At 37.0% G+C, this 144,179-nt stretch overlaps 5 protein-coding genes and 2 pseudogenes across 5 annotated transcripts in view; 2 read left to right on the forward strand and 5 right to left on the reverse strand.

Moving 5' to 3' along the window:
• Positions 1-4,357: 4,357 nt before the first annotated feature.
• On the forward strand, positions 4,358-10,829 carry LOC120780724. The gene is made up of 4 exons (XM_040112983.1): positions 4,358-4,376; positions 4,562-4,689; positions 10,036-10,225; positions 10,288-10,829. Exons 1-4 carry the CDS (start codon positions 4,358-4,360, stop codon positions 10,446-10,448), a joined length of 498 nt encoding a protein of 165 aa, XP_039968917.1. The 3' UTR covers positions 10,449-10,829.
• Positions 10,830-16,703: 5,874 nt separating this feature from the next.
• LOC120780684 lies at positions 16,704-99,342 on the reverse strand. The gene is made up of 2 exons (XM_040112950.1): positions 98,270-99,342; positions 16,704-17,828 (listed from the first exon to the last, which is right to left on the reverse strand). Exon 2 carries the CDS (start codon positions 17,820-17,822, stop codon positions 17,205-17,207), a length of 618 nt encoding a protein of 205 aa, XP_039968884.1. The 5' UTR covers positions 17,823-17,828; positions 98,270-99,342; the 3' UTR covers positions 16,704-17,204.
• On the reverse strand, positions 38,239-39,471 carry LOC120780725 (ATP-dependent DNA helicase RRM3-like). Its single transcript, XM_040112984.1, has one exon. The coding sequence runs from the start codon at positions 39,469-39,471 to the stop codon at positions 38,239-38,241; it is 1,233 nt and encodes a 410-aa protein (XP_039968918.1).
• LOC120780683 lies at positions 66,488-67,117 on the reverse strand (annotated as a pseudogene).
• Positions 78,046-78,248, forward strand: LOC120781017 (annotated as a pseudogene).
• A 12,752-nt stretch (positions 99,343-112,094) lies between the features above and the next one.
• Positions 112,095-113,195, reverse strand: LOC120780643. The gene is made up of 5 exons (XM_040112908.1): positions 112,913-113,195; positions 112,669-112,850; positions 112,499-112,603; positions 112,240-112,438; positions 112,095-112,168 (listed from the first exon to the last, which is right to left on the reverse strand). The coding sequence occupies exons 1-4, from the start codon at positions 112,968-112,970 to the stop codon at positions 112,256-112,258; spliced, it is 528 nt and encodes a 175-aa protein (XP_039968842.1). The 5' UTR covers positions 112,971-113,195; the 3' UTR covers positions 112,095-112,168; positions 112,240-112,255.
• A 23,936-nt stretch (positions 113,196-137,131) lies between these two features.
• The window catches only part of LOC120780726, a 22,527-nt gene continuing 15,479 nt past the window's right edge, over positions 137,132-144,179 (reverse strand). The window contains exon 4 of the mRNA XM_040112986.1: positions 137,132-137,699. Coding sequence (XP_039968920.1) covers positions 137,593-137,699 — 107 coding nt within the window. The 3' untranslated portion in view covers positions 137,132-137,592. The remainder of the gene's footprint in view (positions 137,700-144,179) is intronic.

Below are 144,179 nucleotides of genomic sequence, written 5' to 3' on the forward strand. Positions count from 1 at the left end.
TTCACGCCTCTAAATGCTAAATGTTCTGTCATTGTCGCTGGTGAGCGACGCCGATACAGTGAATATCCATCATTTCCCATTTCCGTTTCCGAAAGAAAAGCACATGAGTAGTGTTTCGTGCATTTATTGTCAGACATACAAACCAAAGTAGGATTGTAAGATTCGCAAGGTCCATGAAACATATTGGTTTTCACCACTTCGTATAATTCTGGATCTATCTCTGAATAAGGAATTTCCGCAGAAATGATTTCATCAATTTGATCTGGTGTAATCACCATCCGCATCCAAAGATGACTGTGTGCGTGCGGCAAACCTCTTTTCTGCTACTCAACAGAATACATTCAGCATCTAACAGCACCATATATACCATAGGTTGCTTCAAGATAAAGACCATCAAACATCGCAGCTATTGTTTAAAAGTCGTGCTGTGATATCGTTACGATCGCTAGCTGATTGACCGCGATCCATAATTCCGCATGTATGTCATCGCATTTTGGGAGTAATTCTTGCATTTCCTTGCGCTGCCATACGTTGATGGCAAAAAGAACGCCGACCAATATTAGCGCGACCTTTTCGTGGCTTCGTAACAAATTTCAATCTGTAATTGATCACTTCCTCTGAAACACACATAAAGTTTTCACTGAATAATTTTCAATAATTTTTCCTTTGGATAGCCGGAATAAAAAAGCAAGCGACCGCAATTGAACAATTCAAATAATTTACAAATCAAAAATTGAAAAACAAAACAAACAAAAATTGAAAAAAATGTCTATGGAAAATGTTACTTTTTGGAATTGTCCAATTTTCCGACTTCTCCTCATGAAAAGTATAAGGTATTTGTTTCTAAACCTTTCCCGATCCACAACAAATAACCTTTAAAAATTTCATCAAGATTGGTTCAACCGTTCTCTTAGTGTTACTAACAAACAAACATTCAATTTTATAGATATAACGTTTGTATGAGGAAAAGACAAGGGTTGTGTTTAGGGGTTTTCCGGAAATTATTCGAATTTTTCTCGCCGTAAAAACCATCTTTGAACTTCAACAAACATTTAAGAAAAATAATTGGCCAAATTGGTCCAGTCGTTATTGAGTTATGAGCGTACATACGTTTTGACGATTGATTTTTATTTATGTACTAGCTAAGGCATATTTAGTAAGTCACAAACACACGACACAATACTTTTTTAATTTTATTGAAATTTGCTGCTTTTAGATTTTTAGGAATATTAAAGAATTATAGTATAGATGCACAGCAAAGAGACGTTAACATTTCAAGTGACATTTTACCAAAGACAATTTTTTTTGAGTGAATACTGACAAATATTTACACTATAACTATCAAACTACATCTTTCATCGAGAAAATAAAGAATTCAAACAACTATAATATAGTTATAGTGAAGCTATATATCCCTCAACTCCTTAAAATGCATTGTCCGTTTTGTAAAAAGTGGATGGAACGGCAGAAAAAAAATAATAACTGTCCAGATTGTATTAAATTATTATTAAGATGCGACGAATGCTACAACATAATCGCTTTTACCTTCAGATTTTGTACCAAGTCTGGTAAGAATGTAGAACGAATAATACGCGTGAACAGGGCAAAAGTACAAAAAAATGTATTAAAGCAAAAGCTGCTATCTAAACCAAAACACGTTTCTACAATGCCATCTTCATCATCTGAGGAGACATTCTGTGAATTAAATTTATCGGCCGAAGACATACAGGACATTAAAGTTATTGAAGACAGCCAAAAGCCCAACATCAAGAATGTTGTGGTAGATATTGATGTTATTGAAGACAGCCAGCAGCTCAACATTGATAATGTTCTGATCGAATCAGATTTGTCCGAGTCTCCTAGTACTTCCACCATATTATCATGTCCTGGCGAGCCAAGTGGTTCCCAAGTAGATGGAGCCAAGTTAATGGAAATAAAGAGTAACTAATACACGTTGACATTAAGGATCCAAATGCACATATTATATACATATTAAGTCATTTATTTATATTTATACACTTCATATACAAAAATTTAAAATTTTCTTGGATATGCTCGTTTCTGGACTGTGAACATGATAAACTAATCTTTGCTTAAATTAAATACAACACAGTTATGATCATGTAAAGTTAATTAATATAGTGCTTTCTGGTAGACAATATTTTTAGTTTTTTTTGCGGTGCGTAAATAAATAAGGATGTTGGTTTTCCGACACGCGAACACGCAACGTATAATTGTAAATGTGCGAAACAGGGAAACTCTAAGTTTATTCCGCAAACTTGCAACGATTGGCCTTGCGATTTATTTATGGTCATCGCAAACGCCAGACGCACGGGAAATTGCAACCTCTTAAAATCAAATGGCAAATCCGTTGGAATCATAGGTATTCGTGGGATTAAGACATCCTCTTCTTTGTATTTTCCTTTGATTATTTTAGCTTCGATGATGTTATTCATGAGTTTCTTCACAACCACTCTCGTTCCATTGCAAAGTCGAGGTTGATTAATACGACGCAGCATGATGACAACTGACCCTACTTTTAATTTCAAATTATATGGTGGTAGTCCAGGCAAGTCCAATGAATTTAAAAATTCTGTAGTATAGTTGACTACGTCATCCTGGTTTGTGACCGTGTCAACTGATTTGTACGTAAACAACTCTCCTGGAAGGAAATTCTGAATGGTAGCATTGAGATCATCGACATCTTTGTTTTTTGCTGCCAATATTGCTCGTTCACTTAGCCAATCGTGGTTGTATTGTTATATTGTTGTTTAATGTCCGGAAAAACACGCTGAATAAGCTCCTTTTTCGAAATCTGTGGGAAAAGTCATTAATCCGGTCGAGCTGTCAACTGCGACCTTACCATCGCCAATATCCAGCAACTGCTTCGAAAACACAGTCGCAGTTTGATCTTGTTGCAAAAACACTCGCATGTTAGTAGTTAATTTTAGTGTCTTTACGTGCCGCCACAAATTTGATGATTTTAGACATGCGTTTATTTCGTCAGCAACAGTCGATCGAGGAATTACTGGAAGAGTCTGACGAAAATCACCTGACAACAGTATCATAGCTCCACCAAAAATGTTTTGGTTATCACGTAAATCTTTTAACGTCCTATCTAGTGCCTCCAGCGACCTCTTGTGGGCCATTGTGCATTCGTCCCAAATTATCAATTTGCATACTTGAAGAGTCTTCGCCATAGCGCTATTTTTGGCAATGTTGCAAACTGGCGTTTCGTTGATATGCATGTTTAATGGTAATTTTAAGGCTGAATGTGCAGTTCGTCCGCCTTCTAATAAAGTTGCTGCTATTCCAGATGAAGCGAACGCTAGGGCTACCTCATTTTGCGATCGGATCTTTGCTAATAGCAATGAAATTAGGAACGTTTTCCCAGTACCCGCAGGAGAATCAAGAAAGTAAATCCCCCAGACCCACTGTTTACAGCTTGTGTTAAACGATCGTACGCAATCCTTTGTTCTTCGTTCAATTGCGGAACAGTTGTGCGAACTGCTTCGGTCATAGCTTGAGTATCGTACTGGAGTTCTCTTTGCAACTCATGGTTTAATGGGGTTGGGTTTACTTTAGTATCTCATTTTCATTGCTTATTCCTCTTAAATACGTGCACGGATTTTTTTAAATTTATATAGCACGGATAGCCAATGAATTAAACTTCGGTTTAAATGTAAATTTATTGTTAAATGTTAATTTGTTTTTTAGATATAAGTAAGCAATAAACGCACATTTTCACATTTGCTCAAATAATGGCTCTCTTCTTTTAAGGTTTTTGTTGCACTGCTTGCAAAAAATTTAACCAATTTAACACACACACATTCTTTGAAATATATTTAATTGAATTAATGATAAATTATGAATTTTAAGTTGCAATTTTATGTACAATTTAATAAATAAAACAGCTTTCAATTACGTGTTATACTGTTCCTTGAAATGTAAGCAAAATTACTGAATATGAACTGTCAAACGACGAAGAAAATAAGCACAAAAGGAAGACAGTAATAACCCAACGAATCAAAATGGTAGGTTTTATATACATTTGGGTTACTTTACATAGGACTCGTTTCGGATCGATGGTTGTAAGTATTAATACATGTGAAAAGGGGTGGGCGTGGTAGGGTGGCTCCTTAAGGCCACGCTCAATTAAGGTTATGCTATATATTTTAATAATTGAGTAACACGTTAGTATTATGGATAAAATGTTGGTTGGGTTACTTCTGTATTAACGGTATATTGATTTCAATGGAATTAAAATTTTTATTATACTATATTCGCGTGCCTTATTTAAAACGTGTTTTTACAATTGGAAATTTTAAATCTAATTAAATAAAATCACTTTATAATGATGTCAAATAACCAATCAGGTAAATATAATACGTTATTTAGCTCTCTGAAAAGTGGGCAATATATTACGTCCATATAACGAAAATTTGGAATAAAAAATCGCGCGATTTTTTATTCAAAATTTTCGCCTGCGGCGCTTTTCAGGGAGCTTTGAAATTTTCTTTGAAAACAGTATTATATAAAATAATATATAATTTTTTCAAAGATGATGATATTGCATCCATGAGCGCTGCAGCAGTAATGTGTCGTGATGCTACCACAATACAGCAGTGGAATGTAGTGAAAATGGTGAAATACTTGGGCTCACATGAATTATGTGTAGCATTTGCTGAGGTATACGGTCTGTTGCCAAAAAGTCGGCTTTGTGTAATTCACAAAACGCAAATGGCATTGTACAAACGCCCTCCAGTAGGGTACTTTAAATGCTCTAGGGGCAATTGTAGGTCGAAGTCCCTTATTTCAAGGGCAGTGGGCACGTGGTTTGAAGGCGTCAAACTAAGCTTTCCCCAGGTGTTTTACCTGATGTATTGTTTTGCCCACCGATTTACGCGGGAAGATATTTATAAGGATCTCCTATGAAGTTGGTCGCCTTGTCGTGGCGAAGGGGCTTAAGTAAGAGTAAAGTGTGCATTCCAAAGGAAACGCACTCCAATTTTACGAACTAAGAGGGACACTTCATAATTCCCACAATAGCGATATGGATGAATAAACCCTAGGTTTTACGCCCATCTCCTATTGTGGAAGTATGAGGGTACCCGAACCAACACCACCCTAAGCCAAGGTGTCGAGGTACCCGTGCCGAGGGCTGAATGGTCAGCGGGGGGTAATAAATAGCTGATCGCGAACGGTCCCCTCCGATGCCCGGGCGAGGTCAGAGGTATAAAAGCCTTCTCTCCGCATACCGGCTCTGCGGACGAGTGACCAACCCTTTCCGGATTACTCGTGGGACCAAACATGAACGAAAACAATAATACAACAACAACAACAACATCAACTACAACAACCAAATTGATGACAACAGCAACGACTAAGGACATGAACTATCGGAATCCTACTACGGAATCCGAAGAAGACGAGCTACTTGCCTCCAGCCAGGAGACGAGTAAGAGTACTACCGGACATACCAACCAAAGTATACCGGTAGATACAGCAGTAAAAGCCCCTGATATAAGGGAGGAAGCGTCCACCTCCAAGGCTGCCATGAGCACCAACCAAAGTGCGCTGGCGACTAAAGGAGAAAACAGGAAGAAGCGCAAGAAATCCCAGAATCAGCTGAGGAAAAACCGGTACCAGAGGGCAGTCTTCATACTAGGAAAGATAGCCAAAGACCAGGCAGCCGGTACCCCAGCCCAAAAACCCGACGCGAAGCGAAGGTGAACACAGCAGCACAACAACGGCAAGGCATTTCTGCGATGTTGCCAGAAATAGCCTGCAGGTGGCCATCATAGACGGAAATTCCTACTCGACAATCCTGCGGGTCCTCACCCGGAGTTTGACTCTTCTGAGACCCTCAGGGGCTACAGGGTCATCAAGTGCGCGGACCAGGCGTCGCTGGATTTCCTGACGGGTAGTGTGGCTAAAATTAGCAACGCGTTTGTAGGCCTCCAATTGAGGCTTATACCCGCCAAGGACATTCCGAAGAAACCTCGTGCTCGCATTTGGTTACCCCCTCTAGAGGAGCCAGGCGAAAAACTCCTGCGGTGCATCAAGCTGCAGAACAAATCTATACCTAGTATAGATGAGTGGCAGCTAATCAAGGAGGAAAAACCGAATAAAGCAAGCAAGCCAATACTAGTGGCCATTTGTGATGAGTCCATTGAGGCTCTGAAGAAGACTGACTACAAAATCAGCTTCGGAATCCGCAAAGCCAGACTAAAATATTCCAGAGGCGACAAAGCGGCTGACGAAGACGACACGGAAGAGGTCGACGACGCCAGCCAGTTGCTAAAGAATGTGGGCATCGAAGAAACCCGAGATGCCCAATAACATAAGATGCGTACAGATAAACCTGCAGCACTCGAAGAGTGCTACAGCGAATCTGACAACCCTCGTGAACGAGGGGGGCATCGACATCAGCCTAGTACAGGAGCCCTGGGTCAATGATGATACCATTAAAGGGCTAAACAGCAGCAACCATAACCTGTTTTACACACGGAACAGAGGTAAACCTAGGGCATGCATTCTTATCAATAAAAGTATAAATGCATTTCTTTGTCCCAATTACAGCACAGCAGATATCACAGTGGTAAAGGTGGAACAGAAGGATAAGCCCTTCTTCTTGGTCTCGGCCTACTTGGCCCATGACGAAGACATACCACCGGCCCCACTCACCAGACTAGTAGAGGAGAACAGGAAGGAAGATGTCCTAATAGGGTGTGATGCAAACGCAAGGCACACCGTATGGGGTAGCTCCAGTATAAACACCAGAGGTGCGTCACTCTTGCAGTACATTTTGAATAGTAATCTAAGTATTTGCAACAAGGGCGATAAGCCAACTTTTATTTTCCCAAGCTCGGATAGGTTTCCGGGGTGGGAGGAAGTGCTTGACCTCACGCTATCAACAGACACATACAGTCTCGTTGTGGATAACTGGAGGGTATCCGATGAGCCTTCCATGTCGGATCACTCCTGGATACTCTTCAGCATCCGCGAGAAGTACAGTGCGCCTCTCACTTACCGGAACCCTAGAAGAACGGCATGGGGAAAATTTACCAGTATAGCAACAAAATGTCTTGAAAAGGGTGGCAATAAGAGCATCAGAAATCTTGAGGAATTAGATTCAGAAGTAGAGAAGTTAGAAAAAATCCTAACCACAACTTTTAATAAATCTACTCCGCTAACAGTTTTGAAAAAGAGAAAGTATCTTCCTTGGTGGAACAGTGAACTCAAGAATTTGAGAACACAACTAAGGAAGGCTTTCAATGAGAGTTTTAGAACCAAAATCTGGCAGCCATATAAAGACAGTATGAAAGAATACAAAAAAGCAGTCAGGAAAGCTAAAAAGGACTCATGGCGATCTTTCTGTGCATCGATAGAAAGTTGCACAGAAGCCGCCAGGCTGAGTAAAATGCTATCCAAAGATCATATTAATACTGCCTACATTAGGGCGGAGGGAAGTGATTGGACCTCCTCGGCAAAAGAGTCTCTGGAGGTACTAATCACAACGCACTTCCCCGGGAGTCAGCAAATACCTTCAACGAGGGTTCAACCAGAACCACCGCTGAACGCAGCTGACTATCGAAGCCAAATAGTAGACAAAAGAAAAATCAAATACGCCATAAATAGTTTTGCACCATATATAAAGCGGCAGGTCCTGACGGGATTATGCCCATAATGCTGCAAAAACTGGTAGAACCAATGGTTCTAAGGCTAGAAAATATATACAAAGCAAGCATACAACTATCTTACATCCCAAGAAGTTGGAAAAGAAGTAAAGTTGTGTTTCTCCCAAAACCAGGCAGAAGAACACACGAGAATGCCAAGGATTTTAGACCTATAAGCCTTACCTCCTTTATGCTGAAGGTACTAGAAAGGCTAATAGATCTACACGGAAGAACAATAATGGCGGAGAAGTTATCGAAGTCCCAACATGCGTACATGAAGGGCCGATCAACCGAAACCGCCCTTCACGAGGTGATAAGTGTAATTGAAAAATCACTACATCACAAACAATACACCATGGCTGCATTTCTAGACATAGAGGGCGCCTTCAACAACATAGAAGTAAATGCGATAATTAATTCTCTGGCACATGGTGGGATAGATGACACTGTGTGCAGATGGATACTATAGATGCTTGAGAATAGGAAGATTATAGCTTCAAACGGCGCTGCAACACAAACAAGCTATGTGAGTAGAGGAACGCCTCAAGGGGGGGTCCTCTCTCCGCTTCTATGGGTTGCAGCGCTGAACGAAATACTACTCCAACTAAACGGCGGAGGAGTGAAAGCAGTAGCGTATGCAGACGATATAGTGTTGTTGGTCTCAGGCATGTTTCCTTCAACAGTCAGCGAGATTATGGAAAGAGCACTTCGTAGGTTAAACCTATGGGCTAAAAACAATGGTCTAGGAGTTAACCCGAACAAAACAGAACTGATGCTATTCACTAGCAGAACCAAAATACCTCAGTTTCAACTTCCGGTACTAAACGGTACTACACTCACTCTATCCCCCACAGCTAAATACTTGGGGGTGGAGATTGACACCAACCTGTCCTGGAAAATTAATATAGAAAAAAGAATAAATAAAGCATACATGGCCTACTATACTTGTAAGAAAATCGTAAACAAGAATTGGGGCCTTAAACCAAGTATAATCATGTGGATGTATACGGCTGTCATAAGACCTATACTTACATATGGAGCTCTGGTATGGTGGCCAGCGCTAAACAAACAATACAATATTAGAAAATTAAATGGAATACAAAGAGCAGCATGTGCGGGTGTTACGGGTGCAATCAGGTCATGTCCGACTGATGCGCTCAATGTGATCCTGCATCAACTACCAATGGACATTTTTATTCACAAAACAGCAGCTATTGCGGCGATAAGAATAAAAAGAATTGGGAGGTTGGAATCAGCAGAACTACGGACATAGTGTAATTCTAAAGAAGTTCACTATTAATAAATCAGACTACATTCTCCCAAAGCTGGATTTCAATAGACACTTCCAGGTGAGGATACCATCTAGACGAGAATGGAGAAGAGGTTCAATGGCAGAGGAAGATACCACCTCAATCTATACCGACGGGTCCAAAATGGACTGTGGAGTAGGCACGGGGGTATTCTCCGCTGATCTAGGCATATCTCTCTCTATACGTCTACCGAACTCGGCTAGCATCTTCCAAGCAGAAGTACTAGGCATAGAAAAGCCTGCGAAGTTCTATTAGAAAACCACGGGAATATACATAAAGCAACTATATTTACGGACAGCCAGGCGGCCCTCCTGGCATTGTCTTCACCCATGACAAATTCCAGTACAGTTCACAACTGCAAGAGAGCACTAAGCTCAATAAAAGACAAGCTCCAGCTAAACTTGATCTGGGTTCCCGGCCACAGGAACATTTTCGGTAACGAAAAAGCAGACGAGTTGGCAAAGGCAGGAGCTTTCCTCAATGCATCCATGACGGAGCTAATACCAAGCCCGCTAGGATCGATAAAAAGAGAGATCAATAGACAATTTCAGCAAATTGCAAACAACAGGTGGAAAAACATTACAAAATGCGTCATAACTAAACAATTATGGCCAACATATGACAGGAAAAGAACCAATGACTTATTAAATAGGTCAAGAAAAAATATTTACACAGTAACAGCTACCACAACAGGACACTGGCCATTTGGGGAACATGCGTCCAAAATGGGATTGCCCTACAACGACATCTGCCGTGGCTGCGGAGTAGCAGGGAACAAGGAAACAATCTTCCACTTTCTCTGCGAATGCCCAGCTCTAGCACAGATCCGACACAAAACACTCGGAATCCACCAAGCACCAAACCTTGAATGGATTTCCACCAAAAGCATATCGGACATAAGTAGTTTCATCGAAACCTCAAAATGGTTTGAGAGAGAAGGTGAAACGTAATAGCAGATACAGGAGGTTCTACGAATAGTGTATCAAAATGGCACATCAAGTGCTAATTGAGCCCGATGGGGCTGCACTCCTACCTACCTACCTACCTATAGGGATGACTATGCGAGCGTTGAAAAGAAATTCTCATCTGCCACTATCTCCGACTGGTATAGCTACTGCAGGGTAGCAGTAGTTTTATTTCAGTTAGACCACCAAAAATTCAAAGGGAAGATTGGTGGTCCAGGAAAGGTAGTGCAGATTGACGAAAGTAAATTCGGAAAACGCAAATACAACAAAGGTAATAATAATAATTTATATATAATGCAATTATGTTTATTCAAATACTTTTCTTTTTTTCAGGAAGACGCGTAGAAGGGCATTGGGTCCTGGGTATGATAGAGGATGGCAGTGAGGACCTCAGACTGGAGGTATGCCCGGACAACGTACGTTCCGCTGAGGTCCTCATCCCTCTTATTCGCAAAAATGTACGAGAAGGAACAACTATAAAAACAGATTTTTAGCGCGCATACGAATGCCTCCCTGAATATGGTTACATCCATAAAAAGGTTAACCATAGTGACCCTGGCAATCCCTTTATCGCCGAGGATGGCACAAACACACAAAGAATTGAGTCTCATTGGCGTGTGGTAAAGAGATTTTTTTACAAAGACAACTATAATAATCCGGCAAACTTTGCTGATGTTATAGTAGAGTTTTTATGGAGGCGGGAAATGCAAAAAAAAAAATACAGATCCATTTAATGCTTTACTGGGTGTTATTAAATACTTGTATAACACGAAATAAAAAAACTAAAACATACAAATGAAAACACAATTTTATTATTTAGAGGGTCTTGTTTAAATGGTTGGTTGGGTTATCTTGGTACTTCAACTACTTGTATGCATTATTACTGATACATATACAATTTTTAGTTTTCAGTGTTTTTATTATTTAAATAAAGTGGATTTCCACTTTAATTCATTGAAATAATAAAAATACTAAACATAGAGTCACTCGATGCGTAAAAATACATAAATTTTATAATAATTACTGAAAATTGTATCGAAAAACTACGATTTTACACCATTTTCAGGAGGCTGCCCTAGAGCCCCCCGTGGTCCTAGGAGGGGAAGGGTGCTATTATTCAAAAGCTCCATTCATTACCTTTCAAATGAGGGGGGTAGAAAGCCCCCAGCCCCCTCCCCCTTTGCGCAAAACCTCTTCAAAATGAGATACTAAACTAAACATTCCCCGTTTAATACATCTTGCATAGCACGATTGGGTGCTGTCAGGCCCAAACACGACAATACTTTATTTGCCATCAAAAAACACATATCTTCTATTATGATCAATGTGTCATTGTAAATCTCTGCCGTAATTTCCAATGTAGGATTCAAAGTTTCACAACGCACGCGATGCAACACATCCTCAGACATGTCATCCCCATATTTCATCCACAAATCATTCGGATTTGAGGGGAAACATGTCGATATTATAATCGCAAACAGTGTGCGAATTTGATGCGGCGATGAAGATATCACGGAATTCTTGAGCGTATCATCCCAATGCGAATCGTTTTCAAGCAACCGTAATAATTGACACGCCTCACGGTAAGTCGCCCACAGATGTCCATCAACTGTTCGCAATTGTTGAAAAGATGTCGGACCAGGAACATTCACCAATAACAATCTAAGATAATAACATTCATCGTTATTAGGATGTACTGTATATGTACGGCCTATAGCATCTGTGGCAAATACATTTTCATATCCTTCAAATGGTGTTCTTTGTTTACGACGCTGAAAAGACTTTGATGATGCGTTCCATATCAGCATACAGCGAAGTGCGAGCGAATTGATCAGTTGCACAAATTGACGTGCCGCTCTATCCACAGCGTTGTTTGGGTTGAAATACACTCGTTGTCCATTTTCTAAATGAACTGCCAAATGCAATACAGTGGGATGTCTTTCATGAATTGCAAACGAAAATATGCGCCAAATAGCCTCCTTGCTGCTTACATAGCGACCCATCTGATAGTGAGACACTTCATCATTTGTGTTTGTTACTGCGAACATGGCCATGTCGCTACCTTTGTTAACATATTTACATATGTACTTTATGGGCGAGAACGGCACAATCCAACGATTGTCTACATGAAAATCTTGTCCTTTTATCTTGACATCTACAGATCGTCCGCCGTCCTCAACTGATCGCCGACGATACAATGTGAATAAAAGGGTACACAATTTATGTAGGATAAAATAAATTTTGTTTGTATTTCGACAATTTGATGAAGGAAATTATAATTTTTTGTATTATAAATTTTAACGTAAATGTTAATAAAAAATATATGTCGACGAGCGGGGCGGCGAGAATTCTAATACAATTTATTTTCCACTTATCGAGATCACAATGTAGAATCGCGATAGAGTAGCGTAGGCAGTGTATATGCGAATTTAATATTAATGAAGGTTTGTAACGAAGTGCTTAGAACGAATTGAGTCTCCTGTCCCGTTGTCCATCCTTTTTGTTGAGTGGGTACAGGTGTGGTGAGTTGTGTTGGTGTGGTGTGGTGATGTAAGTGGATGGTGCCATCGGATGTGGTGTATTATGCTGTCTTGCTAGGGTGCGCCAGTTTTTCCCAGGTAGAGTGGGGGGATGCTTAACTCATTTAAACATCCTGGGCCCCCTAGGCGAATATTTTGCCTAGTATTGCGTATGAGTTTTTTATGTTTGCTTATTCAAAGTATACATTTGCTTACTATTGGCGAAGTAGCTGAGGTTCCAGAATATAAGCTGTAAAAAGCGATTTTGGTTTTAATATAAATATGTATTTTATGTAAGTAGTGATGCTTGAGGTAGTAATTTTCTTTTGCGTGTTTTGGCGACTTATTATTATAGTAAAAAAATTGTTTGCTTTTATTTATTTTACTAGCGGTTATATATGTACTATTTCTTATTTTATCGGTTTGGTATACCGGTTGTTTATTGTTCGCCTTTCCTGTATTATCGGCAATTGTATGCATTTTATTTATTCTCGGCTTATGAAGGATAGTAACTCCACGCCTGGCTCAGGTATAGCCAGAATGGGTACTCCTTAGCACTGGAGTTAGAGGGATCTTGCGAGAGAGTGGCCGTGAATGGAGAACGACTTCGACTCGTAGTAGAGAATTCTTCATAATTAATTAATGCTTAGTATAGCTGACTCCCATTAGTAACCAATGTGAGGAGCGCTTATGTAGATGCGAATATGATTCGACCTTTTGGATCATTTTATTATGAGTAATATTTATGTGCGTATGCACTAATTTTGCAAGTAGTAGCCCGCCACCGCTCTAGGATTTGTTCAGAATGGATTTTTTCTCATTTTTGGCGAAAGCCATCCTGCGGGGCCGAAAGTTGTATGAACTTTTAATATAGGGACCGTCAGAGGTAACTCTGACTTTGTTTTTGTACCAATTTGTGGGGTATTAGAAAATTGTGGCTCTATTGGTTGTCGTACGACATACCGGCCATTATTTGATCGAGTAGTTGTGGCTTTAGAGAAGTGCTCACAATACTGATCTTTTATAATTTTGTTTGTTATTCGGGGAAGTTTCCCTATCTCTTAAAATTTCCTTAATTGTGAATTAAGGCATTGATGTGATTTTTTCTCAACTTGAGTTGGTGTGGTGGTAACTAGTTCTGTAACTAGTCCACTTTGTGTTTGGCTATGCAGCGTTTGAGTTTTTTGTGCCTTTAAGCAACATGGTGTCTCTCGGCAATTTTTACAGTTTTGGGTTTTGGGATTTGCTTTTGCAATTAAACCCGTGGTTTTTTAATATGCGCCCTTTTTTGGTGTGATAGGGGATATGTGCTATAATGAAGCATTGTATGGTGTCTTTTATGACAATATAAGCATTTAAATTTGCTTTTGCAATTTGTAAATGTATGCGCATGTGACAGGAAATTTGTGCAAAGTCTTTTTGACCTGACAAAATTATTTCGTTCGCTAACTTTTAAGTTTTTAAACCTCTCGCAAGATTTAAGTTTATGCCTTCTTTTACATAGTTCGCATGACGTATGTTTTCGTTGTTCAGATGTGAACGATTGCGTTTTGTGAAAGTTTTTGCTTAAATTGTTTTTGTTACTAACTTGGGGTCTATTTAAGCTTCCATTTTGATCGTGTTTGTTCTTAGTTTTGATTATTTTTTCTTCTAACCTTTCCGCGATTTCATATTGGGTGGTGAGAAAATCTTTCATTTGTTGCCACATTGGGCACTTTTTTCGTGATGAGAGCGACTGCTCCCATAGAAGTAACGACTTTTCTGGTAATGCTGCGGTGCAAATGTTTACCAGAATTGGGTCCCAGCTGTCTGTGGGAATATTTAGTGTCGATAGAATCGACAAACAATTTGAAATAGTGGATTCTAGTTTGATGAATTCTGCACTTGTTCCTTTCTTAATTTTTGGCAAATTCATTAGTGTCGTTACTTGCTTATCGACCAGTATTCTGTCGTTTTCATATCTAGCTTTTAGAGCTTCCCAAGCCAAATTGAAATTATCGTCATTAAGAGCGAACTGTTTTACTATGACGCCTGCTTGACCTTTTGTCTTGTATCGGAGGTGATACAATTTTTGTGCTTTTGATAATTCTGGATGATTGATGTAAACGGCTGTAAACATGTCCCGGAAGGACGGCCATTCTTCATAACCTCCATAGAATGTTTCTGTGTCACATGCGGGCACCTCGAGATGGATGCCTGAACTTGCCTTTTGACTGTCTATTTGTGGCAGCTCTTCTCTACTGTGGAGAGTAGGTGCAATTGTTTTAATGAGCTTTAGTTGATCGGAGATCATAGCTTTTGTTTCTTCGAACTGGTCTAAGCAGTTTTTGTAAGTATCGTAAGCCAATGATTTAAAATTTTGAGGTAGATCTGAATCGTCAGATTCTACTATGGCGTCATAAGCCGCTTGGAGTCGAATCCAAAAATTGTTGAGATTTATATTTTTGATTTCTAGTAAAGATTCCGAGTTTTCGTGAATCGGTGAAGAGGCAAATCTGATGCAGTATCTTGTTAAACTGTCACTTTCTGAAATAAATCTAGCAACCTGTTTTGAGCGTGTAGCTCCAGGTGTACTTTGATTTTTGTTATTGACCATTTTTGTTATATTATAAAAAATATTTATTTGTTATTTTATATATTTATATATAAATTATTTGTCGAAATGAATTAAATTTTTTCGATTTGTAGTATCTAATCGATGCGATATAGTGTAATAAATTGTATACTCTTTTAAATAAAGGAAAGAGTTTTTTCGGATTATATCGGCACAAACGTATATTCTATTAATATCGTTTTGTATTTACTTGCAATGGTATTATTTTATTTATATTTTATTTTGAATTGTTAATTACTATTAAACCGCGTGTTTATATATTAAAATATTTGATGTCCGAATATTTTGTATTTAGGTACACCCTAATACTCGGACTTGTATATACATATGTACTTACGCTTTGTGCGATTGAGAGCTCGTTGAAGAGATCAATGCGCTTTTTACATTGGTATTTGTTTGTATGTATTTATAATTATGTTTTTATTCTTAAGCAATTGAGAGCTCGTTAGAGAGATCAATTCGCTTTTTGTATGCAATCCTGCTTGTGTTTGTTTGCCAAAGAACAAGAGGTATTGCCGGATATTTGCCAATTCGGACTTTGAAAAGATATGTATGTATATATGTATGTTTTAATATATGGACATATAGTATATATGTATGTATATGTATGTACGTAAGCTTTAATATATATTTTTCACATTAAAAATTGTTGTCTACATGAGCGTTTTGTATATTTGAGTTTTAAGTTAAAATAAATTTAGCAGCGTTTAGTTATGCGCTAATTTTGACTTTACTTTTTTAGTAAAATATGTAATCAGAATTGTTAATCTGCAGGTATGCTCGCGTGTGCACTTTGTAAATGTATTTGGTATATATTACGTATATAAAGGTACGAAATTTTGCATATATGTATATATGTTTGTTTTTGGTCAGAGGTATTGCTGGAAAGTATGTGCTAATAAACAACTGTTCCTGAGTGTCTCACAAATTTGAGATTATGTCGGCATTCGGAACTATACAATTAATTTGGTATATGTATATCGATATATACATATGTATATTGTACCAAACTGTTTACGTTTTTTATATGTACATACATATATGCATTTAATAAACTACGACCAAATAGTAAAGTCCTCTCTCGACAAACAAAAACCAAACTCTATAAGTCACTCATAATTCCCGTCCTTCTGTATGGTGCAGAGTCTTGGACGATGTCAACAACGGATGAGTCGACGTTGCGAGTTTTCGAGAGAAAAGTTCTGCGAAAGATTTATGGTCCTTTGCGCGTTAGCCACGGCGAATACCGCATTCGATGGAACGATGAGCTGTACGAGATATACGACGACATCGACATAGTTCAGCGAATTAAAAGACAGCGGATACGCTGGCTAGGTCATGTTGTCCGGATGGACGAAAACACTCCAGCTCTGAAAATATTCGACGCAGTACCCGCCGGGGGAAGCAGAGGAAGAGGAAGACCTCCACTCCGTTGGAAGGACCAAGTGGAGAAGGACCTGGCTTCACTTGGAATATCCAATTGGCGCCACGTAGCGAAAAGAAGAAACGACTGGCGCGCTGTTCTTAACTCGGCTATAATCGCTTAAGCGGTTTCTACGCCAATTAAGAAGAAGAAGAAATAGTATGAATACGCTCACTTGGTTACATCAGGGGCTTGGTAGTTGTGTATGTATGTGAATCTTGCACGCACTCACCTTTTTCTTTTTCGTACTTCAAATTTAGGTATATGTATGTATAGATGGGTAAACGGGTATATTTAAGACAGTTTTTGCGAGTTGATGTATATATACAAACTTGTGTATTTAATGCGGTTTTGTGTAATACATGAGTATAAAGTATCGGTAAAAAAAATATAAAAATTATTAAAAGGTTCCGGGACAATATTCCACACGAGTAGAAGTCGCTACTGAGATCCAAAACGAAGTGAAGTTGCTGATCTCCTTTTGGTTCCTTTTTTCTCCTTTTGTGTGTGGAATCAGCTGGTGTGATGTGGGTGGTTGGCGTGTAGTGGAATGTGGATTGTAAGCTGTGATGATTGGTGAGGTGAGTATGGTGACGGTGCGTGTCAGTGTTGTGAAGTTGAGTTGATGTGGTGTGTGGGTGGATGTCCGGGGGAGGATGCTCATTTATACATCCTGGCCCCCCTAGGCGAGTATCTAGCCTAGTAGCCTCTGAAGTTGTTGCAGTGTTGCAACAACGTTGCTGAGGCCTGTCTTACGACGCGCTTGCGGCCTAGGATGGCGCCTTCGATGCGGGGTGGCATGGGGATGATGGCGCCAGGCACGGGACTCCTCCGAAGGGAAGGCTTGCCTTCGCGGTTGCGATCGCGGGATTCGTCGGCTGGCAGTACGGCCGCGAGGGGCATGATGACGTTCGACGTCGGGTCCGGTACTGCGGTGGAACATCGTGTGATGGTGACCCATACACACCTGGCACTGATACCCGGTGGTGCATTCGCTCGTTAGATGAGTAGGCGCCAGACAATTCAAACAATGGCCGTGGGCCTGGGCGACCTGTTGGCGTTGCTGAGGTGTCATCCCCTTGAAGATGCCACAGTGTGGCAACCGATGTCGTCGTCGACACAGCACGCATTGACGCTGTGGCTGCGCTGAACCTATTGCTTGCGGCTCACTGCGTGGAGCCGATGGAGCCTCTCGGGGAGGTGCGGCAGCGATGGTTGTGCGCGGCGCTGCTACTGGGGTAGCTCTAGGGCGCGGAACCGTGACGGCGGAACGCACAGTGGGCGTAGGCGCAATTGGCATCTCGGCGTCCATATTAATCTGTTAAGAAAATAGTATGGTTAATTATTATATACATATATTTGTGTATATGTATAATCATATGGGCGCTGGTACCACGTGATGTGGCACGAATGAGTCGTCATGTGGATCGACCCGTTTGTTTTTTTTTTGGTTTTGGTGGGTATTTATTTATAGTGGGTGAGTTCATTATTATATTTTTTTGTGGATTTCTTTGTTTTTTAGTTGCGGTTACGTTGCGATTTTATCTGCGGTTGGCAAAAAGCATAATTTAACGAGCGGTCTGGTTAGCGTTCCCGATTGTGTACGGAGATCGACTACGCGAATATGACCGTCGGAGCCGTAGTAGAGCTTCTCCATGCGGCCAAGCCGCCATTCGGTAGGGGGGAGACAATCGTCATTGATTAAGACACAATCTCCAAGCTTAGGCGCATTTTCTGTGATTTTCCATCGGTACCTTCTGTGGAGGTCCTTTAAATAATCATCTTTCCATCGGCGACTGAAGTCATGATGGAGAATTTTTATTCTTTCCCAACGATTTAATAAGGAAAGCGACTCCACGCCTGGCTCAGGTGTGGCCAGAATGGGCGCTCCTTTAAGAAAATGCCCTGGTGTGAGGGCAGTAAAGTCTGAGGGATCTTGCGAGAGTGCAGCGAGAGGCCGTGAGTTAAGAACGGCTTCAATTCTAATTAAGAGGGTCGTGAATTCTTCGTAATTAAATTTATGGTTGCCAGCTATCTTTTTAAAATGAGATTTGAAGCTTTTTACGGCAGATTCCCATAAGCCACCCATATGTGGAGCGCTTGGGGGGATAAACTGCCAATTGATACCTTGGGGAGCATATTTTTGTACAATGTCCGGTGAGACTTGTTTCATGAAATCCACAAATTGTTTTTCTGTGGCTCTTTGGGCTCCGATAAATGTTTTACCATTATCGCTCATGACTTTTGATGGAAAGCCTCGTCGTCCGACAAAACGAGCAAAAGCCGCCAGAAAAGCCTCCGTCGTCAGATTCGTACATAGCTCAAGGTGTACTGCTTTTGTCGTGAAACAGACAAAAACAGCCACATAGCCTTTCATGAGGGTAGGAGACCTTAGCATGGATGCCTTTATCATAAAAGGCCCAGCAAAATCTACACCTGTAGTGGTGAAAGGTAGAGCAAAATTGCAGCGTTCAAGTGGAAGTGCTGCCATAATCTGCGATCGCATTTGCATAGTGCAGATTTTGCACATGAAAATGCACTTTTCTATTTGGGGCTTAAGTCGGGGTATACATAACTCTTGGCGAACCATATGTTGCATGAGGCGATGTTCGGCATGGAGCATTAGTATGTGGATATAATTATAGGGTGGCGTTCATTGTACGTTAGGCTTGAATTAGCAAGCCGACCATTCGCACGAAGCAAACCCTTCGTATCTAGAAATGGGTTTAGAACTAAGAGTGAGCTCTTTTTACCAATAGGCTTCGATTCTCTTAGTAGTTCTATATCGCGTCTGAAGTAGCGCGTTTGGGTTGATGCGATAAGAGCGACCTTTGCTTTTTGTAAGTCTTGGTGCGTCAATTTATCGCAATGGAGATAAGTTGCTCCTTTAACTTTAAGTTTGAGCCGCTCTAAAAACTTGAGCATATAGGCAACTACCCGGAGGGCTCGGGGAACGATGAAAATCGTTCAAGGATGTCAGTGTCATCCAGTGTTGCATGATAAGTGTCGATTTTACGACTTTCTGGGGCAAGTATGTTGCGCATGGGCGATTGTGGCCAAGAATCGGGAGATTCTGTTAACCATCGGGGCCATTCCACCAGAGGGTGGAGGTGGCGAGATGCAGAGGTTTGCATCCTCTTGTACCTAAATCAGCAGGATTGTCAGCACTGGCTACGTGACGCCAAGTGGCTGATCCTACTAGGTCAAGTACTTCAGATGTTCGGTTAGAAATATAAGTTTTCCACGCATGTGGTGGTTTTTCTAACCAGGCTAGAACTATCTCGGAATCGGACCATAAATATAATCTATATTTCGCCATATTTAAGTGGGTCTGCACCATTGAAGCTAGCTTTGCTAGTAGCAGAGCGCCACAGAGTTCAAGTCGTGGGAGACTTATCGTTTTTAGAGGTGCGACTTTTGCTTTTGCCGCCAGCAAGTGGCTTGTAGTTGCAATATCGTTTTGTGTGCGCACATAAATAGTGGCACAATATGCCTTTTCAGAGGCGTCGCAGAAACCGTGTAGTTCCACTTTGTATTCGGGGGAATAGTTTACCCACCGTGGAATTTGTATCTTCGAGATGTCGTTCAAATTATTAGCGAACTGGGACCATTTTTCTAAGCGAAGAGGTTTCACTTGTTCGTCCCAGTCGGTTCCGTCTAGCCATAATTCTTGGATCAGAATTTTCGCTTGTATCATAATTGGCGAAAGCCATCCTGCGGGGTCAAAAAGTTTTGCCACCGAGGAGAGAATTTGGCGTTTTGTAACAGCGGATAATGCGGATATGGACTCAGTCGTGTATGAAAACTGGTCCGATATCGCATTCCATTGGATGCCTAGTGTTTTTGTTGTACTTTCCTTTTCAAATATAAGGAAATTAGTATCCAACAAATTGTCTTTTGGAATATTTTTTAAAATATTTGGGTGATTGGCTGTAATCTTTTTTAAAAGAAATCCTGCTGTATTGAGGGCATTTATTACCTGTGATAAGGTCTCGTATGCTTGTGGAAGACTGTGGCTTCCAGACAGGATATCGTCTACATACGTTTGCGTTTTTAAGACTTGTGTTGCCAGTGGAAATTCTGGCTTTGTGTCTTCTGCCAGTTCGTGTAGTGTACGAATGGCTAGATATGGGGCACAGTTTACGCCAAAGGTAACTGTTTTCAATTTAAAGTCACGTAGTGGACTGTTGGCAGATTTTCGGAAAATAATCCGCTGAAAATCTTGATCCTCTTTATGTACCAGTATTTGTCGATACATCTTTTCGACATCCCCATTGAATACGTATTTGTATATACGCCAATTTAATATGAGGAGCATTAAATCTGGTTGGAGCGTGGGTCCCGTAAATAGAATATCATTTAGGGAATTACCCGAGCTCGTGGATCGTGAGGCATTGAAGACAACTCGAACTTTTGTTGTTTTTTTCTCAGGCTTCACTACTGCACGATGTGGCAAGTAGAAAGAATAATATTTGCCTCTTATGATTTTTTCACATGGGCTTACTTCCTCCATGTGATCTAAATGAAGGTATTCTTCCACGACACCATCATAATCTTGTTTAAGCTCACCTTTTCTAAGTAGGTTTTTCTCCATACTTAGAAACTGCTGTATTGCAGAGGTGCGAGAGTGACCTAAGGCGAGTGTGTCTGGAAATTGTTGTTTTAGTGGTAGTCGTACGACATACCGACCATTATCTGATCGAGTGGTTGTGGCTTTGTAAAAGTCTTCACAATACTGATCTTCAGGTGTTGTAATTGAAATGGGGGGGAGTTCTTCTACCTCCCAAAATTTTCTCAATTGTGAATTGAGGTACTCATTTGAGATTTCCTCAACTTGAGTTGTCATGGCTGTGACTGGTTCCGCAACTAGTCCACTTAGGACCCATCCGAAAATGGTATTTTGCGCCAGTAGTGTTTTCGAAATTTTTTCAACACCTTCTAATATGATTTGCGGTATAAGGTCGCTGTCTATTAGGACGTCTATTTGAGCTGGTGTGTTGCAGTTGGGATCTGCTAGCGTCAGGTGTGAAATTTTATCCCAATGCTTGTTATTTATTTGATAGCTTGGAAGCATGTTTGTTAGTTGCGGTAAGACAATAGCATTTGCTTGAATGCGCTTATCCGCTTTGGGGGAAATTAGGGTAATGGGGCAAATCTTACTTGAGTTTTGTACTACTCGTCCGCCCATTCCCGTAATTTCATAGTTGGCATGTTTTGTTGGCAGTTTTAGCCTATTTTGTGCCCTAGACGCTATGAATGATCGTTGCGATCCTTGGTCTATTAGGGCTCTTAGTTTGAACAGTTCTCCTCAATGTTCGATGGAGACAACTGCCGTGGGTAGTAGTACTCTACTATGATTTTCGCTGTGTAGCGTTTGAGTTTTTAATGCCTTTGAACAACATGGTGTCTCTTGGCAATTTTCTTGAGTTTTTGTGTCGGGAGTTGCTGTTGCAACTAAACCCGCGGCTTTTTTTGAAAAAGCGCTGCTATGAGATGTGTTGGGAAAGTTATTGAGATGTAACATAGAATGATGCCTTTTGTGGCAATATACGCAATTAAATTTGCTTTCGCAAGTATTAAGATTGTGTGAGTGGGACAAGCAGTTTGTACAGAGTCTTTTTGACCTGACAAAGTTGTTCCTTTCAGTGACATTCATTTTTTTAAATTTCTCGCAAGCTTTTAACTTATGGACTCCAGAACATAGTTCGCATGACGTGAATTTATTTTGTTCAGATGTGAACGATTGTGTTTTGAAAAAGCTTCTGTTTAAATTACTGTTGCTTTCGGCTTGGGGTCTATTGAAGCTTCGATTTAAGTCTTGTTGAACGTTTTTAGTTCTGACTACTTTTTTGTCTACCCTTTCCGCAATTTCGTATTGGGTAGTTTAGAAATCTTTCATCTGCTGCCACGTTGGGCATTTTCTTCTTGATGAGAGCGATTGATCCCACAAAAGTAATGATTTTTCTGGTAATGCGGCGGTACATATGTTTACCAGAATAGGATCCCAATTGTGAGTGGGAATATTTTGTGTCGACAGAACCGACAAACAATTTGAAACAGTGGATTCTAGTTTCATGAATTCTTCACTGGTTTCTCTTTGAATTTTAGGCAAGTTCATAAGTATCGTTACTTGCTTGTCAACTAATATTCTCTCATTTTCATATCTTTGTCTTAAAGCTTCCCAAGCTAAATTAAAATTATCGTCATTCAATGCGAACTGCTTGACTATTACGCCTGCTTGACCTTTAGTTTTGTATCGGAGGTGATACAGTTTTTGCGCTTGTGATAATTTTGGATGGTTTATGTACACGGCTGTAAACATGTCCCGGAAGGACGGCCATTGTTCATAACCTCCATGAAATATTTCCGTATCACACGCTGGCACTTTGAGATGAATGCCTGAACTTGCCTCTTGGGCTTGCAATTGTGGTAACTCTACTCTACTGTGGGGAGTAGGTTCAATTGCCTTCATCAGTTTTAATTGATCTGATATCATTGCTTTTGTGTCTTCATAGCGGTCTAAGCAATTTTCGTATTTGGCGTAAGCCGAAGATTTGAAATTTTCAGGTAGATCTGAATCATCAGTTTCTACTATTGCGTCGTATGCAGCTTGGAGGCGTGTCCAAAAATTGTCAATAGATTTATTTTTAATTTCTAGTACCGATTCAGAGTTGTCCTGAATCGGTGAAGATGCAAATCGAGTGCAGTATTTAATTAAGCTGTCACTCTCGGAAATGAATTTGATATACGAAATGTCTTTCCCCCTTTTTTGCTTTGTAGCACCTTGCTTCGAGCGTGTAGCTTCAGCAGGTGTACATGGACTTTTGTCATCATAATCATTTTTGGAATTCTTAAGAATTCTGCTTTAGATTCTTTTGAATCTGTGCTCATTCAGAAAATTTGAATTAATAAAATATATATGTATATTTTATTACAATAGAGAATGTGGTACCGAAACTCTTTTCAACCAATAAGAGTTGTTGTTTCCGAACAATTGAATTAGTAATATATGCGTGTGACCGAAAGCTCTTTTTAATAAATAAGAGCTGTTATTTCAGTAAAAGAATTTAAAAATGCGTTTATCGCTTTTATTGATCTCGTTTGTCGAACCTTGTTTTATTTCCAAAAAATATTTTTACGGGTTTATTCGTATGCCCTTGCATCAGCGCGCACTAAAACTAGGTCAATATCCTTTGTACATACGTGTGGATTTTACGTGCATATAGTATGCATTAAATAAAATATGTGCAATTATGCTTGTTCTTGTTTGCCAAGGAACAAGATAAATGCTAAGAATTCGCCAAATTGGACTTTCAATATATGTATGTATGTACAAAGGTATTTAGCATGTAAATATTTACTTTGATTAACCAAAGTTGTTTTGCTTCCCCGCACCGTTTATTAATTTTCTTAATTTGTGTTTCTTAATTGTATCCTATGTTTGTACATAGGTATACAAGCGTTGAAAATATACGGCAATATATAAAATAATTTGCGTTTAGAACTAGGCGCTAAAGCGCTAATGTATGTATATATTTATATACTTGTATGAAAGTATGTACTTTTACGGATACGTACATACATATATATGTGTGTATATATGTATATGTATAAATAAATTTCCTTTTCGATCCTTATGTTCAATCGGCTTGAGGATATGTATATATGTATGTTTGTGTTCTCTTTTATGCTATATTCTTCTTGCTATATTGTGCTTACTTGTTGGAAGCAATTCCTGCTGGAGAGGTATTAATTTGCAAGTATGCCTCTCACAGTTAATGAACTGGAGCGGTATTGCCAGAATAATTTGAAAATCAATTTATGGAATTTTGTGGATTGTGTGTATTATACCCGAGGGTAAGTTTAAAAAGCAAGAAATTTATTTAATTAAATATATTTAAATATATATATATTTAATATATATATGTATATAAGTATATATACATATATATTATTTACCGTATTTGTTTCTATCGGTACTTATCTTTGCCGCCAATTTAAAACTTGTACTAACCGTTTTTATTAAACGGGTTTACTTTCTATCGGTTCTATTACATTGACCGTTGGTGCAACATACATATATACATATAATAAATAAAATCAAAAGTGGAATTGATACACTCACTCTGATTTTCCTCAAGGACTTTGGGTTTAGAAATTTGGTGAAGAGTGGTGTGTATCCTTTTCTTGCTTCTCTGGTGGGATTTCCTTCCTACGCCGGGGTCCGCTTTGTTGTTGATGATTTCCCTTTCACTTAACTGGGTTTATTAAGTTTACCAAGCGGCTTGTGACATCCAGAAGGAAGCGTCGGAGATGTGTGCGAAGATTAGCTTCGGTACAGCCGACGTTAACGTTTCCTCTTGTTTTATTGGTATTTAGTTTTGAGTTCGCGCCCGTATTTATTTTATTTAGTGTTGGTTTGCACGCACTTTGTTTTTTTTTTTCACATACAAATTTGTTTTAATTGTATAACAGGTACATATGTATATTAAAACAGATTTCACTGCACTATTCTCCTGTGGCATAAATCACAATTTCATGCACATAATATTTATAATATGTTGTTTTAGTTTGAAAATATTCTTCACTGCACAACAGGCTTTTTGTTTTTTTTTTGTTTTCCACCCCACTTTTTGTTATGTCATATGCAGATGCATTTATGTATGCAGGTTTATGTACCACTTTTTTTAATATATGTATGTTCATAGATTCGTGTTATATTTGGTGTCACTGCACTTTAAACTTTTTTTCTCTTTTTTAAATATATACACTTGTACATATGTATATGCATAAATATATATATATATATTAGGGTGATTTAAAAAAAATTTTTTTTTTTTGTTCAATTGGTACTCGCAAAAATAGGTTCCTAGACACCTCTAAGAAAGCCTCTCCAAATATGAGTTTTTAATTGTAACGGGAAGGTCCTCCGCCTAACGGTTTTCTATTTTTTCTTATTATCAGATAGAAAAATTTATATCTCGCTTCCAAATACTTGAAAAAATATTTTGTTAATTAGGTTTTGTAGGAAATTTAATGCTCTAAAATATGGTCTCTTATGATTTTTTCGTAAACCCAACCGTTTAAAAGATATTAACGGTTGAAATTTGACTATTTTTGGAAAAATTCTTTTTTTTTATTAATTTTATAACTCAATGAAAAAAAATTATTATGAATAGATTTTTGGAGAGGCTTTCTTAGAGGTGTCTAGGAACCCATTTTTCAGGGTACCAAACGAAAAAAAAAAAAATTTTTTTTGAATCACCCTAATATGCATTGATGTTTGACGATGAATATCTCGTAAACGCTTAACTTAATCGAAATATCGTAGTAGACCATTTTTATAGAGCAGTAAATTTCCTACAAAACTATGTGTATCATCATTCATAATAATTTTTTTCATTGAGTTATAAAATTGATAAGAAAAAAAGAATTTTACCAAAAATAGTCAAATTTCAACCGTTAATATCTTTTAAACGGTTGGGTTTACAAAAAAATCATAAGAGACCATATTTTAGAGCATTCAATTTCCTACAAAACCTAATTAACAAAATATTTTTTCAAGTAGTTGGAAGCGAGATATAAATTTTTCTATCTGATAATAAGAAAAATAGAAAACCGTTAGGCGGAGGACCTTCCCGTTACAATTAAAAACTCATATTTGGAGAGGCTTTCTTAGAGGTGTCTAGGAACCTATTTTTGCGAGTACCAATTGAAAAAAAAAAAAAAATTTTTTTTTGAATCACCCTAATATATGTATATATATATATTTTTTTTTTTTATTGTTTCACCAGTGTGCCGTTCTTTTTGCCTCGAAGGACCATGAATCTTGCACGCACTCACCTTTTTCTTTTTCGTACTTCAAATTTAGGTATATGTATGTATAGATGGGTAAACGGGTATATTTAAGACAGTTTTTGCGAGTTGATGTATATATACAAACTTGTGTATTTAATGCGGTTTTGTGTAATATATGAGTATAAAGTATCTGTAAAAAAAATATAAAAATTATTAAAAGGTTCCGGGACGATATTCCACACGAGTAGAAGTCGCTACTGAGATCCAAAACGAAGTGAAGTTGCTGATCTCCTTTTGGTTCCTTTTTTCTCCTTTTGTGTGTGGAATCAGCTGGTGTGATGTGGGTGGTTGGCGTGTAGTGGAATGTGGATTGTTAGCTGTGATGATTGGTGAGGTGAGTATGGTGACGGTGCGTGTCAGTGTTGTGAAGTTGAGTTGATGTGGTGTGTGGGTGGATGTCCGGGGGAGGATGCTCATTTATACAGTATGTATGTGTTTGTGCATTTGGTAAAATGCCTTTGCTCCTCTCCGAATGTTGGTTTGCCTGTTCGCCTTGTTCCAATTCCTGTTCTCCGCCTGGCCACCTCCTTGCGCTGTTGGGTTGTTTGTATGTTTGTATATATGATTTAATGTTCGCGCCCGTTGGTTTCGTTTTGTGTTTGTTTTATTGGTGCTTTAGTTTTTTCGAGCCCGACTGTTTTGATTTTCGCGCCCGATTGTGTGGATTTTTGTTTGTTTATTAATTATGTTTTGGTTTTAAGTTTCGCGCGTTTTTTTTTTTGTTTGCTGGAACTGTTTTGTTTATTTTGTTCTCCCGTGTAATTTGTTTTTGTTTTTGTCACTTTTTGCACCTTTTTTGTGTTTTCACATTTATCACTTTTTGTCACCTCTTTTTAAGTTTTACATACTTATATATTTTCGTGACACTGAACTTTTCCATTTATGAAGTTTTGTTAAAACCAATAGTGCCTTTCTGTAAGGCTCGAAGGACCATGAATAAAAGGGTACACAATTTATGTAGGATAAAATAAATTTTGTTTGTATTTCGACAATTTGATGAAGGAAATTATAATTTTTTATATTATAAATTTTAACGTAAATGTTAATAAAAAATATATGTTGACGAGCGGGGCGGCGAGAATTCTAATACAATTTATTTTCCACTTATCGAGATCACAATGTAGAATCGCGGTAGAGTAGCGTAGGCAGTGTATATGCGAATTTAATATAAATGAAGGTTTGTAACGAAGTGCTTAGAACGAATTGAGTCTCCTGTCCCGTTGTCCATCCTTTTTGTTGAGTGGGTACAGGTGTGGTGAGTTGTGTTGGTGTGGTGTGGTGATGTAAGTGGATGGTGCCATCGGATGTGGTGTATTATGCTGTCTTGCTAGGGTGCGCCAGTTTTTCCCAGGTAGAGTGGGGGGATGCTTAACTCATTTAAACATAATGGGTAACCATCGATTCCCGAGATGGTTTCAGCAAGCAAATTTCTCGGGTACCGTTTGGAGCACTTGCCGTCGATCATACAAGGTGAGCTGTTGTTGAAAACTCCGCAAGGTCCATGTACCATGTGTTTAGTTACTATGGTATGCAATTTTGGGTCAACCGTTTCATCAGGAATTTCGGCTGAAATAATGGAATCAATTTCTTCTGGCCTTATTTTGTCAACCAACCAGACTAATATATGAGCATGTGGCAAACCCCGCTTTTGCCACTCAACAGAGTACATCCAACAACGTACTTGGCCATACACACGAAATTGCTTTGTAATGAAATTCATTAAAGATTTTAATTTTTGCTTGTAAACTCTGGCTGTGATGTCATGCCTATCAAGTGGTGTTTGGTTGTGTAGCAGTTCTTTTTTTATTTCAATCCATTGTGGGTTACAGGTGAATGTAATAAATAGGTCTGGACGGCCATACATTCGAACATAAGACATCGCATCTTGAGTGTACTCGTGCATGTGGCGCGGGCTTCCGATGTAAGTGACCGGTAAAATTGTCATTCTTCCTACATTATTTACATTGCCGTCAGCATTGATTGCATCGCGAAGATGAATGTACTCTTCAGATCGAAGCTGCTGTTGGTTAAGGTGGATCTATGTCAATCTTTCAGTCTCAATTTTTACGTACATGTCCACTGCATACTGATGAAAGAACCGTTGACACATCAAAATGAGATTTACTTCACCTTCACGGATCATGAGTCTGTATACATAATAATTCATGGCACTGACTTTTTTGTGTGTATCAGCACCTGGAAGTACATATGATAAAAAAATACATTTATATATTGAACATGTAAAATATTTTATTTTGTATAATCTAATTACCTGTTGTTGGATTAACTATTTTGATATTAAAATGGTACCCATCTTCTCCCTGCCAGAAAATTAATGGGTATTCATATACACGTTTCAATTCATTGTTCCGGCGATGAAGTACAATATCTCTTGATTGCAAATTCTCTCCAACAACGACAATAGCCACTTCATCTATTGTCGGTGAATTAAACCTCCTTGCATGCTCTCCAGCAGGTGTTTTGTCGGCTCTTATTACAATATTATGGCTGTCTGAAGGCATCCGATCCAGTGCCATTTTGAACATCTTCACTAATTCATTATTCTCGTGAAGAAATGTTTGCAGTTGTTGGACAACGATTCGCTTGACGGTTGGATTATGACCGCAACGTGAATCAACTTCCACATCTTGATTGCCCATAAAATAAATTTGCAAAAATTTATGATCTGCTTCTGGCACTGGGAGCATTGCCCCCAGTAGGTGATGAATTTGTCCTTGTATCTGTAATTGTTTAAGAACTGGTTAAATTAATTGTGATACAAATACAAATTAGAATTTCACTAAAACAATTATGGTATACTACCTTGAAAGTAGGCATGAACCCGTCTTGTACTATATGCGTTGCACCAAACGATGTCATTTGGAAGCAATTATTATATTTTTGGATGTTAGTCAAGAAGTGTTTTTGGACTCACTTTCCATCCCATTAACTAATGAGTGTAACGGTTCAGGTGGTGGTACCAATTGAGGCAATTGTACATTGCCACCAGCACAACATAATCCTGCAGGTTCACTACTGTACTTTAATGCGTTACAATGTTGACAAATGATTGACATTTCTCCAATCGTCACAGATTTGTCGGCAATATAATTAAATTCCGGATCGTAGGAAAATACTCCTCGTTCGAGGTTTACAGGAGCATTGCGTCTGCGGAATCGATTAAATTCGTTATCCCGTGCTCGCTGCTGTTGTGATCGATGTGCACGAACTCGTTCCATTCTCCCCCTATCCACTTGATAGTTATTTACTCTTGAACGTAATTCTCCCATACTTGTACGACTGTTATCATTATCAGCATCTCGCTGGTCATTAGTGCGGTTGGAGCGTAAAGTAGCTAGTTGCACATTTACACGACTTCGACGACCTATGTCAGGTCGTTGTAAGCAGCGAGAAGAAAATCACTTTTGGCAGTATTTCAATATTACTCCAATTAAATGTTTCTGTTTTTTAACATGAGGTGACAAAACCAAGGATGTTAAAGTAGGAGCGCAGCAAAAAGTCTCTACATTTATGTACAAAACAATGTAACGTTCGGATACACGTGCTTTTTACATGAGATGACAAAACAATGGAACGTTCGGATACACTTATTACAGGGCATATCGACAGGATAGAATTTATAGAATACTAACTGTTATTGCCATTGCCAAATCTGTATGTGGGCATTTGCAATCATGATATAATCATTTGCGCAAAAGCGTAGGGTAGGTAGGTTCGAGATGATGTAGCGTATGCTTTGAGCTCTTGAAAAATTTATTTTATCATTTGCGAAATGCCGTCGGGTAGGTAGCTGATGTAGGGCACGTTTTGAGCTCTTGAACTCCTTAAATCTTTTGTGTGGAAAATAAAAAAAGGATAAATATCCTTTTGTTTACAAATGTATTTTTGGAAAAAATAAGATAATAACAAAGGATAAAGATCCTTTTTTTACAAATGTATTTCTGGGAAAAATAAGAATTTATATTTTTGGACTACAATATAATAATTGTGGCATAACTTTTATATACCAATTAAAATAATAAATTTAAAATGAGTAATGATATTTTGATTTATGCTTGTATAAGTTTATTAAATTTAAGACATCCCAACCCAATTTCCGTAATATTTCTATAAATTAACAATATTATACTAAATATTAAATGTTATTTTGAAAATGTACTTTATTTTTATAATATAACATAACCGTCTTAACTCGCTCTTCTAATTTTTATATTACCAAAATTAAAATGCCGTCGGCATATGTGGTAATAGGATATGTTGCCTCTTCGAAATTTTCATATAAATGAAAACTGCGCTGTTAAACTGCTGAAGAGACAGCTTCTAGTTTACCATATATGGCAAACTATGTAGTATTCTATATCTAGTAAGCAATGAGCAATGTGGAGTCTGCACAGGCAGAGATGCCCCGTTATTATAATAAAAGTATTTTTGAGAGTTGGTAACACTGTAAGGATGGCACCATCAAACATGTCAACACATTAATTATATTTATATATTTTGAAATTTGAAATTGAAATTTAAATACACGATGTTATGAGCAAAGTTGATATTATGTTGTCGATTCAAAAGTCTTGTTTTAATGCGTTCTTCAATTCGAGTGGAACTGAGAGACAAATACCGTCAAATGTTTGACAGCAATAAGTGGTCAACTTTTATATGGGAAAATGGAATTGTCGTTTTACTCTATCTTACTCGTAATTTTTCCTTATTTGCTCACCGTTTAGACCTACCCTGGACTACGACAAACATTTTAAAACCAAAGTCAGCTCAATCGGCCCAGCCGTTCTCGAGTTTTAATCAGACTAACGAACAACAATTCATTTTTATTTATATAGATTATATAGATATAGATTTAGTACTTAGTTATGGCACTTTATAGATTTTCGGTTAATGGCGAGATTTGTGAGCGTGGCAGTGTTCCGTTTACGCAAATTCGTAATTTTCTTTTAACTAAGAAATTTGCATACCAGGTTTCATCAACATATCTCAATTTTTACTCACGTTACAGCTTGCACAAGGACGGTTGGACATCTTGATCATTTATATACATATGTATATATAACTCCATATCGATCTCGATTAGTTTTAAGTGACACGTACAACCTTTTGGTGAACAAAACTATAATATTCTGTAGCAACAGATTGCAAGAGTATAAGACCAACTAGATTTCTTGAAACCATTTGATTTAAACACTGATGCAAGTAATTTTGCTATTGAGGCATGAGATAGCAAAATTTACTACATATTTACACATTTACTATTTACATACTATTTAGACCCTCATTTATTCAATTTTGGAAAAGAATCCGAATATGAAATTAGAAAAGTGGAAATATTAAATTGAAGAATATAAACCAGGGCACAAAAATATTGTAGCAGAAGACTTATCAAGGCACCAAATAAATGCGTTTACTGATTAATGTTCTCACCATTCGGCAAAAAATCACCTGCATGTACTATATGACCCCACAATGTAGGCATAACAACGAAAACAATTTTCGATATTTCAATCGAAATAGAATACGCCACACAATCCTCTAAAAAAACAAAAACCAGTTATTACCAAAATTAAAAGAAGTTGCAAGACGAATTATCACGAACACCTTAAAAATAGAGAGAAAATACTTTTTCATATCAAAAATGACATTATTGCTCATTTTCCAAATGTAATAATGATAGATGTTATACACATAGGCGAACAAGAAATAGTAGTAAAGACACACAGACGTGCTCATCACAATTAAAACAAGAAAAGACGTTAACTTCGGCTGCACCGAAGCTAATATACCCTTCACAGGTGCATTTCTTTTAGTAACTATGTGTTCAGTTTGTATGGAAGCTATATGCTATAGTAATCCGATCTGAACAATTTTTTCGGAGATTACATTGTTTCCATACAAGAACTTGATTCCGATCGTTCAGTTTGTATGGCAGCTATATGCTATAGTAAACCGATCTGATCAATTTCTTCGGAGATTACATTGTTGCCTTAGAAAATAATCTATACCAAATTTGGTGAATATATCCTGTCAAATGTGAAAATTTCCATACAAGAACTCGATTCCGATCGTTCAGTTTGTATGGCAGCTATATGCTATAGTAAACCGATGTGACCAATTTCTTCGGAGATTACATTGTTGCCTTAGAAAATAACATATACCAAATTTGGTGATTATATCCTGTCAAATGTGAAAGTTTTCCATACAAGAACTTGATTCCGATCGTTCAGTTTGTATGGCAGCTATATGCTATAGTTAACCGATCTAAACAATTTCTTCGGAGATTACACTGTTGCCTTAGAAAATAATATGTACCAAATTTCGTGAATATATCTTTTAAAATGTGAAAGTTTTCCATACAAGCATTTGAGTCCGATCGTTCAGTTTGTATGGCAGCTATATGCTATAGTGGTCCGATATCGGCCGTTCCGACAAATGAGCAGCTTCTTGAAGAGAAAATGAGGTTTGCAAAATTTCAAACCGATATCTTAAAAACTGAAGGACTAGTTCGTATATATACAGACAGACGGACGGACAGACAGACGGACATGGCTAAATCGACTCAGCTCAACATACTGATCATTTATATATATACTTTATAGGAACTCTGACGATTCCTTCTGGGTGTTACAAACTTCCTGACAAACTTAATATACCCTGTTCAGGGTATAACAAGAAAAAACGTTAACTTCGGCTACACCGAAGCTAATATACCCTTCACAGGTGCATTTCTTTTAGTAACTATGTGTTCAGTTTGTATGGAAGCTATATGCTATAGTAATCCGGTCTGAACAATTTTTTCGAAGATTACATTGTTGCCTTAGAAAATAATCTATACCAAATTTTGTGAAGATACATTGTCAAATGTGAAAGTTTTCCATACAAGAACTTGATTCCGATCGTTCAGTTTGTATGGCAGCTACATGCTATAGTTAACCGATCTGAACAATTTCTTGGGAGATTACACTTTTGCCTTGGCAAACAACATATACCAAATTTCGTGAATATATCTTGTAAAATGTGAAAGTTTTCCATACCTGCATTTGATTCCGATCGTTCAGTTTGTATGACAGCTATATGCTATAGTGGTCCGATATCGGCCGTTCCGACAAATTAGCAGCTTCTTGAAGAGAAAATGATGTTTGCAAAATTTCAAACCGATATCTTAAAAACTGAAGGACTAGTTCGTATATATACAGACAGACGGACAGACGGACATGGCTAAATCGACTCAGCTCAACATACTGATCATTTATATATATACTTTATAGGGTCTCTAACGATTCCTTCTGGGTGTTACAAACTTCGTGACAAACTTAACATACCCTGTTCAGGGTATAAAAATAGCATCCAAGCCATACACAATACACAATTTTTAAGCGATGCTATTCTTTTAGTAATAACATTAGGATTATACATAAAGTATATACGCCACAGTAAAGGCATGTGAATGTCAGCCAAGAAGGTATGTTATATTTAAATAAATAAATTGAATAATAAATAGTATTTATTATTTAATGGTGGGCTCAAGCGGGATTGCAAATTAACTTGCTGTCCAAGAACTAGTATTTGAAGCATTAGACACAAAACAAAATCCACGTTTTTGAAAAATGATACTGGAGATCCCTGAAATATTGTAACAACAACCACAATATCGAGTCACTGCAGTCCTCGAAATAAAGAAAGCACACTTTGCTAACATAGCTCATACTTAGCAACATTAGAGAAACACTGAAAACTACCTAACATATTACGCCTCACCAACAAAATCTATTTAAAAGGAATACGAACGCTTCGTCGCAAAACTCCTATCAACAACAAATGCAGCGCATCAATCAAACCACACGAACAGACTACGAAGGAAATTTTGAGAAAAGGAGTACTTTTTTAGGTGAATAAAGAGGTTACCTTGCGTCAATACAAAATATGGATTAATCAGCACACCTAATTTAAAAATCAATATAGAAATTAGTGAGTTGTTAAAAAAATTATTTATTAAATCATATAATTTAAATATATGGACTGTTCCAAAGAAAGAAGGCAATGACGAACAATGTAAGCCAGAAGAGGAATGGTAGATAACTAATACCTACATAAGGTATGGTAAATATGAGTAGTTAAGCAAAATTTACGAAAAGCAATGTATATTCGACTATACATTTAGAATCAGAATTCCACCAAATTTTATTAAAGGAATCTGTTAGAAGAAAACCCGCTTTGGAGTCAATAGAGCAAAATATGAATTTAAGATTATGCTTTTTGATTTAAAAAACGCATTGTCAATATTTCAAAAACATATGTAAACGATATTTTGCGAATACTTAGGACGCATAATTAAACTCAATAAAGTAACTGTAGACCCCAAGAAAATTGATACAATAAAAGAATGACCTGTTTCAAAGGCGTTAAAAGAACTTAGATCCTTCCTATAACTAGCCAGCTGCTACATGAAATTTGTTCAAAATTTTGCTGCATTCACAAAACCTTTGACTATAAACTTACATGGTGATAACGGCAAAGTTAGTAAAAAAAAAGTGGTAGTGTAGAAATTAATTTAGATTAAGCAGTACCAATGAAATAGAACTTCGGAAGGATTTGGTGAGAAGATGGTATAAATTAACACATTAGTCTCCTAGTCTGCCCACTGCAGCGTTCCTAGAACTACTCCACGCCAGCCAATAAGCGCGTCAGCATTTCCCATCAACTGGCAAACTCTTCGCTACTACAACATTAGCGCGGTAACAGCGATTCACCTGTTATCTAAACAACAACAGCATCATGTGCAGTAGCAGCAGAAATGCCAAAATTGTGCCAAATGTAGGGGAATCAGGCAGGGCTCCTATATTTAAGTTTTCTGTTGTAATCCGGACTTTAACAACAGCACATAGTGCTGAATAAAAAATGTATATTACAATAGTTTAACTGAGAATTAATTTCAAAAAACCCTGAACAACGGCATTTAGAGCTGAGGATTAATTTATATAAAACCGAATATCAGAATTTATTCGCTGATGCTCTACGATAACGTATTATTCAGACCACTTTGTAGAAAGCTCACCCATACAATAATTTAAAAATTTCAAACAGCATTTAAACTCTTTCCGTAACCAAATTATCCAATTCACAATAAAAACCGGGACGAAATTTAATCACAGACCATTTTTCCAAACATATATATATATACATATATGTATATAAAACAATGCCACTTTTCGTTGTAATTTTATAACTATTTTTGAACTATTTACCAGATGGTTTATGTGAAGTCTGCATTTCTGTAACAAATGAATTCAATAAATATTAATGTGGATTTCTGTGTCAAATTGAAAATTTTTAAGATTGGGACTGCGCTGTCAAATTGTTATGTTGTTACAGAGAACGTCCAATTTTGGACCACCGTGTGAATTGTAAAAAGATACCAAAATACGATTAGTGGTTTTCATCACTGCATAATTTAAAAATTTTTGTAGTTAATGTGCAAATAAGAGTAACTCCATATATACAAATATATACAGTCTGTCAAGTAAGAGCGTGTTAATTTTAAAAAAAAAATTATTTTATGAAACTTTCAAATTTATATATACTTACATTGTACACATTATAAACAATGTTCAAATATCATTGAACATGCTTACTTATCAGCAAAGCCGAAATTCTACTAAATATAAATATCTATTCATATATTAATATACAGACATTCATACATATATACATAATGTATTTACATGCAACGCACATCTAATAGTAATAAAATTGCATGGGGACACAAGTCATAAATTTACAGAAGAGATAGCCAGCGGGGACAAAATAAAGACCTCACAAAAGCAGGGCAATGTGAGGCCTTATTTGTTTAATACCTTCCCTTTCTCATGAATGCCTCACAATGACCTTCTTTTAGTAGCGTAGGGTAAGGTGTACAAAATAAAGAGACAAAGTAGACTATGATATTCATTTTCAGAGCTGCACAGCGTTTGTAAATTTTTTACTATTATCTGCCGCCGACCTCTTGTCGCCACCGAATACTGCGTATTTGCAAACGCGTTACTGTTTGCCATTATTGTTCTATTTTTCGTTGTCTTCGGAAACGCTGCGTTTATGCATATACATAGTTATTATATTTTCTCATTTCGTACGCGGACTTACAAGTAAGTTGTAATTTTTTAAAAGTCTAGATTAATATATCGGGTGATTTTTTAAGAGCTTGATAACTTTTTTTAAAAAAAAAACGCATAAAATTTGCAAAATCTCATCGGTTCTTTATTTGAAACGTTAGATTGGTTCATGATATTTACTTTTTGAAGATAATTTCATTTAAATGTTGACTCATGTGGTTTCAACAAGATGGCGCTACATGCCACACAGCTCGCGATTCTATGGCCATTTTGAGGGAAAACTTCGGAGAACAATTCATCTCAAGAAATGGACCCGTAAGTTGGCCACCAAGATCATGCGATTTAACGCCTTTAGACTATTTTTGTGGGGCTACGTCAAGTCTAAGTCTACAGAAATAAGCCAGCAACTATTCCAGCTTTGGAAGACAACATTTTCGAAGAAATTCGGGCTATTCCGGCCGAAATGTTTCGAAAAAGTTGCCCAAAATTGGACTTTCCGAATGGACCACCTAAGACGCAGCCGCGGTCAACATTTAAATGAAATTATCTTCAAAAAGTAAATGTCATGAACCAATCTAACGTTTCAAATAAAGAACCGATGAGATTTTGCAAATTTTATGCGTTTTTTTTAAAAAAAAAGTTATCAAGCTCTTAAAAAATCACCCGATACATATATATGAAACTAATTGAATAGTAAATTAATTATTCTATTGAAATGGGAAAAACTAAATGTGGAGTGAGTGATAGACATTTTCGTCGACTTGTGGCAAGAATAATTCTTTGTATAAACTAACAATAATAATGAAGGAAAATTCCTGTATTAATGTGAGAAAAGCGTGGAATGCTCGATATATGAAAAATATGTATGTCACAAAGCACCCCACGCTTTTCTCACAATATTACAGGAATTTTTCCTTCATTATTATTGTTACTTTATAAAAAGAATTATTTTTCACTTTTTAGTTTGATATGCTTTAAAAACGTATTTTTTAGTTTGATGTGAGAAACCCCAAATTTGTTAAAATATGAACTATGACATGTAGTATTGGTTAAGTAAATCGATAATTAGACAGCATTTAATATCTACTCGTAACCTTTCATTGACTAATTGTTATATTATATTATTTGCGACCAAGTTCTATTGACGACTTTACGAATTATTATTTCTTAATTGAATCATTTCTTCTAAAGCTTCACTGTTACAGGGGGTTTTACCTGTCAACTTTGAACAGTCTAGTTCTTCAATTCGAATTCCGTCCAAAGACCTACAACGACTAAGTGCTACATAAGCTTGTCCAGCAGCAAACAGTCGATAACTCAGATAAATTACTGCATGATCTACTGTACAACCTTGCATCTTATGAACGGTCGACGCCCAACTCAGTATTATTGGCAACATTCGCCTCACAGCGATTCCATCTGAGCCGAAATTAATACGTACTGACGGGATGTCTTCTGCATATACTTGGTCTCTGCGAAAATTTGGCCAGATAATTTCTGTAACAAAGCCCATATTACCATTCACTAAACCTTTTGACACGTCAATATTCGACCTTAACATCACCTTTGCTCCAATGAATATTTTTAATACATTAGGAAGACCTCCTGTTTTATTGATGTCATTCGGTATTACAGTATTTAAGTCCTTATTACCTAAATTTCGTGTAGCGTCAATGAGTTGGTCTTGTGCTTTAATCGTATAAATAACAGTCCCTTTATCTTGAAAGCTCTTCAGAACTATTTCATTATGTATAACAACTTGGTCTTTAGTAGGGTAAACCTTAAAGCTTTCTCAATTGAGAATTCTTCAGTGGTATCTGTTGACACTTTTTCAGGAAGAACTTCAAAATGCTTCGACGTCAACTTTCCAACTCTTAAAGCATTAAGCACATCCATAAATGTCGTATCTTCTTGTTGACGCATGTTCGCCACAAATGTCTTCTTCATATGTTCTGGCGGTTGAAATACTTGATGTCCTCGGACAGGTGGTAACTGCATTAAATCACCAAAGAGTAAGACATTTATACCTCCAAAGCAAGCGTCCTGTCTCTTTAGTTGGCGCAAACGAGAGTCGATCATGCAAAGAATTTCATAAGGCACCATAAAAATTTCATCTATGAACAGAAGCTCAACGTTTTGCCATAACTGGCGCATCCCTCTTAAATAATTTCCCGTAAGAAGTGGCATGTTAATGATGACGCCATCTTTTTGTACTGGTAGTTTCAACAGGCTGTGTAGTGTAGAACCTCCGACCAACCGTGCTGCAACTCCAGTAAGAGCACCAACTTTCACGACCAATTTTCCATAACATCGGTTAACTTGTTTTTTCAATACATTAAAGAGAAGAGTTTTTCCGGTGCCTGCTCCACCTGTGACGAAAATTTTATCTCGTTTAATATCACCATTAAGTTGATTTTTAATACTCTTTGTAATGACAGTAAACAATTGTTTTTGATCAATATTCATAGCGTGCTGTGCTCTTTGAAATTGATCATTGCTCATTTCTGTGTCCGGTAATTCTTCTTCTATAACTTCAGGATTTATAATCTCTGGCTGTTCTAAAATTTCAAATGCATGTATCTGATTGAATGCATTTTCAAGCTGTTGGTCACGCTCTCGAAATTGGCGCTTATACCTGCTCATTTCCTTCAAACGATTCTCTCGATGTAAAAACGCCTCTTTTGCATTATCGAAACCCTCAAGTAAATCAGTTTCCAAACGATAAGGCATATATTGAAGAAGTAAGCTATAGAAAAAGTTGTCGGGATCTGATGTTGCTATAAAATATGGCACCCTAACAACTGCGGGAACCTTTCTCACAACCATTTTGCTCTTATCTAATAGCGTAATGAGTGGACGACGTGTGTTACGAAATTCTTCATACGCGTCGTGATCAACACTTTCCTCAGTTTCGCTTACTTTTTTCGGATAGAATAGTTCAAACAACATTGCAAACTCTGCAAGGCTCATGTTTACAAAATCGTAATCGGGAGATAGTAACGGACGTTTTTGATATCTTTCAAAAATATTACTATAATAACCAGTTGCGTGCCCGTTTCTGTCGAATTGCAATACTCTGTAACGCTGTTCTGCCTTTCTTGTGTTCAGAAAAATGCAGCTTCGAGAACTGACCCGTAATGGGATATGACAAAATCTATATGCACATTCTGCAGCTGATACTTGTCGTTCATGAAGAATCTTCATACATATGCTGAACAGTTTGCGTGAAAGATCAGTTTCTTAGCGTTGAATTTGCTGTATTGCCTGCGCAATTCCAGAATCTATAACTGCAGGTTCTGCTTTCGATAGGTACTTTGCTATATAGTACGCTATCGCTTCGTTTGATCCGCATGGCTGAATATCCATGTTGCCTGCCCACAGTTTTAGCAACTATGGGTGGTAATTATTTACCCAAGCATCTTCCTTTCGACGCTGAAGTAAAAAATTCTACCTCCGTTACCAAGAAAATCATCTGAAGAATGTGACACAATTCGTGTCTCGTCACATTCATGGCGTGGAAAGTTGAATCGGCATCTTATAGAAGTATTATTTTTTGAACAAGTTTGTGTATGCCGATGAATTTGACATTTTTTAACTAATTCATGAAGCTCTGGGTCTTCTTCTTCTGGAGGGATTCTACAGCAACAATTACGATCCAGAAGAAGTTTCCCTTCTTCTGAGTCAAACTCGGGATGATTTTCGATCCAAATCACCATATGAAGGTGAGGACTGCCCCGATTCTGGAATTCAATGCGCCACCAATGATCCTTATAAATTTCATTAGAGCATTTGCTCTTAACATGAAGTGTCGACTCAAAATTACTGGATACTTCTCGATAAGTCTTTGGGTCTCATAAATATCGAGAGTACTGGGATCAACATCAGCCCTACCATCGGCTATTAACAAAGCCTTTCGTTGGTCTAGCCAGTTGAGATCATTTGAGCTAAATGTTACAAAGTATGTTGGAGGTCCTAAACATCTGATTTGAGCTAATAGTTCATTCAGAGCTGATCTCCAATAAGCTGCCGAACCTCTTAAATTTTTTACATAAATATGGACATCTTCTATTGCTCCTTCTTGATTAACAACTTTTTTGCCGCATGCAGATATAGTGCTTTTGATTCTATAATATTCAAAGAAGGATAAGGCATAAAATAGATAGTCGTTACGTTGAAATCTTGTGTCACTTCCCAAAATTCTAAACTGAAAGTAGTCTAACGCTGTAATATTTACAGGCCTTTGTTCTTTGAACCCGTTTTTTCCGTAAGGAAACAAGAAGTACCAGACAGAAATTCTTCTGCTTTCAGTTCATGTCCGATATTAACGATGTTGTCTTTCGTTTTGCGGGTAATTTCGTTAAGGTTTCGTGAAACCTGTAGTTCATCTTTGGGTTGCATTACATCAATCGGCGCCATCAAAGATGTCTGCAGTGGAATTAAGTGATTAGGTAGTTCATGTTGAGAAGTAATCATTTCAGACGCTGCCGTTACTATCTCAATACTCTGCTGTATTTCTATCTCATCAGGCTCATCTTTTTCATATACAACATCAACGTAATCAAGAGTATACTGCACATTTTTGCTGCCTGTTGTACGTTTACAAATCCTCACAAACTCGTCTAAATTGTCGCATTCGATAATGCAGGCTTTTCCATTGTTATCCTTTGCTCTAAATCCCTTTTGACCACAAGAATGTGAGTTAGTGAAGTAATATTTGTTATCATAGTACATCACTCCGAACGATTGTCCATCTGTTATTATTATGTCGGCGCTATGTTCCATGAAAAGATCTTCCAACCCTTGACGAAGGGTGCGTCCGAAGTTTGTTTCATTATTCTTGTCTCTCAAGCTTCCATATATGCTTGGTTCATCGGCAAAAGTGATCTGAAACCGTTTGCCAAATGCGACTAAAACACCTTTTATTGCGTGGAAATTTCGCACCAGTAGGTATCCATCGTCTTCAATACGATAGGCCATTAAATTTCGCTCCGTTTGAAATCTTATATTGCTGTAGATTTGGTCACCCGTTATCATATTCAGGTTGAGGGTGTTTGTCAACCACTGTTGTGGTGCAAGAATACTGGCTCTTAGGATGTTAGACAATGCCATCGCTTAGCATTGTACACCTGCAAATCCTGATGTGAATATGAGCTCGTTTCCTTGGTGCCATGAAGCACGCACAATTCTCGAAAAATCACATATTCTTGTGTAAGCACTAGTGTTATTGTTAAGTTCATCATTGATTTCATTCATAACCTCTAGTGGAGCTTTTTCTACTCTAATAATATCCTCTTCATTCATTATGACGTTTTGATCGATAGTGACGTCTTTATAAAGGAGATTGTTAGCGACCAACCAATGTAGTGCATCATATATCTTTTGCCTAGATACTGAAAACTGTCGCGTTACATTAATATTTTCCAAAAATTCAGTAATGACAACTATTCCAGCATTATTAGTGGTTCTTGGTAACATGTTCGGAAGTTTTTCAGTAACTTCGAAAACATCCTGAGCAAACAATACTGCTTGACCTCGAAAACTATATTGCCCAAATACACCGCTTAATTTTAAAATTTTAACAAATGAAATAATACGTGAAATCAGCCTTTGCTCGGCTTGAGATAATTCCGAAATTACGTCTGGAATAAAGCCTGGATCTAGATTGTTCCAACAAGATTTAGATGGGGGAATATTTTTCATTGAATTCAAATGGGTTTTGCAACGATTGCAAACAACCAAAATTTTTTTTGCTTTAATTCATTAGACAAATATGTGTTTGCTATAGCATCTACTCCTACAATCCACATAAAAATTTGATGTTTATAGTACAAACTTCACATATCGCATGGCAAAACGAGTTAATTGCCTGCCTAAAGCTCGTTATACTGGCTTTACGTAACCTTCGGACCTCTTCATTTTGTTTCTGCATTTTTGACAAGCCTCTCTGGCTTGTTCTGATTCTGAGGCTCGGCTTTCCGCTGCATGCTGACGCATTTGCTGCAAAGGAGCCTCTCTGGCTTGCTTCGATTGCTTAGCTCTATAACTTCTCATATAGAGCCTTCTTTTCTCCTTTATTTTCTATAATTCGCTTAAGTGTTCTGACGATCTTTCCATTCTTTCACTGAGATTTGTTGTTTTTTGTATAACAATTCGTTAAATAAAATTAATTTATTGGTTTATAATGAAAAGATTTTAATCAAATATACTATACGACGCACAGACTTTTTGAAAATCTATGTATGTAAATATATTTCGCTTATAATTTTAAATTGTTACAACCGTACACTTCGACTGTTTTTTTTTCGTTTGATTGTATACCTAATATATTCCTGATATTTGTTATATTTATGATGTCCCGCGGGAACCAAAAAAGCAAACTTGGGTTAATCCATTTCTATTGCTCTTGACTAGCACTTATAATTCAAGTGGTCAACCCGGAAAGTAGGTAAGCTCCATTTTTTCAGGTAGAGGGGTTCAAGTAAGGGGTGGGTAGAATATTTCTTTGTGTATTTAAAATTTTTATGTATTCTTATTTTATATTGAAAGAATCTATGTTTTCTTCTATGAGATTTACCAATATTGTGAAATATAAACGAATATAACTTAAATCGTATTCTCCGCCATTAGATTCGGTGACAATTTTTATAAAGCTCACATCGACGTGACAGCCAAAGTTAAAAAAAGGAGTTTTCTACTGCAGTTGCTTTTCGGAGGCATTTTGAAAACTAGTATCTGAATTTTTTTTTACTACAAAAATTTTATTATAAGTATTAATTTTTTTATTACCTAAAAGTCACATATTTTGCATTATTTGATATTATTTCTTCTGGTGCGCGCTTATACTTATATACATAAGTATATCTATATAAAGTATGCTTTCTTTAAGGATATACATATACATATATGTATATTTCAGTATGTACATATACTACTCAAATGTCGCCAAAACTAGTTTTATATAGATGTTGAATATTTTTGGTGAGCTGCTTAAACTTCTACGTTTCAGTACCACTTAAAAAAGTTGCATACATACATACATACATACGCCTTCCCACAGTGTCGCTCAAATATTCTACGTTTCAGTATCACTTAAAAAAGTTACATACATACATACATACAAGTGAAGCTAATAAAAGCGTATTAAAAAAAAGAGCACAATTGAAATCGTGAAAAAAGCTATTGTTCGAGAAAATGAAATTGTTCCTAGTTGTAGCAAAAATGTATCCGAAGAACTAAATATATGTAATATGCGTAATGCGGCTACTGGTAACTCTAACAAAAATAATAATGACATAAATGCGAAATTAAGAAATTGGTGTGTCAAATATAAAATTCGTAAGAGGGCATGTGATGAAATTCTCCAAATATTTCGTAGTGCTGACGTGCGTGTACCTGCATCAAAGAAACAATTAATGACGTTGCCTAACTCAGAAATGAATATAATTGATGTGTCGCCTGGAAAATACTTTCACTTCGGAGTAGAAAATGCCCTTTCTTTAATGAAAGATTCTTTACTTCCAAATATGGATTACCTATATATTGATATCAATATCGACGGGTGCCCGCTTTTTGAAAGTTCAGGGACACAACTTTGGCCAATTTTAAGAGCAGTGTCAAATCGTAATGATATGAAACCATTTTTGATTGGCGCGTATGTAGGTAACCGTAAGCCGAATTCCATAAACCAGTTTTTAACAAATTTTGTAGATGAAATAAAGCACTTAAATGATCATGGCTGGTTCTTGAATGGAATAAAAATGTCTATAAAAATTTGCAAATTTATTTGCGATGCTCCGGCAAGAGCATTTCTTGCCGGTGTTGTTGGCCATACAAACATCAATGGGTGTTCAAAATGCACACAAACTGGTAAGAAGATTAATAAAAGATTAATTTACAGTAAAACTCCCGCACAATTAAGAACAGATGAAAGTTTTAAAAATAGAAACGATAGACTTCATCACTGCTTGGGTTGCACAAAAAAGATATTGACTGCAATTTGGGAAAATAAACATAAAACTCGTAAGACAACTTCTCTTCAGAAAGTAAAAAGTATTCGAAAATACATTCCAAAGGAATTTGGTCGAAAGACAAGGGAGTTTGATGAATTGGCCAGATGGAAAGCCACCGAATTCAGGCAATTTTTGCTTTATACTGGCATTGTACTCTGCAAGGACTATTTTGATGAGAATTTGTTTTATCACTTTTTATTGCTGCACTGCGCGTATCGAATTTCCTCTTCAAATAAATGGGTAAATAATTTGCCTTTCGTTCGACAGATGCTTTGCGATTTCGTTGAACAGTTTAGATCCATTTATGGAGAAGAAAAATTATCATACAATATTCACAATTTGTTACATTTGCCTGATTGCATTAAAAGCTTTGGTAATGTGGATAATTTTTCGAGCTATAAATTTGAAAATTACTTACAAGTTTTAAAGCAAGATGTCCGTCAACATACCAAAATATTGCAACAAATATATAAAAGACGTGCGGAACGACATGCGTTTTCAGTAGATTTACCCAAAGCAACAGGTTTAAAAAATGTCATAGAAGGATCTGCTCTCTACAAAAATTATAAAACGGACATGTTTATACTTAGTTCTGAAGCACCAAATAACTGTTGTTTTATTAAACCTTTTATCCCCATCAGAGTTGTTGGATTTTGTAAAGAAAATGAAGAAGAATATGTTTTAGGGAATAGATATACAGCAATAGAGAATTTTTTTGAACTCCCAGTTAGAAGTTTGGAATTGGAAACATGAAGTCGCCACTAATGCAGAAAAATGTAATGTAAAAGAGTTATTGTACAAGGCGATGTGCTTGCCATATCAAGATAATATGGTTTTTTTGCCAATTCTTCATCACTTCACACTTTAATTATCCTTTCAATTGAATATGTAAATTGAAACATATAATATAAATATAATCGATTTAGACTAAATATTCTAAAATGTCAAAACGGAGCTACATGATGATAAATGACGAAAATTCTCCACCTTGTGAGTGTGGAAATAAAATGAAAAAATTGGGTAAGTAATTACTATACATAATTGTGTATATTAAATTGATTAAACAATTTATTTATAGAAGAAGAGGTGCAACAAATGAAAAACTTAATTTGTGAGCTACATGTGAAGATGGATAAACTGTTAGAGAAAGCATTTCCGAAATCTACAAGCTTGGACATATTTCCAATAAAAAGCGTTGAAGAAATGGAACATTTTGAGGAAAATGCTGAAATGTTTCCAAAAAATGGCGTAGTAAGTTAACTTAATGAACAGTATTTTCTGCGAAACTATGTAATTAATACTTTCCTGATTTCCATAGATTTGTAGCATTAAAGAATGTATAGGTTCAATACCTATTACAAAATCTCTACAATTTATCATCACAGAAGAGTGCATGTTAGAGTACAATTGGGATGGACTGCAGAAGAAAAAATCATTAAAAAAACCAACTTATTTGGAAAATTTGTGTTTGGTAGGTTTGTTTTAATTAAATACATAAATTCACAACTCACAATTGCTATTTCTAATTCTAGATGCTCTGAAGTCCCCCGAATACGGCTTCCCAAATTACGAAAATGATATTAAAAAATCAATATCATTAATAAAAAATAGGGTGTATAAAAAAACCTACGATAATAAATCAAAATAATATATTGATGAATTAAAAGTCTTTCGTGTCATTATTAAACAGCTTATTTTTATTAAAACAATAAGGCCTCATTTACTCCTTTTTTAGATAGCAGAGGTGAGGCCTCACGATGTTGGACATGCAATGTTAAAAATATATGAAGCTTATATGGCGGAGTAAGCCCTTACTACCCTACAATTCCGACATGAATAAGGCCATATGAAGGCCTTTTATGAACCGCTGGGTAACATCACACACACACATGTGTGTGATTGAAAACAACCCCATACAAACAAGCAACAATAAACAATATGCTGCAATACATACAAACATACACACAACCACGTATAGTATATTTAGTTATTTAAGATAGTTTTAAAATTTGTATATAAGCAAGGAAAATACTAACTAAAAACCAGAATGAAAGATTTCTCACTTGATATAAGACGTTTCATTTCCCCCCACCAGTGGTAAGGAATGAGAAATCTTTATTGAGTTTTAACCATTTGGTCCTTCGAGCCGGATTTAGAGCTCGACCAAATTAAAGAATTCTGTATTTACAAAATAATCAATCTACAAAAAAGCCCGGTTTAAAATACAGGCAACATAAAACAAAAATAATTGTAAGACGGGTGTATATTCCCGCATATTAACAACATAAAAATAATAATTGTAAGACGGGTGAACATTCCCGCATATTAGCAACATATGTAAATCAATTTAAACATTTGGTCCTATCGAGCCTAAAAAAAAAGAGCTCAGCCAAATTTAAAAAAGCCCTGATATTATAAAAAATACAGGCAAATAAAAAGTAAGCCCTGTTATTAATATAAATACATTATTTAAATTGTATTACAAATTAAATTGTATTAACTAAATATGTATATTCCCGCATATTGATTAAATAAAAATATTTGTAAGACGGGTGTATATTCCCGCACATCCAATACTATTTCAGGAAAGGCATTAAAGAAAACAAAAAATGAAGAAAACATTAGAACTCTTGAAAAGTACCAAAAAGAACTCGATACTAACCACGAAAAGCTAATGGCAGATGGCATAGGAGAAGAAGATTACTTCAAGAAAAATATATACAATAACATAATGATTAAAATCGAAGAGGCAATCAATGCATTAAAAATAAGCATTGTAAAAGACAAACCTCTAGTCGAATTTGATCAGCAAATTGAAACAGTTCAAATACAATGCACTAATCCAGATCAAGAGACTTGCATATTCATGAGGAAAATTGAAAACCTCAGAAGAAAAATGGAAGATCTAAGCATGGAATTAATGATCGACAACGATGAAATAAAAGACTTACACTTTTTATTCATTGACATCCAAAATCTAAAAAGCAAATTAGATTTCAATGTAGAAATTGAAGACATATTCGAAAAAATATATGACGAATACATATTACGAAGAGCTTCAGAATTTAAAAAGGAAATTAAAAAAAGAAGATCCTAAAATTTCGTATCGCCCTAACTTGGATTTGGAAACATTAAAATTTCCAATATTCAATGGCGATATTAAAGAATGGGCAAATTTTTATAACGGATTCCAAGAAATGGTACACAATAACGAGCAGTTGCCGAGCTTACTCTCTGCTTAAAAGGGGAACCTGCGCGATTAATACAGCACATACAAATTTCAACAAGAAATTATGAAGCTGCTTGGAGTCTGCTAAAACAAAGGTATGACAACCAAAGAATTCTATTCACAACACAGTGGGATAGAATAACGGATCAACCAAATATAAATAGTGACAATGCTGGAAGCGTGAGACAACTATTAGATACAAAAGATGAGTGTCTTAACGCTATAGAGTCGCTGGGAATAAGCATTGAACAAGCTGATCCATTTATTGCGCGTGTAATTGTCCGGAAGTTAAACGAAGAAGGACTGAAATTATATGAGCAAACAGTTAAAAAGACGAGAGAAATTCAACAATTATCGGACATCAGAGATTTTTTGGATCAACACTTTCAAACATTGAAAGCAGTGGCTGATAGGGTGGGTCGATTCCGGACTTTTTTCGATTCGGGATTTCTAATAGTTCGGAAAAGTTGCCTTAGTACTTCCTGAATCCAATGCAACTTTTTGTTTTGAGATCGGATTGCATCTTCAACCCCAACTCCGGCCTTGAAATTTCGGAAATTCGCCTAAAATCGTGAAATTGTCTACCTAGCGCCTGAAATACGCATCTCTTGGCAAAATGTATAAAACAAATATTTGTCACGTCATTTGCTACCGAAATGGTATATGTGATCATGGCCGTAGGACGAACCGTTCCCGAGATACGAGTGAAAAGGCGGCGCGCCAAAGAGCAAGGTGAAAATTGTTGCAGCTCTCAGCTAACCTGTATTGGTCACCCAGAAACCACCGCGTGGAGGTGGCTGCTCTTCGGGTTCCTCCCAAGCCCAACAAAACCAACCAACCATATGTCAGGCTTGTTTTAGTCTGAATCTGTGTCAAATTTATTGATAAAATCAGATTTTGTACTAAACTTTGGCACTTGTTGCCTAGATTTCAGTGTAGAGCGTATAAAACGATCACGAGATTGGGGGCCACTAACTTTAGAAGATGCCTCTGTCACCAGTTTGACGTTTCTCTCGATTGCCACGGTGTGAGAGGGGAATTCACTAAATTTCCATACCTCTGCAGTGTCTCCCGACAGCCCTTTTGTGAGTTCTTCGTTAGAAACTGAGCAAAGAACTGGTGGAACAGTCAAGGTAATAGTCTTCCAGTTAATCATATCGTAATAATTATTAGCTTTGAAATTCAGCTTTGGTACTTTATTACATCTAACCCTTCCACTTACAGTGTCAGACTCTGCTTCTCTGGCTGCCAGAAGACGGTCAGTCGTCAGTCATCATACTAAGGAGAATGTTTTCTGAAAGAGCAAAGAAAGCATTCTGTTGAATGGATGAATCGACAACCTTGCGCAGTTTAGCAGGTAACTATCTCGACCTTTGAATTGCAGCATAGAGATGGCGCGAGCCATCTTTGATTGAACTGTCGAATCTTATTGAGAACCACAAAGGTGAGTAAACTGTAAGTATGTACTTGACCAAAATCTTTATTTCCTTTGCTGGTTTGTCAGTAGAAATGTATAATCTCAGAATTCTACTTGCACAGATGAGCCAGCGAGATTTGTACATGTTACCTGGATGCATCGACGCTAAGTCTGAGGAACATTGACCGGAAATAAGAGCTTCTGATATTTTATAGAGATGAGCTTGGTCTGTGCTAAGTTGGGTCGGATTAATAACCTCAGAAGGTAATTGGCAGGATGGAAAACTTTCAAATTTGAACACAGGCAACTTCTCACAATCAGGGAGCAGTTTACCCATGTCGCCAGAGAATGTATTTGGACTCTTTGTGACACCATCTATGTGTTCGAAAAGAGCACGAAATGGAAGTTCGTTGAAATGTAGAAGACAAATAACCCACTGTAGTGGCCTACCTACTCTTTCTTCTAGTTTCCGAATGATTCCACCTTTCCAACCTGTGTTCGTGTTGGTGCCATCAGCACCGACAACTTCTAGATGTTCCACATCAACTGAATTGTCTTGTAAATGTTGCCATATAGCTTGCGTCTCATCCTCAGCTGACCCGGAAGGAGAGGTGACGTGGAAAAAGTAATGACAACCAGGTTCCGCTATAAGAGAAATATGTTCCTCTTTGACAGTGTCGCGGTAGTACTTTTCACCTTCGCTGACTTGTGTAAGTTTATTGCCTTTGCGGCCGCCAAAATACAGCCCATATACAGAGTCAATACTTTCGGTGTTTTGGAGCTTAACTCCAACACTTTTTTTGCCCCACCAATCTTGCATTTGTCAGTGACAAAGCTAGCCTGATCCTCTGTTATCAAATCTGCTTTTTTGGCATCCAGAAAAGCAGATGAAACAATCAAGGCCGCTGCTCGATCACTTTCTCCAAATTTTTGGGCAGCTAAAGCAGTGTGTTCTAATACTAGTGTGTTTTGTTTGGTTTTAGAGGATGGAAGAGAAAATTCATCATCAGCATCGTTTTTGGAAGAATCCATGTGCGACGCACCTACATTGTTGTCGTCTGTATGAGAGTCTGGCTGATCTGAATGGTCACGTGTTCTGGCTGATACTTTTCTGGTAAGTGTTGATGTTGAATGACGTTTTGAAAGCTTTTATTTACGTTCATTTTTCTTTGTAATCTTTTTTGTTTCAGGTAGATCAACACTTCCAATGTGACCAATTCTTCTAGTTCTCTGGTCCAAGAGAAATGGTTGTTCATTGATAGGAACTTTCCTTTCCTTTGGACAAGTGCAAGAAGAAAAATAAATGCATTTACAAGCAGCGATGTCAAATAATTATCCGGCAGAAGAGACAAAGTCGTCTCTAACCTATTGTTCCTTAAAAACATTTGTTTAAGAGTCAGAAATTTCTTATGGTATGTGGTGAGCATTTGTACAACTCTGGTGTGTGAAACTATCGGTATAGATGACTTTTTGAAAGTATTTTCAACCTTTTTTGCAACTATTTCTGTAACCTCTTTACTCCTAGGTTCATAGTTGTCACCTCGGAGTCGCCCTATACGAAATCTTTCAAACTGATAACACAAAAGAACATCCTGGTAAGTAGGTAACTGGGTCTCAGAGAGATTGTACGGATATATGCCAAACACAAGACATTTCCGTCTAAATTTAAATTTAGATACAGACATTTCGAGTTCTGTGTTCTGTTGAGAGAATATAAGTGATAGCACTCGGCGAAATCAACGACAAGAGTGAAGGAACTCGATGAAAAAATATTTATGTGGAGACCAGTCCGAACGTGTCGTATGGCGCAGGAAAATTAATGTAAGTGTTAGAACTCGGCGAAATCACCGACAAGAGTGAAGGAACTCGATGAAAAAATATTTGCGTGAAGACCTATCCGAACATGTCCTTTGGCGTAGGTTAATGAATGTGAGTGATAGCACTCGGCGAAATCAACGTCAAGAAGTGTGGCCGCAAGCCGATTTTCACCTTGCGCTGTGGCGCGCCGCATTTTCGCTCGTATCTCGGGAACGGTTCGTCCTACGGCCATGATCACATACCATTTCGGTGGCAAATGACGTGACAAATAACTTTTGTTTTATACATTTTGCCATGAGATGCGTATTTCAGGCTCGAGGTAGACAATTTCACGATTTTAGGCGAATTTCCGAAATTTCAAGGCCGAAGTTGGGGTTGAAGATGCAATCCAATCTCAAAACAATTGGAATCAGGAAGTACTAAAGCAACTTTTCCGCACTATTAGAAATCCCGAATCGAAAAAAGTCCGGAATCGACCCACCCTAGTGGCTGATAAAGAACATCTTAGTAAAAATCGTTAACAACATATGTTCAAGGTCAATAATACCTTGAATAATTGTAAAATTATAGGTCACACGTTACTGCAATGCAGAAGATTCAAAAGCATAACCATTGATGATAGGAGTAAGAGATAACAAAATTTGCTACAGATGCCTCAATCATAATTGGTTCGAAAATTGTGATAGTAATTTAAAATGCAAAATTTGCAATAAAAATCATAACGAACTTCTACATCCAGAGTCTGGGGATAGTAAAACATCAATGTCTACAAAATCAACATCAACAAAAGTAATTCTGGCTACAGCTCAGATAAAAGCGAAAGCGGCGAATGGCGAATACATATTTTTAAGAGCTCTAATTGACCAAGGGTCTCAAATAACGTCAATATCTGAAGAAGCAACGCAGATATTAGGTGTACCAAGGACAAAAATCCAAACAAAACTGATTGGGCTGGGAGGTGTTTTGGTTGGCGAATCAAAATTCAAGGTTCAGAGGTGCTGACCAATTGTTTAATAAGGCAGATAGAATAGACATGGTAATTGATGGAGACATTTTTAGCCGAATCATTCAAGACGGTGTCAAAAAAAGTGACGGAGTCGCTGGACAAGCAACAAAATTCGGTTGGATTTTATCCGGAATCATCAGACAAAAGAAATTACTGAATTTAACATCCACGACTACCAACCTAGAGCGATTTTGGGAACTGGAAGAAATACCAGATGAAAACAATATCGAAGAAGGTGATGCATGTTTAAAGCAGTTTGAAGAAACCATCAAACAAGATGATGATGGGCGATTAGTTGTAGAAATCCCTTTCAAAGAAGACAAAGATTTGGGAGATTCTCGCAAACAAGCTGTAGTGCGCCTCGTGTCTATGGAAAATAAATTTAAAAAAAGCAATAAACTAAAAGAAGACTACCATCAGTTTATCAACGAATATAAGGACCTTGGTCATATAGTCAAAGCAAATGATCACTTAAAAGGTAAATATTATCTACCACACCATGCAGTAATACGAGAAAACAGCTTAACAACGAAATTACGCGTTGTGTTTGATGCATCTGCAAAATCTTCGAATTGAAAAAGCCTCAATGACATCATGTTTTCCGGTCCTAAACTACAGAGAGACATATTTGACATTCTTCACAAAAGGAGACTTTGGAAAGTATTTATCACTGCTGATGTGGAAAAAATGTTCAGAAAAATAAAAATTGTTGAAAAGGATCGCAAATATCATAGAATTTTATGGCGTGAAAGTCCTTTGAACAAAATTGAGGAATATAAGTTGACCACAGTGACTTATGGTACTGCATAAGCTCCATATTTAGCAGTACGTACATTATTTGAAATTGCAAATAAATGTCCAAATAAACAGCTCCAAACACTAATCAAAGAAGACTTCTACAAGTATATGGATGACCTTATGACTGGCGCAGATTCAGTTAAACAATGTCAAGCTATTCAAAAAGGCATCAGCAACCATCTCCAAATCTTTGGATTTCATCTTCGAAAATAGCTTTCAAACTACAGTAGTATAACACGAAATATAAAAGCGAAAGAAGACAATGAAATAATTCAAATAAAATAAAATAGGGCAGTGAAAACTCTTGGACTATATTGGGATCCAAAACAAGACGAATTCCAATTCAGAATTAATTTGACAAATGCCAAAAAGACCACTAAAAGGAGCGCTCTTTTCAAAGCTTGCACAAATATTTGACCCACTGGGTTGGCTTTCTCCCATAATTATAATTGCAAAGTTATACATTCAAAAACTTTGAACACTGCAATCTAGATGGGATAATCAACTATCAGAAGATCTACAGAAGGAATGGATGCAATTCGTAGAGAAATTATATTTAATAGAAAACGTACGGATTCCACGATGGATAGGAACTTGTATGGACTCTCAAATTCAAATGCATGGGTTTTGCGATGCTTCAGAAAGAGCTTATGCCGCAGTTATATACATAAAAAAGGGTAACAATGTTAAACTTTTAACAGCAAAAACAAAAGTAAACCCACTAAAAATCTAAAAACAATTCCGAAATTAGAACTCTGCGCAGTACACTTGTTAGCATATGTCAAGCAATCTATGCATGGAGTTATTCAACTATAATTCTAAGCTGGATTGAAAATTCAAAAAATAATAACAAATTTATAAGAAATCGAATTGAAGACATCAAAATGCTTACTTACTTACAAATACAACCCTTCTGTGGAGAAAATATCAAATCTAGACATTTGGTGGTATGGACCAAAATGGCTGAAATTATCTGAAAGTCAATGGCCAGAAGTCAAAACAAACGACTCAGCAAGAATATTGTTAACATCAAAGGATCAGAACGAATTTATGGATAATTTAATTAGCAGATATTCCAGTTGGTTGAAACTACAAAGGATTATGGCATATATACTACGATTTGGGAAAAAACAAAGAAATTATCAAACCGTAAACTTATCTGCAGAGGAACTCCAATTAGCTAGAAACGTAACCATTCGACAAACTCAGAAACAGTTATTTAAAGATGAAATAAATAAGTTAATGAGTGAAAACCCCATAAGAAATACGAGTCAAATCGTCAATCTCAATCCATTTTTGGATAAAAATGGCATTATGAGAGTTGGAGGACGACTAACATACGCAGAATTACCGTATTACAAAAAACATCCTATAATTCTTTCCAAATCCTATTTGAGTTCGTTGATAATTAAAGATGCTCACCATTCCACTCTACATGGCGGAAACAGATTAACAGAAGCAATAATAAGGAGACAATACTGGATCAAAGTGTTGAAAAATGCAATCAAAGGATGTATACGAAAATGTTGCAAATGCATAAGATGCATTTACCAGAATTCAGAGTGTCACCATCAAGTCCTTTTACCTACGCCGGAGTTGACTATGCTGGACCGTTTCAGATGAGATGTTCTAAAGGCCGTGGGCAAATCAAATCATTCAAAGGATATGTAGCAGTCTTTCAACAAAAGTAATACATCTAGAAGCTGTAAGCGATTTATCAACTGAAGCTTTTCTAGCAGCGTTAAGACGATTTTTTGCCAGAAGAGGAAAGAGTCTTCATATGTATTCCGATAATGGAACAAATTTTGTTGGAGCCAGCAGATGTATTGATAAGGAGTTCAAACATGTAGTAAAAAATAACAATGAAGTATCATCGATTTTAGCGAATGAACAAATATCTTGGCATTTTTCTCCCCCAGCAGGCCCACATTTTGGAGGAATGTGGGAAGCAGGAGTAAAGGGAATGAAGTACCACTTAAAAAGAGCAGTTGGAGACACTAAGCTAACTTTAGAAGAAATGTCAACAGTTTTAGCACAAATAGAAGCTTCGTTAAACTCGCGTCCATTATATGCTATAAACGATGATAATGGAATAGATGCGTTAACAGCAGGACACTTTTTAATAGGAAAACCTATATTATCAATCCCCTTTTCGGGTACGGATGTAAACATTTCCTCGTTAAACAAGTGGAAATTAATACAAAAAATTTAACGAGATTTGGAATCGGTGGAAAGATGAGTATTTACATACACTTCAACAAAGGAATATGTGGAAAATTCCAGAAAATAATATAAAAGAAAGAGATATTGTCATTGTAAAAGATGAAAATACACAGCCTACCAAATGGCCTCTTGGAAAAGTTATAGAAATGATGGACGTGTTCGAGTTGTGATGTTAAAGCTTTCCAACAACACATTGAAAAGACCAATCCACAAATTATGTCCACTTATAAAACAAGCAAACAATAATGAAGAAAGGAATAACGTAAGAACTTCTGCAATCAATCTGCCAACAAGTGCTCTTGGTATGAACATACACATTCCTAAAGAAAGAAGTGCAACAGTGAGCAAACTTCCTGAAAATACTACAATTTACCTCGACTCACTAGGAAAAATGGATGTAATCACATCTACCTGGAATTTGCTTATATACTATATTATGATCTTAATGCATATTTCGAAACAGTATAATATGTTGCCAAATTGCATTCAAAGAATAAAAAATCATTGCCAGCTATTATCCCAGTTTGAAGAGGTGAAGAGTTATCACTAGGCAATCGTTACGAGGATTTAAGTCACAATCATAATTTGATTGTATACAATAAAAGCCAAAAAAGAGCTCCATTAGAATGGGTCGCTTCCCTCTATCGGCTATCGAAGAAATTAGAGCGAAATCTTTCATTAACTATCGATAAAATCGACCACGCTCTTACTTGACAGACTGTATATGACATACTAACATAATATCCTAAAAAACGTAATCTATTACAAGAATAAATATGTATGTGTAAATCACACCCTTCACCATCTAAAACTTTCATACGCATCTTACATGTACACATGTATGTGTGTACATTTGTAAGTACAATTCAAATTTAAATCAAGATATTATCATATATTAATGTAAAAAGTGGGCGAATTGCTCTATATGTGTATACGTACAGTAGACCAATAAAGTTTACATCCACCTAGTTCTATTAAATTACGGCACGTTTATTTGTTTTAAAATGAATAAATTTTGTGGTTTTTTTTCTAACCGTTTCAATATATGTATATTTAACATTTAACATGGCATATCAAAATATTTTTTTTTTTACACAAATAAAAAAATTAATGCTAAGGCCTAAAATGCGCCTAATTCATATCAAAAAAGTTTACATACACCAATGATTATTTATATATTGTAAATCAAAAGTAATTACAATAGTTTTACCGGTTTTTTGCCTACATTTTCTTGCTATTATTTAAATTTTAAGACCAAAATAGTTGAAATGATTAGAAAAAAACCACAAAATTCATTCATTTTAAAACAAATAAACGTGTCGTAATTTAATAGAACTAGGTTGGTCCACTGTATGTGTGTATGACATTGCCGAACAAATAATGTGTACACAAACCTAATATACAAATATGCGTACACATACGGGGGGACTTTAAATTTAGAGTGGGAATAGTCACCGTCGCTGAGTTTTAAGCGACCGGGGGGGTCGACATGTCGCGGATAGCCGAACGGCCTTTAGTAGCAGGTTAGTTGCGAAATAAGTTTAAACGAATAAGCAATCCCCGACGAGAAGCGGCGGGAGTAGAGGTTGCGGTATAAAAGCCAGCAAGAACGTTGAAACTCCTGCGACAGCGGGCGAATCCGCCCCTGTGTTTCCCACAACATGCCCTTGCATCCAGTCCGACAGATCCATAATGGGCGGCTTCCTGGTCAGCGTCTGTTCACCATGTTAGGTTCGACTGATTATATCTAACTGACCTGTACACGACGCAGCATACTGGGAGTTCCTTGAACTTTTCGCCAGCGACTCCTCCGCTGACGAAATGCTGAGGGTAATGTGAGCTTAACTCTGCCGAGGTATCAGCTGCGGCGTGTATTAGTAAACAGCCACTTCGGTCCTTGGTCAGGAAGTGCGCATTGGGCCCGGGTGAGCGCCGGTCCGTACGTATTTTCCGGGACCGGCAAACGAAGGACTGGCCTCAGGGAACTGGGGTAGGGGCATTGTCCCCGAGGGTATACCCGTTCCAGTCTATTTCGCCCCACCTCCCTGTACACGAAGCACTGTAAAAATTAAGTTAGTGGAAAATATTACGAAAAACAATACAAACAACACATGTAATGGAAACGGCATTTATGGAATTTTAATAAGTAGTCGTACTCTATAATAGAGGCAGATCTGACTATGAGGACCCCAAATGCGAAAATAGATCCCTTCAAGCGTGTACCGAGGATAGATAAATAAAAAAAATATATTTTTTTAAGTCCAAGTAAGGGGATTGTTTCTTTATTGATATCTATTAATATAGATTACAAATGCTCGTCGTATAATAAACTTATGACTTAGGCAGTCTAACAATTAAGAACGTTGTCTGCTTGATTTCAATTATTTATATCGTATTTCTATAATGAGCTAAAGCTCTGTGATTGGTTAATATTATCTGGTGCTGTATATAGAAGATAAGACTCTGTAATGGTATGGTATGGTTTCCGCTGTGATAAACTTAGCAACTGAGCGTGGTATATTTTGTGTATCGTTTTGACTGTACTTATGTTGATATGTATGTATAATAACTCTCCAAGGTTTTGTAAAAAAAGATCTCGTGATCTACAATTTACTTTCTTGGTTGATGAGATGTTGCAATCCGGCATTTGTGAGACCTTGATTATAATTTTTATATATTTCATTCTCTGATATATCATATATAATTTGTAAGCTATGTATATACTTAACCCGATACTTATTATTGTGGTTATCAATGTAAATGTATTTCTAATAGGGTGTTCCTCGAATGGAATTATTAATTTGTTTAATTTCTGAATGCGCGTATTGTCAAATTGATATTTTGATTGTGATTCGATGAATTCTTTTACCTCTTGGTCTTGGTTATGATAATATTCGGAATCAATTTCTACAGATACATTGAATTGAACTAGGTTAATTCTTTTTATGGTTTTGTTATTTATTTTATGCGTTTATCATGACTTACGAATCAGCTGATATGACCTATCTTATGGAAGCGCAATGTAAATGATCAGCCAACACCGCTTCTACCGCCCGCTTTACCATAGGATACCGTGAATTTCCAGGGTATTTGGATTTTTCACGTAGAAACGTGTCAGCTGATTGCTTTCTCAAAACGCAGGGTTGCCAGTCTCGATATACTGTAGTAATTATAAAAATTGTCTTCAATATCTTTGCAATTTTCTTAAACTAATTCAATAATATCATATCATAAATATTTATACTATTTTTAAAAGTTTTGCAATGGCAACATTGTTCAAATGAAAACAAACAAAGATGGCTGATTTCTACGGGCTCAAATTTTGCCACATTTTGCTCGCTACGGACGGCAACTGAGGAAGGGAGTCGCGTTTTTCGCTGTTCCTGCTATTAGATCTATCTCAGTTGCACCGTTTGGGCACGCGTGCACATTTCGAGCGGTAGATGAGGAGATCATCGCGGGCAAACATGAAGAGGGGAGTAAGAAAAACGTATTTTACCACTCCATATTAACAAATAAGTGCGCACTTAAATGGGAAGTTGCTCTGTGGGTATCAAATGTAAAATTGCCTAACAATTGTAAGTTTCTTTATAAGATAACAAGATAATAAATATTTTATTTTTGTAATATTTTTTTTTAATTTGTCTTTATAACAGCATTTAATTTAGTTTATTTGAAATAATAAATTCTATGTTTGGTTTAACCTCGTTTGCTGTAGCTACACGCATTATTGTACAAAATTTGAATCAGATAAGCTACTTTCTGTTTTATGTTTGTGTATTTTTGAAATAAATGTTTCATTATTGAAATAAATCATTCACAAGGTGCTTCCAAACATATACATACATATATAGTTTTCGAAGCAAAAAGTTTCAATAAAAAGTAATTTCAATAATAACTTCAGTTTGTGAACCACTGTTTCTTCAAATACATACATATGCACAAATAAGCGTTCAGCACACATATATTAGCGTTTGTATTCTATTTGTGTGATAAGCCATTCTCAATTAATACCGCGTAATATATTTTTACGTGATACGTTTTTATTTTTTGAAAAATATGTATGAGTTCCCTTTCTAAAGGGCATATTATTATTTTAATATATTTCCAGAGGCAACTCAGATCTTTAAAATTTAACAAAACAACTATTGAAAAAAACCTCAATTCTTTGAATATTTTGGTAAAACAACGAAACTGAAAATATCACAAATCATATATTTATATAAGCATTTTCATTAAATGGAACTGCAATATGTGTAAAGAAAATATATATTATGATAACACGTATTTTTTCTCTTATATATATGTAGATATATAATTTAAAACTGTCTTGCATATGTACGTATAAAAGCCCACAACTTGAGAAAACTTTTCCCAATTGTCACTAAAATGAATTTTTACAACTGGCATCACCACCATTAACTGTCCTATCACAAATACAGTGGTGTGAACAAAATAGGAACAAGCATGAGGTATTGTGAATGTGCTGTTTTCTTATTAACCCTTCTATTACTTTAAGGCCATCTCGTGACCTTTTTTTGTTATTGATGTGAAACATCGATAGGCGCGGGTAAACATAGACTACGTATAGATTGCGTATCACCCATATATTCTATATGGGTATATGCCATTAATATCGTTCCTCCAAGAACAATTTCAGTTGGAAATAAACAACAATCCGAGAGAATGTACTACAAGATATGGAACAACAATAGATGCTGTATTTACTAGATAAGTTAAAAAACGTTTACTTACTTTTAATAAAAAAAATGTTTTCCTTTATTGAATTCCGCTTAGGAACTAAAATTTACAATTAATTATACTTAACTCTAGACCTGTGTTTGCCTTGCAACGAGTACGGAGTTTGCTGACGCTGCGCTTTCCACAGGTTGCCACTATACGTGTCGCACTCTCAGCGATTTAGTGGTGTCATATTATATTATTTGTATCATATGATATTAATGCATCATATGATACTTTTTGAATGTATGGGGTGCTAACTAGTCCCCCCTTGAAATTCAAACGTCCTCGTTTGAATCTTTAGGTGTATTGAAAATTTGGTTGAGTCCTTCTATTGCCGGTTGTGACAGTTTATTGGGTTCATCTTCTTTTTGTTTCATCAGAAGATTCTTCCCGAAAATTAAGGCGATGATGATTAAAATGACGATTAGAGTAATGCTGGTTCCGTATTTGACTCTGTTTGCTGCTTCTAACAGACTTACTTCCGTTGTATTGTTGAAGTTAAGCTGTTTCAGCATCTCCAGCGGTTGTAGGATGGCTGGTAGTGGTTTACTGGCTGTTCTTTCTTCGCTTTAGATTTTTTTCCCGTTGATAGCAATAGTTACGTTGGTATACAAAATGATGAAGGTCCCGCTTAGAAATGTAGATTCGTTGTTTATTAAACTTTCTCCGTTGTATTTATTTAAAAGTAAAATTCCAGGTCCCATTTCCTCCATAGTTGGGATATGCTGGTTGTTGACCTCCGTGCAGTTTGGCAAACAACTTTTTAAAAGATTAATTATACAAGTATCATTACTTAAATCTACTACATTATTGCTTAAGCATATTTGTAGGGAATTGTATTTCTTGCAATAATTTTCTATTCCATAAATTGTATTAAAATTTATCTTATTGATCCTCTCGTTATTTTTTACTGCCCTAATATCTAATGTTTTACAATTTTGGTTATCTACGGTTGGGAGGCTAACAATATAGATTATAATTTTGCCATTAGTTGCAATTTTTATTTCGGAAAATTCGAGTGCTTCGCCTAAATTTACATATGGAATATTGTCATTGTCTATTACTTCTTTCACAATATTTATTTCTTCATTTGATGGAATAAAAGAATTTATTATGGTGGCTTTTGCCCAATGTCTCGTATTGCGTATGCAATATTTAAAATGTTTTCCTTAATTATTTCTAATTTATATTTTAGCTGTAGAAATGCTTCAATTTCTAAACTTTTTTCATTTTGCATGGTTTTAATTATATTATTTGTAGTATTTGTTATCTCGCTAATTTTGCCAATTGTAAGTTTGTTAATTAATACCTGATTATTGTTATTTTGTAAGACATTATTTATTTTATTTGAAATTATTTCGTAGTCTTCATGGCCAGGACTTCCTGCAATCCATTTCCATGTGCTACCCAGGAAATTTATTGATCTTTTTATTTTTTGTTCTACTTTGAGATTGTTAAGTTGGGCTCTTATCTGTGTTATCAAGTGGGATATGAAGGGATAATTAGGGTTTTTGCGGATAGTTTCAGCTTTGATAGTCGCTTCTATGTGGTCAAGTGTGTCCGTATATTTTCCTATGTCAATTTCATGTATTATCCTAAATGTTCCTGTTTGTAGTCTAGCCGTTCCCTTTTCTATTGTTATTAATTGGGAGGTTGAGTAGTCGAGGATCTGTACTTCCGCCAGGCATAGTGGTAGTAGTATTCTGAAAAAAAAAATATCGTACATATTTAGTTACGTATTACACCTTTGTGAATTATTTGTCCTTTTTCGGTTAACACGGTACTATTCCTATCTTCCTTAACTATTTCCTTACTGTAGGGTTTACTTAACTTAGTTCCTAATCTCCTATTTTTCTTAACAAATATTATTTGTCCTGGTAGAAATGATTTTATTTCCTTCTTATTTTTATTATGGTATTCGATATACTTTCTTTGTTTCTCAGCTAATTTTTCTAAATTGCTTTGTCTAGATCTTTCTATGACCTCGGGGGTAAATGTAACATTTCTATGAAAAAATAGGTCTACTGGTCTTTTAAGTGTTGTGGATTGAACTGAATGATTATACTCAGATACTGCTCTTTCTAAAAGTTCTTCAAAATTTCTGTGTCCGCCGTTTTCTTTTATGCCACGCATTATTTCGATTAATGTAGAGTGGAACGTTTCCACTTGTCCGTTAGCTTGGCTTTTGTATGGAGGAGTAGTGTAAACTTCTATTCCGTCTTTCATCATAAATTTTAAAGAAGCTGAGTTTAAAGATGGCTCATTGTCGATAACTATTAATTTTGGTACTCCGAAGAAAAATATAATATCACTTAAAGATTTTCTGACGTCTTCTATTGCTCTGCTATTTAGGCTTTTTGTACTCTCTCTCTCGTACTTATTTTCTTTACAAACGGTGCAGTTGGCTATTATTCGTTTTATTTTATTTAACATACCGGGAAAATATTTTGTTTCGAGAATTTGTGTTTTATTTTCAGTGGCATTCCTATGTGCTCTTAAATGTTCTTTTAATATGACGTTCTCCTGTTCTTGTTCGTTACTAATATCTTCAACTAATTTTTGGGTATATCGGCTTTTAATGCTACTAAAATGAATAGGATAGATATTTTGCATCATACCCATTATCCTTTCTTCTGTTTGAATTCCATTTATAACAGATGGGTTACGGTACCGTTTCATGTAAGAAATCAATAGCTGTTCGTTGTACTCTGGTTCTGTAGTTATATGTCTATGAACTGTTGGAAAAATTGTTTTAAATTGATATGAGGATATTTCATCGATCTTGAAAAAAATTTGGTTTTTGAAAACATTAATTGGAACTTCTGTACAAGGGATTAAATTGTGACTTGAGCTTTCATCGCTATGAATCGTAGGTGTGAGTGAATTTATTTGTATTGGTATCCTTGAAAGGGCATTTGCAACTACATTTGTTTTACCAGGTTTGTAAGTTAATTCATAGTTATATTCTTCTAAAATGGCTTTCCATCGCTTCATTTTACTATTAGTATTCTTATGGCTTAAGGCATAGGTAAGAGGTTGATGATCGGTGATAATTTTAACTTTTTTTGAACCGTAGAGGTAATTTCTAAGTGAATTAAGTGACCATATTATACCAAGCATTTCTTTCTCATTGGTAGCATAATGCTCTTCGGCTTTGCTTAAAGTTCTCGATATGAAAGTAATTGGTCTACCGTCTTGCGATAACCCGGCCCCTAATGCGAAATCTAAAGCGTCGGTCGTTAGTTCAAAATCTTTATCGAAATTTGGGTGCGCTAAAACTATATCCTTGGATACTAAGGTATTTTATATTTTATTAAATGCTTCTAAGGCCTCGTTGTCTAATTCTTTTTCTTTTTTTTCGAGTTCCGTCTGGAGATATGACCGGCTTCTCCTCTTAATAGTGCTGTTAATGGACTAGCTACTTTTGCGTAATCCTGGATAAAACGTCGGTAATAACCTGACATACCTAGGAAGGATCTTAATTCTTTGAGAGTTTGTGGAACTGGAAATTTTGATACCGCTTCTACTTTTTCGGGGTTGGGTTTTATCCCATTTGAACTGATTACATATCCTAAAAATTTTCTTCCTCTTTAGCAAATGTGTGATTTTCATATTTGCATTTTCTAATGTTTGGAATATTAACTCTATATTTTTAAAATGCTCTTCATCGTCAATGTAAACGTGGCATCTTACTCCTATATGTTGTCGTAGGATATCGTCTAGTGCTCTTTGGAATGTGGCTGGAGCATTTTTTAGACCGAAGGGTAAGCGGAGGAATTCATATTTTCCGTTGTTTGCGGAAAATGCGGTTTTTTCAATGTCTGACTCGCGAAGTGGAATCTGATGGAACCCACTTTTTAAGTCAATAACAGTAAATAGTTTATTGATTCCCAGATTTGCAAGGACTTCGTTAATTTCTGGTATAGGATATTTATCGGGGATCGTAACTGAATTAAGTTTACGATAATCAACAACCATTCTATACTTTTTTTCGTCAGAGGCATCTGACTTTTTATTAACTATCCATATTGGGGAGTTATACGGAGATTTCAATTTCCTTATTATTCCGTTATCTATGTAGGAGTTCTTCAATTTGGCGTTCGATTTCTATTTTAAAGCCATCGGATACGGGTATGGCTTGTAGTAAACAGGAGTCTCGGTTGTTGTCCGGATTTCACCTTTTACGAGAGTGGTGTAGGTGAGTTTTTCATCAGGATCAGAAAAAAGGTTTGGGCATTTATCGATAATATTATTAAATTTGTTTTGTTGTTGTAAAGAGAGATGTGGAGTATTGATTGCCACATTATTCACTTCGTGTGATATTCTTTGTTTTAACATTATATTTATACTCTGACAAATCGTCATTAAATTTTAATCGGTATGAATAATTGCTTTTAATTCTTTAAGTGTGTCGTTGCCTACTATGCCGTGGAACGATCTTAAAGTTGGTAATATGAAAATTTTTATTTTCCCTACTGTTAGTCCAAAAATGTCGACAAAGGTGTGGTGGGTAATTTCGATTGTCCCGGCAACTGATTGTACTGTAAAGGGCTTTTCGTTCAGAATTGGATTCCTAATTCTAGTGGACTGGATGTAATTCTTATTGGATCCGGTATCAATAAGAAAATATATCGTGTCTCCGCGCCTTGTTCTAAATTCATAACAAGGCAGCGAAGACGGCGCTAATCTAAAAAATTAATAGTATCAGGCTCATTTTTACCTGCATTATCATAATTGCTATGGGAATTGTCATCGTATATCCCGTTCGGGTCTAATTCGACTGCGTTAGTTAAAAAATTTTTTTGTATTTTGCTTGGAGGGTGGGTCAGTTGTGCGGAAATAGGACGTTTCGGTGGTCGATTGTCCTGGAATATATTGGGCCTATTTTGTTAATTAATTTGTCTTGACCGTATGGGCTGTTCTACTTCCATTGGGGTCGGTGGTTTAGGCGGTAGGTTCGGTCTGTTATTAAAAGAAGAATTTTCTCTAGTAATATGGGGGTTGTTCGGGTAATTGTTGAACCTCGGCATGAATCCTTGGTCATTTTGCATATAGTTGGGAGAGTGTTGGGGATATCGGTTTGATTGACGACCGAATGCCTGTTGGTCAAAATTTCGTCTGGGGGAATGGGAATACGTTAATTCGGGGTAAAAAGCTCTGTTGTTATTGTAATTATTAAAGTTGTTATTGAAATTATTAAAATTGTTATTTCGGGGAGGTCGTGGTGGTGGTTGGATATTGGGTTTGTGTGTATTGTTCGCTTGATTCTATATGTCATGTTGTCAAGTTTTTGACATAAATGTATTGCTTGGGGCAAGGTTGTCGGTTCTCTCTTACTGAGAAGACGAGGTAAATCGCCATTTAGTCCTCTAATAAATGTGTCAAGGGCTTTGCCCCTATATGAGTTTGTCATAGTCCGTATGGATTCGTCACTTAACTCGAGACATGAAATTTTGTCTAATATAAGTAGGAATGGTGTTGGTAAACTTTTTGGTAAAAGGTCGGTATGTCGTCGTAGCGTTGGACCATAGTGATCATCTGGTATTCGAGGGTACTTATGTCACTTTTATCCGAATAATGCATCATAAGGCATTTTCGAATTTGACTCCAATCGAGTGGAGTATTGTAGGATTCTAATGCGGTGTCGGCATCGCCAATAATTTTATGCCTGATCGTTTAAAAATTCTGTCTACGCTCTTCCTCCAGGAGTTAAATTCACCTGGTCGTCCCGAAAATTCTCTAAGGCTTTAACCATGTCCGGAATTTTATCTAGTTCGTTTATGTTGTTCGCGTTCAGTGTCACACTGTGGTCGGGTTAGGTAAAGTCAGTTATATTCTGAGTACTCATTCGCTCGAGTACTTCTCGAACTATTGTCGTTATGAAAGTTGGGTTAGGGGTGGGAGGGTTTAAAGGATGGTTGGAAGGATTTTTAGCATGGGTGGTTTGCCCATAATCTATCCTCATTTGATTTAGTTGCTCAATTAGTTCTTCAGCTGTGTCTGGCATTATAATAATCTTTTCTTTTAAGCTAATTAGTTTCTTAAAAAAAAAATTCCTTTGTAATAGTACTTTCTTTGACAATATTGGAATCTTTTTGTAAAGCTTACGTTAATTTAAGGCTTTTTTTCTTTTTTGTGTCGGATAATTAATTTCTTTCATTTCAAGTTTCGTATTCTTTATAATAATAAAATTGTTTATAATTACATTTTTGTGTCGGGTAATTAATTTCTTTCAATTCAAGTTCCGTATTCTTTATAATAATAATATTCAACATAATAATAGTCATAAAAATATTTTATAGAGCTTACACTAGCTTTCCATAGTGTACAAAAAACTTACCTTACAGGCCACTCACACGTTTAGTTAATAGAAAAAAACGAAATTCCAGAAAATCGTTATAAACTTGTATTTTATGTGAAATTCACCTTAAAATTATTATCACAAAATGAATGGATGAAAATTACTGAACCGTAGTTTTAAAACCGTTAAATATGTATATACATATGTATATACACAATTATTAAGGTTTTTATAAAAATGATTTTAATATTAATTGCAAACGTGTTCTAACTAGAATGTAGAATGTCAGCGTGTTTTGGTGCATGTGCGTGTGTGTGTTAATGTGTAACGTTCTCTCGCGTGATGAGGTGAATGCAAGCTTTTGATTCGGTGTGGTGAACTGACGTAAATGTGATGTGACGTCGCTACTCACTTAGCCATCCCGGCCCCCCTAGGCGAGTATTTAGCCTAGAAGCCGCTGTAGCTGATGTAGCGTAGCTACAACGCTGCTGAGGCCTGTTGACCGGCGTGATTGCGGCCTAAGCTGATGGCGCCGTGTTGTCCGGTTTTGGCGCCAGGGACGAGATTCTGCTGGAGAGGGCCCACGCCGGCGGTATGCCGTCACAGGAGTTCTTTGAGAACGCCTGACTTTGCCGCTGGTGCGAGGAGCCGGTGGTCGCCCGGAGTCGCGTGTGGTAGTGCGGTTCAACAGCGTATGATGAGCCCGCAAACAGATTTGGCAACGATTTTGTGATGGGCACTCCTGAGTTGCGTGGGAAGTTGCCAGGCAATTCAGGCAATACCCGAGTGCCTGTGCCACCTGCTGGCGTTACATCGGCGGCATGCCTTTGAAGATACCGCAGTGCGATATCCGATGCAGGCGACGGCGTAGTGGACAACGAATTCGTTGCAGATCCACTGGTAATGCTGGCGTGCTTTGACACGGAGCCGTTGTCGCGGTGGAGCCTGTCGTTGTTTGAGGCGCTGCCCGTGCAGTGTTGGTCCGGGGTGCTGCTATTGGGGCAGCTGCAGAGCGAGGGGCGGAAACTGCCGGCGTGGTTGGCGTTGACGATGATGCCATATCCACGTCCATATTACATTTATGTTAAGTCTTTTGTGTTGTTTATGTTATTCGAGGTTTCGATTTGGTAAGCGGTTTATATGTTTTATCGATTTATTGATTTATTTTACATTGCGGTTTCGGTTTTACGTTTATTTATCTTCGGCGGTTGGTAGAAAGCATAATTTGACGAGCGGTCTGGTTAGCGTTCCGGTTTGAGTGCGGAGATCAACTACTCGAACATAACCGTCGGAACCGTAATGAAGTTGTTTTATGCGGCCGAGTCGCCATTCCTTAGGAGGGAGACAATCATCTTGCATAAAGACGCAGTCTCCAAGCTTTGGTGCCTTTTCTTGAGGTTTCCACCGGTATCTCTTGTGAAGGTCCTTTATGTAGTCGTCCTTCCATCGGCGGCTGAAATCATGATGGAGAATTTTAATTCGTTCCCATCTGTTTAATAAGGATAGCGACTCCACGCCTGGCTCAGGTATGGCCAGAATGGGTGCTCCTTTGAGAAAATGCCCTGGGGTTAAAGCTGTGAAGTCGGAGGGATCTTGCGAGAGTGGTGAGATAGGTCTGGAGTTTAGTACGGCTTCGATAGAGTGAGTAATGCAGTAAACTCCTCATAATCGAATTTATGGTTACCAGCCGTTTTCTTTAAATGGGACTTAAAGCTCTTTACTGCTGATTCCCAGAGTCCGCCCATGTGAGGAGAACATGGGGGTATGAATTGCCAATCGATCCCTTGGGGTGCATATTTTTTGACAATTTCGGGGGATACTTCTTTCATGAATTGTAAAAACTCCTTTTCCGTGGCTCTTTGAGCTCCGACAAAGTTTTTACCATTGTCGCTCATAATTTTTAAAGGAAATCCGCGTCGTCCGACAAAGCGGGCAAATACTGCAAGAAAAGCCGCAGTAGTCAGATCCGAACATAGCTCGAGGTGTACTGCCTTTGTTGTAAAACATACAAAGACAGCCACATACCCTTTTCTAAAAGAGGAAGACCTTAGCATCGAGGCCTTTATCTGGAAGGGTCCAGCAAAATCAACCCCAGTGATGGTAAAGGGTAAAGCATAGTTGCAGCGTTTAGGTGGTAGGGCTGCCATGATCTGCATACGCATCTTGTGCTTGTACATAGTACACTTTACACATGAAAATGGTTCTTTTAATTTGTGGCTTTAGTCGCGGTATATAGAACTCTTCTCGGACCATTTGTTGGATCAAGCGATGCTCACCATGCAGTGTAAGCTGGTGGAGTTATATTAGAAATAAGTAGGTAAAACGGGATTTCTCTGGGATAAAAGATATGATGTCGTTCGTTGTAACTAAGGCTTGAGTTGGCTAGACTTCCATTTGCCCGTAGTAATCCCTTAGGGTCCAGGAATGGGTTTAATACGAGAAGTGAGCTTCCCTTTTCGAGAAGTCGCTTTTCAAGCAACTTTGATTTCTCTTTGCTGAAACAGCGAGTTTGTGTATACAAGATTAGACTGACCTTGGCATGTTGCAAGTCGGAATATGTTAGTTGTATATAAGAATCGTTTGATATCCTTTTCGCCCTTTGTTTAAGTTTATGGATGAAATTGTGCATATAAGCGACTACCCTTAGTGCTCGAGGAAATGATGAAAATCTTTGGAGAATATCATCCTCTTCTGGAGTGATATGAAAATTTTCAATTTTCCGACTTTCCGGAGGTATGATATTCCGAGCAGGAGACTTTGGCCGGAGTTCTTGTGATTCTGTTAGCCATGTGGCACAGTTCCACCAGAGTGTAGTGCTGGTGAGGTGAAGTGGTTTGCAACCTCTTGTCCCCAGATCCGCTGGGTTATCTGCACTTGCAATATGTTGCCATTTTGCTGAGCCAACTAAGTCTAAGATTTGTGATATGCGATTCGATACATATGTCTTCCAAGTATAGGGTGGTTTTTCCAACCATGCTAGAACTATTTCTGAGTCTGACCAGAGAAACATTTTGTGATCGTTTAATTTTAGATGGGTTTGAACTATCGAAATTAATTTTGCTAAGAGAAAAGCACCATTTAGTTCAAGCCGTGGCTTCAAAGGTGCAACTTTGGCTTTGGCTACCAAACGATGTGAAGTTATTTTACTATCATACTGAGTGCGTATGTAGACTGCTGCGCAATAAGCCTTTTCAGAGGCATCACAGAAACCGTGTTATTCTGCGTTAATGTTAGGGGTGAAATTTACCCATCGAGGGATTCGAATTTCTGATATATTATGTAGGTTGTTAGCAAATTGAACACATTTTGTTAAACGTACAGGTTTTACCTGTTCATCCCATTCAGTGTCATCTTGCCACAATTCTTTAATGAGAATTTTAGCTTGAATCTTTATTGGCGAAAGCCATCCTGCGGGGTCGAAAAGTTTTGCCACCGAGGAAAGGATTTGTCGTTTTGTAATGGCGGATATTGCAGATATTGACTCAATTGTATATGAGAATTGATCTGTTATCGCATTCCATTGAACCCATAGTGTTTTTGTTGTACTAGCCTTTTCGAATTTAAGGAAGTCAGTATCTAATATGTCTTCGTTTTTTATATCTTTGATTATTTCGGGATGATTTGATGTTATTTTCTTTAGGGGAAAACCTGCTGAATTTAGTGCTTTGATCACTTGAGATAATGATTCGCACGCTATTGGTATACTGTGGCTACCTGATAAAATGTAATCCACATATGTTTGAGTTTACAACACAGAAGTTGCTAAAGGTAAATTTGTTTCACAAGTTTTTGCAACTTCATGTTATGTCCTAATGGCTAAATAGGGTGCGCAGTTGATGCCAAAGGTAACTGTTTTAAGTTTGTAGTCGCTAATTGGACTATTAATTGAATTGCGGAAGACTGTGCGTTGGAAATCTTGGTCATCTTCATGCACCAGAATTTGCCAATACATTTTCTCAACATCCCCGTTAAAAACGTATTTAAACATGCTCCAATTTAGTATTAGCAACATGAGATCAGGTTGTAATGTTGGCCCTGTGTATAATACATCATTGAGTGATTTGTCTGAGCTCGTACACTTGAGGCATTGAACACCACTCATACTTTCGTTGTGATTTTATCTGGTCTTATTACCCCATGATGTGGAAGGTAAAAAGATAAATATCTACCTTTGGATATTTTTTCATATGGTACAGTTTCTTCCATATGATTGAGGTCAAGATATTCCTCCATCACATTATCATATGCTGATTTTAGCTCATTATTCCTCGTCAGGCTTTTTTCCATGCTTAGGAATTGCTGGACTGCTGAGATTCTAGAGTGGCCTAGAGCTATAGTTTCTGGAAAGGTGGATTTGAATGGCAGTCGCACAACATAACGACCATGTTTGTTTCTGGTTGTTGCAGACTTGTAATAGGCTTCGCATGCCTCGTCTTCTTCTGAAAGTTGGGTAATCTGAGGTATTTCTTCTACTTCCCAGAACTTTTTAAGTTGATTATATAAATATTGGTTTGTGATATTTTCCACTTGTGTTGTGAAAGAATTTATTTTTTCCGTGACTTGGCCACTTATAATCCACCCAAAGATTGTATTTTGGGCTAACAATTTATTGGAGATTTTCTCTATACCTTCAAGAATTATTTAAGGTATTAAGTCACTGCCTAATAATATGTCGATTTGTGATGGGGTATGACAGTTGGGATCTGCTAATTTGAGATGTGAGCATTTTTCCCAGTGTATTTTATTTACTTCATAGCTTGGAAGCAAATTTGTAAGTTCCGGTAGAACGATGGCTTGTGCATGTATTCGTATATCCGCATTTGGAGAAACTATGGTGATTGGGCATATTTTATTAGAATTTTGAATAATTCTTCCGCCCATTCCCGAAATTTGAAAATTGGAATGTTTTATTGGCAATTTTAGCTGATTTTGAATCTTTGATGATATAAAGGATCTTTGAGAGCCTTGATCTATTAACGCTCTTAGTTTGAAAAAATCACCTTTATGTTCAATGGTGATGACCGCAGTGGGTAAAAGAATTTTGCTTTCATTTTCTGAATGAAGCGCTTGAATTTTTGCTGCTTTAGAGCAACATGGTTGTTCTTCCCTTTTTTCGGGATTTGAGGTTTCGGGATTACTTGATGTAGTTGTAGCGACTAACCCCGTGGTTTTTTTAAATGGATTTTTCTTCACATTTTGAAAATTGGTAACATTAAGCAATGAGTGATGTCTTCGTTGACAGTATACACAATTGAATTTGCTTTCACAGTCTTTTGTCATATCAGAATTCGACAGACAGTTTATGCAAAGTTTGTGTTGACGGACCAGATTGTTTCTATCTGAAACGGATAATTTTTTGAATCTCTCGCAGGATCTTAATTTATGACCTCCCTTACAGAGTTCACACAATGATTGCCATTGACTACTTTGATTTGACACGAATGTGTGACTTTTATTAACGTGTCTATTATATTGTATGCTTTACTGGCTTGGGGTTTGAACAAGTTTTCACTTGAGACATTGTGATGACTTTTTGGCTTTATAGTTTTTTTGTCTATTCGCTCAGCTATCTCGTATTGAGCAGTGAGAAATGTTTTCATCTGTTGCCAGGTGGGCATTATTTTTCTTTCCACTAGAGATTGTTCCCATCGTAGTAACGCAGCATCAGGCAGTGTTTCTGCGCAAATGGTTACTATCATAGGGTCCCACAATTCTGTGAAGATATTTTGTGTTTTTAACACTGATAAACAATTAGTCACTGTGGAGTGTAAGTTTTGAAATTCCTGGCTAGTTTCTTGTTGGATTTTTGGCAAATGCAATAAAGTTTTTATTGGGTTTTCTATCATAACCCTTTCATTTTCGTACCTTTCGACAAGTGCTTCCCAAGCCAGTTTAAAATTTTCGTCATTTAAAGCGAATTGCTTGACGATACTGCTTGCTTCCCCGTTTGTTTTATACCTGAGATGGTATAACTTTTGTGCTTGTGAAAGTTTAGGATGGTTTATATAAACGGCAGTGAACATGTCCCGGAAGGACGGCCACTGGTCATAACATCCATTGAAAACTTCAGTATCACAAGCTGGTACTTTTAGATACATGCCTTTATCTAGGTCTTCTTTTTGTGTTGTAACAACTCTGGGAGAGAGTGGCTCTACTTCTCCTTACTAACCTTATTTGTTCAGTTATCATTCCCTTTGTTAACTCGTACTGATCACGGCAGTTATCACACTTGGCTGTCGCCGAAGCTTTTGTGTTTTCTGGGAGTTCCGCGTCGTCAGTATCTAGTACTGTATCGTACGCTGCCAGAAGGCGTGCCCATAGATTTTTAACACTTTCTAATTTTATATTTAAAACTGATTCCGTAATGTCAGTAATAGAGAAAGCTTGAAACCGTGTGCAATATCTTATAAAGCTATCACTTTCAGTGATAAATCTCGATATTATATGATCTTTTGATCTCTTTTGCTTTGTACCGTGCTTAGAGCGTGTAGCTTCTGCAGGTGTGCTTTGTTTATCGTCGTCAGCCATTTTTGGAATTGTAAGAAACTGACCTGATTTTGATTCTTTTGAATCTGTGCTCATTTAAAATTAATAAAAATTTAGAATTTAAATTTGATGAGATATGTCTGATAAATACCGAAAACCGAAAACTCTTTGAAGTAAATAAGAGTTGTTATTCCCGTAAATTTACTAAGATACGCGTGAATCGTTTTTGTTAACCGCAATATTGTATTTAAGTGGTTGCGATTTTATATTTATTTTTGTATATTTTATATTACGGATTTATCCGTATGTCCTTGTATATAAGTACTCGTAAAGGCGGTATACGAAGTCAATAACCTTTCTACATATACATACATATGTGCACCCTATGTGCTTATTTATGTGCATATGATATGCTTAGTTGGTTGGTATTTAATCCTGCTTGTTTTTGCAATGCAAAGGACAAGGAGATATTGTTAAATAATATTTGCCTATATGGGCTTAGAGTATGTATTATATAAGTATGTACTAATATATTTATCGTTAATAAGATTTTATTATTTATTTATTCATTTTTGTTAAAATTCCGCACCGCTTATTGCTTATAATTAAGCTATTAACGCAGCTTCTAATAATTTAAGATTTATTATTTTTTTTTATGTTTTAGATATACTTAAAAAATCAGGGTATGTAGCGTAGGCAAACAGAATACCGAATATATGTATACAGTATGTATATCATATATATGTATATTCTTATATTTGCGCGATCAGAATATAGAGAGAAAAGAAAATGAACAATGTGCAGGTGATTAGCCTCTGCACTTGCGAATTAGCAAGTATATGCTTCAATATGTTAATATCACAATCACAAAAGTCACCAACCTCACTACAGTGATGTTTCTCACTATAGTGAGGGTTACCTTATTCTGGCGAAAATTCAAAAGCTCAAATGCTCACTATTATCACAAATATCTGTGACGTGTGAAAGCAGCCATCATAATAGAAAACATCTGTGTTTGTTTTGTTTTACATCAATATTTGACATTTTTTAAAAAATATTTGAGTGTTATAACTAGCATGTAGGAACAGTTCTTTGTGTATGCGGCAATTGTTGAGGAGGAGGAATCGGGGGGTAGGAGGAAAATTTTGAAGGGTTTACGAAACAAAAGCGATCCTTTTACTATGCAAGACACAACATTTATAAATACATTTCGATTCCTAAAATCGCTATGTAAAGTACTTATAGGTGAATTGGTGCCCCATGATGTGCAGAAGTCGAGTATATCTTTTGATCTGCGTTTCCTGGGGTGTTTGTGTTTTTACGGGCATGGCTCTTACAAAAAATGCGTTGGTAATAGTTATATGCTTTGGGATCAAGGGCACAATCGGCGCAATCGATTGTACCCATATTGGGATTGTTTCACCCTCAAGCACAGACGCCACTACTCCTCTCTCACTTTTCATGAACCGGAAAGGATTTTATAAGTTAATGATAAGTTAATTAGAACAGCGTGTGAAATATAATATCAAACTCTGCCTAATTAATGCAAAAATATTTAAATTTTAGAAAGCATTTTCAAATCTACTACATCTGGTAATTGAACAAAAATTAAATAAAATATTTCATTAGGCACCAGAGTTAAATTTTATGATTTTCTACTATCGCTTACATGGTTTGCAACAATTATTTCCATCTATTTTTATGAATGCATAAACAAATATTGGATTTATTTTTTATTTATTGGTTATCAGCGATATGCATATGTAGATGATAAGCACTCTGCACGTAGTAGGTGGATTTTGTTTGCTTATTTTTATTAAAACTGCTGTTTGACAGCGAAAAGCTTTTTACCTCACGTGGTGACTTTTTTAAGCTTTTTTCTTATGAGGTTAGAGCCAGAATAGCCTCACAAAATATGCCTCACAAGAAATCTCTCAAATTTTTCCTCTCAACTCAGTTGAGAGGTTTTTTCAGAATAGGGCTGATAGTTTTGTTACCAGCAAAATACTACATTGCTCATATGGTATTTTGCTGGTATTTGGTGACACACATGTGGTATTTGTACTATATATGGTATTGTTACTACATGTCTGTCTCAGGTATTACTTTGTCTCGCTTCAAGGGAGTTTTGGGAGAAAGCATGTATTTGAAGTACATAAGTACATATGTATGTATGTATTTGGGAGGATGGAGTCATGTGTAGAAGAGGATGGAGTCATGTGTAGAAGTTCACGCAAGTGAGGAAAGTTCTCTGATCGCCATTCACTTGGGAGTGGCCAGAAACGATTATTTTACATATGACTCAAGCAGCTCACTACTTCCGGTCTTTGACCAAGTATCCTCTGGGTAGCCTAAGAACATCCGTTTGAAGGCGAGCTAAAGTGAGAAGGCGAAATATCTCCTACATAGGGTTGTGCGCTGGGTTTGGGACCCGCCACGTAAAAAAAACACCCCCAATGAATAGTAACAACCAGCCTCGGATGAGAGACCCACCTTTTGATGACGACCACGGCAAAAGAAATAAGGACTACGATTTAGGGGCATGCACCTGGAATGTCCAGTCCCTTAATTGGGAAGGTGCCGCTGCCCAGCTGGTTGATGTCCTCGTGAAAATAAAGGCTGACATCACCGCCGTCCAAGAAATGCGATGGACGGGACAAGGACAAAGACGAGTAGGTCCTTGTGGCATTTACTACAGTGGCCATATAAAGGAGCGCAAGTTTGGAGTGGGATTCGTGGTGCGAGAGAGACTTCGTCGCCGAGTACTGTCATTCACTCCGGTGAATGAACGTCTAGCCACAATCCGCATCAAAGCAAGGTTCTTCAACATATCGCTGATTTGCGCCCACGCCCCGACGGAAGAGAAGGACGATGTGACGCAAGATGCCTTCTATGAGCACTTATACCGCGCTTAGGAAAGCTGCCTCCGCCACGATGTCAAAATCGTGCTTGGTGATTTTATCGTCAGGGTGGGCAAAGAAGGTTTATTTGGCACTACGGTCGGTAAATTCAGCCTCCACGACGAATCCCCAAAGGGGTTGAAGCTGATCGACTTCGCCGGGGCCCGAAATATGGTTATCTGTAGTACTAGATTCCAGCATAAGAAGATTCATCAATCTACCTGGCTGTCTCCGGATCGAAAAACTACCAACCAGACCAGATCGATCATGTAGTGATAGACGGAAGACACGTCTCCAGTGTTTTAGATGTGCGTACGCTCCGAGGTCCTAACATCGACTCGGACCACTGTCTTGTTGCAGCCAAAATACGCACCCGCCTCTATGTAGCAAAAAACGCGCGTTAACAAACACAGGGAAGGTTCGACGAGAAGCTGCAATCACAACAGACATCCGAACGATTTGCTACTCGGCTTGCACTCTTGCTTTCTGAGAGCACTCGTCAACAACTCGGTATAAGGGGACTGTGGTACAGAATTTCAAACTCCTTACGTACAGCTGCAACAAAAGCCATTGGTTTTCGGAAAGTGCAAACGAACAGCTGGTATGACGAGGAGTACCGTGTCGCAGCGGAGAGAAACCAGACTGCCTACCTCGCAACGTTACGATCGACCACAACACGTGCCGGATCGGATAGATACCGAGAGTTGAAGAGGGAAGCGAGACGCATTTGCAGACAGAAGAAGAAAGATGCCGAAATGCGTGAGTACGAAGAGCTTGATAAGCTGGCCGACAGGGCTAATGCTCGAAAATTCTACGAAAAAAGGCTTACAGAAAGTTTCAAGACCGGACCATTCTCTTGTAGCAACCCCAAAGGTGATCTAGTCACTGATGCCCAGAGCAGACTTAAATTATGGAGGGAACACTTTTCCAGCCTGCTGAATGGCAGTGAACGTACAACACCAGGGGAAGGCGAACCCGATTCCCCAATCGATGACGATGGAGCAGATGTTCCATTGCCCAACCATGAAGAAGTTCGAATAGCAATTACCCGCCTGATGTACAACAAAGTGGCCGGGGGGATTAGCCTCCTCAACATCGCATATAAGGTTCTATCGAGCGTATTGTGTGAAAGATTAAAGCCCACCGTCAACAAACTGATTGGAACTTATCAGTGCGGCTTCAGACCTGGAAAATCAACAACCGACCAGATATTCACCATGCGCCAAATCTTGAAAAAGCCCCGTGAAAGGAGAATCGACACACACCACCTCTTCGTCGATTTCAAAGCTGCTTTCGACAGCACGAAAAGGAGCTGCCTTTATGCCGCGATGTCTGAATTTGGTATCCCCGCAAAACTAATACGGCTGTGTAAACTGACGTTGAACAACACGAAAAGCTCCGTCAGGATCGGGAAGGACCTCTCCGAGCCGTTCGATACCAAACGAGGTTTCAGACAAGGCGACTCCCTATCGTGCGACTTCTTCAACCTGCTCCTGGAGAAAATAGTTCGAGCTGCAGAACTAAACAGAGAAGGTACCATCTTCTATAAGAGTGTACAGCAGTTGGCGTATGCCGACGATATTGATATCATCGGCCTCAACACCCGCGCCGTTAGTTCTGCTTTCTCTAGGCTGGACAAGGAAGCACAGAAAATGGGTCTGGTAGTGAACGAGGGCAAAACGAAATATCTCCTGTCATCAAACAAACAGTCGTCGCACTCGCGACTTGGCTCTCACGTCACTGTTGACAGTCATAACTTTGAAGTTGTAGATAATTTCGTCTATTTAGGAACCAGCATTAACACCACTAATAATGTTAGCCTGGAAATCCAACGCAGGATTGCTCTTGCCAACAGGTGTTACTTCGGACTGAGTAGGCAATTGAAAAGTAAAGTCCTCTCTCGACGAACAAAAGCAAAACTCTATAAGTCACTCATAATTCCCGTCCTGCTATATGGTGCAGAGGCTTGGGCGATGACAGCAACCGATGAGTCGACGTTACGAGTTTTCGAGAGAAAAATTCTGCGAAAGATTTATGGTCCTTTGCGCATTGGCCACGGCGAATATCGCATCCGATGGAACGATGAGCTGTACGAGATATATGACGACATTGACATAGTTCAGCGAATTAAAAGACAGCGGCTACGCTGGCTAGGTCATGTTGTCCGGATGGATGAAAACACTCCAGCTCTGAAAGTATTCGACGCAGTACCCGCCGGGGGAAGCAGAGGAAGAGGAGGAAGACCTCCACTTCGTTGGAAGGACCAAGTGGAGAAGGACCTGGCTTCGCTTGGAATATCCAATTGGCGCCACGTAGCGAAAAGAAGAAACGACTGGCGCGCTGTTGTTAACTCGGCTATAATCGCATAAGCGGTGTCTACGCCAATTAAGAAGAAGAAGAATTATGGTTTGGTTATGCATGGAAGAAATATACAATGGATCGCCGATTGTTACCTCTTTCCTTGCTGCTGCTGCGCATATGTATGTATGTTTGTATGCTTGTGCATTATTGAAGTTATGCTTCTTTTTCTTTCGTTTGTCTTTCATTTCTGCGAATTCTCAACTATTTTGCGTATATTTTGGTTGAAATACTCTGCGTTGGCCGTTGAAAAATTAGGGCTATACTTTACAGGATCATTTCTGTAGTTAGTCTTCATTTACATTTTTTGGAAATCGACCCGCAATGACGAAGTATATCGTTTTATCTGACAGCGTGAGGTTTAAGAAGTTCATTTCTAATTTTGTCTTGTGGCATATTAGAAATGATGTTTCTTCGAAAATCGTTCGCTTACAACGGATAAAACGACTTCTGAGTGGTGGATTTAATGAATAAATTCCTTTTGGTTGAAATGCTCTTCGTTGGCCGTTGAAAATTTAAGACTATACTTCTCAGGATCATTCATTCCTTTCATTTCTTCAAAGAAATTAATGACATTTAGAAATATGCATATTTGCATTATTTCGTTGTCATTTCCATATTCGTAACAATAGAATTTCTATGGCATCAGTAAAGTAATGGCCGCCGATTGTCACCCCTTGCCGCTGTAGCAGCTTTGCCTACAAACATGCGTAAATATGTATGTATGTATACGTATGATCGTGAATACATATCGACGCAGATTTTTGCGACAAGCACCAGAAAGTTGTGCAATTTATGATTTTTAGCTTTTGCCTTCGTCGCGAAAAGACGACTTGTTGGCAAAGGCATGCTCGGGGAGATGTTACGGCCTCTGTTTTTATGAATGAAGCGAGATCGCTTGTGGAATTTGCGCCTGCGTTCATGAATGAAATCGTTTTGGTTGTAAAATTCACTACACTTCTTCTTCGCCAATTTGGCTGCCATATTGACTTGTAAAGATCAATTTTTTGTTGGTGACATATTCATATGTGTACGCATATGTATGTTTGTATGCTTGTGCATTATTCGGCAATGTATGCAAATATATGTACATTAGGCCGAGTCGATTTGTGAGGAGGCAAAAAAATCGCCCATTGCTCTATGAAAATCATATTCTAGGGATCAAAATAAGATACTTTGCCGAAGGAATCATATCTCTGAAACGAATTTTGATGTCCCCCAATTTGGGTAGAACTTTTGGGTAGGGGCAAATTTTGAAAAATACCACTTTGACCCATTTAGAGTGCTCCAATCGAGTTCAAATGTATGACCGACCCCCACTTTGGACGGCCGATCCACTAATGCCAGTGGCACACCCCCTAGAACTCCCCTGGGGGGTTCCCCATACAATCATTTCAAAAAATCACCGTTTTTGGTGATTTACATGAAAAAGTCAGCTAAATTGCTATGTTTTTTCTTTATTTTTATTTATTTATTTATAATAATATCTATTTTTTCTCTTAAGAATTTTATTTAGTCAGAACATATGTAAATGAAAAAAATTAATTTAAGTGATGATCTTAAACTAACAATAGACAATTGTGTTTGCCCTTGAGATCGCAAATGATCTTAAACTAACAATAGACAATTGTGTTTGCCCTTGAAAATACTTATGCTTAAGATATGTGTACATACTGTCGGTATGTACAGTAGATTAGTGTTAAGATGTGTGTATGCACTCAGCATGTGGTGCATACATAAATTAGGATAAGGAATGCTATAAATCAGTGGTCGGCAGCCCATAGACCCGCGGGCCCGGCTGCAATCGTGTTTTTACACAGACACGATCGGCAATTCACATGTACGCAAGAGATTTGTATACACAAAGCAACTAGTCTCTGCTTGACTTTTGTTAAAGCAACATTATGCGCGTTTGTTTAATTCAAATACACTGCAAAAATATGTTTGACAATTCTTGGGAATTGATGTTTTTTTCTTTGAAAATTATTTAAAAAAGCCGCAATGCTACATTTGTTCGACACAGTTAGCAAAATGCAGCAACTATAACATAAGAAGGCACTACATGTCACACCATATTGATTATGAAAAGGACAAAAATGATGAAAGAGCGGAACTACTTGTCGAAATGAAAGCCAAAGTATTCAATAAATTTTTAAATCAGCCAGATCATAATCAAAATTGTGAAGAACGCCAAATATTAAAAGCCCCTTATGTTGTTGCGCTTGCATTGGCAAAGAAATGTCGTCCATATGAAGACGGTCCTTTTGTAAAAAATCTTGTTGAAAATGTTTTAAATTGCTTTGGCCAAATTGGCAAAGATATGGCCTTGCTTGTTGAAACGATTCCATTATAAAAAACGAAAATAAACATATATTTGAATTATTTCCAATTATTAACAATTTCAAAATTTCGAAAAGCAGTTCTGAGTTTCTTTTTTTTTTTTGTAATATCTAATACTTCTCAGTTATTTTTAAAGTCTTCTGTGAAATTTTCAAAAAAATATATAGTATTTGCGCGCAAAGTTTTTTGGGAGTACAATTCGACAGCGGCAGTGAGTATTTTTGCCACATACACAAGCAAGAATATTTTTGTATGCGTGCACTCGGCACTTGCCGACCACTGCTATAAATAAAAGAGCTCTGGGCAACCAGAGCTGAGTTCTATTTAACAACCAAAACCCTACGTGTCTTACTTTACAATTACCATTTCATTCTTATTACCTCAAAAAGTTAACAATGAATCCACCATCCTCTACACCGCAAGATGAAGCAACTACATCAACAACTATCGAAAACCCAATGAGTCATATACCCAAGCATGATGCTACTGTTTTTGGTGTGTCTACTGATTTGACTGATCTTAATTTACCAACCCATCTGGATATCTTGAGATATTATTTTTATTTTTTAAAGTATTCCCATAAATCATTCACTATTCAAGTACAAGATAAGTTGATTGGAATTTGGGAAAAACTTGGTATGGAAATAATGCTGAAAAAAGTGTATGTAATAAATTGAATAAATTGCTTGACAAGTATCAAGAGCAAATCAAGAGAAGAAACAAAACCCAACAATTTACAGAGTATGTAAAATCTCTGGAAACAATTTTTTACATTGGGACAAGTAAATGCGATTTGAAGGCAGCTCCATGTGCATGCGGCTGGGTTCCCGAACGCCTCAAATAGTTTATGCACGATCAACATAATCAGAGAAGACTAACAATGAATGCATTTATGGTGGAAACTGAAGAGCAAGGAGCAACGTCTATCATCATCAATGCCAACATACCAAGATCCCGATGATTCAACATACGCACCGCCACCGGTTCAAGAAGATATGGATAGAAGCACAAGTTCACAATACACAGAGAGATACGATTGTTTTAACTTTGCCTTGGTATGTGACAGATTTGGTGTGTCTGACAGAGTAGCATCAGCATTGGGAACCGCTCTTTTGCAAGATTTTAAAATTAAAGATAAGCATGGGAAACCTCTCATCATGGATAAATCGAAAGTTCGTTCGGAAAATTGTACATTCTAGGTGGCTCACCAAGGGCGCTAGATTATTGCGATTATATGTGACAACGGAAAATCCAGATGCAAATTTAAGAATTCTGGTTGAATTTATAATTAAATGCTATATGCCAATGTACTTCAGTATCAAGTATTACAGCTCTGTCGTGTACGGAGTGCATTATTTTTCAAGCAGACCTGGGTAATATCAAGTACCAGTACGACTTGTAACAAGTACATTTTAAAGGAATTGTAGTGGTACTGGCATTCCCAAAATTGTCAAGTACAAGTACAAGTACAAGTAATTGAAAAATACTTGAAATTTTAACAAATACTTGAAAGTATTTGAAAAGAATTGAAAGTACTTGAAAAGAATTGAAAAATGTACTTGAATCTATTTTTTAATTCTTTTCAAGTACCTTCAATTACTTACAATGGTGAAACCAATATCTATGTTTAGAGGACAATAACCTTTTTTATTGCCCGTGTAATGTTTCGAAAGAAAAACAACGAATTTAATTATTTTAATTTTAATGATTTATTTCGATATAATTTGATTGCCAATCGCGCTGGCGATTACCGCGACATTCAATTGCGAGAAACTAAATTAACAGGTGTAACAAGTTGATTAACCTGCAGCCTTTCTCCTAATTCATACGGTGGCTACGGTATAACGATCAGCTGAGATAGTGGTACATGTTCTAATTCTATGCATTTACACTAATGTAGGCATTTACGCTTGCCTAAGCAAGTATGATAAGAGTGCGTTATCAAAGTCACTCAAATAGACAAAACCTGTTTGGCGATTGCCGGCGCTCAGACCTAAAGCAAGCATATCTTTAGTTTTAAACAATGTTGTTGTATACAATTAAGTGCTAAGAATGTTGACACATAATAAAATATGTATAAAAGTAGCAGTGATGATTTCGCATATAAACTATGTATCTGTTTCTAAACAATCTAAAAGAAATAACACAAATAAATGACATTTTTATATTTCTTACATGTCGCCTGGAGTGGATATTATCCGTGCGATTCTGTACTGTGATACAGTATCAAGTCTCCTCATTTGAAATTTCAAGTTAGAGACAAAATCTATTACATTTCGTTATTCAGAGATGTTTTTACGCTTGAAAGAAAATAAATATGTCGATAACAAATATTAAATTTTCTATAACATCGTCAAAAAAAAAAAAAATTATCAATAAAAATAAAAAATATATGTTGACTTTGTTTCATAATATTTATGAAATTTATGTAAAATTGATTTATTTTTAACCTTTTCGTGTTTAAGTTGCTTACAAAATATAAAAAAACGACAATCGATTAATTTATATGATGATCTCTATTCAGTATATTCAAAATGGCAGCAAGAGTTCTTTTTAATTTGTGACCTGCTAACTATCAGGTCTCAAATTTTAGTCAATATTTTGAGACTAACCCTAGAGACTGTTTAGTGAATAGTAACTAGTCTAAAATTGAGACTTTACCTCAAAATATCTCAAATAGAGACTAGAGACTGGTTACAGAATCCCGCTATATATTTATACCAGCATGTAAATGTCAGAGTGGTAATTTTGACATGTGATTGTTAACATTAAATTTTGACAACAAAACAATAACAAAAGAAACGTATTTTTGCGAAAACGAAAGTAAAATCGAATACTCAACGCGAACATTCTCGCAACCATAGTCCATGTCTGATATTGTTTATAATATTCATGAAATTGTGATAGTACATAATTGTAAGAATTTAGTAATGTCTTCAAGTTTGGAAAATGATTTTTCTGCTGATGATGAAATGGCCGACCCAACCTATTCGCCAGAAAGGCCGTCCAGGAAGCGGAGACTGGCGTTAGAAACACCAACAACGTCCAAAAAAACTCGCCTATCAACTGTTCTTCCTGTGATACTCGGACCAAAATTTTATTCGGACCTGAAAGAAGTTGGTTTACATGTTTTGTGATGTCTGGTATTGTTTTGCATTTGGTTTTTAGTGTTTTTGTTAGTTTTTCCAGGTACATACAGTGGCGGAAAAAAGTATAGGCACACTACATTTTGACAAAATTTGAATATTTTCTTTTATTTTAAATTTGCTTGTTTAGTGTTTATTAATTTTTTTTTAATACATTTCAACTGCTAATAAAAACCATAAGAATCCAAATTGCAATTTTTGTGCAAAATAAAGCAAAATTCTGCAAAGTTTCATCTAAATTTCAAACTTTTTTATTACAATTTTTAGAAAAAGTTGTGGTGTGCAGCTTTTTAGTCCATTCAATTTAAATATAATAATGTGCAAGTTTGAATTTTCTGAAAAATTACGCTGATTTTTTATAAATTTTTCCGCCACTGTATGTAGATAGGTAGATAGAGAATGTAGAAATATTTGGAAGCATTAACAAAGTTAAATATGTTATGTAAGAAAGTAAATAGCTTTACGATATTTTTTCTAAATACTTGTCTTCATTCCAGACGTTCGGTCTGGATAAAGTCAACTTATCCGCGAAGTGTGTTGAATGTGGTCGCGTCATAAAGGGATCCAGAAAAGTTACCTCCAATTTCGTAAAACAAGATCGATCCTCCAAGGCAAAGATTTCAAACGTGCCGGTAAGAATGTATCTATTTACTTTTCTTCTGGGTTTTTACACATGTCTTTATTGTTTTAGGTAATGGTCAAGACACAAATGCCACCGCGTCAGCTCCACAAAGTGTTGATGTGAGAGCTGCGATAGCAAACCAATACTTCTTCTTCTTCTTAATTGGCGTAGAAACCGCTTAAGCGATTATAGCACATATACAGTCGTTTCTTTTTTTCGCTACGTGGCGCCAATTGGATATTCCAAGCGAAGCCAGGTCCTTCTCCACTTGGTCCTCCCAACGGAGTGGAGGTCTTCCTCTTCCTCTGCTTCCCCCGGCGGGTACTGCGTCGAATACTTTCAGAGCTGGAGTGTTTTCGTCCATCCGGACAACATGACCTAGCCAGCGTAGCCGCTGTCTTTTAATTCACTGAACTATGTCGATGTCGTCGTATATCTCGTACAGCTCATCGTTCCATCGAATGCGGTATTCGCCGTGGCTAACGCGCAAAGGACCATAAATCTTTCGCAGAACTTTTCTCTCGAAAACTCGCAACGTCGACTCATCCGTTGTTGACATCGGCCAAGACTCTGCACCATACAGCAGGACGGGAATTATGAGTGACTTATAGAGTTTGGTTTTTGTTTGTCGAGAGAGGACTTTGCTTCTCAATTGCCTACTCAGTCCAAAGTAGCACCTGTTGGCAAGAGTTATCCTGCGTTGGATTTCTAGGCTGACATTGTTGGTGGTGTTTACGCTGGTTCCAAGATAGACGAAATTATCTACGACTCAAAGTAATAACTGTCAACAGTGACGTGAGTGCCAAGTCGCGAATGCGACGACTGTTTGTTTGATGACAGGAGATATTTCGTCTTGCCCTCGTTCACTGCCAGACCCATTTTCTGTGCTTCCTTGTCCAGCCTGGAGAAAGCAGAACTAACGGCGCGGGTGTTGAGGCCGATGATATCAATATCAACGGCATACGCCAGTAGCTGTACACTCTTATAGAAGATGGTACCTTCTCTATTTAGTTCTGCGGCTCGAACTATTTTCTCCAAAAGCAGGTTGAAAAAGTGGCACGATAGGGAATCGCATTGTCTGAAACCTCGTTTGGTATCGAACGGCTCGGAGAGGTCCTTCCCGATCCTGACGGAGCTTTTGGTGTTACTCAACGTCAGTTTACACAGCCGTATTAGTTTTGCGGGGATGCCAAATTCAGACATCGCGGCATAAAGGCAGCTCCTTTTCGTGCTGTCGAAAGCAGCTTTGAATTCGACGAAGAGGTGGTGTGTGTCGATTCGTCTTTCACGGGTCTTTTCCACGATTTGGCGCATGGTGAATATCTGGTCGGTTGTTGATTTTCCAGGTCTAAAGCCACACTGATAAGGTCCAATCAGCTTTTTACGGTGGGCTTTAATATTTCACACAATACGCTCGATAGAACCTTATATGCGATGTTGAGGAGGCTAATCCCACGGTAGTTGGCGCAGATTGTGGGGTCTCCTTTTTTATGGATTATGGATATGGCATAGCACACTTAAATTCCAATCGTTGGGCATGCTTTCGTCCGACCATATTTTACAAAGAAGCTGATGCATGCACCTTATCAGTTCTTCGCCGCCGTGTTTGAATAGCTCGGCCGGCAATCCGTCGGCCCCTGCCGCTTTGTTGTTCTTCAGGCGGGCAATTGCTATTCGAACTTCTTCATGGTCGGGTAATGGAACGTCTGCTCCATCGTCATCGATTGGGGAATCGGGTTCTCCTTCTCCTGGTGTTGTGCGTTCACTGCCACTCAGCAGGCGGGAGAAGTGTTCCCTCCATAATTTAGGTATGCTCTGGGCATCAGTGACTAGATCAGCTTTGGGGGTTCTACAAGAGTACGCTCCGGCCTTGAAACCTTCCGTAAGCCGCCGCATTTTTTCGTAGAATTTTCGAGCATTACCCCTGTCGGCCAGCTTATCAAGCTCTTCGTACTCACGCATTTCAGCCTATTTCTTCTTCTGTCTACAAATGCGTCTCGCTTCCCTCTTCAACTCTCGGTATCTATCCCATCCCGCACGTGTAGTGGTCGATCGTAACGTTGCGAGGTAGTCGGTTGCAGCTGCACGTAAGGAGTTTGAAATTCCGTCCCACAGTTCCCTCATACCGAGTTGTTGACGAGTGCTCTCAGAGAGCAGGAGTGCAAGCCGAGTAGAAAATCGTTCGGCTGTCTGTTGTGATTGCAGCTTTCGACGTTGAACCTTCCTTGTGTTTGCTGACGTGCCTTTTTTGCTGCACAGAGGCGGGTGCGAATCTTGGCTGCATCAAGATAGTGGTCCGAGTCGATGTTAGGACATCTAAGCGCACGCACATCTAAAACACTGGAAACGTGTCTTCAATCTGTCACAACATGATCGATCTGGTTGGTGATTTTTCGATCCGGAGACAGCCGGGTGGCTTGATGAATCTTCTTATGCTGGAATCTAGTACTACAGATAACCATATTTCGGGCCCCGGCGAAGTCAATCAGCCTCAATCCATTAGGGGATGTTTCGTTGTGGAGGCCGAATTTACCGACCGCAGTGCCAAAGACACCTTCTTTGCCCACCCTGGCGTTAAAGTCGCCAAGCACGATTTTGACATCGTGGCGGGGGCAGCCTTCATAAGTGCGCTCCAAGCACTCATAAAAGGCATCTTTGGTCACATCGTCCTTCTCTTCCGTCGGGGCGTGGGCGCAGATCAGCGATATGTTGAAGAACCTCGCTTTGATGCGGATTGTGGCTGAACGTTCATTCACCACGCAGTGAATGATAGTACTCGGCGACAGTCTCTCTCCCACCACGAATCCTACACCAAACTTGCGCTCCTTTATATGGCCACTGTAGTAAATGTCACAAGGACCTACTCGTCTCTGTCCTTGTCCCGTCCATCGCATTTCTTGGACGGCGGTGATGTCAGCTAACCAATACTACAGTTATTTAAATGACCAATCGATGACTGATAGTACCTGGGACCAATATCCATTGCTGAAGGAGGCATTTGTCATTCATTCATTCATATTATGCGCATTCGGAAAATATCTTGTTATCAATGTTGTTTGATGATAGGAAAGAAAAGGGCGACTGTACCATCAAGGAAATTCTACGCTATCGAACCGATGTTGACGAGCCAATGGAACTTAGAGTTTATAAAAAACCAGATATAGACTTTAATTGCACAAGTTATACGGAAATGATCGTATTTGAACCACCATTCACGCGAAGCATTCCGTACGATACATTGAAAGAATATATAAATCAAGATGATCCACCGTTTAATGATCCAAAAATTCCATCACACATACAAGGAACGGAACGACATGTTCAATTACTAGCTAGCGTTTCCAAACGGGTTATACCGGAAAATGTAGAGGCTGTTATGGCGACGACATTAATTTTTTTTTAATTTCTTTTCTATAACTCACTTAAAATAATTTTTTTCATTTACATATGTTCTGACTTAATAAATTTCTTAAGAGAAAAAATAAATATTGTTATAAATAAATAAATAAAAATGAAACATAGCAATTTAGCTGATTTTTTCATGTAAATCACCAAAAATGGTGATATTTTGAAATGATTGTATTGGGAACCCCCCAGGGGAGTTCCAGGGGGTGTGCCACTGGCATGGGTGGATCGGCCGTCCAAAGTTAGTGGGGGTCGGTCATACATTTGGACTCGATTGGAGCACTCTAAATGGGTCAAAGTGGGATTTTTCAAAATTTGCCCCTACCCAAAGGTTCGACCCAAATTGGGGGACATCAAAATTCGTTTTAAAGGTATGGTTCCTTCGGCAAAGTATCTTATTTTGATCCCTAGAATATGATTTTCATAGAGCAATGGGCGATTTTTTTGCCTCCTCACAAATCGACCCGGCCTAGTATACATATACTCATATGAGCATGTGCAGATACACAAGATAGGATAAAAGATGTATGCCTTTTAACATCGTATACTATACAAATAAATATTTTTCTTACTAATAGAAATTAAATTTATCACAGCAATATGTATATGTATATTAAGTATATTGCTGTGATAAATTTAATTTCTATTAGTAAGAAAAATATTTATTTGTATAGTATACGATGTTAAAAGCAAAAAATTAAAAATTTATTCTGTCGAGATTCGAACCTGTGGTAGCATCTTGACTTTCCAAGCGCTTACCACCAACACCACCATTGACACTTAGGTTGCGCTGACTTAAGTATGGTTTGGTTATGCATGTAACAAACATACGATGGTTCTAAAAATTTTGTTTAAGTATAGAAATATGCTTTTGTAGAACATTTGCTTTCGCAAACATACAGACAAATGTGCAAACGACATAATATATGTATGTATGATTGTTTCGTATTTTGCTTCTAATTTCTATACAAAAATCGGCTGAAATATATGAGAAAATAAAATGAACAACTAGGGCAAATAATTTTTAAAAATTTATTGACAATTAAATGTAAATGAAAATACATGTAAATTTACTTAAATTTATTGAAATTTCGTTTCGCATTTTTCGGCACTTTCAAATTAATTAATATAAGGAAAATTCACGACTTAACGCACAACTTTATGAAATAACGCACAATTATGAAAATTAAAACATATTTACATATGAATATATATTATATTTGATTTTGGCGCAATTATCGACACTTGTCAATTTGCCCAATATATTAGTAGGAGAAAGCTCAATACTTATTTAATTTATAAAATGTGAATTTAAGTTTTCTAGTTTTCTTTCATACAAAATGATATGCATTTCTTGGAATATCACTAAGAAGTATAACTTCATCCGCGCGTAGGGACTCCACGCACCTTTTTTTTTATACATTAAAGGTGTTAGTTTGAAAGTTTAGCATAATTTGTTTATGATTAGATATTTATATATTACAATAAAGGCGCTTGTATCCTTAGTATGTGAATTCTTGCATACTCTAAAACATTAATAACTGGGAAATTTTTTTTTTTTGGTTTTCATTATCCTTCCAATTTCTTCTATATTGGTTGTTGCAGATTAGAAATCTCCATTCTTTGCAAAATTTATTGTAGTAGTTAAGTCTAATAATTCTCTATGGATTTCTTGGAGGAGTGTTTGATATTTTATTCTTTTGATGTTAAACCTCTGCATTAAGGTTTCAAAATTTGAATTTATTTTTCGTTATATATCTATATAAATAAAAATGAATCGTCAAAATGTATGTACGCTCATAACTCAATAGCGCCTAACCAATTTTGCCAATTCTTTGTCTTAAATGTTCGTTGAAGTTCAAAGATGGTTTTTACGGCGAGAAAAATTCGAATAATTTCCGGAAAACCCCTAAAAACAGCCCTTTTCTTTTCCCCCATACAAACGTTACAAATGTACATACATATATATGTATGTATGTATGTACATATATAAAAATGAATGTTTGTTTGTAACACTAAGAGAACGGTTGAACCAATCTTGATGAAATTTTTAAAGGTTATTTGTTGTGGATGGGGAAAGGTTTAGAAACAAATACCTTATACTTTTCATGAGGAGAAGTCGGAAAATTGGACAATTCCAAAAAGTAACATTTTCCATAGACATTTTTTTCAATTTTTGTTTGTTTTGTTTTTCAATTTTTGATTTGTAAATTATTTGAATTGTTCAATTGCGGTCGCTTGCTTTTTTATTCCGGCTATCCAAAGGAAAAATTATTTAAAATTATTCAGTGAAAACTTTATGTGTGTTTCAGAGGAAGTGATCAATTACAGATTGAAATTTGTTACGAAGCCACGAAAAGGTCGCGCTAATATTGGTCGGCGTTCTTTTTGCCATCAACGTATGGCAGCGCAAGGAAATGCAAGAATTACTCCCAAAATGCGATGACATACATGCGGAATTATGGATCGCGGTCAATCAGCTAGCGATCGTAACGATATCACAGCACGACTTTTTAAACAATAGCTGCGATGTTTGATGGTCTTTATCTTGAAGCAACCTATGGTATATATGGTGCTGTTAGATGCTGAATGTATTCTGTTGAGTAGCAGAAAAGAGGTTTGCCGCACGCACACAGTCATCTTTGGATGCGGATGGTGATTACACCAGATCAAATTGATGAAATCATTTCAGCGGAAATTCCTTATTCAGAGATAGATCCAGAATTATACGAAGTGGTGAAAACCAATATGTTTCATGGACCTTGCGAACCTTACAATCCTACTTTGGTTTGTATGTCTGATAATAAATGCACGAAACACTACTCATGTGCTTTTCTTTCGGAAATGGAAATGGGAAATGATGGATATTCACTTTATCGGCGTCGCTCACCAGCGACAATGGCAGAACATTTAGCGTGAATATCGACGTTAACAACACATCGATGTTGACAACACATGGATCGTACTATATTCGCCACTTTTGTCTAATTCACATTCAAAACTTATGTCAATCTTGAATATTGCAGATTGGTGAAATCGATCAAATACGTTTGCAAGTACGTCACCAAAGAAAGCAACATAGCGGTTATTGGCCTTGAACGATATGAGATCAGCAGTATCAAATGGGTCGATATGTGAACTGTAATAAAGCCCTTTGTAGGATATTTACTTTTGCAATCCAGTTTTCCGACTGTTGTGAGTCTCGCATTTTGATATATCAGCTTTCAAATTAGCGTTAATTATGGGATACGAAAAAATGACATTGCCGACGACATTTTACATTGTACGGATATTCGCTTAGAATTGGAAATGGGCAAATTTCGGTTGATACTTCCAGTGGTTTGATATCAATTTCACCTCCCTTTTGTCAATTCACTTCAACGGAAGATGAACTCATCACGAATGTTTATCCGAACATTGGTCAAAGTATCGTAACTGCAATTGCTTGAGTACACGCGCAATTTTAGCTGCCAAAAATACCGATGTTAATGACTTAAACTGGAAGATTCAAAGTCAAATTCCGGGAGGTTTGCGCTCATATAAATCGATCGATCGTCTTGACAAGGAAGACGAAAATGTAAATTATCCAGTGGAATTTCCAAATTCTTTGGAGAGGCTTGGTATGCCCCAGCATCTTTTGCGTCTCAAAGTTGGATCTGCCATTATTATGTTTCACAATCTTCATGCGCCGAAACTGTGTAGTGGAACCCGACAGATTATGACGCAGTTATCGAATACAAGGGACAGCCATTTCATTTCAAACGTATTTAATTTCCAGGGAAAATTGGCCAGATATATGTGGCGTGTTGACGAGTTGGAAACCCATCTTCTCTGTATATTTACGCACCAGAACGGAAATCAAAAATTTATGTTTATTAAGTTGCGCCACATTAAAAAAATGTAGCAACAATACAATTTCAACTTTTTTCATTTCAAAACACATAATTTCACGCAGGACAACGGCTGCGGGGTCAGCTAGTTATTATTATTTATTAAATCGTTAAGGGTGATCTTGATATCTATAAGATCGTCATGATCTGGTACATCCGTTATGAATTTTAATACTGAACATAGGATATCAATTGATCGTTTACGTCTGTCATTTGCTAATAGTTCTGAGGAATAGTTCCAGCGGATTTCTGTACCATTGACTCAAATTTCGTCAGTTACGTCTTGTTTTCCTTCTGCTTCTAACATTCCTTTTATCACGTAGTATGGTTTCGAGATTGCTCTCAAATTCGTCATATTAAATAGATATTCTTCTTTTTTGAACACCTAGGCTGGATCTGTTTCCGTCGGTATGTGTTTCTTGTCTTCCAGGCTCGTTATTTTTTGAGCTGTCATGGTGGACATCAGGTTTAGGATTATGATTATTTGAGTTTTCATTGTTGCGAAGATTATTTTTGTATACGATCCTTGGTTGTTAAGATCGTGTCCTCACTATTTTCTTTAATAGTCGCGACGGTTTTGTTTTTCATATACCTCGTCTCCTGGTGTATATATTTTATTCTCCCTTTTTTATTGTGATATGTTAGCATAGACTCTTGTTTCTTTTTTTGTGGTCTTTAATTTCACTGAATCTATTTTTTTTGTCAAAGAATACATCCCCTTGTTTGTGATTTGTAACCGAATGTATGGTGCGATTATATTCTTTTACGGCCCTAAATATTTCTTCGTCTGCGGTAATTTTATTTTTCGCGATTTGGGCACGGTTATTTCTATTAATGTGGAATTCGACCGTTTAACTTGAGCGTTTGATGTCGAATGAATGGCTGGGCGTAGTCATTGTGTGTTGTATATGTAGTTTTTCGTAGAATGCTCGTGATGCGATACTTTTAAATGTAGACTCATTATCAGTCATGAGTTGTGAGAAGAATAGGTATATTTGAGTGAGAACTTCTTCTAGAGTTTTATGAAATTCTCCTTTGTTTTCTAGTTTCCTAATATACGCATATTTTGAATATCTATCTATGCTTGTTAAATATGTGGTATTGTTGATGTGAAATATGTCCCTTTGTATGGATATACCTATGGATGGATGTACATACTTGTATGCCTTCTGGTATTAGTGTTTTTCCATATACTTGTTTTGTTTGGTGACGTTCATATTCATTTTCTTTGCATATCACACATATTTTTGCTAGTTTCTTTATATCTTCTCTCAGAGTTGGTCAATAGTATGTTTCTAAAATTTCTTTGGTATTGTTTTCTGCGCTTCTATGTGCTCTTTCATGAGTGTGTTTCATTATTTCATCTCGTTCTTTCTCCACTATTATGTCTTTCAATAGATGTTGGCAAAATACCTTTTTCGCTGAGTCAAATGTAGTATTTATAATTTCGTGTATTTCGTACCAAGTTTCCAGTTGCATGTGGAAAACTGTTGTGATATTTGGATTTATTATTTTTTTCAATGTTCCAATTAAATCATTTTGTATTGTAAAGTGGACAATGAACCTTTTGCGTTTTGGAAATATCGTGCCTTGTATTAATTGTGGTTTGCTTGATTTTTTAGAATTATTTAATTTTTAAATTGATTTATAGGAGCGGCTACTTCCTTCATTCTTACTGGAGCTGAGTTTATGCAGAGTGCATGGACTCGTTGGTTGTTACAAAGACTACACTACATTTTGAGAACCTGGTTTATATTTTAATTTGGCTCTATATTCTTCTATCTGATTTTTCCATTTCTTTAGTTTAGTGTTCCGATTTTTTTGTGATATAAATGCAATTGGGTTTCTTCCCCAGGCAAATACAGCTCCTATTGCATAATTGCTTGCGTCAGTCGTGAGTTCGAATTCTTTCTCGAAGTCTGACTGATATAATTCTACTTGCTCTTTTATTCTTTAAATATTCAATTGCTTTAATATCTTCTTCATCTAATTTTATTTTTATGTTTGAGCTTTTGGTTTTAGATATATTTTCATTCTCGCCTCGCAAAAATGTTGTGAGTGGTTTTGTTCTTTGAACGAAATTTTTGATAAATTTTCTGTAATAAGAGGTCATGCCCAAGAATGATCGAAGTTTTTTTCGGTTTTCGAGGTTTTGTACTTATCTATGACTTCGATTTTTTTGGGGTCTACTGTATTCCTACCGTTTTTAATAATGTGCTCTGTTTGTCTCTGAAAATGTGACTTTTCGTCTGAGATTTTCATATCGGCTTTCTGTAGTTTGTGTGATATTGGTAATGTCTTTCATATGTTGTTCAGGTGTAACAGAATATATTACGGGGCATCTCGACAGGATAAAATCTATGTCTTGCGAACTGTATTGCCGTGCCTATTGCCTGTGGAGACTCCACATTGCTTATATCTTATAATATATCGCAAACTAACGGGGCATCTCGACAGGATAAAATCTATGTCTTGCTAACTGTATTGCCGTGCCTATTGCCTGTGGAGACTCCACATTGCTTATATCTTACAATATATCGCAAACTAATTCGTATGCCATATATCGTAAGCTATAAGCTGTCACTTCAGCAGTTTGACAGCGCAGTTTTCATTTCTATGAAAATTTCGAAGATGCAACATATCCCATTTGCACATATGCCGACGGCATTTTCATTTCGGTAATATGAAAATTAGAAGAGCGAGTATTAAGACGGTTGTGTTATATTATAAAAATAAAGTACATTTTCAAAATAATATGTTTTCAAAAAATTATTATTTAGTTTAATATTGTTAATTTACAGAAAAATTATGCAAATTGGGTTGGGAATAAGCGAAATCTTAAATTTTAATAAACTTATAATAGCGAAAATCAAAATAGCATTGCTCATTTAAATTTATTGTTTTAATTGGTATATAAAATGTATGCCACAATTATGACATAGTAGTCCAAAAATAAGAATTCTTATTTTTCCCAGAAATACGTTTGTAAAAAAATGATATTTTTCTTATTATCTTATTTTTCCCAGAAATATACATTTGTAAAAAAGGATCTTGATCTTGTTATTATTTCATTTTTCCCAGAAATACATTTATAAACAAAAGGATCTTTATCCTTTTTTTTCCACATAAAAGATTTAAACAGTTCAAGGGCTCAAAACATGGGCTACATCAGCTACCTACCCAAATGCTACCTTCGCAAATGATAAAATAAATTTTTCAAGAGCTCAAAGCATGCGCTACATCAGCTCGAACCTACCTACCCTACGCCTTTGCGCAAATGATTATCTTATGATAACAAATGCCCACATACAGATTTGGCAATGGCCATAGCAATAGATTTGACAGTTCGCAAGACATAGATTTTATCCTGTCGAGATGCCCCGTATGCCATATATCGTAAGCTATAAGCTGTCACTTCAGCAGTTTGACAGCGCAGTTTTCATTTCTATGAAAATATCGAAGATGCAACATATCCCATTTGCACATATGCCGACGGCATTTTCATTTCGGTAAAATGAAAATTAGAAGAGCGAGTATTGAGACGGTTGTGTTATATTATAAAAATAAAGTACATTTTTAAAATAATATTTTTTCAAAAATTACTATTTAGTTTAATATTGTTAATTTACAGAAAAATTATGCAAATTAGTTTGGGAATAAGCGAAATCTTAAATTTAATAAACTTATAATAGCGAAAATCAAAATATCATTGCTCATTTTAAATTTATTGTTTTAATTGGTATATAAAATGTATGCCACAATTATGACATAGTAGTCCAAAAATATGAATTCTTATTTTTCCCAGAAATATACATTTAAAAAAAAAAGGATCTTTATCCTTTGTTATTATTTAATTTTTACCAGAAATACATTTGTAAACAAAAGGATCTTTATCCTTTTTTTATTTTCCACATAAAAGATTTAAACAGTTCAAGGGCTCAAAACATGGGTTACATCAGCTACCTACCCAAATGCTATCTTCGCAAATGATAAAATAAATTTTTCAAGAGCTCAAGCATGGTTCGAGCTGATGTAGAACCTACCTACCCTACGCCTTTGCGCAAATGATTATCTTATGATAACAAATGCCCACATACAGATGTGGCAATGGCAATAGCAATAGATTTGACAGTTCGCAAGACATAGATTTTATCCTGTCGAGATGTCCCGTTAGGACATCATCAATATGTACATATGCACAGGGTTCTCATTTACTACTCCGTAGCAGCAAAATTTCTAAAATTATTGCTATGCTATCGCTACCGCTCTCACTTTGTCGGGAGCCACAGCATAGCCTTAGCATAACAATGTAAAGTATGTGCTCTACTCTGCTCCGAGCGGTAGCACAGCAGAGCTAATGCAAATTTTCATGTGCTACAGCTCCCGCATGTGTTTGTTGTTTTTTTTCTTTTTTGCTATTTTCTCTCATAATATTTGAATTAATTGAATAATTCAAACAAAAAAATGTTATGCAAATCATTTTGGCACTTGTTGCGTCAAGTGACTTTATAAATCTAAAATCAAATATTTTAAGAAATATATTAATAAAGTGAATTAGATAATAATTGAATAAATTATAAATTTTTTTTTATTATGTAAAATATTTACCATTTTTATATTACCAAGAACATCATCTATTCCAAATGTATTACAATACACAATTACTGTGAATTTTCGAAATTAATTTTAACTACATATAGTTTCCCCCTTTTTATATACATTAGGGTGTTTTTATTTTCTTGAATTATTAAGTTTGTTCGGTCCCGTCACGAAATTTCCTTGGAAATACCCCAAAAAAAAATTCCATGAAAATTTTAGCCCTACATATTAACATTAAGAACTGGACCGAGGCATATAAAAATTTTCCATAGAAAATACACTACAATCTTGGTTATTTATCTTTAAATTTCTACAGATCAGGGGCCCTATTCTGTATCTCGATTCGAAAATGTATTCTATTCGAAATTCGGATCTACTTTATAATTATCCGAAAGTTGTACCACCCTGTGCCAGAGTAAATACGTACAATTTTCGTTTTTGCTTTCTACAACTCAAAAGCTAACGAATATTTTATTCCAAAATTGGCTTGAAAATCCGAAAATCGAATTACAGAATATGAAAAATCCGAATTCGAGTAAATTGTTTTTCGAATCGAGTTACAGAATAGGCCCCCAGAGGTATTTTATGGCATCGCTTTGACTTTAGACGCTGTAGCTCTTGTCAGTTATACAAAAAATGGGAATTTCGTGGAAAAATCAGGTTTAGATACCTCGCCTTTACCTTTTGCAATACACGTGGTTAATATTCATCTACTGATTACCAGTACCAGTTTTAATCCATTGCACTGCGTATTTGGAGTTCTATTCTACCATTCCCAATATTTAGTAATTTTATCATTTTTAGGAAGAATTAGTTTGAAATTGTACGCATATACTTACTTCAATGTATATTGCAAAGAATCGAAAAGATTTCTGTATATCTAAAATTATAATAAACCTTTTTATCAACACTCCAATTATTCCGCTATATCTTTATGTTAGATATCCCGTTTGGTTGCTAATGAATGCATTTGCGTCCTTGACCAATAATCTAGCAAAGTATCCGCAGTGCCTTGACGATGAAAATTTCAATGCCATTTTTTGTTGTGATATTAAATATATCGAACGGGTTCGTCTTAAAAGAAAACTACCTGGTTAAGGAGCAAAATCAGTATAGCCCATATACTAAGCATGTTTGGATATGAAAATTTTTACTTATTTCTTTCTATTTTTGAATTGCTAAAATTTTCAAATGATTCTTACTACATAAATTTTGAACAAATGCTTATGATTTGAAATATAATTTTTGTATTTATGAGTTGTATTGAATTTTAGCATAAAGAGATAAAATGTATCCTATGTCCTTACCCTGCTTCTACGCTACCTCCCCACCAATTTTAAGCCAAATCGGTTCAGCCGTTCTAGAGTTATAAACGACTTTCTTTTATATACCAACTTGTACCATACTTGTAAATGACAGAAAATAGCAAAAAAGAAAAAAAAACAACAAACACATGCGGGAGCTGTAGCACATGAAAATTTTCATTAGCTCTGCTGTGCTACCGCTCCCAATTTTTTGCTACCGCTACGCCAGAGCATAGCGCAAAATTTAATTTTTTGCTCCCGCTCCAGCTATAGTTTTTTACCTAACAAAACTCGGAGCAGAGTAGAGCACATACTTTACATTGTTATGCTAAGGCTATGCTGTGGCTCCCGACAAAGTGAGAGCGGTAGCAAGAGTAAAATGAAATGCTACGAGAGTAGCGTAGTTTTTCAAACGCTGCATATGCACATTTGCCAATGTTAGGCCTAAGTATCTCATCAACACATCTCTTAGAGATGAGGGGGCGAATGGTAAACGAAAACTTGGTATTTCGCGCTATTTATTGAGAAGGCTGGATTGCTGAAATAATTAGTGTTACTTAAATTCTGTAGCATCATTATTATGTCTGGGATAGGATATCAGTCTGAGTTGGTTAATTTATTTAATTTTTGAAAGTCTATTATCATTCTCCTTTTTGCTTTCCCTCTATCGTCTGTACCTTTTTTTGATACTGTCCAAATAGGCGAGTTATATTGACTTTTATTTGGTTGGATTATTTTATTTTTCAATAATTTATTTTTTTCTTCTTCTACAAATCCTCTACATATCTGTCTGCAGGTAGTGATATTGTCTTACCCATACTGGTTCATTAGTTTCAGCTTCAACTGTAGATACGTATGGTAGTAATTCATTGTTATGATTGTCTTGCGTTAAAATTTGTATCTCTTCTTCATATTTTTGTTCTCCTACAGTATAGTTTAGGTTAACTGAATCTGTAATTTGTGAGAAACTAATGGAGTAATCGAAAATATTTAAGCCTTTAATGCCTATAATAAAATCATAATCTTTGAGTTTATCTAACTCCAAGAATTCCATATCGAAGCCTAGTAAATTAACTTCTCTTTTATGGGTTATTACTGAATTCTCATGCATTGTTTTTGTATTTAATTGTTTCACTAACCTAATTCTTTTAGCATACGGATAATTTATACTCACAAAATCTTCTTATGAACCGGAAAAAACTGGATTACCATCCGGAGATGTTCTCTGTAAAATGGGTAAGCCATTCCTGTTTATAAAAAATGTTTTTTGATTGTTGTATTCACTTGTAGTTGGTTTATGTATAGAGAATCGTTGTCGGATTGATCCCTGATGATTTGATTTAGTTTCCTATCCTTTATAGTACAGTCATTTAGTATTTTTACTTGTAAAGTTTTCCGGGAGTTTTGAAATTTGGCAATTTTATATATTTTGGTATACTCTTGCCAAATTTCAACTTTGCCACCTCGTATGGCGCCCAAAAGTAGTTTTTTGATAATAACTGGTAGCGACGCAATATTGAATTTTCTCTTATGTGCTGATGCTGTGAAGCATGCATATCTATATTTATTTAGAGACGTACCGACTTTTCACATCTCTGTAGCTGTATAATGCGACAAGGAAACGTTCTCCAGCTTTAGCAATGTTTTCTGTATCTGCATTTGGATTTTTAAATACTTCGATAACTTCGTTTAAATCTGGGTTTTTGGAGTACTTTAATAAATTTCATTTTTCCTTGATAAAATAATGTCGATGAGGTATCACAAACACTGAAGGCATGTAAAAATGAAATATGATTTGAGGCTGTTTTATCTTTTATACTGTTTATGGAGTATATTTGACGTGAAATTTTTCCTTTTCCTTGTTTAAGGATGTATATATTTGGATTCGTTGATAGCGCTGTCAAAAGAACGAGAAGTTTATTGCGATATTAATTATTAACGTATCCGCATCTTCGGTGGCTTGTTTAACCATGAAGTGTTCAGCTTCAAATTTTATCTTCAACATTTCAATGAGGCGGTTCTATTTGCATCGTTACCCAGTAATTTACTTTGGGATACAGTTGGCGTCATTGTTTCGTCGTAAAGTATGTCTACTGAAGCAGTTTTTCGTGATATACTTTGTACTACGAGCTGCTATAAATTCTGGATATCCGTCGAATACTATAATGACATTGGAGGTATAGTGCGATCGGACGTAATCAATGTATTTATTGCAAATAGATGAAAATGATTAGCCCTGTTGCCAAACGACTCGGTGTAATAAGTATACTCCATTGATGTGGTATATCGTATTTTCAAAATTGATATCGCCAGAATGGTGTTCAAATGCCTGATACATCGTGGATTTGATACATTTGCGCATGCCTTCGTCATTGAAAAGGGATAACGGAATTGGAGCAAGTTCGTACGTAAGAAAATTTTCAAGTTCATCTTCAGAATCTTTAGCGATGCACATTCTTTGGAAAATTAACAAAGGATTAATCGACACTAACTCGTTTTCTATCCGAATGCCTGTACTCATAATACGAAGCGATTTTAATCTGTCATTACGTTTAAATTTTACAGTATGGAAATCACTGCCAATGATTTTCGAAATGCTAGCACTGCCAATTTCTTGAGACATATGACAGTTAACTTTTTCATCTCCGATAATTCCAGTGCTTATTGACATGATTTCCTTCAATTCTGGAAAAGGTGGATGATTGGACAACCAATCCACCAATTTTTTGACGTCATCATTGTCACGTTTAACTCGTAAAGTTCTTATTTCGACATGCTGCTCGGATCTGGAAAAAGCCACATCGCAAAATGTCTCAACCTCGTCACAAATATTGTACAGAAATGCCATTCCTAACGTCCACTTGGATAGAACGCTTTCCTTGACTCCTCGACCATGAGTACGCCCACCCAGACATTTCATCGTCCTCAATAACGACTGCTCCGTTGTCATATCTGACCACGTACCTGTTATGAAATATTGTACATCTGGCATCACTACACTTCTTATTCCTTTTACACTGTTCTAATGTATGTATATTATATTCAATAAAGACAGTCCTCATCTTATATTGAAACTGCGTGTACGTAACTCTGTTCAACAGTACCACACCAAAATTTTTCAGAACGTCTAATTGTAAAATAACCTTTCCTTGTAAATAGTTCATATTCATATAAAAGTTCTAATCGGAAAAGTTTCGTTGGTTGAATAGTGGTCAGGAAGGCCATATGCGTAAAGAGTGTCGCAAGTCTCTGAAATTAAAGAAAGTAAATGAGAATGAAGGTAAAAGCAGGACGGCAATGTTTTCAAATTCGGTGTTAGCGAATTCGTGTAGGCGAAGTCAGCCTGGTTTTAAATGTAAACAGAAACAAATATAGAACAGAAGTCGAAACAAATATTCGAAATGCCGAATATGTTCCCAGTCTTTGGCAAATCTTTTGTCGGTTCGGCAAATAACAAAACAAATCAAAAGGGAATGTATGTAAGATCTTTGATGAGAAAAACAGATTAATTGCTAAAGCGTATACAGAAAATGGTTTGTACAAATTTATATTGATAATTTTGGCATCGAAGGTTAGGACACATTTGCAAAAACAGCATGAAGCAGGTACAGAATTCAACGCTTGGAGTTAATTAGAACTGCGCAAGTGAAAAAGAATGTATTGTATACGTATGTTGTAAGGGAAAGCAAACTAGAATAACAACGAAATCATCTGGTACTCGTGGACGTTGTACATTCGGACGTGCTTGGTCCAATTGGCACAAAATCGTTCAGCGGTGCAAGATTTTTGTTGGTGTATGTTGATGATTTTTCAAGAAAGGTATTTGCTTACCGATTGTATCCAAATCAGACGTATTTGAAAAATTTAAGCAATTTAAAAGCGAAGTAGAAACGCAATGTGATCGTAAAATAAAGTGCTGAGAACAGATAATGGCACTGAATATTGTAATTCTCAATTTATAAAATTTTTGCGTGAATGTGGTATTGTTCACCAAAAGACAGCTCCATATACGCCCGAGCAAAGCGAGGCGGCTGAGCGGATGAATGGTACGTGAATTGAATTGTGAGATGCATGTTGCTGGATTCTGGCCTAGGAAACATATTTTGGGCAGAAGCTGCAAATACAGCAGCGTACTTAGTAAATCGTATTCCATATAGAGGTAACAGTCGAAGTCCAGAAGAAATATGGTCTGGTGTTAAACCAAATTTGTAATAATTACGCATATTTTATTGTACAGCGATGGTTCATATACCAAAGCAAAAACATTTAAAGTTAGATGCGAAATCAGAAGAGTGTATTTTTGTTGGTTATGCCATGGAGTCAAAAGCATTTAGGCTTTACTAATAATCTGACTACAAGTTTATTGTAAGTCGTGATGTAAAGTTTTTAGAAAATACAGGCAATAAATACAAACGCACAGAGCCAAATCTAATAGTTGATATTATTAATGAAAACGAAGCTAATGACATTAACAATTCAGGGAAGCTAAATGAGAGCGAATTGTGTGATGTCAGTATATCTTCGGAAAGTGAATACGATACTCCTGATGATAGCGAGGTAGCTGATCAGTGTGGCGAAAAGTATGCAGTTCGTCGATTAGAGCGTATTGCTAACAAGGCTAAAAAGAGCTTATTGTTAAGCGTGGTGTCTGATGCTAATGATTCTGTGAATCTTGAAGAAGCATTGAATTGTCCAGAGGCAGATGACTGGAAACGCGCAATGAAAGAGGAGATAGAATCTCATAAGACAAACAGAACTTGGGTGCTTACGAAGTTGCCTGAAGGTAAAAGAGCAATAAGTTCGAAGTGGGTTTTTAAAACTAAGCGCACTGCTGAAGGTGCGCTGGTTCGTTATAAAGCAAGGCTCGTGGTTAAAGGTTGCTCACAGAAACAAGGCGAATTTTATACGAGAGAAGTTACGAGATAAGTCATTGCAGCTGGAACATATTTCAAGCGAAATGTTAGCAGAGGGCTTAACAAAGGCTATACCTGCAGTTAAGAATGAATTTATTAATGTTAAATTAGGCTTAATGTAAAGTCATGTATCATTTAACATAATTTTTGATTTAACTAATATTGTTAGTGTTGTCAGATTTTCCATTAAAAGGAAGTGTTATGAAAATTTGTATATCTGACATAACTATACTTCTTATTCCTTTCACACTGTTCTTATGTATGTATATTATATTCAATAAAGTCAGTCGTCATCTTACATTAAAACTGCGTGTACGTAACTCTGTTCAACAGTACCACACCAAAATTTGTCAGAACGTCTAATTGTGAAATGCCCTTTCCTTGTAAATATTTCATATTCATCAGCTGTCATTCCTTGCTTCAAATGAAACATATCTTGCAAATATAAATGACAATATTTAGCATATAAGAAATGACCACTGGCATAAAAATAAGGTATCTCTACCTCATGGTGGTGTGGAAATGAGTATTTCTGTCGAAGCGTGTATTGAATTACACTTTACGGTTTTTTTCTACCCATTTCAAAAGATGTATATTTAACATTAAGTATAGCATATCAAAATATCTTCTTTTTTACACAAATAAAAAAAATTAATGCTAAAGCTTAAAATGCGCCTAATTCATATCAAAAAAGTTTACATACACCAATGATTACACTGGTCAACAAATTTGTAACGTTGTAAGTGTGCGAGTCTGCAAGCGTACATTCCTTAACATCGAAAATAGCATAACTTTTCTCATTTAACACTGAAAATGCTCAATTCTGCAATTTTCGTGTCCCCTGATGTTAAATGTGGTGAAACACGCTAATAATTTTTCTGTGGTGTGGTGAAATACGCTCATCCAAAACAGTAAATATCCCAAAAGTGAAATATCCCTATTATAAACCTTCTCTATTATTTTACGTTCTCTGCTACATATAGACTACATATAGAATGCGTATCGCCCATATGTATATTCCATAATAATAATAATATAGCATGGTGATCGTAACCACGGCCTGTATCGCCACGGCGACAATCATATCTATACTTATGCCATTAATATCGTTCCTGCAAGAAGAACTTCAGTTGGAAATAAACAACAATCCGAGAGAATGTACTATAAGATATGGAACAACAATAGATATTGTATTTATTAGATATCTTGATAATGTGATGTCTAATACTTTTGTAACATACATACTTAAGTTATCATCGACCAATTGTAACAGTAATACCGTCAGAGGCAACTTCGAATGTAACTATTACGGAAGTCACTGATGAAAATAATTGATTTGACGTTATTTTAAACAAATATTTGGATAAAATTTTAAATATAAAGAAAATAAATGTTTATTGAATAAACTATCTGTCATCGTTTTCTGGAAAAAAATTCATAATATTGTATTATTTCACTGTGTACCATTTTCCTGTCATAATCTGTACTTTTTAACCCATTACTTGTATAAAATAATTTCGATGTTTCACATCTGCCAGCTGTCAACTGACAGCTCACTTTTTTTCTACTTGTGATTAGCACTGCTTCTGTTTTTTAGCTGCTAATTGGAGCTTTTTAGTTATGAGCCAGTTCTTCATCCTTTCAGAGGTTTCTTCACATAGGATTTCTAACTGGTTTAGTTCTTTTCCAACCACAGTTACCGCAATAGCATCGTACCCGATAATTTAGACCCCTTTTCCTAGTGGGAGTTTAAGCACTCCGTCATCTAGTATATTCCACAACAGTAAACCCAGAACTGATCCTTGGGGTTACCTCCCCCGTTACCATACACTCTTTGGGTCCATCGCCGGTATCAAAAAGTAACAGCCTATTCGACAGGTATTTGGAGATGATTCTAGGATGGTGCGAGCTAGGGTCTCCAGCCGGTTTGTTTGGTTTCTTCAAAAGAACCAATCGCTGTTTCTTCCATAATTTCAGCAGCAAAATCAATTTGCAACAGGATAACGACCCAAAACACCCATCTTATCTTTTAGGTGAATGGTTGTTATGGAATTAAAAATAACTCCATAGGTCCCGAAATCACCATACATTAAACCTATTCAAAGTATCTGGAACTTTTTGGAAAACCGTATTCGAAAACATCGAATTTCATCAAAATAAGGGCAAAAAACTGGATCATTGACTCAGAGGGTCAAAATATCCGGAAATAATACCAGAAATTGAGTGGGGAGCATACAGCGATGTCTAGGGACAATAATAGCAACAAAATGTAGGCCAAAATCAAAATTACTTTTGATTTATATAAACAATCATTAGTGTACATAAACTTTTTTGATATCAATTATGCTCATTTTAAGCTTTAGCTTTATTTTTTTTTATTTGTGTAAAAAAAAAAAATATTTTTATATGCTAAATTTAATGCTAAATATACATCTTTTGAAATGGATAGAAACCCGAGAGGGGTTGCACTCCGGGAGTGCAGGTAGAAGTGAAAACTTGAACTTATATTTTTATTGTGTTCTCTGTCTCACATACCCAAGAATATGAAGACAATATAAGTATGTATGCATGCCCATGATGATACTCCCAACCACAGCATTGTGATATTTTCATGCTTAAATTTTTGCTTTGAACCAGGCAATCGCAATGTATGCAAATATGTACATATACTTTTGCGTTTGCCGTCGGCATTTCCATATTGGCATGTAAACATAATTATGATATGCGTACAATTTTGTATGAATGAATGAATAGTAATATTGATCTGCATGCTCATATACATTCATTTACACTTATATGTACATATGTATATTTGTATACACTTCCGAACAAATAATGCACAAGCATACAAACATACATATGCGTACACATGTGAATATGTCACCAACAAAAAATTGAAACATTGTTCTACAAAAACAATTGTCTCAAATAACAGAAGCATCAGAAGTCAATATGGCAGCCAAAGGACAAATGTAGTAAATTTTACAATAAAAACGATTCCATTCATAAACGCAGGCGCAAATTCCATAAGCGACCTCGCTTCATTCATAAAAACAGACGCCGTAACATCTCCCCGAGCATGCCATTGTCAACAAGCGTCTTTTCGCGACATTAGCGAATGCTAAAAATCATAAATTGAAAAACTTTCTGATGCTTCTTCACAGAAAGAAGTGAGAAAAGTGGCAACAACGCAGTTGTCGATTTATAATATTTATCTATTCTAAAATATTTTTCCGTAACTCGCAAAAATCTGCGTCAATATGTATTCACGCTCATACGTATACATGCATACATATTTACGCACGTTTGTAGGCAAAGCTGTTACAGCGCCAAGGGAAGCGTTGACATTCGGCGGTCATTCGTTTATTTTTTTCGGCACAGCTTGGATTTTCTATCATCACACAAATGCTTAACACAATGAGCGCGACAGACTGCAAACGACATCTGTCAAATATTAGAATACACACGTTCTTAGGGACACAGTTATTGAGGCAGCTGCACAACTACATATATTACTACATAATTAGCACCTTTTCTATGTCTTTATCTTCTCTGTCTGAGTATATATATATGTAGGTATGTAATCTCGTCTGTCGCGAAAGCATGAACGAATGCCCATGCAAAGAGCGCGTATAGTATACATACATATATTATTATAAGAATACATGCGGAGAATATCTGTGTAAAATCTCATCTGTCGCGAGAATGGCTGAAAATGCTCACCCACAAAAGTGCCCAACGCGCCATAAGAAGTTTTCACTTCAAAACCCGCAAAATTTATTCATTTTAAAACAAATAAACGTGTCGGAATTTAATAGAACTAGGTGTATGTAAACTTTATTGGTCCACTGTATATTTTCTATATACATATGTATTTTATATCAGAGCACACAAGCATGCACGTGCAAATTGAACTATTTCATGACGAATTCCTTAACGTCTTTGGAAATATATAATAAAGTCATGCATGCATTATTACCTAAGTATTTAATTAATGTAGGCTTAATAAATTATATATTTACATATTTATTTGCTGGGCATTATATGTTTGATGACATATTAAAATACCAAGCGGTCGCGCATATTCACGTATGTACATATGAATGTAATTATGCGTGCATGTAAGTAAATATGACAGACCCATACGTATAATATTTGTAAATTTGTCTATACACAACTTTGTATGTAAATGTGAACACTTATTCCCTACAAGAACACTGACAGTCAGCTGAACGTACATTTGACTGTCAGAGCTGAAAGAAATTCAGTCAGCGCGCAGAACAAAGTTTCTATCATTTTCTTAAGTGCCTAGTGAAAAAACTGATGTAAACAAACGCATGCGTGTGAGCTTGCATCTCTCTTTAACACACTGGTATTCGGAATTAAATCAGTATATATCTCTACTGCTTACCCTCATGCTTTTCTTGGTTCATTGCTGACCACAAATCTGTCAAAGCTGAAAATTGTCAATAATGACTGAAAAGCTAACATAGCTGCAATTTGTCATTTATGACTGTAAATCTTTCAATGATGACACATTTTTTTTTTCAAATTAGTTTTATCTTTATTCATTTATAATCTGAATATTAAAATAACATTTATGTCAAAAATGTTATACAAAATTAATATAACTCTACATAATAAGATTAATTACATCAGAATTAAATTCGATATCTTTTTAAGTCTATTTTACATTATAATATACTAAATCATAATAATTCATATTTCAAATCACAACAATTCATTAATTTTCAATCATATAATTCATGTTTCAAAATCATAATGGTAATAAAATAAAATTAAATTATTGAAAAATTATATTGATTGTTTCTTTTCCTATTAATATATTTTTTTTGGTTATTTCGGTGGTGACCCCGTTCAATAGACCTCCGTATACTCTTTTCCAAATTGAAAGAAAGATCCTTGTGGCTGGTAAACGACTATAAAATTGACATTAAGAAAGCATAGGTTAGATTATAAACCTTAAAGTTAAGTGTAGTCAGTTTTGTAATAAAGCTCAACAGAAGCACATAGTGCTGCTTATAAAAACGCATTGTTTTATTTTTTATGTGGCGCCCGAGCAGGGACCGTGAGGAAAAAATAATAATATTTTTTATACTCGCGGACGAAACCTAAATAACATTTCGTACTCGGCCCCTTAGTACCTTTCGGAAAAAGGACGGGCAGTATCAACCCAGCCGAACGAAAAGCATAAGCTAAATACAAATACATTGAACAAAAAGTGCCAACCAATACAACAAATACAACTCCTAGAGGAAAGATTTAAGTTAATTCATCAAATACAACCAATACAACAAATACAACTACAAGAGGAAAGATTTAAATTAATTCATCAAATACAACCAATACAACAAATACAACTACTAGAAGAAAGATTTAAACTAATTCAGCAAACACAAGAGGAAAGATTTAAATTAATTCATCAAATAGAACCAATACAACAAATACCACTACAAGAGGAGAAATCTAAATTAATCACACAAAGGAGGAAACATTATCAACACAGGAAAATGCAAATGATATTTATGTAAGTTTGATATTAAGATTATTAGTAAGTAAGGTTATGTGAAAGGAAATAATTATTGTTATAACAAAAGAAAAGTTAACACTGTAAAAAAAAAAAAAAAAAAAAAAAAAAGTTTAATTTAAATAATCAGAAACAAGTGAACAAAATGAGTCAGGAAGAACAAATAGCATCGACATTGTCGAGATTAAATCTGCACTCATCCAGCACTAACGTTTCCCCTCCTAACATCCCTTCCACTTTCACTCCTAATCAAAAAAGAGAACTCGTTTCGTTAATATCGGAAACAGTTTCGACCATATTACACCCACAAATCGAAGAAGAAGTTGAACATCCTGTAGATTTTAGCATTAACGTGGACGCATCCGAAAGAGTTCCGGATGTGGTAAAATGTTTAAGAGAATTTTCGGGTAAAAACGGAGAATTCAGTTCATGGCGGAAATCGGTAGATAGAATATTATTAATGTACGGACAGAATAAGAACACCTCAAAATATTTTGCTATCCTGCATACAATAAGACACAAGATAGTTGGCGAAGCTGACACGGCCCTTGAGTCTTACCGCACCCCATTAAATTGGGGTAAGATAAAAAAATGTCTGATGTTACATTACTCAGACAAGAGAGACGTTAGCACGTTGGAATATCAAATGACAACACTTGCACAACGGGGTAGCACTGTTGAAGAATTTTATCAACAAGTTTATCAATATCTCTCGCTTATCCTAGACAAAATCGATTGCCTGGAGTTAGGTGAAGAAACTTTGTATGCCATGACAACGACATATAGAGAAAAGGCACTCGACACATTTATAAGAGGTCTGAACGGTAACTTACCCAGTCTGTTAAGTGTAAAGGAACCAACCAGTTTACCACAGGCTCTCAATATGTGTCTCAAATTAGGCAACATGAATTACAGGACGAACCATACAAATAGTATCAGTCGCTTACCGACCAATACCAAACCTATTAGCCACAATCAACCCATCAGCCACAATCAACCAAGGTCATACTTCTTCAAACCGCAAGTAAGACCCTTTTACCCAGAACTTACAAATGTTCACAACCAATCCCTTAGACCAAATTCGTATCAAAAGTACGAACAAAACCGACACTACGTCACAGTGCAACCAAACTTTAGACCACCTCTTCCTCCAAAACCTCCTACACCAATGGAAGTTGATCGCTCTGTTCAAACGAAGCAAATAAATTATCAGAATAGGCCTCAGTATCAACAAAATCAAACATTTTATAATAGGCAGCAAACATTCAGTAACAAACCACAAGCATTTAGTAATGGACCAGCGCAGGCTAATAATAATCAAGCTAGTAAGAGACCACCATTACAGATAATACAGACTCCTAATAAAATGCAACGGATCTACAATACTAAAGTTACAGAAACTGACCCAATAGAATACAATAATGAAATATTAGAATATCCTGAAGGGTACTACGAGTCTTCACAGGACTACCAACCCGAATACAACGAAGAACAAGAAGAGATCGAAGCAACCCCTAGTGACAATATCATTTTTTAGACTAAACTCCTCATTGCCATACTATCGTTTCAAAATGAAAAATGGCAATGAACTAAAAATTTTTATTAGATACCGATCAAACAAAAATTATATTAGTCCAACTTATATTAGGAACCCCATTCCGAACAAACCCTTCATTGCAAATTCTGTTGGTGGACCGTCAAAATTACTCATCATGCTAATATCAGTGTTTTCGGTGATGAAGTAGGTAAATTAAAATTTCACATTTTGCCCAAGTTAAGAACCTTTGATGCCATAATAGGTAACGATACAATGAAAAGTTTAAACGCAGTAATTTTTACTAAGGAGAACTATTTTACATTACTCAATAAATATGAATACCCCATCCACCAGTTAGCAATTAACTCTATTGCACACACTACATTAAGGCTAAATCATTTGAGTCCCGAAGATAACGAAAGATTAAAACAACTCTTTAACTCTTGCCCAACATTATTTGCTGAACCAGATAAAAAATTAACATATGTCATGAACGTTAAAGCCGAAATTAGGACTAAAAGCGATAGACCAATATATTCCAAAACTTACCCCTATCCAATGCCTTTAAAAAAAGAAATAGACAAACAAATTGAGGAATTACTTAAAGATGGCATTATTCGACCATCGAAATCTCCCTACAATTCTCCGGTATGGGTCGTACCGAAGAAAGAAGACGCCTCAGGATTAAAAAAATTTCGTATGGTTATCGACTATCGTAAATTGAACGAGTATACCATACCAGATAAATATCCCATTCCAGATATTACCACTATTCTAACTAATCTAGGATCAAATAAGTATTTTTCTACAATTGACCTTAAGAGTGGATTCCATCAGATTGCTCTCAACGAAGCAGATATTGAGAAGACCGCCTTCTCTATTGCCAATGGGAAATTCGAATTTACTCGACTTCCATTCGGCTTAAGAAATGTGCCTGCCATTTTCCAACGCACTTTGGATGATGTGCTACGGAAACACATCGGCGTTCGGTGCTACGTTTATGTTGACGACATAATTATCTTTAGCAAAAGTAAAGAAGATCATTTTAGAAATCTTGCAATTATATTTGACACTCTCGAAAAAGCGCATTTAAAGGTACAGTTCGATAAATGTGAATTTATCAAAAGGAAATCGAGTTCTCGGTATAAAGTTGGCCAAAATGGAATTCGCACTACACAAAAAAAGATAGAAGCTATAATAAATTTTCCACGGCCCAAAACTGTCCATGATTTACGCTCCTTTTAGGAATGACCGGACATTATCGCAGATTTATAAAGGCGTACGCACAAATTGCAAAACCCCTGACTGAAATACTGAGAGAGGAGAGCTTGGAAGAGTTTCCAAGAATCAGTCTAAAAGGACACTTTTAAATCTAACAGCACAACAAGTAGAAGCTTTTAAAGACCTGAAAAATTGCTTGACGTCAGACGATGTTATACTTCACTATCCAGATTTCGAAAAAGCTTTTGCGCTTACCACGGATGCTTCAAATTACGCTCTAGGAGACGTACTTTCCCAAGACGGTAGGCCAATATCCTTCCTGTCAAGAACTCTAAGCAGAGCAGAGGAAACTTTTGCCGCCAATGAAAAAGAAATGTTGGCAATAATTTGGGCACTACAGTCCCTGAAATGCTTCCTATACGGATCAAAAAAGGTTAAGATTTACACTGATCACCAACCATTGACCTTTGCTCTCAGCAACAAAAATACTAATGCAAAATGAAGAGATGGAAGGCACAATTGGAAGAATATAACCACGAAATCATTTATAAACCAGGCAACACAAACATTGTCGCAGACCTACTCTCACGACCACCAATCGCTAACTTAAATTCAATGACTGTCCACAGTAGTGACAGCTCTTCCGAAAATTTAATTTCTTCAGTAGAAATACCCATTAACGTCTTCAAGAACCAAATTTTCATATCAGAAGATTCCAAAAATTCATACAAATTCGAAATAGTTTTCCCTACGTACCATAGGCACTTAATAACTGAAACAATCCTACAATGAAGAATCGCTAAAATCGCTTTTAAAGAAATATCTTAATCCATCGGTAATCAATGGTATAAAAACCACAGAGCACATTATGCTAAAAATCCAATCAATCTACCCTCTACATTTCGCAAATTACAAAATTCGTTTCACACAAATAGTAGTTGAAGATATTACTCAGACCGAGGCCCAAGATAAAATAATAATACTAGAAAATTAAGAGGATCATATTTGATAAGAATCTTTAATGAAACTATAAGAATAAATAACATGAATTTTACAACTTTAGAACAACATTGCTTGAGACCACTGCCTGCTTTAATCCAACATTCAAACTCAAATTCAGAGTTCGAGGAAGTTCTATCCTTAAAACTTATGAAAGAGCTTAATATAAAAAACATTAAAAAAATAAGTTCTATGAATCTTTTAGTGAAATCCAGTTTATTCACTCATTTTGGGCTATTAGCCCTAGTACTTACCATAATTGCAATTTTCAGATGCAAAAAGCGCGTAAAGCCTGAAATAATTATTAGCAAACCGGAATCATTTCAAATGCCAGTAATTAAAAGGACGCAAAGCATAGAAGTCTTAACGACATCCCATTTTTTTAATTAATCAAGCGGGGACGCTTTGATATTTCGGAGGGAGGAGTTAACACAATATTTTATGAACTTCTACATAAATTCCATTCCCCACATTATATGCTAGAAACATACAAACCGTTTGCATACTTTGGAGTCCTATTGCAACTAAAAGTGCAACTGCGCTAAACGCGCATCCGCTAAATTCTTAAGTGAGCGAAACACGCGCAACCATGTCTTCTCCCCAAAACCAAATAGTTGCAGGTGAGCGCTACACGCGCAAACCCTTTTAGCTGACCAAGCATCTTTGGTCACGTAGGCCGGCTCAAGCATAGGTTAGATTATAAACCTTAAAGTTAAGTGTAGTCAGTTTTGTAATAAAGCTCAACAGAAGCACATAGTGCTGCTTATAAAAACGCATTGTTTTATTTTTTATGTTATATTTGAAAGAGTTTTCAATATTGTCCGATGTCCCTTTAAGTTTGTGGACATAACTGGTCTGTAAAATAATAATATATAAATGTAAATAGTAATTTTTAAGATGTTGATATTATAAATAATGTTTTTTACCATAGATTGTGCGAACTCAGGTTTCTCTAACATTTCTTCCCTCAAAGTTTTGAATAGGTAAAAGGCTTGCTACCTGGTCGAGAGCCTCGTCTTTTTCCTCTCCGGTCATGAGGCACACCGATCGCTCAATTTTTTTTAAATGCACCTTACATTCCCTAATCAGGGAACTCTGTGCTAGCATTTCCGATCTATCTATCGACTGTGAAAATACAAATAAATTATTTTATTTGTAATTATATCTTTATATATAAATATTTACTTTTTGTTCCACTGTTTCCAATTTGTCCGTAATTTGTTTCTGATGCCCTGTTATCAACACTTGTCCATTATTTAGTGAACCTAATGTATCGAATAATATCTGTTGCTATGAATTTTAAAAAAGAGCCGCATTAATATCTAAATTGTAAAACTTATAGAATATTTACTTACATTTGATTCTAAAGTATGTATCTTATCCAATATTTCTCTCTGCTTTCCCAGAATTTGTCTTAGAATGGCCGTCGTATTTAATTTTTGAGTTGGTACATTCTCCTTATCTTGTGAAGGGGTTGAGGTTGTTGATACGTTGTCTTTTATACTATATAACTTCCTTGGGATCAATATCTGATGATCTGAAATATATATTTAAATATTATTAATGGAATACGACTGCCTTATATTTCTGTTTTCTCACCATTTTCTTCTTGGCTTTCAAAGATTGATTCGCCAAACATATTGCTTGTAGAGCTCATGTAAAATTAAAATTTTTATTAAATTTATGTTATTAAAATCATTTAAGCAGAATGTGCGGGTTGTTGCGAAAAATCGTGTAAGAGATGATGCAAAAGAGGAATGAGAAGAAACTGTTCGACGTGAGGAATGCAAAAATATTTATAATCAATATCTTCTCTTGAAATTTCAATAACGTCAGCACTTAACTGACTAGCCAAAACAATTCCAAGACTATTGGCAGACTCAAAAGGAGTCTCAAAATAGTTTTCTAACTTCTTAAAAGCGTTACATATATATTTATTAGCATTGGATGAAGTTTTAATGTTTATTACTTTCATTGGTCCAAATTTTTTGCTAAAAAATAAAAATCCTTTCCTTTATTTGGATTAATTTCAAATGATCTTACTTCTGAGCCCATATTAAAATCCCCGCTGAATATATGCCTTTCATTGAGGTGTAAGAATACTTGTTGCAAAATTTTGATTGGCTTATTAACTATTTTTTTAAGAAATCGCATATAATTTTCAAACTTATATGCTGAAAAGGAATCTAATGGACCAAACTGTTTTACACACTCAGACAAATGGAGCAAACCATGGATAGTAAAACTAACCAAATCATCTCCATATATGGTCCCAAAATAATTTACAAAATCATTTAATACTTCTTGATGCAACAGTAAAAAATGATAGTATGAATCGCCATTAACACAATCGTTTAGGAGATAAATTCCAGTTTATAATAAAAATTGCCGAAACTCAGTTGATTTCCAATGATTAATTTCGTCTAAGCTTCTAACTATACGGCCAAATTCCGAGGGGATAAATTGAGTGATATAGTTAATTTTTTCATTAATCCCTTTTATATCACTTTTTTTAATAGTAACTTTGAAAGTTTTTTAGTGACTCCTAGATCAACTAAATGCATGGAATCTAAAGGAAATTGTGACACCATTCCGAACCCCGATTCTTCCACAATACATTTTTTTTGTTTTAAATTCATTGAGATGATTAGATGGACTAGTCCTTAAGGCATAAGTTAAATCTGTCCGAGGTGAACCAACTTTCTTTGAGAAACATACTCGTCTGTCTTTGTATATACCCTCCTGACAACATTTTGGGCAACCATTTTTACCATTATGTGGAATAACACTTGTAACAAAACCCTAGCTGGTGTATCACATGAAAATAAGCTAACATAAAATTTTTTTAAAGTGCAGTTTTGACCAACTTGAATTCCCTTTTTCCTTAACAGCTTTACTTCTGAACAAAACGCTGCCATAAACGAATTGATATTATCAGGTTTTTTAAAACCAGAAAAGCAAGCAATCAGAAATGGTGTCACATTTGGTAAGTTTGAAATAGCACCAATTATGGGCCATAAAACTCGGTTAGAACTTTTAAAAAGTTTTAAACCATCAATACCTATATCAATTAATATTTCTTCTAAATTCTCAAAAATATTTGCGGTGTTAGAAAGAAAAAAGTTTTGTATGCCAATATAGAGGAATTCTCCATTAGACATAGTTTTAATGTTAGCTCTTTGCCTGCCTGTGTTCAAAAGGGGTTTTGCAGAAAGGGGTAAATCATTAACTCCTATCTTACGCAAAGTTTTTAATAAGTCTTCTAAAGAATTTTGAGAGATATTATTTCTAATAGCCCACAACCTAATCTCATTTGCTTTCTTCTCAATTTCTAACTTGCTATCTTGGGACAAAGAATCTCTTAAGGAAACTGAAGTATCTATTGCTAAATGTCTAAAAGTTTCATTTGAAATTTCGCAATTCACAACATCACTATTTTCGTCATTTTCTTTTGCAACATATTTCATCGTATTTATGAGTTCACTATTCTGCGCACTATTTAACTTCCCCGCACATTCCACTAAATTTTTATATTTTATTATTTTGGATTTGAAAATCCTTTTTTCTTTACATAAATGATTTTGAAATGTCGTTTTTTTCATTTTTACTTATCTTTTCTTGATAATATAGTAAACTGTAGATTTAATCACACAACATAAATCACTTAAACAACGCACGAAATATAATAATTCGATTTAGAATTCACTGAATTAACGCGCAACACTTCTCGTTTGTGGCAAGAATAACAGTAAACATTTTTTTGCGCAACATTTTATAAACGTACATATATTTAATTGTATGTATCTCTTTTTACAGGGTTGCTTTTCTGCATACAGATCAGTGTTGATAAACGATGTTTAGTGTTGAAAAGTGTTTATTTAAAAAAAAATCAACATTGACAGTCATTTTAAATTTCATTTTACTGTCAATGATGACAGTGTTGAATAATTAAGCTATTTCATCCTTACATATATACCAACCAATGTCTGAATCTCACGTTTTGTCGAAGAGTCAATGTGTCGAAGAACTGACGCGACGACAAAGCGTCACAACATTGTGTTGTTGGTGGAAAATCTGAGCTGTGCCGAAAACACAAACGAACGATCGCCAATTGCCACTGCTTCCCTTGCCGCTGTAACAGCTTCTCCAGCAAACCAGTGTAAATATGTGGGAGCTTACATACATATCGACACAGATTTTTGCTAGCGTCGTAAAAATATACATATGTATATATACATATATGCTACATATAGACTACGTATAGACTACTAAGTATAGACTGCGTATCGCCCATATATTCCACAATAATAATAATAATATAGCGTGGTGATCGTAACCACGGCCTGTATCGCCACGGCGACAATCATGTTTACCCGCGTCTATAGATGTTTCACATCAAAAAGTTAGAAAAGGCTACTCTTAATATCGACGGTTATAACATAACTTGAAATACCTAGGCGTTACAATAGACACTCGGCTCAACTTTTGCACTAACATTGAGAAAACATGTGAAAAAGCGGCTCGAATATCTTTATCGAGAATGATGGCTAATATTGGAGGACCAAGCCAGGACAAACGAGCACTCTTAGCTTAAGTCAGTTAGTCGGTGCTAATGTACGTGGCGCCTACATGGGGACTAGCAATACAAAGTAAAACATACGCTAATAAAGCAAAATCTGTGACGCAGCTGAATGCAATGAGGGTGATTAGTGGAAAGGTAGAGAGACAGAAAAGCATATTTGAGTGGCAGAGGCGCTGGGAAGTGGCAGAAAAAGGAAGGTTTACGTTCACACTAATCAGGAAGATCCAAGAATGGGTGGAGAGAAAACCGGACGCGGATGATTCCGACAATATTTGTATAAATACGGTCACGATGACGGAACAGAATGTTCATTCTGCTGAAATGGCAGTGAAAGCATGCAACAAATTTTCTCTTCCTGTTCAAACTATGAGGTAGAGTGGCAAACATAGAGACTCATATAAAAGAACGACTGACCGCAGAAAATATCGTGCACCACATATGTATATGTATGTAAATTACACATGATACAATGAAAATTCGTGTAGATAGAGTGAAAATTTGGTCAGCAATTGCTTTCCAGGAATTGAGAATCAGACGAGAAAAGTACCCATGAAAAGCCAACCTTGGCGGAGCCAGGTTCTAGGAAGAAATGCCGAACGGCGGTAGGATCAGTGAATTGTAGTCGGAGTTAAGGGTTTAGTACGTAGGTGTCATGTTACGCAAGTTCAGCATAGGATGATATTCTATGCCGGGCGTGGTCCGAAAAGAGGTGTACCTTAGCGTGTAGAAAACCTATGCTAACACATACTTAAAAATATGTCGCCCAAGAAAAACTACAAACATTCTTCTACAAAAACAACAATCGTCTCAAATAAAATCATAAACTGAACAACTTCTGATATTACTTCTATAAGGAAAAGTGTCAACCTCGCATACCCCACAAAAAGAAATGTCAAAAGTGGCAACATAGCTCGGGTCGATTTAAAATATTTTACAATTCTAAAATATTTTTCCGTTTTCTGCGTTTATATGAATGCAAGCTCGTAAATAAACATACATACTTACGCTGGTTTTAGGCAAAGCTGTTACAGCGGCAAGCGAAGCGGTAACAATCGGTGTTCGTTCGTTTGTGTTTTTCGGCAAAGCTACGGTTTTCTATCAGCAACATAATGGTGTGACGCTTTGCAACACTCTTGCAACCAGTTGCGAAAGAATATTATAGTTTTTTTTTACTAACGGTTGTACATATGAGCTAAAACTGATCGAGATAGCTAAAGAGTTATATATATATATATGATTAGAAAGACGAGAAAAGTTGAAATCCGGTCGACTGTCTATCTGTTCGTCTGTCCGTGCAAACTGTAACTTGAGTAAAAATTGAGATATTTCGATGAAACTTGGTATGTGGGTTCCTTAGTACAAACAAAATTTCGAGTTCGTAGATGGGCGTAATCGGACCACTCACACAAATCGCCATTAACCGAAAACGTATAAAGTGCCATAACTAAGCACTAAATTAAGATATAAGGCTTAGCTGTAATTTGGCGCCGAGCAACGCAATAGAAACAGGCACTTGCGGGCAAAATTTTTAAAAAGTGGGCGTGGCCTCGCCTTCTAACAAGTTTAATTTACATACATATCTCCTAAACCATTTAAGCTACAACAACAAAATTTGCTAAATACAAATTTTATAAGAACTTCTACCGACAGTGTGAAACGGAAATCGGAGGCTAAATCCCATATCTCGGGACCCTACCACCCGATTTCGATAAAATTTAATACGTGGCATTTTCTTACATTCTGATGTCACAGTACACAAATCAAGATCAAGACACCGCTTACGCGATTATAGCCGAGTTAACAAAAGCGCGCCAGTCGTTTCTTCTTTTAGCTACGTGGTGCCAATTGGTTATTCCAAGCGAAGCCAGGTCCTTCACCACTTGGTCCTTCCAACGGAGTGGAGGCCTTCCTCTTCCTCTGCTTCCTCCGGCGGGTACTGTGCCGAATACTTTCAGAGCTGGAGTGTTTTCGTCCATCGCTGTCTTTTAATTCGCTGAACTATGTCAATATCGTCATATATCTCATACAGCTTATCGTTCCATCGAATGCTATATTCGCCGTGGTCAATGCGCAAGAGACCATAAATCTTTCGCAGAACTTTTCTCTCGAAAACTCGCAACGTCGAATCATCAGTTTTTGACATCGTCCAAGCCTCTGCACCATATATCAGGACGGGAATGATGAGTGATTTATAGAGTTTGGTTTTTGTTCGTCGAGAGAGGACTTTGCTTCTCAATTGCCAACTCAGTTCGAAGTAGCACCTGTTGGCAAGAGCAATCCTGCGTTGGAATTCCAGGCTGACATTGTTGGTGGTTTACGCTGGTTCCAAGATAGACGAAATTATCTACGACTTCAAAGTTATGATCAATATCATCGACATACGCCAGAAGCTGTACACTCTTATAAAAGATTGTACCAGCTCGATTAAGTTCTGCAGCTCGAATTATTTTCTCCAGCGAATTATTTTCCCATTATCAGTTCTTCGCCGCCGTGTTTCAAAAGCTCGGCCGGCAATTCATCGGCTCCGCCGCTTTGTTGTTCTTTAGGCGGGTAATTGCTATTCGAACTTCTTCATGGTCGGGCAGTGGATTGTCTGTTCCATCGTCATCGATAGGGATCGGGTTCGCCTTCTCTTGGCGTTGTACGTTCACTACCATTCAGCAGGCTGGAGAAGTATTCCCTCCATAATTTAAGTATGCTCTGGGTATCGGTGACTAGATCACCTTTTTGGATTCTACAAGAGTATGCTCCGGTCTTGAAACCTTCTGTAAGCCACCGCATTTTTTTGTAGAATATTCGAGCATTACCCCTCTCGGCCAGCTTATCAAGTTCTTCATACTCACGCATTTCGGCCTATTTCTTTTTCTGTCTGCAAATGCGTCTCGCTTCCCTCTTCAACTTTCGGTATCTATCCCATCCCGCACGTGTTGTGGTCGATCGTAACGTTGCGAGGTTGGCAGTCTGTTTTCTCTCCGCTGCCACACGGCACTCTTCTTTGCATTTTCCGAAAACCAATGGTTGCGGTGCAGCTGTACGTAAAGAGTTTGAAACGCCGTCCCACAGTTCCCTTATACCTAGTTGTTGACGAGTGCTCTCAGAGAGCAGAAGTGCAAGCCGAGTAGAAAATCGTTCGGCTGTCTGCCGTGATTGAAGCTTCTCGACGTCGAACCTTACTTGTGTGTGGCTGGTGCGAGTCTTGGCTGCAACAAGATAGTGGTGCGAGCTTGATAGCTTGGTATATTTTCTTGTGCTGGAATAAGCATATTTCGGTCCCCGGCCAAGCCATTTGGGGATGTTTCGTCGTGGAGGCAGAATTTACCGACCGTAGTGCCAAAGATACCTTCTTCGCCCACCCTGGCGTTAAAGGCGCCAAGCACGATTTTGACATCGTGGCGTGGCAGCTCGCATAGGTGCGCTCCAAGCGCTCATAGAAGGCATCTTTGGTCACATCGTCCTTCTCTTCCGTCGGGGCGTGGGCGCAAATAGGCGATATGTTGAAGAACCTCGCTTTGATGCCGATTGTGGCAAGACGTTCATTCACCGGAGTGAATGATAGTACTCGGCGACGGTATCGGTCTCCCACCACGAATCCCACACCAAACTTGCGCTCCTTTATATGGCCACAAGGACCTACTCGTCTCTGTCCTTGTCCCGTCCATCGCATTTCTTGGACGGTGGTGATGTCAGCCTTTATTTTTTTGAGGACATCAACCAGCTGGGCAGCGGCACCTTGCCAATTAAGGGACCGGAAATTCCAGGTGCATTCGCCTCAATTCGTAGTCCTTATTTCGTTTGCCATGGTCGTCATCAAAAGGGGGGTCTCTCATCCGAGGCTGACTGTTAATTTTCATTTGTAAGATTTTGTACGTGTCCCAAACCCAGCGCACAACCCTGTGAAGGGGATGTTTCGCCTTCTCACTTTAGCTCGCGTTCAAACGGATGTTCTTGGGCTACCCAGAGGATACTTGGTCAAAGACCGGAAGTCGTGAATTGCTTGAGTCATATGTAAAAGAATCGTTTCTGGCCACTCCCTTAGCCCTTCCTTACTTGTTTTAAATTTGATTTAATATTTTTTATATGAAAAAATTATGTAGCATTACCAAGACGACCACAGACAGCAGCTGCACGAGAACAAACTAATGCATCGCAGCGTGAACGTAATGCATGAAATAGATCTGTACTGAATCGTGGAAGGCGATGACGAATACGTCGCGTAGATCATAAATTCTTGCAAATTTATTTTATTGGCGATTAAAATCGTGAAGTGGATCACGCTGTGCAATTGTTTCGTGCAAGACGAGAAATTTTTCGTGAGCTACAAAGGTTTTTCCATCAGCATTAGATCAATTGTTTAAAATTTTTCTCGGTCGTATGCCATCTGATAATCACAAAATCGTAATAAAGGCTAATAGCAAGGCGATTCAATGCAAAGACAATTGATGATGTTGCTATTCTAATTATTAGAGATCAGTTTCAATCCCGTGATCTAGTACTTCATCGCAGAAATAAGCAATTGCAACGTGTTTCGGAATTTCATTGTAATTACGATGCATTGCAAAACCCAATATTGCATTGGAAAGGTGACGATGGCTACCATATAAATGATTAATCCACGACCAGGTAAATAATTGCCTATTTTCAGTGTGTTAACATTGGGTGTATAACGTAATGCCGACTTAGAATCCCGACAGTCAAAATACCGACAAATCAAAATGCCGACAAATCAAAACACTGACAAATCAAAATACCGGCAAATCAAGAAAAGGTGGCGGCTTTCGGCTTTCGACCACGAACACGATAATCATAACCCTTAGCCACTAGAATTCTCTTTCTGCGTTTCGATTGAAATAAGGGCGAACAGGATAAACTATTTCTCATATGTCGGCATTTTGGTTTGTCGGTATTTTGATTTTTCGGTGTTCTGATTTTTCGGTGTTTTGACTTTCGACATTTTCATTTAGCTGCATATTTAAATCGTGTCGGCATTTCAAATTTGGGTATTTTAAGTGTGTGCCGTTGACATTTCATTTGTATAAATTTCTAAAGTTACATTTCGCACTTATTTTCAGGTCGGCATGTACAAAAAAGTTAGTGCCATAAATTTTTATTCGTACCGATGGATGCTTCGTCCATAAGAACAAAATTATATCTTGAGATGTGGTAAACTTTATCATCTTCATAGGTTTGCCAAAATAGGAAACGCGCCTTAACTTAGTGCGTTTCAACCAAGCAAAATTAAGATCTGAAGTGTATGTATGTACATATATTCATTTACAAGATGCGATAGCGAATAATGCTAATGTTAATGACATCGAATGTTTAACTACATATTTTGCCATCTTCGTATATTGGTAGCCCACGGCATATGAACAAATACGCACAAGACGCAACATCTTATGTACAAGAATATTTAATAATATTTTTATTACATTTACATGTAATCCGCAGTGGGATGATATCAAAAATAGTTTATTTGAAGGACAGTCGACAACTGATATCATTACTTATGAATTTAATTGTTAAATTATGTGTATTTGTACTCCATAGAATGGCAAAAAGGGGCCGCACACACATTCACCCTGTCAGGAAAGTATCGGGAATTCTTCATTTCCCTCTCTCATCTCCCGCTTATGTGGAAGGCAGGTGCATTTTCTTTTCCTAGGTTGGTACAACTGTCCTTAATTATGATGCCAAAAATTAGCGCGATCTGTCAACCAGCTGTTGTAAAAGCTGTTTATGTTAGTCGACTTCAGTAGTGTTTGACGAATTTTACAAAACTGTTTAACGTTTTTTTGTTAACTTTTGGCCAAATACTCAACAAATATCATTGAGCAAGCACCGTGCTCACCTGATTTAGCTCCATGTAACTCCTGGCTATTCTTGTAACTCAAAGAATCGCTCCGGGGAAACCGTTTTGAGTTAGTTGAAGACATCAAAATAAATTCGACGCGAGAGCTGAGGTCGACTGATGCATAGTTTGTTTGATGGTGAACTGCAACGTGAGCAAGAATTCAATTCTAATGATTTGCGTTTATTTGTACAATCGAATTTAACCAAATTAAATATTCAGCAAAAACATATGTATGAGACAATCATGCGAGCCGTTTCCAAAAATACAGGTGGATTTTATTTCTTAGATGATCATTGATTTTAGCGATTATTCGATCGGAACAGAAAATTGCATTGGCACTTGCACTTGGTGGTCGGACCGCACACTCTGCATTTAAAATGTCATTGAATGTACCGGTGATTTAAACTCCAACTTGAAATATTTCGAGAAATTCTGCGATTAACGTAAATTATTTTATGGGATGAGTGTACAATGGCGAATAACAAAGCACCAGAAGCATTTAATCGAACAATGCAAGATTTACGTGGTAATCAAACAGCTTTTTAGTGGTGCTTTGATATTACTGTCCTTGGATTCTCGTCAAACATTGCCTGTCCTTCCTCGATTAACCTCTGGTGATGAAATAAATGCCTGTTTGATGTCATCAGTTTTTTGGAGATATGTACAAAAATTGACACTGATAATTAATATGCGCACCTACAAAATGATCCAGCTGCCCTTGAGTTTTCAACACAATTTTTTGAAATCGACAAAGTACCAAGGGATTGATCCCTATACCGAACAATTTTTGTACAATTGCTCAATCGGCAGATGAACTGATTGAATGCGTTTTTCCAAATATTAATTTTCAAAATCAAACGAGACTGTCAGGAGTGGTTACGACATATAAATCAATCGACAATGTTATGAATCAAGATGAGGCAATTGGGGAACTCACAACGTGTCATAAAGCATCGTAAAATCACAAAATTATAAACTTTTACACTAGTTTACAAAATTTTTTGTTGGATTGCATACTAAAATAAGTTTACGCAAATACAACTCTGCATGCTATGTTTTCGGATCGTTATAACTTATAACTTTATGAAACTATGTGAAACCCCTAAATGAATTATCCAATTGCATTTTTAAATTCGTTGGAACCAGCTGGTTTGCCATCGAATTGCTTGAATCTGAAATTTGGTTCTTTGATTATATTATTGCGAAATATTAAAACACCAAAACTGCGTAATGGCACCAGATTTTTTTGTTGTGCAATATTTTTTTATTTATTGAATCTGCTTTTTGTTTTAAAAGCCGAACAATATGTAATAAAATCTTAAATCTATTTAAGAACTAAACAAATTCAAGCAAGTAACTGAGCTGTTTTGGTGATACGTTGCTCTTTAGTACGCAGGCATATCTCTTCTTTTAAGGCGTGTTTGATCGCCAAAGCATTAGCCAAAGGGTTTGCATGATCTCGGAGTTTAGATATATATTTAAGTCAACTGTCCTCTACTTCTTTCTTTACCATAGGAATATCCATATCTCTATGGATATTTTCATTACGCATGCACCATGGTGAACTTGTAATTGTTCTAAGCAATTTTGATTGGAAGCTTTGTATTATATCAATATTAGTTGCACAGGTCGTACCCCACAGTTAAATGCCGTACATCCAAATCGGTTTTATAACAGCATTATATAAAGAGCACTTTGTTGTCTAGGCTAAGATTGGAGTTTTATTTAAAAGTCGATTTACATTTGCAGCTCTTATCTTCATGCTCTTATCTTCACTTCATCGCTTGGGGTTCTAAAATAATGTTCATTTTTATTGCCGGGCATATTTTCGGTCTAAGCGAAAATGTAACATGCTTACACTTTTGTTCATTCACATTCTTACGCCAGTTGGCTAGCCATTCTTCGACAGAACTTATGTGCTCCGCTTTTTCTAAAGAGAGTGTTCCAGGTGTACGGCTGTGCTTTTATTTCTCTCCGTGAATTCCGTGTTTAGAAAAAGCAAACAAACAAAAAGTAAAAGAACAAAAAAAGTATTAAATTGAAAACCAACAAATAGCAAACAGTGCACACAAATTTTTATTCTTCTTCTTAATTGGTGTAGAAACCGCTTAAGCGATTATAGCCGAGTTAACAACAGCGCGCCAGTCGTTTCTTCTTTTCGCTACGTGGCGCCAATTGGATATTCCAAGCGAAGCCAGGTCCTTCTCCACTTGGTCCTTCCAACGGAGTGGAGGTCTTCCTCTTCCTCTGCTTCCCCCGGCGGGTACTGCGTCGAATATTTTCAGAGCTGGAGTGTTATCGTCCATCCGGACAACATGACCTAGCCAGCGTAGCCGCTGTCTTTTAATTCGCTGAACTATGTCGATGTCGTCGTATATCTCGTACAGCTCATCGTTCCATCGGATGCGGTATTCGCCGTGGCTAACGCGCAAAGGACCATAAATCTTTCGCAGAACTTTTCTCTCGAAAACTCGCAACGTCGACTCATCCGTTGTTGACATCGTCCAAGACTCTGCACCATACAGCAGGACGGGAATTATGAGTGACTTATAGAGTTTGGTTTTTGTTTGTCGAGAGAGGACTTTGCTTCTCAATTGCCTACTCAGTCCGAAGTAGCACCTGTTGGCAAGAGTTATCCTGCGTTGGATTTCTAGGCTGACGTTGTTGGTGGTGTTTACGCTGGTTCCAAGATAGACGAAATTATCTACGACTTCAAAGTTATGACTGTCAACAGTGACGTGAGAGCCAAGTCGCGAATGCGACGACTGTTTGTTTGATGACAGGAGATATTTCGTCTTGCCCTCGTTCACTGCCAGACCCATTTTCTGTGCTTCCTTGTCCAGCCTGGAGAAAGCAGAACTAACGGCATGGTGTTGAGGCCGATGATATCAATATCATCGGCATACGCCAACAGCTGTACACTCTTATAGAAGATGGTACCTTCTCTATTTAGTTCTGCGGCTCGAACTATTTTCTCCAAAAGCAGGTTGAAAAAGTCGCACGATAGGGAATCGCCTTGTCTGAAACCTCGTTTGGTGTCGAACGGCTCGGAGAGGTCCTTCCCGATTCTGACGGAGCTCTTCGTGTTGCTCAACGTCAGTTTACACAGCCGTATTAGTTTTGCGGGGATACCAAATTCAGACATCGCGGCATAGAGGCAGCTCCTTTTCGTGCTGTCGAAAGCAGCTTTGAAATTGACGAAGAGGTGGTGTGTGTCGATTCTCCTTTCACGGGTCTTTTCCAAGATTTGGCGCATGGTGAATATCTGGTCGGTTGTTGATTTTCCAGGTCTAAAGCCACACTGATAAGGTCCAATCAGTTTGTTGACGGTGGGCTTTAATCTTTCACACAATACGCTCGATAGAACCTTATATGCGATGTTGAGGAGGCTAATCCCACGGTAGTTGGCGCAGATTGTGGGGTCTCCTTTTTTATGGATTGGGCATAGCACACTTAAATTCCAATCGTTGGGCATGCTTTCGTCCGACCATATTTTACAAAGAAGCTGATGCATGCACCTTATCAGTTCTTCGCCGCCGTGTTTGAATAGCTCGGCCGGCAATCCGTCGGCCCCTGCCGCTTTGTTGTTCTTCAGGCGGGCAATTGCTATTCGAACTTCTTCATGGTCGGGTAATGGAACGTCTGCTCCATCGTCATCGATTGGGGAATCGGGTTCTCCTTCTCCTGGTGTTGTGCGTTCACTGCCATTCAGCAGGCTGGAGAAGTGTTCCCTCCATAATTTAAGTATGCTCTGGGCATCAGTGACTAGATCACCTTTGGGGGTTCTACAGGAATACGCTCCGGTCTTGAAACCTTCCGTAAGCCGCCGCATTTTTCGTAGAATTTTCGAGCATTACCCCTGTCGGCCAGCTTATCAAGCTCTTCGTACTCACGCATTTCAGCCTCTTTCTTTTTTGTCTGCAAATGCCTCTCGCTTCCCTCTTCAACTCTCGGTATCTATCCCATCCGGCACGTGTTGTGGTCGATTGTAATGTTGCGAAGTCTTCGCTGCGACACGGCACTCCTCGTCGTACCAGCTGTTCTTTGCATTTTCCGAAAACCAATGGTTTCGGTTGCAGCTGTACGTAAGGAGTTTGAAATGCCGTCCCACAGTTCCCTTATACCGAGTTGTTGACGAGTGCTCTCAGAGAGCAGGAGTGCAAGCCGAGTAGAAAATCGTTCGGCTGTCTGTTGTGATTGCAGCTTCTCGACGTCGAACATTCCTTGTGTTTGGTGGCGCGCGTTTTTTGCTGCACAGAGGCGGGTGCGAATCTTAGCTGCAACAAGATAGTGGTCCGAGTCGATGTTAGGACCTCGGAGCGCACGCACATCTAAAACACTGGAGACGTGTCTTCCGTCTATCACAACATGATCGATCTGGTTGGTAGTTTTTCGATCCGGAGACAGCCAGGTAGCTTGATGAATCTTCTTATGCTGGAATCTAGTACTACAGATAACCATATTTCGGGCCCCGGCGAAGTCAATCAGCCTCAACCCATTTGGGGATGTTTCGTCGTGGAGGCTGAATTTACCGACCGTAGTGCCAAATATACCTTCTTTGCCCACCCTGGCGTTAAAGTCGCCAAGCACGATTTTGACATCGTGGCGGGGCAGCTCTCATAAGCGCGCTCCAAGCGCTCATAGAAGGCATCTTTGGTCACATCGTCCTTCTCTTCCGTCGGGGCGTGGGCGCAAATCAGCGATATGTTGAAGAACCTCGCTTTGATGCGGATTGTGGCTAGACGTTCATTCACCGCAGTGAATGATAGTACTCGGCGACGGAGTCTCTCTCCCACCACGAATCCCACACCAAACTTGCGCTCCTTTATATGGCCATTGTAAATGCCATAAGGACCTACTCGTGTCTTTCCTTGTCCCGTCCATCGCATTTCTTGGACGGCGGTGATGTTAGCCTTTGTCTTTACGAGGACATCAACCAGCTGGGCAGCGGCACCTTCCGAATTAAGGGACCGGACATTCCAGGTGCATGCCCTCAATTCGTAGTCCTTATTTCGTTTGCCATGGTCGTCATCAAAAGGGGGGTCTCTCATCCGAGGCTGGTTGTAGCTCTTCACTGGGGGTGTTTTTATGTGGCGGGTCCCAAACCCAGCGCACAACCCTTGTAGGGAATGTTTCGCCTTCTCACTTTAGCTCGCCTTCGAACGGATGTTCTTAGGCTACCCAGAGGATACTTGGTCAAAGACCGGAAGTAGTGAGCTGCTTGAGCCATGTGTAAAAGAATCGTTTCTGGCCACTCCCAAGTGAATGGCGATCAGAGAACTTTCCTCACTTGCGTGAACTTCTACACATGACTCCATCCTCCAATAAACACAAAAATATTGTGCACGAAACAAAAAGTAAAAACAAAAAAAAAAAAAAACATCAAACCAACAAAAATGAGTGCTGCTCAGCCGCACCAGCAAGGCCGTAGGTATTCTTTAAATGTCTACTTTAGCTTTGTCGAGCCAACAAAAGCAACTCCTGGCAAAAACAAAACTAAGGGTGATGACTCAAAATCAAAATTTCAATCAGGCACGCCAAATGGTAAAAAGCCAGAAATTTTTAATGGCAAGAGATTTGCCTTACTGAGCAAAGAACCTCCAATATATATACGGTAGCGTGAGCATAGCTCAAATGCGCTTGTTTCCAAAATAAAAAATATACTAACATAGATGAAACAAAAATTTAAACATAAACTGAAAACAGTTTCATGGATATTGTAAAATGCTTTTGAAATAATAACAAGAATTACTACTCTTACCAACTGAAGAGCTCTAAAGGCTTAGTTGTTTTTATAAAAGGGATAGAGTCTTCAGTAGACTCTAACGACGTTAAAAAAGCATTCGAAGAATCCGATTTACGTATACAATCTAAAATATCTGCTCCAACGCAGAATATCAGTTGAGGAACCAGATAAAAGAAATGATCCAGTACACTGTACAAACTGTAAAGAGTATGGACATACGAAATCATATTGTACCCTATGCAGTGTCTGCGTGGTGTGTGGTGGTCTACATCCTACTTCAAAACATAATTTATGTCTACAATGCAAAATATGATTCAAGAGATATTCAAAGCACAGAACCAAATGTTGCAAACTTTTTTAAGTAAAAAATGAGTGTATTGAACATTTGTTTATGGAATGCTAACTGTGTTAACCAACATAAATTGGAACTTTTTAGATTTTGGATGAAACTCATCTTACGAATAAAAACAATTTCTCTATACCGGGTTTTAGACTTCATGTTACAAACCACCCAGATGGAAAGGCATATGGTGGAACAGCAGTGTTCATTAAAACACGATTAAATCACCACGCATAAGAATCTCATGCTACAGCGCAGTTACAAGCTACATCAATATCTATAAAAAATCGCTGCAGGGACTTAAACCTGACGGCTATATACTGCCCCTCTCAATTTAGAATTGTACACAACCAATTTAAGGAGTTTTTTGGAACACTATGTCTTAGATTTCTAGCAGGCGGATATTACGATGCAAACACACGTATCGTAATTAATCGAAGAGGACGACAGCTGTATCACACTATTGTAAATAGGAACAATAACCTTGACCTAATATCTCCTGGTAAGCCGACATATTGGCCTAATGATCGTAACAAAATACCAGATTTAATTAATTTTGCTGTAATCAAAAATATACATAAATCGCACATAACAGCTGATACATGTACTGACCTATCTTCTGATAACTCTCCTGTACTAATAAAAATATGTGAACAACCAATATTCGCTAAAGCAAAAGTGGGTCTAACATCTTATAAAACAAACTCGATAAAATATAAAAATTCCGTGAGTAGCCACATTAATATTGAGTTCAAAATAAATACGGGAAGAGATATTGACGAAAGCATAAGAGAACTCAATGATATAATAACTAACGAAGCTGTCTTAGCAACACCAAACAAAAACTATAAGCCGCTTGGTCCCAGAAAAATCATTAATAGAGAAATAGAAAAGCTTGTAAATGAGAAACGGCGTGCAAGACGTGAAAGGCAGATAAATCGTTCCCTTTACACTCAGCTTCAATTGAAATCTGCTCTACGTAAATTAAAAAAGCGCTTAAGTGTGAGGAAGAATTCAACACTGAAATGTATATAAACAAGCTGTCTCCAAATTCAAACAAGCAAAATTCCCTTTGGAAAGCCCAAAAGTCCATGAAGCCACCAATTCTAAAGGCAAAATGTTTTTAGTCTTATATAAAAGGCCTTCAGGCCCAACCATATCAAATGCCTGAGCCACGTCTAGAAATATAGCTGACCAGTACTCTCTGTGCTCTAATATTTTAGAAAGACCGGGTATACTCTTACATGGAGCGACTCTTTAGCTGTGTTGGGTAAGATTGACAGCTTAAAGTTGTTCTTTGGCAAATTAGGTTGAAATTCCTTTTCTGTGTGTTTTGCAAAACAATTAGCTCCATTTCACCCAAGTCTCGTATAGGCATGTTGGAGTCAGTTGGTGGCTTCATGGACTTCTGGGCTTTCCAAAATGAATTTTGCTTATTTGAATTTGGACACAACTTTTTTATATACATTTCAGTGTTGAATTCTTCCTCACGCTTAAGCGCTTTTTTTAATTTACGTAGAGCAGATTTCAACTGAAGCTGAGTGGAAGGGGATCGATTTATCTGCCATTCACGTCTTGCACGCCGTTTCTCATTTACAAGCTTTTCTATTTCTCTATTAATGATTTTACTGGGACCTAGCGGCTTATAGTTTTTGTTTGGTGTTGCTAAGACAGCTGCGTAAGTTATTATATCTTATCTCTTATGCTTTCGTCAATATCTCTTCCTGTATTTATTTTGTACTCAATATTAATGTGGCTACTCACGTATTTTTTATATTTTATCGAGTTTGTTTTATAAGATGTTAGACCCACTTTTGCTTTAGCGAATATTGGTTGTTCACATATTTTTATTAGTACAGGAGAGTGATCAGAAGATAGGTCAGTAAATGTATCAGCTGTTATTTGCGATTTATGTATATTTTTGATTACAGCAAAATTAATTAAATCTGGTATTTTGTTACGATCATTAGGCCAATATGTCGGCTTACCAGGAGATATTATGTCAAGGTTATTGTTCCTATTTACAAAAGTGTGATACAACTGTCGTCCTCTTCGATTAATTACGATACGTGTGTTTGCATCGTAATATCCGCCTGCTAGAAATCTAAGACATAGTGTTCCAAAAAACTCCTTAAATTGGTTGTGTACAATTCTAAATTGAGAGGGGCAGTATATAGCCGTCAGGTTTAAGTCCCTGCAGCGATTTTTTATAGATATTGATGTAGCTTGTAACTGCGCTGTAGCATGAGATTCTTATGCGTGGTGATTTAATCGTGTTTTAAAGAACACTGCTGTTCCACCAATTGCCTTTCCATATGGGTGGTTTGTAACATGAAGTCTAAAACCCGGTATAGAGAAATTGTTTTTATTCGTAAGATGAGTTTCTGACAATAGCATTACATCAATTTTATTTTCATCCAAAATCTAAAAAGTTCCAATTTATGTTGGTTAACACAGTTAGCATTCCATAAACAAATGTTCAATACACTCATTTTTTACTTAAAAAAGTTTGCAACATTTGGTTCTGTGCTTTGATTATCTCTTGAATCATATTTCGCATGGTAGACATAAATTGTGTAATACATTGGGTTAGGGTGAATATCATAGTTTCAACGCGTCCATGTGGATGGTTTTGGGGCAATTGCATTTACGCAGTGCTGCAACATCTGGTTGCGACGTGCTTGAATTCCGACGGACAGTTTCGATTTTTAGGGCAACCACTATAGTTTGTAGTGTGATTTCCTCCACAATTGCTATATTTTTAATTTAAATCCTCTTTTTTAAGAGTAATTTGGATGTGGGATTTAAATTACCACACACCACGCAGACACTATGTAGGGTGCAATATGATTTCGTGTGTCCATACTCCTGGCAGTTTGTGCATTGTACTGGACCATTTCATTTATATGGCGAAGGAGCAGATATTTTAGGTTGTAAATGGGATGTGTTTCGTTTTCTTAAGTTAAGGCAAGAATTGGAGTTGTAGGATGTAGTCATGTGTAAAAGTTCACTCAAGTAAGGAAAGTTCTCTGGTCGCCATTCACATGGGAGTGGCCAGAAACGTTTCTTTTACATATGACTCAAGCAGCTCGAGACTTCCGGTCTTTGACCAAGTATCCTCAGGGTAGTCATCTGTGTGAAAGCGAGCTAAAGTGGGAAGGCGAAACATCCCCTACATAGGGTTGTGCGCTAGGTTTAGCACCCGCCAAGTAAAAAACACTCCCAATGAAAAATAACAACCAGCCTCGGATGAAAGACCTCCCATTTAATGACGACCATGGCAAACGAAATAAGGACTACGACTTGAGGGCATGCAACTGGAATGTCCGGTCCCTCAATTGGGAAGGTGCCGCTGCCCAGCTGGTCGATGTCCTCACGAAAATAAAGGCTGACATCACCACCATCCAAGAAATACAACGGACGGGGCAATGACTGAAACAAGTAGGACCTTGTGGCGTTTACTACCGTGGCCATATAAAGAAGCGCAAATTTGGTGTGGTGGGATTCGTGGTGGGAGGGAGACTCCGTAGTCGAGTACTGTCATTCATCCCGGTGGAAGAACGTCTAGCCACAATCCGCATCAAAGCGATGTTCTTTAACATATCGCTGATTTGCGCCCACCTCCCCACGGTAAAGAAGGAGAATGTGACCAAAGATGCGCCTTCTATGAGCGCTTGGAGCGCACTTATGAGAGCTGCCCCCGCCACGATGTCAAAATCGTGCTTAACGACTTTAACGCCAAGGTAGGCAAAGAAGGTATCTCTGGCGCAACAGTCGTTTAATTCAGCCTCCAGGAAGAAACGTCGCCAAACACAAGGAAGGTTCGACGTCGAGAAGCTGCAATCACGACAGACAGCTGAACGATTTTCTACTCAGCTTGCACTCCTGCTCTCTGGAGCACTTGTCAACAACTCGGTATAAGGAACTGTGGGGCGGCATTTTTAGCTCCTTACGTACAGCTGCAACCGAAAGCATTGGTTTTCGGAGAATGCGAAAACCAGGTGACTCTCTTTCGTGTGTCACCTTCTTCTGGAGAAAATAGTTCGAGCTGCAGAACTAAGCCGAGAAGGTACAATCTTCTATAAGATTGCACAGCTGCTGGCGTATATTGATAATATTGATATCACTGGCCTTAACAACCGCGCCGTTAGTTCTGCTATCTCCAGAATGGATAAGGAAGCGAAGCAAATGCGTCAGGTGGTAAACGAGGGCAAGACGAAATATCTCCTGCCATCAAACAAACAGTCGTGACACTCACGACTAGGTACCCACGTCACTGTTAACAATCATAACTTCGAAGTAGTATATGATTTCGTCTATCCTTGAAACTGTATTAACAGTAGCGAAATGTCAGCCTCGGTATCTAACGTAGAAACTGAGAAGTAAAGTCCTCTCTCGACGAACAAAAACCGAATCCAATAAATCAGTCATTATTCCCGTCCTGCTATATGGTACAGAGCCATGGACGATGACAACATCCGATGAGTCTACGTGTAGAGTTTTCGAGAGAAGAGTTCTGTGAAAGATTTATGATCCTTTGCGCGTTGGCCATGGCGAATATAGCGTTCGATGGAACGATGAGCTGTATGAGATATACGACGACACTGACATACTATAGTTCAACGATTAAACGACAGCGGCTTCGCTGGCTAGGTCATGTCGTCCGAATGGATAAAAACACTCCAGCGCTGAAACTATTCGACACAGTACCCGCCGGGGGAAGCCGAGGAAGACCTCCACTCCGTTGGAAGGACCAGGTGGAGAAGGATCTGGCTTCGCCTGGAATCTGCAATTGGCGCCACGTAGCGAAAAGAAACCACTGGCGCGCTTTTGTAAAGAAGAAGAAGATTTAATTATAAAACCACTTTCTTCCAAAACTTCCTTAACATCATTAGAGTCTACTGACGATTCTATATTTTTTATGACAACAACTAGGGATTTAGAGCTCTTCAGTTGGTAAGCGTAGTAATTCTTGTTATTATTTGATAAGAATTTTAGAATATCCATAAAACTTTTTTCAGTGTATGCTTGAATTTTTGGAAACAAGCGCATTTGAGCTACTGTCACGCAAATATATTGGAGGGGGCTTGGCATCCACGACTGTGGTGGTACCCTTTGCATCGTCGTTAGGATCTTTGCTCAGTAAAGCAAATATGTTGCCATCAAGAATTTCTGGCTTTTTACCATTTGGTGTGACTAGTAGAACTTTTTTCCTTTTTACATTAATGTAGCTGCTGTCAGTGGATTTGTTGTTGCCCGATTGCTGTTTACTGCTGCTTCTGCTGACTGCGAAATTTGCATGCTTTCCATTTCAGCTGATTGCTGCGATAACTCATCATTGCCGTGACAGTTTTTTTTATTGCCAGGCGTTGTTTTTGTTGGCTCGACAAAGTTGAAGTAGTAGTAGAAGTAGTTGTTTGTTGTTCTGTTCCAGTGTCGCCACCCCCACCTTAATGTTGCCTGTTCCACAGTCACCACCCCCAACCGTTTATTCATTCATGTTCAGAACTTTGCTTATCCAAATATTTTGGATTAGGTTTTAAAATAGCTAGCAATTAATAACAGATTTTTTTGCTTGAATAAATGAATTATATAATACAAGTATGTTAAAGTATTTAATTTTTTTATTTCTTCACTTTATACGTAACGAAGCACGTACCGTACGTAAATTTTTGTAATAAACTTTAACAATTTGTAAACGCTCAATGATATTAATAACATCGGCGAACGCCAGCAGCTGTACACTCTTATAACTCGATTACGTTCTGGAGCTCGAATTATTTTCTCCAGCAGCAGATTAAAGAAGTCACACGAAAGAGAGTCACTTTATCTGAAACCTCGTTTGATGTGGAATGGCTCGGAGAGGTGCTTCCCGATCCTGACGAAGCCTTTGGTATTGCTCAACGTCAGTTTACACAGCCGAATTAGTTTTGCGGGGATACCAAATTCAGACATCACGGCATAAAGGCAGCTCCTTTTCGTGCTATCAAAGGCAGTTTTGAAATCGACGAAGAGATGGTATGTCTCGATTTTTTTTACAAGATTTGCCTCATGGTCAATATCTGGTCGGTTGTTGATTTGCTAGGTCTGAAGCCACACTGATAAGGCCCAATCAGTTTGTTGACGGTGGGCTTTAATTTTTCACACAATACGCTCGACAGAACCTTATGCGCGATGTTGAGAAGTCTTATCCCACGGTAGTTGGAGCAGATTGTGGGGTCTCCCCTTTTGTGGATTGGGCAGAGCACACTTAAAGTCAAATCGTCGGGCATGCTTTCGTCCGACCATGTTCTACAAAGCAGCTGATACATGCTTCATATCAGTGCTTCGCCGCCAAGTTTAAATAGCTCAGCCGGCAACCCATCGGCTCCCTCCGCTCTGTTGTTCGAATTTCTTGGAATGGAAAGTCCGCTCCATCATCATCGATTGGGGAATCGGGTTCACCTTCTTCTAGCGTTATGCTTTCACTGCCATTCAGGAGGCTGGAAAAGTGTTCCCTCCATAATTTTAATATACTCTGGGCATCAGTCACTCGATCACCTCGGAGGGTTCTATATGAGAATGCTCCGGTCATGAAACCGTCTGTTAGTCGATCCGGAGACAGCGAGATAGCTTGAAGAACTTTCCTTTGCTGAAATCTAGTACTACATACAATATAACTATATTTCGGGCTCCGGCGAAGTCCATCAACCTCAACCTTCACTATGGAAGTTAAGGTGGTAGTCTGGTAACTTATGCCTATTTTCATGACTTTTTTGGAGGGTGGTTTTTATAGGCAAATAAAAATGAATTATTTTGAATATTTAGAGTGTTTTTATTTACAAATTAAAAATATTAAAAAAAAATGTATTTAAAAAAATTTAACACTTTATTACTATTATTACTGTCGCTCGAAGTTGGAACCTCAAAAAAATGCACGTGAGTGGCCCGGGTGAATTTGGTTCTTGATGTTATCTGAAATCAAATATTCTTGATTATTTTTAATCTATAGACATGTCATTCTGCTTGGAAATACTGAAGTTAAATTGCAAGGGTAAATAAAAAACTGGCGGATTTTGAAAAAAAAGTCCTTTTATTTTATCGAAGAAAGTGTTGTAAAATAAAACGTAAGGGGTGAAAAAAATTCTCGTTAGTACCGACAAAAACTATAAATGTGTAGGATAGCCTGTTAAAATTTGAAAGCAATCGGTTCAGTAGTAAAAATGTTTGGACCGGGGCCGAACAAAAAAACAATGTTTTGAGAAAAACGCGTTTAAAGTTCAACAATTCCGAGAAAAAGGTCTCCAAGGCTCTCTAGGAAACTCGTTATAACTCCCGAAATATTTCGAGTTTCTGTCCACAGTATACTCTCAAGACATTGTACTTTCAAAATAAGCAACAAAAATTTCGATTTTTTGAACCCAAGTTACCAGACTACCAACTTAAATTAACCGACTGTTGTGTCAAAGATATCTTGTTTTTCCAACTTGGCGTTAAGGTCACCAAGTGCTATATTAAGATGGTGGGGGGCAACTCTTGTAGGTGTGCTCCAAGCGCTCATAGAAGATATCTTTAGTCACGTCGTAATTCTCTTTGGTCAGGGCGTGGGCGCGAATCCGCGATATCTTGAAGAACCTCGCTTTGATACGGATTATGGCTAGACGTTCATCGACCGGAGTGAATACCAAGACTCGGCAACATAGTTTCTCTCCTACTACGAATCCCACACCGAATTTGCGCTCCTTTAAATTGCCGACGGCGGTGATATCAGCCTTTACTCTTACGAGGACATCAACCAGCTGGTCAGCGGCACCTTCCCAATTAAGGGGCCGGACGTTCTACGTGCATGCCCTTAAATCGTAATCTTAACACGTTTGCAGAGCTCTCTCATCCGAGGCTGTTTTGACCCTTTCATTGGGGGTGTTTTTTTACGTGGTTGGTCCCAAGCCCAGCCCAACGCTTTGGGATCTACCCCTGGTGGTTGAATGGGGAAGAATGATGGCAAATCCGAGGGGCACAGCCTTACTATCATCATTTTCAAATCTTAATTTAACAACTCTTAATAACGGATTCAAGCCGAGCTAGAGGAAGAGGTATCTTCGCGGAGCTCCCTTTAACCTTACGGAAAAAATGAAAGAACTGCGTAACCCATAGCCAGCAGTAAAAAAATGCGTTTAACCAGCTTATTTCAGGGGTACAAATCGACCCTTTGGGAAAAATCTAACTATTTGTATTGAAGAAATAGGTAGATCAAGAATTTTCTGTATGATATTCCATAGTTTGTTTCCAAGCTTAGAGTCTATACAAGTGCTAATTCTTTATACTAATTGGAATAAAATCACTGAAGTGCCGCATGGAGAAATATGATATGCGGTGAAAAGAATTAATATTGTTAAAGTACCCCACAAGCCGCCTGTAGAAAGGAATCTTTCTCAAATGTTGAAAGCGTCAACGACACGTTCTTTTCCCTAAAGGTGATAAAACTCCGGAAGAACCCTCCTCATTTCGGCCCTTATGTATGAACGGCTGCAAAAGTATTTGAGGCGGTTCGAAAAATATACGGAAGGAGATTCCGGGTTGCATTCTATACAATTCGGTACAACAATTTCCGACGAACTATTAAATCCCCTAACTATTTTCCCATTTAGCACGGGATATTATGCAAAAAGTAGTACTAGGAGACGAAATCGCTTTATGACCAAGAAGCTGCAAGACAAACGTATGACATCTTAAGAACTTACATATAAAAGAGCTGTTGTATACATATATGTACTCGTATGTCGGACGAAGAAGAGCGACCGTGCGGACTTGACGTTTTTGACACACGACAACACTGACTGAACGAAAGGGACCCGAACATAATATATAAGAAACCGACATAGCACTTGGATAACGGACACCGAAGAGTAAAGTTAAAATATTGTATTCGTTTTATACCTTTTAATAAGATAATAATAAAGGAATTATCAAACAAGGAATTGGTCTTTCCACATATAGATATAATACCTGCCCCTGCGAAGAAAATCCCACAGACAGGTAATTCCGCAGAGAAACACAGGTCTGTGATCAAAGGGGTGTATAGCACTTATGCGCTGTACAACCTTTGAACAGTATATCAGGCATAGTTGTTGGTACGAGCCACCAATATTTTTTGAAGATTACGACAACACCTTTTATAAAGAAAAATGTTTGTGAGTTTGTATTTTTGATACTTCTTGTTTTACATTTCATTGAAATTGCAACTAGTAACAATGCAAACTAATAAGCAATATTGTTCACAATTTATAATATAAAACAAAAAAGCTGTAATACGAAGCTTTTTTTTAAATTAAACTTAATAACTAAATTTTATGATATTTTTTATTTTCTTAGATTCTTAATAGATCATGATCATGTTCTTTTCAGTGTGCTTCTGCAATTTCTAGTCTCTCTTAGTTGTTGGGCTTCAGTGTTTACATGATTTTGTAATCTTTTTGCATGCTTCGATGCCGTTTCGCGAACGACTCCCCGAACCATTTTTATTGGTTGGTTTGTTTTTATATTCCGTATGTCCAAATAGGTTTCAACATTTGATTTTAGACTAAGATTTTATTTGATGTTGTTAAGTGTGATTTCTTCCCGATTAACCAGTTTATTTTGTTGCATTTTAGTTTTAGTTCTGAAACTTTTTTTTGTATATGCTCTCTGTGGAATATGCCTCTTCGATTATGCTCCTTATCCGATGAACTTGTTCGATTGTAAGTAGAATGTTGAGATCTAAAGCCAAATTGATGAATTGCTACTAGCCAACAGGACAGAGTAGGCTACAGTGAGATTGGACGATATGAGGAAGCCTCATGTGAGTTATGTGTACACTATCATCCCAACCAGACACCACACAACAAAATACTATAAATTGGACAAAATAAAAGATTAAAGAAAAACAAGTAAACATTACAAAAAATATAAGATAACAAGTAGAGATAAAGAACATAATGCAAATGTATACAAACATGTTTTGGTCCTTATGTTTGACTATAATGATAACCCAAACATTATCGGGTAAACCCCACAGTCATGTTTGTTTGCATTCAATAGAAAATAAGATTACATTTTACAAATATTGTATTCATAATGCAAATGCATACAAACATGTTTTGGTCCTTATGTTTGACTATAATGATAACCCAAACATTATCAGGTAAACCCCACAGTCATGTTTGTTTGCATTCAATAGAAAATAAGATTACATTTTACAAATATTGTATTTCATAAGAAAATAAACAAAACAAAGAAATAGATTAAGAAAATTGTAATCACTTTAGTAGTTATATAAGCAGAACATAACTTGAAACATCAGAGAATAAAATATAATGTCATAGAAACAACATCATTGGCATTTTTATTCCTCCGCTCGAACAAACCTAAAACTTGTGCGCTTTTTCCAGGTTTTTGTACCATAATGATTTCCATGACAATGGAACGTATCTGAGCAAGCGTTTATTATCGATATAAGCTTTGCTATTGCTTTTGCATTTCGCTTTCGTAACCATTTATTTTTTATTGTAATTAGTCTACATATGTATATCATACTTGAAAAATTGTTAGTGAAAAGAGGTAATCAGTGTTAATTTCAGTGCGCATTTCTTTTAGCCGAAAAGGTGGTAAAAGTCATTTTATTAAGAAATAAAGAGGTAATTTGAAGTTTTTTTTTAGAAAAATATTAAAACTGACACTGCATGGACTTTTTGAGTTCGTCTAAGTTATTATGTTTTATTTTTTTATACCCTTTAAAGCCATGCCGAAAGGACCCTACTTGTCAAGTGAAGAAAAAGCTGTTATAACGGCACATAAAGAAAATGGCATGAGTAATGAGCAGATTGCTTTAAAAATTCAGAGATATGACAAAGTTATCAGAAATTATTTAAGTTTGGGCAAGAATTATGGTCAAAAGAAAAAAACTAACGGTAACAAAAAAACAAGAAAAAACGTTAACTTCGGCTGCACCGAAGCTAATATACCCTTCACACGTGCATTTCTTTTAGTAACTATGTGTTCAGTTTGTATGGAAGCTATATGCTATAGCTAACCGATCTAATCAATTTCTTCGGAGATTACATTGTTGCTTTAGAAAATAATATATACCAAATTTCGTGAATATATCTTGTCAAATGTGAAAGTTGTCCATACAAGAACTTGATTCCGATCGTTCAGTTTGTATGGCAGCTATATGCTATAGTTAACCGATCTGAACAATTTCTTCGGAGATTATATTGTTGCTTTAGAAAATAATATAAACTAAACTTCGTGAATATATCTTGTCAAATGTGAAAGTTTTCCATACAAGAACTTGATTCCGATCGTTCAGTTTGTATGGCAGCTATATGCTATAGTTAACCGATCTGAACAATTTCTTCGGAGATTACATTGTTGCCTTAGAAAATAACATATACCAAATTTCGTTAATATATCTTGTCAAATGTGAAAGTTGTCCATACAAGAACTTGATTCCGATCGTTCAGTTTGTATGGCAGCTATATGCTATAGTTAACCGATCTGAACAATTTCTTCGGAGATTACATTGTTGCTTTAGAAAATAATATAAACTAAACTTCGTGAATATATCTTGTCAAATGTGAATGTTGTCCATACAAGAACTTGATTCCGATCGTTCAGTTTGTATGGCAGCTATATGCTATAGTTAACCGATCTGAACAATTTCTTCGGAGATTACATTGTTGCCTTAGAAAATAATATATACCAAATTTCGTTAATATATCTTGTCAAATGTGAATGTTGTCCATACAAGAACTTGATTCCGATCGTTCAGTTTGTATGGCAGCTATATGCTATAGTTAACCGATCTGAACAATTTCTTCGGAGATTACATTGTTGCCTTAGAAAATAACATATACCAAATTTCGTTAATATATCTTGTCAAATGTGAATGTTGTCCATACAAGAACTTGATTCCGATCGTTCAGTTTGTATGGCAGCTATATGCTATAGTTAACCGATCTGAACAATTTCTTCGGAGATTACATTGTTGCCTTAGAAAATAATATATACCAAATTTCGTGAATATATCTTGTCAAATGTGAAAGTTTTCCATCAGGGGCGCAGCGAGGATCCAGATCATGGGGGGGTGAGTCCCTTTGAAATGCCGACTCATTTCAAGAATTTGCCAATTTAATGTATATGTTTATAAATATATATAAAATAAGGATATCTTCATTTCTGATAAGGTATTACGGAGAATTTTGACAACATAATAGCATAATTCATTATTTTATTCTCAAATAAGTATTGTACATATTAGTATAATCATCATTTTATATGTTTCTCTTAATATAAAATACATATATTGTTCAGCGACGTGTTACGCGGGAAAAAACAAGATTTTCTTAAGAAATTGAATTGCAAAAAATATAAATTTCTGAGTTATATTTTCACTCTGCGATGTTTCAACATTGACCATTTTCCAACAACATCGCGCAGATCGATTTCGTCTACTTTATCCTTTGAAGAAGAAAGCAGCATCAAAGAATTCAAACGTTCATCCCCCATTGTTGTACGCAAATCGTTGAAAACAAATTTCAATTTACTAAAGAAACGTTCACATGAAGCTGACGTGACAGGAGCAGTCATTATGTAATGAACAATTTTGTAAGCAGAAGGAATGACCTTTCACAATTTATACGCTACTATAGAAATGTCATCGAAAGATTTACACTCTTTACATGAATCAAAAAGAATTTGTGTTTCAGCAAAAATACAATCTAGATCTTCACTGAAGAACTTAGGTTCCAATTGCACAACAAATTGTATAGATTCTATTGTAATATTACTTCTGTTAGCTGGAATCCTGAACATCTCTTGAATGGGTTTGAAGGTTGACATAGTTTCTTGCAAATTATCTACAATTTGTGAAATTTTCGAGGACAGTTTTGAAATATTTTCCATAAAATGTCTGGAAATCAAAATTACAAGCAGTTGCTGGATTATCGTCATATTTCTTCGGAGCACGGCGTGTTCTGTGGTGTTTCGAAAAGTCATTTTCAGGGTTGATCTGACACTTTTCAGTAAATGCAACTGAAATCGCTAGCAATGCGTTAATTTATAATATATTCAACCACTGTTATTCGAACATTGTAGTGCTTTAATAATCCTCGTGGAAATTACGAAAAGGTGTCTTTTTAAGCTTGCTTCCGCAATTATACAGCTATTTATTGCGTTTTACTGAAGTTAGAATTTTCATAAATGCCGGCTAGTGAATTCGCAATGGATATCACGTAAAAATTAATGTGCAATAATATATTTTGATGAAAATCTTAAAAATACTCAATAAGTTTTGACAACAAATTTCCGGGTACTTGGCAACTCTTACTGGAATTGCCGAAATGAAATTTCGAATTTTTAGTTATGATATTAAAACGGCCGAAAATGCCGACTCGTTCACACCCCCCATACCCCCCTCTCGCGACGCCCCTGTTTTCCATACAAGCATTTGATTCCGATCGTTCAGTTTGTATGACAGCTATTCCGACAAATGAGCAGCTTCTTGAAGAGAAAATGTCGTTTGCAAAATTTCAAAACGATATCTTAAAAACTGAGGGACTAGTTCGTATATGTACAGACAGACAGACGGATAGACGGACAGTCAGACGGACATGGCTAAATCGACTCAGCTCGACATACTGATCATTTATATATATACTTTATAGGGTCTCCGACGATTCCTTCTGGGTGTTACAAACTTCGTGACAAACTTAATATACCCTGTTCAGGGTATAATTACAGAGCGCCAAAAAGGTCAAATTAAGGACCTGGCAACAAAAAAAAAAAGCTAACCGCTTCACAAATTATAGCAGAACTTGATCTTCCCATTAAAAAACGTCGTGTCCAGAAAATTTCAAACACAACATAAAACGTTGTTTATAAAAAAGGATGCAAGGATGCAGTTCGCTAAAACGCACATAAAATGGACGTCAGAAGGGAGAAATACAAAAGAGGAACCAAGGTTGAGCAGGAACTTTGTTGGTGGAAGTGTTATGATTTGGGCAGCCTTCTCTTATTATGGAAGATCCAGAATATGCTATGTTCCAACAAAAATGAATAGCGAAATCTACACAGACATGTTGGAATCAGAATTAATATCATTTCTGGAAAATAACCAATTTTCCAACAGGATAACGCAGCTATCCACGTCTCGCGACATTCTATTCACTGGTTTGAAGACAAAAATATTGAATTGATGAAATGGCCTGCACGCAGTCCAGACTTAAATCCCATCGAGAACCTTCTGGAAAGAGGCGTCAATTTAGCAGTGTTTAAGGACATCTGAGAAAAAATACATTAAGATATCTTTAAAAAACTAATAGAAAGTATGACAAATCGCATTTTCGATTTAATAAAATGTAATGGTGGCAAAATAAAATATTTATTATTAACTAACTTTTTTAATTTTGTCTCTATTTAGCATTATTGAAACATTCGGCTGAATGAAATTCGCTCCTGTTTACCGTAATATCACTATTATATTAGCAAAAACATAATGAAATTCGAAAATCTTTGTTTAGTTTAATAATAAAATATATATTGAATTAGTTGTAAAAGGTTTGTTTTCTTGTTGGTAGAAATAAAAAAAAAATACATTCGTCTAAACGAAATGCGCACACTGTATTATTAGAAATGTTTTAGTTTGCAAATAATTTTATTTTGGTGCTGAGAAGCGTAGTTAAATTAAATAATGCTGTTTTATATTGAGGAAATCGCGTGATTTGCCATTTTTTACGTATTTTTCTTTTTTCCTTTATGACTTACGGTGGTATGTCGATTTCTTTTACTGTATATGGCCATTTAGGATTAAATATAAATGGTCCGAATTTAGGTTCAATCCATTTTCAATGGTAATGAAGGTCTTAGATAATTGTCGAGTGATGAAAAGGTCAGGTAGTTTTCTTGTGGCGAAAGACCAGTAAGTCGGCTTGCCAGTAATAGTCGCAACCAGTGTTCATAGCAGCTTTAAATAACTCTGTTCCCTTTGGTGTCGTAACTCTTGACCTCCATTGAGAGTGTTTTGCATTAAAGTCACCCCCCATGATGAATTTCCTATGGTGATTTAGTATAAGTTCTGAGTACAAATCCATTTAGATATTGTGTCTAGATGGGCTATAAATTACGGTAATATTTATTTTTCCGAAAGTAGATTCAATCGATATGGTCGTGGTTTGAAATTCTGGGACACTTTCACTTGTAAAATGGGTTTCTGATATAAGACAAATATAAATTTTTCCAACATGGAGTAATGTCTCTAATTCTTTTCTACGTTTGAGCAAGCCATTTGCATTCCAGGTCATAATTTTTATCGGTTTCACTTTTGCGCCTCAAAATCGTTTTGCTGTTGCTCTAGTTAATTAAGACGTTCGTGGGTAAGTTTATTTTGCTCTTCTAGCTTAATAAGCCTGTTGAGAATTAACGAGAAATTATTGGTAATATCACTAATAGCATTCGAGTTTATTTGATTTGCAGACGTATGTTGTTGAACTAGATTAGTACCTTTGATTATGCTGGCAAATGAGGGTTTTCCAGACTGCTGACTTACATTAGTAACTTCGTTCTGAGGACCAGTAGAAGCGGTTGTACTTAAGCGTTTTGGTTATTGGTTATGCTCTTTGTTTTTCTCGAACGCGTTTTTAATTTTTTGAAGTTGTTTTGTCACTTCACATGCTCTATAGTTCGCAAGGTGATTCTGGTTGCAGTTACAGCATTTTGGCGGAAGTTCGGCAGGCACTTCATACACCTTGGTAGTTTACAACCATAATTTCTGGTGTGACCGAATACCTGACAGGACTTACACAGCGGCACAAGATTCGATGGCTTGATAGGCTCGAGTTTGACGACAGAATTTAAAATTCGTTTGATTTCTTAAATTTTCTTGATGTTCTCTGTTGATTCAATAAACATATTTAATGGATTTTTTGTTTTATACATATTGAAGTGTATTTATGACCATCGAGACTTTAAAACCCAGGCTCACTTTTTTTCAATATTTCTTTTTTTATTGAAGCTGCTTAGTAAAGTCTTACAATAAGTATTCAAATCTTAAATCTATTTAAAACTAAAGAAGCTCAAGAATGTGGTTGAGCTTTTTTGGTAAAACGTTCCTCTCTAGTAGGCTAGTAGATCACTTCTTTTTAAACGTGTTTGATTGCAGGAATTTGCCAAGGCATTAGCCAACAGGTTTGGATGTTCGCGAAACTGGTTTTGACTGAGACCGTTATGGTAACCCTATATATCAATGTTGATTGCACAGGTCGTAGCACACATTTGATTGCCATACATTCAAATAGGTTTTATGATTGCAATGTATAACTTGGCTAAAATTAG

The sequence above is a fragment of the Bactrocera tryoni genome, unplaced genomic scaffold, assembly GCF_016617805.1.
Source record: "Bactrocera tryoni isolate S06 unplaced genomic scaffold, CSIRO_BtryS06_freeze2 scaffold_25, whole genome shotgun sequence".
Lineage (NCBI taxonomy): Eukaryota > Metazoa > Arthropoda > Insecta > Diptera > Tephritidae > Bactrocera > Bactrocera tryoni.

Excerpts from the sequence above, each read along its gene's own strand:
- LOC120780684 (XM_040112950.1), bottom strand. The coding sequence starts at position 17,822 with ATGGACGCCGAGATGCCAATTGCGCCTACGCCCACTGTGCGTTCCGCC.
- LOC120780724 (XM_040112983.1), top strand. Across the intron at positions 4,690-10,035 it reads TATGTGTAGCATTTGCTGAG|TATAGGGATGACTATGCGAG; the intron begins GTATACGGTCTG and ends TACCTACCTACC. Across the intron at positions 10,226-10,287 it reads AAAACGCAAATACAACAAAG|GAAGACGCGTAGAAGGGCAT; the intron begins GTAATAATAATA and ends TCTTTTTTTCAG.
- LOC120780643 (XM_040112908.1), bottom strand. The coding sequence starts at position 112,970 with ATGAGCTCTACAAGCAATATGTTTGGCGAATCAATCTTTGAAAGCCAA. Across the intron at positions 112,851-112,912 it reads TGAAAGCCAAGAAGAAAATG|ATCATCAGATATTGATCCCA; the intron begins GTGAGAAAACAG and ends TATATATTTCAG. Across the intron at positions 112,439-112,498 it reads TGGAAACAGTGGAACAAAAA|TCGATAGATAGATCGGAAAT; the intron begins GTAAATATTTAT and ends GTATTTTCACAG.
- LOC120780725 (XM_040112984.1), bottom strand. The coding sequence starts at position 39,471 with ATGAGCCTTGCAGAGTTTGCAATGTTGTTTGAACTATTCTATCCGAAA.